The 111,429-nt window shown below is 49.5% G+C and overlaps 1 protein-coding gene across 11 annotated transcripts; it reads right to left on the reverse strand.

Moving 5' to 3' along the window:
- Nucleotides 1–800: 800 nt before the first annotated feature.
- Nucleotides 801–102,066, reverse strand: DAAM1 (dishevelled associated activator of morphogenesis 1). 11 transcript variants are annotated; one of them, XM_086895926.1, is made up of 27 exons: nucleotides 101,909–102,064; nucleotides 71,308–71,406; nucleotides 52,167–52,390; nucleotides 38,680–38,769; nucleotides 29,881–29,952; nucleotides 28,583–28,677; nucleotides 26,495–26,828; nucleotides 25,945–26,055; nucleotides 25,724–25,827; nucleotides 25,230–25,296; nucleotides 24,789–24,906; nucleotides 24,526–24,664; nucleotides 24,104–24,162; nucleotides 23,592–23,779; nucleotides 22,971–23,276; nucleotides 22,767–22,874; nucleotides 18,610–18,639; nucleotides 17,181–17,284; nucleotides 11,925–12,009; nucleotides 11,032–11,138; nucleotides 9,164–9,252; nucleotides 8,763–8,931; nucleotides 7,902–8,009; nucleotides 5,367–5,427; nucleotides 4,619–4,750; nucleotides 2,926–3,096; nucleotides 801–2,329 (listed from the first exon to the last, which is right to left on the reverse strand). In XM_086895926.1, the coding sequence occupies exons 3-27, from the start codon at nucleotides 52,347–52,349 to the stop codon at nucleotides 2,120–2,122; spliced, it is 3,240 nt and encodes a 1,079-aa protein (XP_086752052.1). In that variant the 5' UTR covers nucleotides 52,350–52,390; nucleotides 71,308–71,406; nucleotides 101,909–102,064; the 3' UTR covers nucleotides 801–2,119. The 11 variants fall into 11 exon arrangements, with proteins under 11 accessions (XP_086752052.1, XP_086752057.1, XP_086752051.1 ...); XM_086895931.1 differs by lacking the exon at nucleotides 18,610–18,639 and adding an exon at nucleotides 101,708–101,785; XM_086895925.1 differs by lacking the exon at nucleotides 101,909–102,064 and adding an exon at nucleotides 89,493–89,677.
- Between the last annotated feature and the right edge of the window lie 9,363 nt (nucleotides 102,067–111,429).

The raw sequence follows: 111,429 nt of genomic DNA on the forward strand, positions 1-111,429 counted from the left end.
TCCACCACCTGTCCAATTAATAAACACATGTGACCAACCATTCCTTAAACCATCAGAAGCCAAACTTTTTTTTTTTAAACCTTTTTTTTTTTTTCCTTCTTATTTTATATATTTTCAATTCCCCCCATAGTCCATTCCCTCAATTGTATCAGCCCCATTTTTTTTCAGCCATAAATAAAAAATATAAATAGAGGCACTTTAGTTAAGGAATAGTATTATCATTACCTTTTGTCTTTATTTCCCCCTCCTTCTTAAAGCAAAGTGCTTAACTCCACCTTTGAACATAATCTGCAGGTTTTGCAGCTGCTTGGATATGAGGTGCTGGACTTTATTTTTGAGCTTACCTGCTATATTTATTACTGCTTTATATGCTACTCAGAAAGTCTTTTTTTTTTTCTTTTTTCTTTTTCTTCTTTTTTTTTTTTTTAAAATCTACAGTGCGTTAAATGTTGCAATGAAGAAAAGAACAAAATGGTAAAACCACAGCTCTTGACAACTCTGCTTTGAGAGAGATTTCACAGCTTTCACTCAGCACACAGACCCTGTGGCCTTCAGGTGCTTAGAACCATATTTTTTTCTATACAAATTAGTTTAAACAGCACTTTTGCTATACAGTACATATAGTTAACTGACATCCCATACCCCACCAGTAATACCGATTATCTGACAAAAAAAAAATAAAAAGAACAACCAACCTTATTTCAAATAGTGTTAATATCTAGTGCAACAGGGACAAACTCATCTCTCCACAGGAAAAAGAACAAACAAATTAAAAAAAAAAAAAAAAGATCACAAAAGTATTGGTGGTATAAAAAGGTTTTGTTTTGCTTTCTTAAAAAACATACCACAAATAAATAAAAGTAAAAAGTAACAGTCCTCTATATACTCAGCATAATTTAAGAATAGAAATGTTAATATGTTAATGGTGGTTATTTTTTATTCTCCAATTCTTAATTTTCTAAACCCTTAAATTATTACTCCCTGAGAGCTCTGAATTACTTTTATTATTGTTTTTTTTTTTTTTGTCTTTTTTTTTTTTTTTTGGACTGACATTTGACAGGTAGTTCTGCTTACAAATTTGCAATGACAATGAACAGCAAACCAGTCAAAAAAAAGGACCTGGCTATGAGACGAGTGTTTCTTGGCATCGCTGCTTCTGTGTGTCCGAGAAAGAAAAAGGAAAAGAAGGTGGGTGAAAGCTGGTGGGTTTTACCCCAACCCCTTTGTATTTCAGAGACATTTGGTCCTGACCCACCTTGACAGAGGATACAGTTTGTCCCATTGAACAGAAAGCAAGAACAAAAGTTACAACGCGAAAGTTTGTGCTCTTCGTCTCCTCCGAGAACCGAACCTTTCCCACCGTCTTGGGCCAGAAAACGTTGCAAAAGTATAAATACATCAGTGTGGCGTTACAGCGAGAAGCACTTTGGGGTAAAGTTTGTCCTTTAGCAAGGTGGCAGCAGGAGGAAAAAGAGCATTTCCCAAGGATGACGGGAAGAGCATCTCTGGGAGCGCCCGCGGCGCCGGGCTCGGGAGCCAGCGCGAACGCGCAGATCTGCGAGTTTCCCAGAATAATCACAACAATGAGAGAAAACAAACAAACAAACAATCCATTAAAGTTCAGTCAACTTTGCTTTTTTTTTTTCTTCTTTAAACCGCTTGGCTTGTGTGCAAGGCGTCCCCCTGCAAATGGCCCCTGGGGGTTCTGAGCAGGAGAGCAGCAGGAGGCAGCTTCTCCCCGTTGGCTTTGGGGCCACGGGGACAACCGGCGGCGGCTTGGGTCCTCTCTTGCTCCACGGACACGGCATTGTGCTTGTGCATGGGGAGAACTACTTTTTGGAGCGGGGAGGAGTCGGTGCTGGCACTCACCAACGTGAGCTGCCCACGCACCTCCCTCCACACCCCTCCGACCCGACTATATACACAGTATATACACACACCCACGCTCGCCCGCGGGGACAGAGAGCGTGCCACTGTTCCGCTTCGAATCGCAAGGCAGTGTCATGGAAACAACAACAAAAAAATAATAATAATAATAAACAAACCAACCAAAAACCACAGCCACTTCAGAAAGACTGACCCACGTGTCTTTTGCCGGGTTTTGTTGCCAGTTTGTTTCTCAGAAGTTGAGCTTGGTGACGGGCCTCTCGCGGCCGCTCTCCGCCAGCTGGTTGGTGATGCGCTTGCGGTTGCGCTTCAGCTTGGTGAGGTCCTTGTCGAAGACTTCTCCCGAGCGCAGGGCCGACACCAGGTCATCGAACTCGCCGCTCTCCTCCCCGGTCTCCTTCGCCTTCCTCGCCTTGCGCTCCCGCTCCCGCTGCTCCTTCAGCTGCAGGCCGTGGTGGCGGGGGAAAGGAAAGCGTCTCAGTCTCGCACAGGCGGTTGTGGGGGTGTCCAACACATGTGTGGTGATCCCCAAAATCACGGAACAAGGGTGGTTTCCCACCCCACTGCTTCGCACATGGGAGCTGGTCAGGGTTATTGATAGACCACGTCCCTGGAAGCGCTCCAAGGCCAGGTTGGACAGGGCCTGGAGCAACCTTGTCAAGTGGAAGGTGTCCAAGCCCACAGTGAGGGGGATGAAACTAGAACTAGGTCACTTCCAGCCAAATCATTCTATGATTCTGAGATTCTATGATACAAGCTGCGAGTCACAGCCCCATGGCTGCTGCTCGTGGGTCACAGCAGTTGACAGACAGCACCAGCTCTGCTGCACATTTCAGCTGCAAGACCTCACCAGCCCAAAGTCATTAGTTAATCAAGTAATCAAAAGCCAAAAGCCAGTGGGTCTAAGACCACAGAAGCTCCCTTTCTGGTTTTCAGTGCTCCCCATGCCACCCTGACCACCACCACGGGGACATCGTGACACGGTTGCCACTCCCAGGTGCCCTGGGGGTGCTGCCAGACTTGCTGGTGTGTGCTCACCTGTGCCTCCATGCGTGCCCGGCGCTCCTCCTCCTCCTTCCTCTTCCTCATGTTCTCGTTCTCCTGCTTGGCCTCGGTCACAGCTTGAAGGAACTGGTCAAAGATGCCAAAGAATTCATCAGGCTGCATTTTGTCTGTGTCTTCTCCGAAGTGCTTCACAGCCTTGGAAAACTGGAACAGAGAAGACAGGGGTGCATCAGTCTTGGATAAATCCACTGGACTGGTGAAACTTCCAACCTGATGGAGCAGAGTGAAACACTTCCAGCAGCCATACCACACAGCAGGGCTTTGCCTCATCAAGCCTTGATTTCATCCTGAAATAAATCACCTGGTGCGTTACCTGTTGCCCTGCAAGACCTGGATCACTATCAGGCCCCCTCTCCCCATCTTGCCTCTGGCTCTGCTGAACCTCCCCTGCCCCAGCTCCACTTTATTAACTAAGCAGCAGTAAAAACAAGGAAGCAAAATACTGTGGGACTGAAGACATAAAACTAATAGTAAACACGGCAGGGGAAGGGAAACTTGCACTTTTAAGTTTTTCTTTGAAGTATTTTTGGGGTATTATTTATCATTGCCACATGCTCTGCTATTGAAACCAAATGTGTTGGTGAAACTTCTAAAAGAGATTTCTGCCCAGGCTCAGGCACAGCCCTGGGCAGGGAAATAGGGAGTTTTCTGGCCTCTTGTGCTGTTTGCACACCATTAATGTGAGGGAGTCGAATGAGGCCGTAGCAGAGGTCAGGACAGGACATCCACGATCTGCCAATGTGTCCTGGTCCCCAAGCAGCCCCCGAGTTGTCCTTGGGACTGACACTCTTTGTTCTCACTTCCAGTCTGAAGGAGACTCTTTGTGCAGAGAAAGTTTGTTAAAATTGTGAAGGCACATTCTGGAGATAAGCACGCTTAAAAGAAAAGAAAAACAAAATCAAAGCACCAACAGATTTATTAGTTGCTTTGATATTGCAGGGTAGACCAAGAGGAACATTTTTAAAGCCTGCCTGTATGATTTAGTTTTATTTGCAGGGGTGCCCCAGGCTCTTCAAAAGACATTTAGTGCATTTTTATTTCTTTGTTTACTTAAGAAACTTAACACTTCAAGATGCAGGGAGGAATCTGAGAAGTGCCACTATATAAGTCAATATAATTGAGGTTAATCTTGCTGATTTTAATCAAGATCTTACAATTCTCTGCCATGTTACAAGAGAATCTGGTGGGGGAGGGAAGGCTGAAAATGCTCTCCTCATGTGATATAAAGTTTATAAAACAGGGATGTTTCTGCTTTCCTAAGACAAAACAGGAACACAACTTGAATCTGGACACGTGTTTAAAAGCAAAGAGCTGGAGCACTCCACACAGCCCATCCCTTCCAACAACCATGGAAAATTGCTTCAGAGGGGACTTCCACAGATGCTGGGGACCACGAGCAGACCTCCTCCCCCAGATCCAGCCAAATCAGCAGAAGATGATACAGTTTGCTGAGCATTTGTCACCAGTCCTAACTCACTGCAGAGAACATCTCTGCCAGGTTACCATCAACAGGCCAAAAGGGTGGCCTGAGCTAGCCATGGCCTCAGGGAGGTCCATCATAATGCCCAAACATGGGTCAGAAGGACAATGACAGCTGGACAGGGGGTACAGCCAGGGAGGAGAGGCTGAAAAGCTGCTCAGATCTCAAGGACACTGGTGGCCTTACCAGCTCTTTTGTTTCCATCAGGAGATCTTCCACATCTGAGAAGCTGAAGCTGGCCAGTGTGATGAACTGGCTGACGACAGACACAAACTTGTCACCTGCTTGCTGAACCTGAGACTTCTGGAAGTCCAGCTCCTTTGGGGAAAAAAAAAAAAAAAAGGTAAATCTGGTCAGGCCCTGGCTGATGAGAGACACAAATACCACTGGCCTCTGGAAGTGTCATTGGGAGTGTGACTGAATCAGTGCCAATCAGTGCCAGGGGTTCTGCTGGCACCACCACTGCTGCTCCCCCTGCCATGCTGACACCCTGGATTACACTGCCTGAAGCTTTTAAGCCAAATCCTGCAGGAAAGCTTATGTAAGCAGGATAATTCAGCAAGACAGCGAGTCCTTTGGGATACCTCCACCATTTCATCACCACTCCAGCTGTGCTGCAGAAGTGCTCCCCAACCCTCAGTGGTTTTACAGCCAAGGGGAGACTCCTCTGCACATCACAGGTCCTCCCTGGGCATCATCACTGGGCTTACTCAGCCCCCCTGGATGTATCAGACTTAAACCATGCATGTGCCTGAACACACATGGGAACTTCAGTGCCAAAACAGCCAGGCACACATGCAGGGCAGGAAGGAAAGACATGCAGATCTCCAGGATGTGAGATAAAAGCTGGGAGCTCCCTGGCCTGCCTCCCCAAGGAGGGATGCAGTGCTGCTCAGAGCCAGGCTGAACTATACTTGATTTAAATAATACTTACAGTCTCCACTGCTCTCAGGCCGCTTCTCAGAGTGTTTATTTCTTTCTCCAGCTCAGTCATGCTGTTGGAAATAGCAGGATGTTAATTTTTAGCTTTTCCAGCAAAATCTACAGCTCTCTGACCAACTTGACTGTGGTTTTCCCACTGAGAAGACCCCAAAACCCTGCCCACATTGCCTCCTTTTTGCAGACCAGCGTGTCTCAAGCAGCAAATCAGGCTGACAGCCTCTAAGCTGGGACAATCTCAAAGTGGCTGCAGCTGCTTGTTTCAAAGCAAAGTGCTTTTCTGTATTTTTAATCAAGGGGACTGTGCAGGTTTAGCAAGCTCAGCAGCCTCCAGCCCTCTCCAAGCAAAAGGATGGCTCAGGAGAGGGCCTTGCTGGGCACAGATTTCTCTCCAGGTCCAGCAGTAGATGGGATCGCTGTCCCAGTGCACAGAGGAGAGTTTTTCAGGGTACCAAGGCTGGGTGAACACCAGGCAAAGCATCCTTCCGAGGAGCAGCGAGGCTTTCACAAAGGGAGACAGCCCAAATATAGAGAAATGAAAATAAATCACCATGTCTGGAGCTGGCTTTGTTTACACAAGGCTCGAGCCCCCGATGAGCTTCAAATTCAAGTGCTTATGGGTTTCTACCACTTTGTCTGAGGGGAAGCTTTCTCACAAAGCCTCGGTGACCACAGGCTTGATGCCTTTCCAGGGGTGTCTGTGCAAGGCCTGGGGTCCCTGGAAATGCTGATGCTGGGTCATGGGGCAAGCATTCCTGGCAGGTTTAGTCTGGGAAAATGCAGTTTTGGGAGCCCTGTGCTCCAGCAGTTCATTACTAGTGGTGGGATTGACAGAGGCAGCAATTTCTGCTTCACAGCTGCAGGACTGGGGGGAATTTAGGGTTTTCCAGAGCTTTAGAAACTTTTTGGTTTCACTCTTGATTGGACCAAACCCAAATGTTACATATGGTGTCCAGTTTAGAGCGAAATGATAAAGTTTAGGGGGTAAAGAAACCCTCTGTGCAGGCGTTTTCTTTCCCATACATGTGCCTGTACAACAGCTGCAGATCAGGAGCATGGGAAAGCCAAGTCTCCACCAGCATGGAGCATGGCCTGCTCAGCCATGCCCTCAGCTGATGCCTACAAACTGAGCACCACACACCCACAGAACCGTGGAATGCAGGGGAATGACCCCTGCATTCCCCCACAGAACCATGGAATATCCCGAGTTGGAGGGGACTGACAGGAATCTCCAAGTCCAGCTCCTGGCCCTGCACAGGACAGCCCCAAGTATCCCACCCTGTGCCTGAGAGCATTGTCCAAATGCTTCTGGAGTCCTGTCAGGCTTGGTGCTGTGACTGCTGTCCTGGGGAAGCCTGTTCCAGTGCCCAACCACCCTCTGGCAGAAGAACACTCTTCCCCACAAACCAAGATTTATCCTGTCACTGTGCTCAATCCCAATGGCTGATGATTATTTTACATTTTATACATGAGGATCCTTGTTTTGCCCAGTACACATCTGGGAAGCCACCACTGCTACAACAGACCTTTGAAGCTTGGAAGACCCTCAAGCCACTGCAAACTCCATGTACATTTCATAGCATCATAGAATGGTTTGGGTTGGAAGGGACCTCAAAGCCCATCCAGTTCCAACCCCGCTGCCATGGGACACCTTCCACTATCCCAGGCTGCTCTGAGCCACATCCAACCCAGCCTGGAACACTCCCAGGGAGGGGGCATCCACAACTTCTCTGGGTAACCAGTTCTAGCTGCATGCTGTCTATATAGAGGTGCAGTTTCAGCCCTTTTCATGTCCACAGCCAACACAAAGCGCTGCAGAAACGTGTGATCTTTGCTGCTCACATCCCTGAAGCATCAAAACCCATAAGCTCCTGCTGGAGTTAACCAAAACAGAGCCTCATTGATTTCAGAGGTACCTCAGCACATACTTGAGGGCTTTGCAGGGCAATAGCACATTCCTCCTGAACTTAAAGGTTCAGGCTGTGTCTAAGGGCTTTGCTGAACTGGGGCAGCCTGTTCCAAACAGGTCACCGGGCAGGGTTAAAAAGCTGTTTGCAAACCCCAGAAACTCCATGTTGGTAGAACAAGGGGCAGGCAGGACCTGGATGCAGGTGAGTCCCTGACAGAGCTGCCAGGTCCTGCCCATGCTGCAGGCAGAGGCTCCCTGGCACATGAAGATAAACAGCTGCCCTTTATCTGCAGCCACACCGCAACCGCTTCCTCCCAGCTTACTTAATGTACCATTAGAAATTAATTAAATGCTTTTGCGGTGAGATAACAACAGGAAGCGGCTGCTCCAAGCAGCTCTCCTCCCCCAAGCTCAGAAGTTTAGAGCCTTTGCTGCAAGGGCTGTGATTTAGAGCCGCCAAGTGATGTTTGCTTCTGAGTGTGGCCATGGCATGGGATAGAGCCCAGCAGCCAGGATCAGGCCAGGAGGGTGAGCCAGGGTGAGGAGACATGGAAAAGCAGTCTGAAATGAGGGGAGAGGTGCTACCAGTGCTGCCTAAGTGCCACCAAAACCCCTGCTTACTTGACTTTGGCTGCCTGCGGGATGTCTCGCAGCTCCTCGTGCAGGCGGAGGACTTTGGGATATTTCTTTTCCACGACAGTGATGAGATAGTGCAGCAGGGTGATGTTCCTGGGAGAGAGGAGCACAGAGGTCAGACTGGCAGCTTCTTGGGGAGCTCATTGTTCAGCCAAACCCCCTGGTTAAACCCCAACCCTAATAGTAATGAACTATTTGAGGATTTCTGCAAGGATGCTGCTTGATGCCTGTGTGGGGTCATGGCATGGGTCTGTTCCATGCACAGCTACAGGGCAGAGCAGCCTGGTCCCTGCAAGCAAGGGTTCTCCACAGGAAGAACCCAGGGGAGGTGACCTGAGTGTCACTGCTCTTGTCTTCCACTGTCTTTACTGATGGATGAGATCAGGCAGTTTTGAGACCTGAACCAACTCCTCTTGATCTGTGAACAGAGCTCAGCAGGGCAGAGCAGACCAGGCAATGGCTGCATCAGCATGGGAGAGTGGCAGAGGGAGTTCCTGCAGAGAAAAGCCCCTGGAAACCCTTTCTCTGGCTCTTGGCAACCCCCTTCAAAGGGGTTAAAAAGCATTTGGAAGAGGATCCTCCTAATCAGCCTTGGCTGAAGTTTAGCCAGCCCAGGAAGGAAAGGCCTCATCAATCCCCATGCTGATCTGCAGCTTGGCTTCCCTTGAAAGCTGTCCTGCTCAAAAAATGCACACCCACATCACTGGATGTGCCAAACTGGGCAGCAGGAGGAGGGGACTGCTCCCACCTACCCATGTCCCAGAGGTAATGCTAATGACCCCTGCATTCCCCCAACACCCCTGGGGCCCATGGATGCTACCAAGGATAAGGGCAGAGGCTGCTCACTTGTCAATGCTGGACTTGGTGTCCGCGATCTTGTTGAGGCTGGAGATCTTAAACCCGAAGGCGTTGCCCCTCTGGCCCTTGTTCATGTAGTTCCCGAAGGCCAGGACCACCTCCAGGAGCTGCTGGAGGCTGGTGCTCTGCAGCACTGCCTTGGAGCCAGCACGAATGGCTGAAAGCAGAGAGGGGTGGGACATTACCCCCTGCCACAACAGCCCATCAGCAACCCTTTCAGTACCCCCAGAGAGTGACCACCAGCTCCTTCCCTTCCCTTCCCTTCCCCTCCCCTTCCCCTTCCCAGTGCCAGTTCCATGTGGACCAGGTTGATCCTGGCACAGAGGATGCTTTTCCTGGGAGTGGTCCCTGTGCTAGCACAGGGTCCCTCAGAAGGTCTGGTCACTTGCCTTCCACCTTGGGTTTGACCTCTGCAACTCTCTCTGCAAACTTCTTCTTGAAGTAGAGGGACTGCAGCCTCTGCTGATAATGGTTTATCCTGGAAAACAAAGAGGAGGTGCAGGTTGAGCTTTGCTTGCTCCAGGCAGAGCTCTGTTGCTCCACTGCTTACAGCTGTGCTTACAAAGCATGCTTGAGCCAGGGTGATTAAAAAATAATGACCCCTTTTCTCCCTGAAACTGCTGGGATGGGAAAAAAATGACAACTGAAGCTACAGCTGTCCTGGGGTGGATCCCCGTGGGTTCTAAAGCACACACTTAAGCCTATCCCCTTAACTCAGCAGGCTCAACAAGTGGATTTTTACACCCTGTTGGTATGAACAAACAGTTCTTTCACAGCCACTCCTAAGCAAAGGTGCTGATGAGGTCTGAGATCCCCATGGCTTTGTGATGAGCTGCAGCTGGAGAAAAGCTCACCTACAACCAGAACTAATGAAACTGGACCTTCTGATGATCAGAATGATGGGCTGGGCTGGCAAGTCTCTTTCCTGGGCAAGTCAGTGATGGCTCTGCTCATGTCAGTTGTGTTTATGCTAACCAAGATCTCACTCCTGAGCACGTGGCAGTCTGATTTGAGTCACTTGGATCAAGGACCCATGGGAAACATGCTCACACACAGGGCCATGAGCTACGCTGTTGTACTAATCAGAGGTGACAGAGACATCACACTCGGTTACAAACCACAAGGCAGAATTAAAAAGCCGTGCTGGAAATCAAGGGAAAACGTTTGCATCAGCACATTGTGCTTTCCAATGAAAGAAAGCATGGGAGCAACACTTAGGTGAGAGTCTGTGAAGAAGAAAGGTGACCTGTGATAGAAAAGCTAATTCTGAGCATCACAGAGCCCTGAGGGCTCAGGTCTGAACTTCACAGCTCCATCCTGCATGCCTTTGACACTCAGCAACCACACAGCACATCACTGCAGTGCTCATCGGTTCATTTCTTGGGGAGGACAGAAGCATTTCTATTTTTGATCTCCCAGTGCAATCTCAAATTGTAAAACTCGCTGACCTTGCCAACAAGTGACTGGCTTGAAGTTCAGCTAAGAAATTCAAAGAGCTCAACGCTCAGTTCAATTTAAATAAGGAGCTTCAAGATTTTAACCCAGCACCTCTAGAGGATGTGCATGCAATAGATAAGGTTATTCATCCCTGAAGACTCCTACGTTTTACATGATTGCTGCCAGGAGCAGGAAGAAATGACATTTCCTTTCAGTCTCATATAGTCTCAGGAGCCCTAGGGATGAGTCAGTCCTGAGGTGAGAGCTGGGACTCATCTACACAGCAGGGCAAAATGTACATACATCAGGCTTGAATATTCATTAGGATGAAAGGGAAAGGAGTTAATGTTATCATTTTAACAGCACTTCCCACCTGGGCCACAATGAAACATAGAATGGGCTGGAAGGGACTGAAAGATCATTTAGTTGCAACCCCTCTGCCCTGTAGGGACACTTTCCACATAGCCAGATTAGATTAGAGAATCTCAGCATTATCAAGGTCCAAAGAGACCCTCAAGATCATCTATCTAGTCCAACCATCAACCCAGAACCACCACAAAATCCATCTTCTCATCCCTCTCCCCTGCTCTGTCCAGCTGCTGCTTGTATGGGAGCACAATCCTGAATTTAGGAGCACAGCATCACAAATTATCCTTACAATCTGGAGCAGCTTTCTTGCCCTCCTGCCTTCTTGGCCCACTCATTTCTTGATGTGAAAAACAGTAAGAAGGGCTTATTTCCCAAGCAGGCTCTGTGAAACAGCCACTTCCCAACTGGCCTGTGCAGCCACTGGCCAAAATGTGTCCCCTGAGGCACCAACCTGCTCATTTCGAAGAGGAACCGGTCAGCCTTGGCCATGCGGTCCAGCTCGTGCTTGTGCTCTTCCAGCAGGTCAATGTCACCCTTTTCAGGAACAAACTTCAGGAGCTGAACAGGAGAAAGACAGCAGTGGACATGAGATCCCAGGCACACTTTTTCAGGAGTTAAGAAGTGATTTATGTCCTTGAGTCTAACACCTTTTTAGCATGTGCAGACAGTGAGCCCAAGGCACCTGTGAAGTAAGTGTAATTGCTGTCCCTGTGACCTTCCTCACATTACTCCATCACATCAGTGTCTCCTGCCTCTGCCCTGCCATCACTCAGCTCTTACTATGAATTAAGTCTGCTCTAAGGAGGTTTCAACATCAGCTCTGCCAGAGGAGATGTCAGTCAGGGATTCCCATTTGCTGCAACCCTACTTATTAGCAAATGGAAATTTTGTGCAATGAATCCTCCCACATCTCTGCTCAAAGTGCAATTACCAGCTCAGCTTTAAGGACAGGTGAATAATATGCTTCCAAAGGGATTCAGAACGGGTGAAAATGGGATTCCCCTTTTCAGGTCTGCACAAACACTGTCTAACCTTTCAAAAATAAACCACCACTGAGCACAGTTTTCAAGCTGGAGCCACAGAAAGGGGAAATGGCCCCACCTTGGGGTCCCAGGGCACAGCTGGGTGCAGGAGTGGCACATGGGGGCCATGCTATTCCCAGCACTGATGCCACAGCCAAGCTGCTTTCCTGCTGCTCCAGCCTACCTGGGTGGGTTTTCAACATGTGACTGGTAAATAATTTGGGACCCAGCACACTCAAAGCCATGCTTTGGTCCCAAGCACTTGGCACGGCGCTGTCTCAGCATGAGGCAACCACAAAGGAGCACGAGACACGTTGCCCACCTGTTCCAGCATGTCTTTTGGGAGGTCCTCCTGCTCATCCATTGTCAAAATAGCCCGTTTGATCTCCTCATTCGAGAGTTTCAGCCTGGGAGGTGGAGGGAAAGGAGAGTTATTCCCAGCCCAGCAATCAGGGAAGGCTCAGGAGCGTTTCCTTACACATCCCTGCAACACCAACAGCTGAACCCCCAGCCAGCAGCAGCATCACAAACAGCTTATCCAGCATGTTATGAAGGAGGATGTGTCAGAAACATGGCAGAACTGTGCTCTGCCAAGGCTCAGCACAGCACTGAGCAGCCCTGGCCCTGCTGCAAACAGGGGTCAAACCCCCCCAGCCAATTCCCCCTCCCCACACCGCAGCTGCCACTCCCTATCTCCCTGCTTTACAGTACTTCATGTAAGGACTGTAAGCAGTACTTTAAATATCCAGCTTTCAGATGTAACTCTTGCCCATAGCAATGCTGCTCCTGCAGTTCCAGCACCCCCAAAGGCCACAGGGCCAGTGAGGTTACATTCCCGCTGGAAACAGAGCCCAGCCCAGCCTCAGGAGTGCAGCTCAGCACTGCCCCTGAACCCACTGCTACAACCCTGAAGGAAAATCTGGCCAATTTCCACTGCTGTTCTTGGATTTAAAAATTGTCTCTCCCACTTTTCCTGACCACCTTTGGCTGGAGTCTTCCTCTAGGAAAAAATAAGAAAGAAATCCAGAATTTGGGCAAATGGATGTTCAGCATCCATTCAGGAAACCCCTAAGTTTGGTTTTCTTTGGAAGGGTGGGGATTCAATGCCCTTGGAAGTGTAAGAAGCTGGAAACCAGCCTCTCCTCCACCTTTTTCTTCCTCTACTTCACCCAACAGGAACTGAAGATGCAGCCTCAAATTGGAGCTTTCCAAAACCACAGACCACTGTGTCACAGCGAGCACCACCAGGCTGGGCTTCCCTGGCAGGGATCTCTGTGCCAGCAGCCCACACTGAGCTGAGGCAACAGAGAGATGGAAAGACGCCCTCAGCTCCTCCTGGGCTGGAGCAGCCATTAATTACAGTTTAATTTGACTGCAAGGAACCGCTCCCTGCAAGGACTTTGATTGCAAAACCACACGTATTTTTCTTATTCTCTGCATTGTGGTCTGTAAAATAATCGTAATTAAATAAAGGGAAAGCCCAGAAACTCCTGCAACTCCATTTACCTATATCCTCTCTCTCGCCCAGTGTGCAGTTGTGGTTAAAGCCATTGCAACAAATCCAGTTTAAAAAAATGTAATTCCCTGCACTTGCACGCAGGGAAAAACCACAGAGTTGAAAAGACCTGTTTGAAGAACCCCATGGCCCCTGTATCAGTGATCAGTGCTGCCAAGGGATGCTGAAACACTGGATGTGGCTCAAAGGAATGAGCTGAAACCAGAAACACACCCTGCAGCAGGATGTGAGAGCTTGGAAGTCAACCTGATCAGCAGATCAAAAAGAAGATCAGGAGCTGACTTGATCACTCTGAGTAATTAAACAAGGAGGGTGTTTTTCACCCCCACACCTCTTCAGGGAGCAGACTGAGACTGTGGAGTTGGCTTTTGGACGCTAAAGCTGATACAGGGAGGGTGCTGGTCTCTAAGGCCAGGGTAGCAAGGGCTTGGTTTAGCCTGGAATATTTTGCTCAATACTGCTCAAGCTTCATTGAAACAGGTGCATCTTACAGACCTGGTAAGTAAATCTTCATTCCTTATGAGCCCATGTTTCTTATCCTGCACTCACAGTCCCCTCTCACCAAGGGAGCACCCTAGAGAGGGTCTGTTAATTAAGGAGTGAATTAAAATCTACCTCAGCCAGGGGAGGAAGCTCAAAGATTGCACTGAGCAGCGGCCAAGACAATTGCTGGGGTCATCATGCAAGGAACAAATCCAGAATCCTTGGAAAATATCCCCTCTGCTGCTTTCAGTAACAAGCAGCCACATCCTGGGGTCACCCTACCTGTCCCTTACAACGGCAGTGACCAGGATGGGACATGATCTGAGATATGAAACTGCAGAACTTCTTTTATACTCAAGCAGAAACAGGAATGCTCAGACCACCAACACCAGTCTGCACCCTGATGAAAAGCAGACATTGACTCAATCTGGGTATTTGGGGATCCCTGGGAGGCAAAAATACTCCTGGGAGAAGGGGGTGGGCAGGCAGCTACTCCTCATCCACAGCACCTAAAGCACAGAAAAGTACCATGATCATCTCCAGGAGGGCGGGGGAAGATGAGGGTGACGTTTCTAAGCCCTTACTCATTGAAAGCAAAGTCAACAATAAAAACACATTTAGAAAGACAGAGGCTGGAAAAAGAGAAAACCCAAACTTTTCTCAGGAATCATCCCAAGACAGTGCCAAGAACAAGAGCCTGCCCCTGCATCAGCAGAGAGCAAGCGCGGGGCGCCAGAAGAAAACAGCTTCTCAGACAATTTGATGGGAAAGGGGCCAGTGAAAGCTAGAAGCTTATCTATAACCACAATAATTATCATTGTTGGCAGCAGCTGTCGAAGGCGAGCCGTCTGAGAGGAAGGGGGTCACAGGACTCGCTGTCACAGGGATTTAGAGGCAGCAGCCCGGCGATGCGAGGTGACAGCTCGCCAGCCCGGCCAGCGCGGCGCGGCTTTTGTCGGGCCCCGCGCAGGACGTAATAAGTGTGAAGGGGAAAAACAAATTCTGCCAGGAAAGGGACGCGCCCTCCCTGAAAAGCCACATTCATTTGAGTTAAAAAAAACAGCAGCCTCATGTCGCCTGGCCGGGAGAGAGGAATCAAACGAGGCATTCACCGCCAGCACAGCCGGAAAACGATGGAGCGAGGGGTGGATTTGCATCTGGCAGAACTCAGGACTAAAAATACACACCCGTACACAGGGAGCAAAGGCAAGGACATGGTGGGTTCACAGAGGGAGACATGGTAAGGCACTGACATCAGCAAAGCCTTCTCCAAAAAACAGAAGGAAAAAGCAAGTGTTAAAAATATTCTTGTGCTGCATTACAAGCTGGAGGAAAATCCAGTGATCTCACTGCGCAGTAATTTCTCCCAAAGCAAGGGAAACAGGCAAAAAAATAAATCTACAGAGAGAGATAAAATATCTCACTGGCCGTAATCTTTCCACGCTGTGAGCCAGACAATGCCTGGTGAGCTCACAAATGTCTGAGCTAAATCAGGGGCCAAGCCTGCAGGTCCTTTCTATGTGAAAGTCTGCTCAGCCCCGTGGTGGCCGTGCAAGTGAGGTGGGACAGCAACAGCCCAGCTGCCAGACCAGTCCCTTTGGAACACTGGGACCAGGGACCCACTGCTCTGCCCAGCTTTGGGATGGGCAGCTGGGATGGGCAGGGGCGAAAGGGTTTGCCCAGTGATTCATGGAGTCCTCTGGAGATGCAGGAGCTGGACCTGGGAACACTAAAAGGATGCTTGGGGTTTACCCCTACACCACCTCTGAGAGACTTGGCATCAAATCACCCAAAGGGATTTTGGGGAGAGAAGCTCACTGTGGTCCTGGGAGTACCATGGGATGAACTCCAAAGCACTTCCAAAACAGCATCTGGGGCAAGTCACTGCAACTTCAAAGCCACTCATCCCTGCATGAGCATGGGCCTGGGAAAAGCCATATAGAGGCTTGAGGACCACCTTGCAGGGCAAGTCTGATCCTGCTTTTCCCCTAGGAATTGGCCCACAGGGAAAGGCAGGCAGGCAGCAACCTCCATCCTGCCCTTTTTGTGGGATTAGTTACTGGCAATTCGTTTCCAGCCATTGCTTTCTTGGAAGAGAAAGGTTTGCTGGTGAGGTGAAATTGAGACCTTCACTCAGTAAGACGTGCAAGATGCCTTTGAAGTTGAGTGCTTGGGTCTCTCCCCTTCCCACTGAAGGAGCTATTTGTGTGCTTAACTTCCAAATATACACTTAAACCTCTGAATCACACCTAAACCCACTCGACGCTCAGCCTACGTACGCCGGGAGCAGCTCAGCCAGTGCCCCAAATCCCATCGTTTTACTTGCTAATAGCTGCCTGCCACAGACATACTCATTTGCCTGCTGCTTTAAACCCTGCTTTCATCATCATCCTTTTTTATTTGGACTGCTAGGAAGCATGAAAATCCCCAGAAGCAGCCCAGAGCAGAGCCAGCCAAAAACAGGGCAGTTTTACCCCCAAATGCTGCGGCACTCATCGCTCTCACTGCCCACAGGCTGCCAGCCACCTCTGGGAGAAGCACCAGGGGCTCAATTACCCACCCAGAGGTTTGTTTTTTTTGCAGACATCAGCCTCTCCAAGCCTCCTAGAGAAGGAAATCAGCTGGGCTGCCCCGACAAGGCACCATCTCCACTTGGATGAACCAGACGGAACCCACAGTCTGGGAAAACACTGAATTCAGCTGCAAACCCAAGCCACCAGCAATGCTGCAAAATCCTGGCCAGTCCTGGGTGGCACAGAACCTTCTGTGCCTCCAGACAGCAGATAGAATATTTTTAAATTTTACTGATGTTGGATTTATTTTTTTTGCTGGGTGAGTCAGAAACAAGTGGCATTTTCTGCTGCTCTTTGGGTGTTTTTTCCAAGTAGTTACACTTGGAAGTAGACAAGCTACCTCCTTTAAAAGGATGATGGCTCATTCTTTTAAACCACCACAACCTGGTTTCCCTTTTCTCAGGATTCAGTCTTATTGGTGTAATTTATCTTGCCAAAATAATTTTTATCATTTTGGCAGCCTTTTGGAGATCAGATTAAATTGCTGGTAGCAGTGCTGAGCCTGCCTGGTGAGGGGTGTGAGGGAGGCTGTCAGAGCAGCAGGGCAGCTGTAAGAGGGTGACATCCCCTTCCCAAAATTCAGATGTGGGCAGCAAGGTCCTGCCTGAATTCCTGCTGCTCCCTGCACCCTGCTGATACCCAGCACTTCCCCAGCCCAGAGAGACCCTCTTCAACCACCAGCAAAGAGCAAACAAAACCCAGGCTGAGAAAGATAAGAGGTGAAATCAATCCCCTTCCACCTCCTGTGAAATCCCACTGGGTATCCCACCCCCTCAGGGGCTTGCCAGGGTCACCAAATTGCCACGTACCCAGTTAATGGCATTGCCCCCCTCCAGGTCACCCCACCATGAGGGTGTAAGGCTATAGCTGGGTTCAGGTGACACTGGCTCTCCTGCTGCACTGGCTCCTGTCATCAACCAGGGATGAGGAACACACTCAGGGCAGCCCAGGGCAAGGCATTAAGCATCCCCCCAGTCTCCAGAGGGTAACAAGGCATTCACCATACCTGGAGAGGAGGATGTTGCAATTCTGAGCTCTCCGGCCGTCTATGACAGAAAGCTCCTTGACTTTGTGCCGGGAACTCAAAGTGTCATCGATGGCATCTTCCTTCTACAAGAAAATAGCAAGAAGAAAAGCCTGGAGAAGAGTCTTGGAGCAGCAAGGACATTTAGTACTCTCAGCACACAGCAGCATGATACACAGTGATGATAAATCAGGAGTGTCACCACAGGTTACGGGTAAAACCCCTCGCCTCGACACACAGCAAGGCATTTCATAAACCAGAGCTGCCTTTGAAGCCACTGCTTAGAAATGTAAATATTTTCTCAGACAGGGAAGATTTAAAAATCTGCAAACACTCGGGCGCTGCTGAATAAATGAAGGAGGGAAACATCTCCCTTCCCTAGCATACATACTTGTGATACTTCATTAAACCCTCACATGGAGTATTTCATTATGGGCTGCTGCACACGCTCAGCATGGCTCTTGTTCCTCACCCCTGCTCCAAACATCTGTGATCACCCTTCATGCATCAGTCCTCCCCAGCCAGCTAACCAACACAGCCTATCAGACTTGTAAAAGCAACCAGCAGCTTTTCCAGTGAAATCCTCCCAAAAGAAGGGATTTGAAAGCAGGAATTGGTGTGGCATGAGCATCTGTATCTCCTAAATTGCTTGAATAGGTTACCTGCAGATGAGTAACAATATTGTGGTTGTGGGCAGATCTACACAACAGCAGCTTTGCAGGGCTGCCCGAGGAGTTCATGTTGCCCCAGGTTTTAATTTACCATATTGCATATTTTAGTAAGGTTAATCAATTAAAAGCTGGCTATTTAATCCTTCTGGAAGGAACACAATCTGGAGCTGCAAGGTCATGAACGTCCACGTAAATGTCCACAAGCACAGGAGACCTGGCCCATGGCCATTGCAAAGGCCAAGAGTGAGGACTGAAATTACCATTTTTTACTCATTTTCTTGTTTCAATGAAGAAAACATGCAGATATGAAATGGGGGGCAGAGAGGCAGATGATGAAAAATGAGCCCCAAGTCATCCAGCACCAGCTGCCCCTCTCACATGCCTTGACTGCTCTGACCAAGCAGAGAGCTTCAGCCCGTGGGTTTATTTCTATCTTCTGAAAATGAAAACTGCTCAGGGGTAGGAGCTTCTCTGTGTTCAGCTACATCTAAAAATCCAACTCCTGGACTCAGACATTGGCTCTGACCTCAGGCCAGACAGCAGAGAGGGTGGGTTCTGCCTTACCAGCCTCCCCAGCATCAACCTTCAAGCTGCTCCTTCTGGTAATCTTTGCACCTCTCTGATTCAAGCCCATTTGTCACACGTTAACCCCCCTCAGAAGCAGCCACGTGTCCCTGTGTCCCTGTCCCCAGCCCCACGCTCACCCTGCCCACATCACACTCCTGCAGGTGCTCACTTACCTGTCTGGAGCTACCATTCACAAAGAAGTCCTACAGCCATAGCAGAAGCATGGAAAAAGGCAGTAAAAACACATGCAGTTCAGTGATCTCGGCAAAACCAGAGGGAACTGAACAGAGAAGGGAAACGTGCACTGTGTGGGGGTTTGGCAGCATGGGGAGGCACTGGGGGTGCCAGTGCTGAAATGGGGGGGATGCAGGTGAAAATGTGGGTTACAGGATGTGCAGAAGAGGAGAACTGATGGGAAAGGAGGCTCCATGAATGGATCAGGCCAAGGCACATCGTGCACAGAGGTGAGGAGGGGACACGAGATGAGGTGGGAGGATGCTGGCCAAGCCCTGCTACTGGCCCAAAGGCACAGTGCTGCTCAGCCTGCCGTGCCAGGAGGAAAATTGCTGGTTCTTGCACATCTGAGGGACTGAAATGCCAACACAACTGCCAGGAAAAACAGGGCTCTTAAGTGGAAATAACGAGAGGCACATCCTGGAGCAAATCTGGCTACAGCAAAACTTCACCATTTGCCACAGCAACACGCTTCCCCTCGAGTTCTCATCCTCCTCCTCCCTCTCCCTGCTTCTCCAGGGCTTGGCAGCCTGGCCAAGTGCCACCCCAATGCCCACCAGCACCATGCCCCTCCCAAGACCTGGCTGTCCTGCTGGGCTCCCCCACCAGACTGGAGGCAGGTGCAGTAAAGCCAGCACCACACACACACACACACACACACACACACACAGAGGAGTTTTCCTTCCTCGTTCCCCTGGCTGAGCTGTGCTGATCAAGAGTCTTGTGGCTAAAGAGTCTTGTGGCTAAAAGTTTCTGGTTCAGTTAAGGTTAAGGATCAATGTTTCCCTTATCAATCTCTTCCCAGCAGTCTCTTCTGTGGGACAGGCACAAAGCACATCCACAAGCTGCAATGGGTATCTTTATCTTCATTTAACTGGTCCCTAATTAGGAGCTCTTCCATCCATTTCAACCCTCAGACCTGTGCCAAGATGCTCAGACTTGCCCCAGGCTGCTGGAGAGGGAGAAGGACGTGGTGGCTTTCTTTGCAGTCCCCTGCTATAGGAGAGGGTGGGCTCCTCATACATTAAGGTAGAGAAAAGGTTTGCTACAAAAACCTTTCCTCTCTGCTTCAATCAGCCTCATCCCTGCCCCTTTCCCTCTCAGGAACAATGATCCAGCCTCTGTTGCAGGATGGTGTAAGGAGGAGCAGCTTTAAATGTGCTGTCACCATCCCCACAAACAATTCCCAGCTCTGTGTCCCTGGCCCCTGTGCAGGTCACTCTCCCTTGCACAGAGCAGCTGAAGGCTTTACCTCCTTCATCCTTTTTTGGGAGATGAATTCTTTCCCAGCTCACTGCTAAGCCCCTGGTTCAACAAAACATATTTTTTCCACTTGGCCCTGACTTTTTTACATCACTCACCGCTGCAGGACCTGCCAGGACTGCCCTGACTGTGCCACTGCTACTTATCAACATCACTCCCAGCCTCTACCCCCATGAAGACTCTCAAGACATCCCTGACAGAGGCACAAATCCCTGTGTAATTTAAGCCCTGATGGTCCTGGACTTGCCCTTCTCCTACATGCACACCCTTAGACAGCTACTGCCAGTTCTCATGCCACAGCCAAAAACTCCTGCTGGCTTTTCAGTAAATGCTGGTATTCTGTGCAGCTGCAGGGCTGAGACCTTCTCTGGGGACAGGGACATCTGCAGAGCCCCAGCTGGGAGGATACAGGCTCTCCTAACAGTTTCATGCATTGTGAGGCAGGGATGCTCCCAGGCTGAGCCCCAGGAAGCCCAGAGGGTTCCTGTCCTCCCCACATGGAAAGGGCCTTTCCCAAAAGCTGCAAAGCTCACTTAATAGCCTGCATTTACATCCCAGCCTGTGATGTGGGAAAAACATTTAAAGAGATGCTTAAAATTAAATACATCGTTAAGACTCGGGTCTGTGCGGCACTTAGGGATTCCCAGCACTCTGGCAACAAAACCAGACAAATCCCAGCAAAGGCAGCCCCACAAGAGCCACCCTGGGGGGTCAGAGAGCTCTGTGCACTGCACACACCTCTGCCTGCTGTCCCCAGGTCCTGCTGGGGCACTGGCCACAGGGATGCACCACCCGACCATGCGTTTTCAGATTTTTGTTTGGGGGCATGGGCAGACAGGCAGCCCCTGATGCCCCATGTCCTGTGGATATTTTGAGCCAGGACAAGTGAGAGGCATGATCACTGAGCAAGTGGCTCAGGACAGGGAACAGGGAGGAGAAAACCCTGCTCCTCCACTGCTTCTTCGTGACAGAAACCAAGTTTTGCTGGAGCTTGAAAATGCTGTGAGTTATTAAACCACACTTAGTTCATTGTGCCTCAGGGACAGGCTGTTCACTCCCCCAGCCCCCCACCATGTGCACAGTGCCCCGTGGTTTGCATGTGAATCACAGAATGGCTTGGGCTGAAGGGACTTCAAAGATCCTCTAGTGCAACCCCCTTGCCATGGGCAGGGATCATTCCACTCAACCAGGCTGCTCAGAGCCCCATCCAGCCTGGAACACTTCTGATCTCATGGAGCACATCCAACCCCACACCCTGGTGCCTGCACTGCCACTGGCTGCAGAGCCACGCACCCTCTCTCCATCCTGGGAGCACCCTGGGCACTTCCAGCTAGACAACCACATCCCTCAGGCCCAGGGAGATGTGTCCCATGCTCCACTCTCAAAATGAACCACCAGGTGAACCACAAGGAACTTGTGCATCATGTTCCCAAGGGCAGCTCCAGCCCCAGCAGCATCTCACAGGGGAGATTTTGCCTTGTCTTTCCCATCTGCCTTTCAGATGCGCTCACAGCATCTTCTGCCAGTCCCACCTCAGCCACTGGCTCCTACTTTCAGATCCCTTTTGGTCCTCATCCCATCTGGGGTAGAAGCCCATGTCACAGATCTCTGCACCATCTCCCTGTTCCTCCTGGCCCCAAACCTAACCAGCCACTTCATCCAGCAGGACCTCAGCCAAGCCAAATTATTTTTAAATTCCTGCCTGGCAATAATCTGCATCACACCAGGTGATTCATGGGCTCAGGCAGGCAAGCCTGAGGGCAAACTGTCCTGCTGACACTCAGGTTTCTATTCTTGCTCCTCTTCCATTTCCATTCCTTGTCCTCAGACGTGCCCTCCAGCAGGCATGAGTCAGGCTCAAAAAATGCCGGGGGAAAGAGACATTGCTGTGGTCACCTATTCCCAAAACACTGGGGCAGGCAGCACGTACTTCTGGTGGCTTACTTCATATTTGCCCTGCTCTAATCCACCCTGATCTTTCCCTCAATTAGCCTCTGGAACAGATCAAACTCTCACACTGCCTTAATGAGCTTATGGGTCTGGTCCACTCCTTCCTGACACTGTCCCTCTGAGCCTGGCACGCAGGAGACAAGCTGTCCTCTCCTCCCAGGAACACAGCCAGGTGTACAGCAGGTGAACATCCTTTTTCAGCCTCCCTCCTTGCTTTTTCTCCTGCCTTCTTGAAACACTCATTGTTTTTTCCCATTTTCATCCTGCCTGGGGTAAAATATGTGTCTAATTTTCTTCGTGTGCTTTGATGCCTTCCAAACCGGGGCTACAGAGCTTGAGTGGATTAAAAAGTGGAGAGTTTTGCCTGCAATGACATTATTTTGGTTTGGGATATTTGCTCAAAGCTCACATTTTGCTCTTGGCTCACTACAAAAATAAAAGGAGAGACCCACCCATGGTAGATGTGGGCAAAACTTAGTCCTTCTTGGCCAGAGAAGGATAGAAATTTTCCACCCAATACAGACACATGGAGCAGTTGCTGCTAAGAGCAACCCAAAAATATTACCCAACTGTGGCCACATCTGGGGGTTATTTTCATGACATTCCCTGTCTCTTTTTTTCTGTGTGTGTGTTTTTTTTTCTAGTGATCCATCTTCGGGGTGCATGTGGTCAGGTGTGGGCAGGGGTGGAGCCATGAATGGCCACCTCAATGCAAAGGCTCTGGCACATGGAGGAGAGGATAAAGCAGATGAAGTGGATCTGGCAAACATGGCTTTGGTATGAAATAATGATGGGAGATGTGTTTTGGGACCACAAGTGAAATCACATGATCCTATAACGGTGGCATCTCAGCCAGGTGTGCCCACCCCAGGCCAGCTGTTACCTGCTGTCTTTGGTAGGCAGAGAATGTCCTTTCCAGGTCTTCAAGGTCCAGGATTTTGTACACTTTTGTGTCATCTATGTTGGTCCACACAGTGCCTGCCAGCTTGTTCTGCAAGACAGTGGGAGCATTGCAGGTTAGTCCTGCTCACTGCCCTTACATCACCACCAGCACCTCCAGTCTCACCCAAATTACTGCCCAGCTTACCTCTGGAAGCTTGGACCAGTTGAAAGATTTGAGGGCGTTCGTTGGCTGAGGGATGCTCTTCTTCTTGAAGGCCATGCCCAGGGGTGCTCCAAGGGGAGGCATCATCCCACCCAGAGGTGGGGGGCCAGGGGGAGGTGGGGGACCACCTGGAGGAGGTGGTGGGGGAGGCGGTGGGGGACATACCCCTGGGAGTGGTGGGGGTGGTGGAGGGGGGAGAAGAGACCCGGGAGTTGGAGAAGGTGAAGGGCCACCAGGTGCTCCTGGTGGCATGGGAGGTCCTCCAGGACTGGCAGCACAGATCGCCCTCTGGGAGAGAAAGAGGAATGGGGACTGGTCATATGGAGTTAGGGGACACCACCTAAGAAATACCCTCATGTTGATTTTCAATTAATTTGGTTAATATTTAAGAAACAAAGGAAGCATTCAAAGACTTCAACACTCCTGACTGAGGCTCAATGCAGGTGAGAGGCAAAATCATCCCATCACAAGGAACCTTGATGGCTCTTCCAATAAGCCTCTTTCTCAGTCCCTCCATGCAGCTCAGCCTCCTGAAATCACCCCACAGCATTTGCAGGGGGTTAGGGACTGAGCCCACAATAGGGAGAGGGTTTGAGGTCTCACCCTACTCATCTCGTGGAGCTGGGCTGTGAGATCTGCCACCTGCTGCTTGACCTGCTTGTGCTCGCTGGACTCCTTCTCCAGCTTCTCCTTCATCTTGTTCAGCGTCTGCATCATCTCCTCCTTCTCCTGGGCCTTGGCATCACACTCCCTCTCCTTCTTCTCCAGCTTCTGCTGAAGCTCTGTGTGCTCTGGAACAGCCCCACAAGACCACTTTTAGGTGACAAACACTCTTTTTAGCCAACAGCAGTCTTTTTAGCCAACAGCATGGGGGGCTAAACCCCACACTGCCCCAAAGAGAAGCTTCAGCTGACAAAAGGAAGCCTGTGGCCCATTTGGAGCCTCTCCATGAAAAAATATTATTTGCTTAGCCCATTTCCCATGTCAGCCCCATGGTGTGATACTATCTCAGCCCTTCAAAAAAGCCTGCAGATACACATAAAAATAAACACATAAATGCATGTGTATGTTTAGCCAAGGTTAAAGTTGACACTCTATATTTCTCCATCACTCACCTTTTCTCATTTTCTCTGCTTGCTCTTTCCACTGTTTCACTTCATTTTCATTGACTAACCTAAAAAGAAAAGAGATGCAGCACATGAGACAATCCTGCTACAGAACAGGAGACCATCACCAGCAAGGAACACGACTGGGGACATGGGATTTCAGGCTCCCAAACTGGCACACCTAAAAGCTCTGCTGTGTCTCCCCTCAGCAGGGTTATGTAAAATTTATCAGGGAACAAGTAAAAACTCCTAAATCTCAAACACTGCTTGCAAGTGCTGTCTAATGAAAAGGATGGGCTCCATTGATAAGGTGGGGTGGGTGATTCCTGGGAAGTCAACAGCTCCAGGGATGCTGGCTCACATCCAGCTGAGGAGCAGGAGCATCACTGTGTGACAGCAACAGGTAAGGAACAGTGACACTGAGCACTTACATTCGTACAACATTTTTAATGTTGAAGTTTTCCAGGGGAGTGGCGTCGGGGTCCTGCCCTTTGTCACTCTGGATGACGATCTGCTGCACGATCCTGTCGAGCAGCAGCCAGTACTGGACAGTGTTGCCGCTTCTTTTATCTGCAGGGAAGGAAGGGGAGAGGCTGACGTGAGCAAAGGGGAGGTCGTGACGCTGCTGGGCAGGAGAGCTGGGCTGCCAAGCCTCCAGCAAGCCATGGCTTTCCTGGCCTCTGCTGGGACTCACAAGGCATCTGGAGACAGTGGTGCAGGATGGACATAAAGTGCGGGTACGCCTCGCTGTGCGTCAGCCTCTTCCTCGTCAGCTCAAACATCTGAGTTGCACTTTTGGTGTCGATGTGGACCTGTGGGCAGGAGCCAGGCAAGGTCAGGCCACTGCACCCACAACAGCATCATTCCCTGAGCCTCAGCTCCAGACCCCACGAGTCACCCCCACCCCAAAACTGACAGACAAACCTGCCTCGCTGCCCTGCGAGGGGCAAACAGGGGACAAAAGGGCTAAAGCAGGCTCTAGAATAGATGCTGCAAAAGAGCAGGGGAACAGGAAACATTTCCAACCTCCATGTTTTATCCAGAAGAGCACTCTTTGTCCCAGGGCAAGCAGGTGTTTTTAAAACTAACTGTGGCATTGAGTGCCAGAGCCTACATCAGCAGCATTCATACTCACCAGCTCAAATCTTTTGGCAAACTCCAGTTCATCTTCATTTCTAAGCATTTCAAAGAAATCTAAGTGCCTGAGGAAAGAAAGGGAAATAAAAAAACCAGAACAACATGTTAGAAGCAGATATAAATGTGACAATTAATAAATTAGAGGTAGCAGGTCCATCAGCTGACCAGACACTGTGGGGGCTTGAAACACCAACTAGACCTTCAGCCTCGACTTCCTAGGCACTACAGGAGGTCCAAGGAGCCTTTTGGGATGAGAAGGGTTGGATGCAGGCTGACAGCATCCCTTGAACCCCTTATGGCACATCCTCCCCAGCTCAACTCTACATCTGAAAGCACCAAAATCATGTTTGAATTTTTTCTTCCCTCTCTGGAGACAGCAAGGAATTTCTCTAAGAGGTGTGACTTTAGAGCCATGTGATATCTGCAAAGGCTAGCACCTGAAGCAAGGGCACCAGACAAAAATCACAAGTGTGCTGGGGGTTCACTACTCACCGGTCAAGGGTTGAATTTTCATGTTGCCTTAGTTTATCAATGACTGGCTGGATGCCAAGCATGAGGAATTCGTATCTCAGATGGAGTCTGAAATCCAGGCTTTCCTGCAAGGGACAGTTGTGGGCTCAGCACAGCAAGGTGCACATCCTCAGGAAGTTCACTGAAATAAAAGCACCCCAAACACACCCCAAGCCCCCCTGTCCCAGAGCCCCGGCACTCACCACGCCCGCCCCCTGGCTCAGGACGGCGTTGATGAAGGACATGATGGCTGTCTTGAGGCTCACTTCGTCTCGGTACCGGCCCGTGCTCTTGTCCAAGTCATTGATCAGCGTCTGCCAAACACACAGAGTCAGCTAAATGCCCCATGACAGCCCCAGTGCTGCCCAAGCAGCCAGGGAGCACATGCAGGAACGACTCCTCGTGATGCTCCCTCCCATAGCTGGTGATGCACCCTCAGCTGCTGGCCACCCCAGCCCCCATTTGGGCCAACACCAGCCCATCCAGATATGCTGCAGCCTTGCAGAGCTGTGATCCCAGTGACCCTGCACAAGCAAGCCTTTTTTTTGGTGGGTGTTGCCTTAAATAACTGTTTCCTCCCTCTTGGCTCAGCTGCAGATCTCATCAGACATGGCTCTGGGCTAATTCTGGATTTTCCAACTTGCAAACAGCCATAACAAAACACTTGCAAGCAGCCACTTAAGACATTCAGGAGGAGAAAGGGACAGGAATGCTGAATTTCAAGGGCTGGGGGCTGAGTGGAGACCCACCTACCTGAAAACGAGTCCTTTCACTGGCGTATTTCTGGTAGTGCAGCATCGCCTCCAGTACCTTTTTGTGGCCCCCGGGAACCAGGCACACGGCGCCCATGATTTCCAGAACTGCCACTTTTGTCTTAATATTCTCTGTGCTCAGACTCTGAGCGATTACATTAATGCTCTCCAGGTGGGCCAGGACGTGGGCCCGGCCCAGGGAGTTGTTCATTAGTGCTTTTATACATCCAATGAGCGAGGTATGTATTCGAGACTCTGCTGTCTCATAGTCCATGCTTTTCAGAAAGTTGAGGATACATGTTAAGCCATCCAGGTCGATGAATCGGGTCACAAACCTGCCAGAAAAAGGGATTTTTCACTTTAAAACAAAAGGCTTAAAGTCCATCTTTTCCCTCAAACAGAGCTAACTTGTCTGTTGATGTAAACCTAGAACCTTCCTGTATACCTTTTCAGGCATTCCAGAAAGCCTGAAGGACTCCTGTGGCCCAGACACCAGGATGGGGTGGTAAAAATCAATTTAATTGGTGCCTGGTAGCATAGGCAACCAGGCACCACCTGCACAAGGTTCTTCAGAGTGAGGATAATTCAAAGAGGACCAGCTAAACCAGCCATCAACACAAGTCCCAGAATGGAGGCTGAAGTTTGCAGTCACACTGCAAAAAATACCGACCTGAGTCTTGAGACCAGTCTTGAACTTGAAGAACATCCCAAGCCCTGAAGTCACCTCCCCATCAGCTGCAGACACCTCAAGGTGAGCCTTTCTGCCTTCTCCTGCCCCACCATCTACACCCTTGTCCTCCCTCAGGCACAGCTCCCCAGTTTAAAGGGATTTCTGATTTTTACAATGACTTACAACACCACTGAACAGAAAGCAGACAGCAAACACAGGGCAGTACCCCAGGCAGATTCACTAGAGCAGGCAGACACAGCACTGCACACTGCTGAGGCATTTTAGGGCCCCCATGCCCAGTGCCATCCAGGCTGGGTGTCCTCTGGTTTGGCAAAAGGCATGGGCTGGGAAAAGAGCTTTGGAAAGCAAACGAGCCAAGAACACCCCAGCACTGGGATGATTTTAATTCGAAACAAGCCATGCTGATGCGCAGCAACAAAAGGGGTAATTGCAGGCTTGGGGAAAATTGCTTTCTCTGCTCCAAAGCCTGCTCTTCTTCCAGCCAAAGTCAATAGGAAACTTAGTGTTCACCTCCCAGGGTGCAAAAGTAGGGCCAATAGGTAAAATTTTCTACGGAGCCTGCTGCATTCCTCCAAAAACACTCAAACCCCACTTTTAAGGATTTTGTAAAGTTTCATGGCTGGCCACCAGCCCTGCAGGGACCAGCACCCACAAGGACCAGGTCATCACAGGAATCAGGTGCTCACCCTGGACCCTGAGAATTTCTTACCATCACCACAGGTGGAAGAAGGAAAGGTATTTGCAAGCAATAGTAAATTTGTTTCTTCCATAACCAAAACAGGTCAGGTATTTCCTAATGGAATGTATTCCCATCAGAAGATGTTAACCTGAGGCACCTTAAGTGTTGCTAAAGTGTGCATGCAGACTCCAGAGAAAATAACATTAGGAAAAGCTACAGACATTCAGAAAGAGTCCCAGCCATCATTTATCCTCCCCACCAAAAATTGTTTTCCATTTCATAAAAGCCTGAAGATCCATGTGACTTTATTGCCCTATAAAGTGCAAGAGCAGTTGAAGTTGAAACAAAGGGCCTAGCTGACCAATAAAAATTGTTGTTTTCTTGGGGGAGGAAAAAAAAATCAGTCTTTAAAGAATTTTTACCTTCTGTTCAGTACAAAGGAAAATCTGGAAAAATAAAAAAGTTGCCTGATTTTTTCTGAACAGACAGGGAGGTCCTGGTGGCTCTTGGTCACTAAAAGGACCAAGAAAAACGAACAAAATGTGACATAAAAAAAGCAGTTGGAGAAACAAAAAAAATACAAAGCAATTAGTGCCTCAGAGTCCTCGCCCCCCTCACCAGCTCCCATTTATATTCCTATTTAATCCCTTGCTCTGCCAGAGAACTCAAATCCAAAGCCACAACCACAGCAGTAAAGCCAGAAAAGGGAAGGGAATTGCCTCATTGGTTTTGTCCGCAGTGCAGTCTTCAAACTTTCAATTGTTTTATTTCTCTCCTCCTCATCTTCTTTTTCCAAGGCGATCAGTGACTTTCTCTGTGGAAGGAGGAAGGCAGAAATCAGAGGGGGAATCCCTTCCTGTGTGCCCGAGCAGTGCCCACCACACACTGTGCCATGGGGATCCTAAACCCATCCTGGCAGTCTGGAATCCTTGTGGCAATCACAGAACTCGGGAAAAGGAGCAGAGAGGAAAAGCACTCCATGGTCTGCAAGGAGACAGCCTGGACTGGGGACAGAGGGATGAAGGCACTGTCTTCAAGCCCCCACACAACTCCTGCTCTGCTCTGCACTGGTGCAGCCTTCACCTTGAGTTCTGGGGGCAGTTTTGGGCACCACAATACAAAATAAAGACATCCAAAAAAGACATCAGGCTATTGGAGATCATTCAGAGGTCATGAGGATGGTGAACAGCCAACCCCCAGTGCAACCCAGCAGTGTGCATCTCAGCTGGGGACAGTGGCTGTGGGCACAGGATGCATCTCCCACACTGGAATTTGCTCTCCAGTTGGGGCTGGGGATGGGATTTGACCCCTGCACCAGGGCTGCCTGCTCCCTGGGCATGCATGAGGCACAGCTACAGCTAAAGCAGCTCCCCAAGTGGTTCCTGCACCACCCAACAGTGCTGGGCCCCAGAGGTGTCAGGGTGAGCCCTGCCAGCCCCAGCTGAGGCTAATCCAAAGCAGAGAGAAAGGGTCCCAGCAGATATGAGGAGCTGTGCTGACCCCTCCATTTAACCCAGCTCCTCTTCAGCAGCACGTCAGGGAGATCAAAGCCACCCCCCAGCATCTGGCAGGCTTTGATCACAAGCTCTGCTCAGGCTCAGGGCTCTGCCTGGCTGGCAGCCCATGGCCAGCACTGCGTGTTTCTGCCTTCCAAGAGGGAAGCAGCACACTCCCTGCTGGCTCACAGCCCCTGCTCATCCCTCTGCCCCATCCCTGGAAGTGTTCAAGGCCAGGCTGGATGAGGCTTGGAGCAACCTGGTCAGGTGGAAGGGAACTGGAACTGGATGTTCTTTAAGGTCCCTTTCCCACCCAAACCCCATCCGCGGTTCTGTGACCGTGTGAAACGCCCCAGGTGCCGTAGGGGCATCTCCATTTTGCAGCTGTACCTGTTGGTCCAACAGATGTTACTGCCTCTGTGACACCTGCCACCCTTCAGGCACAGTGCTGACACACTGTCCCCACCAAACTCTGCCCCACAAGGGGCTCAGAGGCACCAGAGCTCTGGGGGAATACTCACAGCAGCCATTGAATTCAGCTGATCGATGTAGAACTCTGGCCAGCTGGTGGCTCCTTTATTTTCTTCCTGGTCCTGGTAGGGGATAAAAAAAGTGAAACAAAAGCCAGATTAGTAGAAATAGTATTAACATTCCCTGCTCTTCATGACCAACCACTTCTGGAAGCATCCCCAAGCTCTTGCATTCATTTATATTAATATAGTGTGAGTTTATTTCGAGCTTACCCCTGACTCCAGCTATGGGAACAGTACCTGGTTTATTGAACTCCCATACTTGAAATACAATTACAGCACCTGCCTATGACCAAACACTGCCCCACTGATACTGCAGCAGTCCTGTGATTATCAGCTTCTGGGAAAATACACTGGAATTTTACATCCAAATCTCTCTTGTTTCAACTCTACAGTGCCCTTGAAGCTTTGGCTGCCCAGCCTTGAATATGCTCAGGGGGAAAAATGTTAACAAGCAATGAAGAGTGTTTAAATGTGAAATGATCTAGGCTGCACTCCTGGAGCAGAACCATGACTTATCAGCATCCTAAGAGAGACTCCAGGCACAACAGTTCCTCTGGGGACTTTGTAAGTCACTGGGAGGGAACATGCATCTGGCAATGTCACCTCTTAAAGGATGTCACCCCTGGGCCCATGATCTATGACACTGAATGATGCAGAGCCTCATCTGGTCATTCTGGTCCATGATGCCCTGCATCTGTCAGGGTTCATGAGGGGGTTTTAGGTTCTACCTTGTTCTTGTAGGACATGATTGAAGGACCTCTGAGCCCAGCTCAGATAACTAATGCTGGAACAAGTAGGCAGAATTTGAGGGAATACTTCATAATTAACCTTTTCCTCCACTTTCTTTTTCTAGAGACGTCTGTATCAAAAGAAGAAGAGGATTTCATGGCTGAAATGCCACACAGGTCTAGGCTAGAGTCAACAGATACTACACAAATCCCAAACATTTCCCCTCAGTAACCATCTTCTCCTCACAGCCTGACTTGCTGCATGGCTCTGCCCCGTCCCTAACTGTAAGAGATGTTTGTAAACCTCATCCTACACCACAAACACGATGGTGGGAGCTGGACAACCTCCTCTCTGTCCCCCCTCTGTGCACGCAGACAACCGTGCCTGCTTTCAGCAAGCCCGAGGAGCAGAGTGCCAAATATTTACTGTGGCTCAAGGGGAGTACGTGGAAAATATTTGTGCATCCAAACTTCCCAAGCTGCAGCGTGCCAAGAAGAGGGCACAAGGAGTCAAGGACGGGTAGTTTGGACGAGACTCAGTTTGCCCCTGGGCAGAACAGCCTGTGCCTCCAGACCTGACCCTTCCTTTCGCTGTGCCTGGCTCCAAGGAAGGGACAAAACAAGCCTGAGAGCACCAAGAGGCCTGGAAACCTCTGCCCTTTGCTTTAACACTTTTCTTCACCCCACAGTCCCTCAGAGGTGCCAGGCAGCTGGGTTGAGGCTCAGGCCACCTGTCTGCTCGGTGTCAGTTCTGTCTGACACGGCCATCAGGGCTTCCAGCTCCTCAGCCAAGCCCTGGGCACTCGTGCCAAGCCCCTGTTCCGAGCTGCCTGTGCCCTGCCAGGGGAAGGCTCTGCACAGAGCCTGTGGGCATCCTGCTCTTCCCAGCTTCCCTGCCACACTTAAGAGTCCAGCATATAAATGTGCTTCAGGGGACAGCAGAGCTGGGACATTCACAGGTGCCTTGAACAAGGTCCTGTCACCTCCTGGAGGTGTCAGAGAAGGTCTTTCCCATTGCCCCTCTGATAAGGAGCATCTGTTCCCCCAGAGACACCAGCTGGGAAGGGTGGCAAGGTCCCCACCACGGCACAGCAGCAAGAGGGGTCCAGATGTGCCCAGCCAGGAGAGCTGGGCAGGGAGTGAGGTCCATGCTGAGGAATGGGGAGGGAAAGCAGCAGGGCTGGGTCACCCCTCATCCCAGGACCTTCCCACGTGCTGTGAACACCTGTGAGGCAGGCAGGGATGTGGACCTGCTGCTCATTTAGGGTTGAAAAGAAGCGGTGGAGCAAATAAAGGTCTCCAGGGGGTGGAGGGGAGGCTGAACAACAAAATTGGCTAAACTGCTCATTTATAATTAACGTGCTGCATTATAAATATTTCCCTTTGCTCGGCTCCCTCGGGCTCTTGCATTTCCTCCCTGAAACCCCCAATTTACAGAGCACTTTCAATTAAGTGCAGCAGAACCTCATTAATTCCGATGAGCAGCTGGGCAGGCTCGTCAGAAAGCAGCTTCCCAGGCAAAGGGGGACTGCACAATAAAGCAGGCAAAGATCAGGGCACGGGCTTCCCTCCCCTCAGCTCGCTGCAGGATGTTGCTCAGTGGTAATTACTGGGGCTAATGGTCTACAGCACACTGATAAGTGTCCTTTGGTGTATTCCTGGTGGCAAAGAAATCTCCTGACAAAGCGACAGCCCGGAGGGAAGTGAGTCACAAGGCTCTGCTCAGCACCAGGAGGAGGGAGGAACCTCTCCAGCATCAGGGTTTGAAAGGCTGAGTGTATAAAATAGTTTCCCAGCACGCAGGGTGGGTTTTGGGATGTGGGTTTTGCAGCCTGCCCTTGGGGAGGAATGCCCAGACACAGCTGAACACCTCCAACATCTCCAGGATGTTCAACTGCATCACTGAACATCTCCCCATTTCTTATTCTCTGGGCTGAGTCTCTGCTGTGTGTGCTCTCAAGCAGCAAAGAAGTGAGGGCTGATCTGAACCCTGCTGGAACCCAGGCTGAGCTGCTCTGTTAGAGGCACATTGATGGCTTTAATTGCACATCATCATCCCTCACTGTCCTCCAGGCCTCGATGTGCTCAGCTGCAAAAATTAAGACATGCCAAAATTGCACAGACAAGGTCAGACCTCGGTCCATCCCCTGCTTTGTTCCACCTGCTCCCCTCACCTACTTCTTTCCAGAAACCTGGCAAAACCACAAATCCCATCAGTTGTGGCCCTGGTGTCACCCTCTGGTGTCACTCTGCTGTTCCTCTGCATGGGGCTGATGGATGCTGCCCCTGGACTGTTCTGTGCCCTGGTGGCAGTGGCAGGGGGTGTTGTGATGTGATGTGAACCTGATAAATGAGCTCCATCCCCTCCTCAGCACTGCAGGGCAAGCAGTGCCCAGTCAAGATGCCTCATTAACAGGAGCTTTCTCAAGTGAAGGTCACCAACCTGCCAGCTCCAGCCATCCCTTTGCTCTTCCCAAGGAGATTTCACAGTTCCCTGTCATGCCTTGGTTATGAGCCTGACACTTCCACAGCCTTCATGCCTCTCTTTCAGAGCATCAGCAGCTCCCACAGCCAGACTTCCCTCTCTTCCCAATGACCACTGGACAGAGGAAGTGGGGGCTCAGACAATGGTGGCTCAAAGCAATTTCAAGGCTGGTCTCAACCCACTTGCACCTGGAAGGTGAATCCCCCCAAGCTCCTGCTGCTCTGACCTGCAGGAACGCAGCTGCTGGGAGCAGTGCAACCGCACAGCATGTCCCCATGGTGGTGAGGAGAACGACACCTGTCATGCTCCTCAGTTCTTTGCCACCTGCTCTGCTTCCTAAACAAACTTCTGGCAACATCTTTTGGATCCTCAGTCTGCAGCTGATGTCACACCTGATCCAGCAGCCTGCTTCCCTACGCTCACAGCCCATGTGGTGCTTTTGGGATAACTGATGGTGGCTGGCTGAGTTCCCCAGCCACCTGATGTCCAACACAGCAAGCTACATCCTACAAGGCTGGAAGGAAAAGGCTGGCTCACAGCAGCCAGCTCCATGCAAGGCCCAGAGAGCCCTTCAGTGACAACACCCGTGGCTTTTCTCCTAGGTAGAAAGTGATAGGACAAAGGGAAATGGCCTCAGGTTGTGCCAGGGGAGGCTTAGATTGGATGTCTGGAATAATTTCTTCACTGCAAATGTGGCCAGGCACTGGAACTGTCTGCCCAGGGAGTGGTGGAATCACCATCCTTGAGTGTTCAAAAAAGCAGGGATGTGACACTTGGGGCCATTGTTTAAGGGTGAACATGGCAGCACTGGGTTAATGGCTGGATTCAATGATCTCAGAGGTCTTTCCAACCTTAACAATTCTATGATTTTGGTGGTTCACCTCCCTCTTGGCACCACCTGGTCTGCCCCAGGAAAGTCACAGGAAGGGATTAAAAAAACCCTCTTCAACTGGCACCAGCTGCAAAAACAGCAACACTCCCTCCATTTTTCCACATGTTCCTGACATAACTTTCATTCTGCCCAGTGCTCCCCACCCCTCCTTGCTGCTCCATAAGAGCAGAGCAAGGGAAAGCTGGCAGCAGCTGGCAGCTCACTGCATTTTGGCAACCTCTCCCTCCCTGACTGCTCTGGATGACCCACCTGGATGCTGTTTGCAAGGTCAGAGAGGAAGCAGGAGATGGCACAGGTGAGTTTTAAAGTTTTTAAAAAATGAGTTTTTTTAAGTTTCTGCAGCCTGAGTGAGATGTTTAAATGCAGCCCAGCCCCACCACCATGGCCCAGCCCTTGCCAGGTGTATGCTGGTGGAGGTTTGGGCCCCCCAGGGCTCCCTCATCCCTCCAGGTATCCCTGGAACAGCACCTGAATGATTCAATCAAGCTGCTTCCCCATGGGGCCATGCTGCAAAGGGCTGGAATTTCATCAGACTCCCCCCAAGCTGGGATCTCAGGGTCTGAACCAGCCCAGCCCAGCCTGCTCTGGTTTTCCATATGCTAACACTTCCCATACCCTCTCCTCCACAAACACACACGTGCCCTCGTACGCTTTTCCCAGGGTTTAAAAATTATGCTCCCCATAAGCAAATATAGCATGACCAGATGCCTTTCGTAGTCAGCTGGTTCATTGTTTGAAAAGCTTCACTTTAAAATCCAAAAAGATTGCTAACAGATGCATTTTTTGGCCAGAGAGGGAGAAAAAAACCTTGCTTAAACAAAAGTGTGTTGTGATTGGAACTAAAAGGGGAATTACCTTGAAAGATAAAAACTATAAACATTTCCAAGTGAAAAACACCCCCAGCCATGCAAACAGCCAGTTTCTCTCGGTCAGCCTGAGCAAATGACACCTGAGATGGTATTTCAACCTGCTGCTGCAATAACAGCAGGTATATCTGAATGCTCAGAGGCCATGAAACCCTTCTCATCCATCCCAGGTGACCCTGGAGCATGGCAAAATGCCGAGCTATTTTATCCTCCCCTCCCCTGCATGCCATCTTTGTCAGCTTTTGCTCTTAGTTCTGCTACTGCAGCAAAAAATATGGGGAATTGATGTTTTTTAAATGAAGGAAATGGAACACAAGCCCCACGAAGGAGCTGCAGGACTGAGTAGGACAAGTGGAGGAACAAGCTGGAAAGTGAAGCTCTCTGGAGGGAGTGGGTGGAAGGCACAGTTGGAGGGGAAAGAGGCTGTCTGGCTGGGAAATAGAAGATTATTGGAGAGACATCACTCATTTCCCTATTTATCACATATTTCCCCTGAAAAATCACCACTTCTGCCTCTTCCTAATGTGAAAGGATCCTGGTTTTTATCTGACCCCTGAGGGAAATTTTAGATACAAGCTTTGCTTCACACTGCTCAGAACGATGCATCCAGGGTTTAGAGATGCCACCAGGTTTTCAACACAGGCCTACAGAGCTCAGCATCACTTGGCATCCCTGCAGGTCGTTTTTCCTCTAGTCCAGCTTTAGAAAAGCTCAGCTGGACCCACAGGGAGAGGGGCAGAGCCAGACCCTGCACTCACATGAGCTGTTTTTCATTACCCATCCCTCCCACCTGGTTATTTATTCTGAGCTTCTGCCCCAACACCCTGTACTCACCCCTCTTTTGAGGCTCATAAAAGCCACCCTTTGAGCTGCTTTAACAGCTTGACATGACACACATGGGCTGTCAGGAGCCAAATCTGTGGTTAAACAGGTCCTGCAGACTAAGCACGAAGGGTTAATCATTAACTCCCTCTGGAAAAAGGCCATCCCTTCCACTGAGGCAAACCCACAGCCAAAGAAACAGCAAATCTGGAAACCCTCCTGCTTCCTCCCTGCACTTCCGAGCAATATCCTCTCCTGGAGAGCGGGGCCAGCAGGGAGCGGAGTATTTTGGGATGAGGTATGAAACGAGTCATCGTCCAGAAATACCACTTCTAAAAGCAGATCTCATCCTGCTGCTGCTGCTTCTCTGCCTTTGCATTTCCCTGCTTTATCCCAGCCGTAGAGGGGCTGATGACTTCAAAGAAGGTCTCTCCAGTAATCTTGAAATCTCTCTCCTCACCCCAGCACTGCACGGCTGCTGGGTTTAGTGCAGATTTCAGTTTCCCCTTGTGTTGCTGCTGACACAACTCACCAGCCCCACCACAAGATGCTTTTCGTCTCTGTGTCCTCTGAGCGACTCAGGGTGATGCAGGAGGGCTGGGAGCACGAGGAGTTCATGCAGTGCAATCCCCAAGGATGGGATCAAACCCACTGTCTCCATGGATGGAGAAGCAGGGAGGATAAAGCCTCCACCCTGCCAAGCCAGTCCTGTGGGCTGGGATAGGCAGAGAAGCCAGGATACAGAGCTGCAGGCCAGGGGGAAATATTCAGGGAAAGAAACACACCTGGGGAATAGCTGGATCTCCCCTATTTCCTCTCAACAGGCGCTGCCAAGGCCAGGTGCTGTCAGGTCTCTTTCCAGGACAATCCAGCAAAAAATGTCTCATTTTTGGTTTCCTCTTATGCAATCTTTCCCATCACAGGAATATATAAAACAGCAGCATCTGGGCCGTGCTCTGGACAGCTGAGTGTGTGGATAACACCGACAGAAAAGCAGAAGTGCCAGCCAAAACTGGCAGCAGAGTAAAGAGCAAAAACTGCTCAGGAGACAATTTTGGATTGTTGGAAAGTCAGGCAGCTGCCTGAGACTGATGTCCACCTCTGCCAGCCCCCAGGTGAAACTGGGTGTTACAAGCATCTCAAACAACAGATTGCTGTTAAACACAGGCTTTGGGCACATCCTGCACTTCCCAAATCACTGTCTCTCTGAGAGCAGCCAAGCCAGGCAGGTAGGACCACTGTCCTGTCCCCAGCTCTGCTGGCCTGCCCAGAAAGCAGACACTGCTCTCAGCTGGAGAAGTCCAGCCCCTCTCCTCGATGCCAGGCTACCATGTAGGTGATCTGGCCTCATAAATACACAGGAGCACAAGAAAGATTTAGCATGAGCTGCCAGGATATCCAGCAGTGTTTCTGCTGCTCACCAGTCATCATCACACAGGGCAGGACAGCCTAGAGCCTGCTGTGCACAGACATGTTCTCCAGCCCATGTAATTCCTGATTCCCTCCACGGCTGGAGCCTTCACTGATATGGTCTTGCTCATTTTTAATTAAAAAGCAGAAGAAGAGCATTTGTCTCCACCAGCACATCTCCACCAGAGCAAGCACATGTGCTCTGCAGCTCACTGTGATGGTATCACAAGTAGGGAAGGAGTGGCTGGGAACAGCCAGAGGAATGAGGAGCAGAGGAGAGCAGCAGCCAGGGTCCAGCCTCAGATGGATGCCTGCTCCCAGAGCCTCTGAGAATGCCCCAGGCACTTCTGTGGCTCCTTCCCCCCACGTGCAAGGAGTTTCACAGCACAGCCTTTAAAAACCCATGAGAGCAAGGAGTTTCTGGGAAGGGAAAGAGCCACCATCAGCTCCATCTAAACCCTTCCTCAGGAGATTAGATAGCACATAATCTCCACTCACAATAATCATTACATGGCTTTGCTTGATTTAACTCTCCCATTATCCACACACACCAGGGCAAGGCTCTGCTTATCCACCAGGGAGTGACGAGTGAGCATCCCCTGCCCATTCTCTTGTTGATCCAGACCAGTGCCTGTAATTTGTTAACATCCCTCCTCCCCTCCGATTTAAATCTCGGGCATGGCAGGCCTCTGTCTAACAATAATACAGGGATTTCAGGGGTATTTATGAGAGGCTTAAAACTTAATCCTACATGAGCAAGGTAAGCCTGCTCTTGGCCTAAAATGTGGATGGAAAATCTGGTGCCATTGCTGCAGCAGGAGAAAAGAGGCGTTTACAGCAGTGAGCACTCTCTGAGTGGGGCCAGGGACTGCCAGCCCTGCCCAGCCACCCCCTGCAGCCAGGTGAGGGGCACAGTGGCAAATCAGGGAATGCAATCACAGAACCCTACAACAGTTTGAGTTGGCTGGAACCTTCAAGATCAGCTGGTTCCAATGCCCCTGCTGCCAGCAGGGACACCTGCCACCAGACCAGGTTGCTCCAAACCCCATCTAACCTGGCCTGAAACACTTCCAGGGATGGGGCATCCACAGCTTCTTTGGGCAACCTGTGCCAGTGTTTCAACAGCCTTACTGTAAAAACCTTCTTCCTTTTATCTAACTTAAATAAACTTCCAGTTTAAAATCATTACCACTTGCCCTACTGCAACAGCCCCTACTATAAAGTCTGTCCTCATCTGTTCTATAAGCCCCCTTTAGGTACTGGGAGGGGCTCTAAGGAGATGGTGAGCAGCCCCTTGCCCCTGCAAGGACAACCTCAATGCCCACAGAGTTCCACATGGCCCTGATGTGCTGGCAGGGATGAGCATGGGGTTGGGGACACTCGTGAGCATTGTGGGGACACTCCCTTCAGCCTGAATGGGCTGGGGACTAAAAATCTTGTTTTCCCAGGGTCTCTCCAGGAACAGGGACATTTCTGTGACACTCCAGACACCACCTGGCATCCCAAAGGAGCTGTGTCCTTCCCCCCAACTCCTCCCCATCCTGCATGAGAGGGAAGAGGCTCAGCACCCAACAAGTCTCTTACTTTTTTCTTGCTGCAGTAGATCTGCCACTTCTTCTCCGCTGGCAGCGCAAACATGGCCTCTCTGTGCTTGTCCGTGAGGTCAAGTTCATCCTGGAAAGGGGAAAAGAAACACAAAACATGCACCATGAGTACACAGACAGGTGATGTACAGACACAACCCCCCAGACAAGCAGTGTACATCAATGTGGGGCCACATCAGAGCACAGCAGCAGCCCCACAGCATCACCCCGTGACTCTCGATTTGTCAGGGCAATGATGCCAATTCTCATCCTGCTCTTGCTGACCTCTCCTGACTCTGGGCTGCAAACTTCCCTGCCTTGTCCCTCCCAGACATCTCCTTCACTGCTTTTAAAGGCTGTGTTTTGGAAAGGATAGCCATGAAGCCATCACGGCTGCCCACGAGACTCACACTGACAGCTTCAGGTGAGCAATCTTATCTGAGACACACAGAGAAGAAAAATTCAAACAGGACCTTTCTTTTTTATCATCACTGCTTCACTGGAGCACCCCACCCCGAGTGGTCCAACCCATTTCCATTGCTGACACCCTCATAGCATCAAAAACTGTAGTGCTTTGGTTTTTGCTTTGTTTTCCTACAGCTAAAAATAGAAAGCTCTTTTCCTAATACCTACAGTTCATAAAGAGGTACCTCCTCTCCATCAAAACTGGATCACATACTGCCTGGCAGAGATAAAGCTGTTTACTGACTGAAGCCTTTATTGGTTTATCTGATTCTTTAAAGTACACATCCATTTTTGACTTAGAAGCTCGGTTAGCAGCGTGCCCTCCGCCAGCATGCCCGAGTATTATCAAAGCCTCATCGCTTCCTGGTGCTAGATGTAGGTCAAAGCTTTTATGAGGGAACTAAATAAAACATTCAGGCAGGGCTGGGAGGCTCGTTGCTAAAGCCAACATTGATCTTAGAACCATGTGTGTCTCTTAAAATCACCACCATTGATGACAATCCTCGTGCTGGAGGGGTTTGGGGGCGGCAGTGAGATATTGGAGAGGCTGCAGAAGGTCACAGGAAAGCCCCCCAATGGCCTCAAGCCAACTCATCCCACCCAGACAGTGGATTTAAGTAAGAGGATCACCATTAAAAATCACACATTTAATTCCAGCAACTAAAAAAACCCCACATGGAAAACTCTTAAAGCTTTCCTGCCTGAACACTTACACTTATCAACTAAATCTGGCAGCTCCTGTACCCCAATAGAAGCCTCATTTGGGGAAGGCTGAGCAAGGAGCCTCTGGCAGAAGATGGCTCCCTGCATCAGCAAGCCCACAGGGCAAGAAATTCATCTGATCTAATTCATGCTCATATTGCACCCAGTAGCCAAGGAAGGGAGCTGTCAGCTATATTGTAACCCAAACCTAGAGGCCCTCCAGCACAACAGCCAGTGACAGAGGGCTGCTAACAGTCCCAAACATCTCAGAAAGGCTTATCTATCCACTGCAGGTATTGATTTCTCTTCTTGATGAAATTACTCCTCAAAAGGAAAGGTGTTTGGAGCTTTTTCTGTTACATATTTCATGGAGGAGGCTTTGCCCTACATCTTCAAACCACCATGCTGCACAGAGCTGATGCTGGTGGAGTTCTGGAAGCAGACTTGGACACCTTTACAACAGAAAAAAAAAACCATTTTGCTACAACAGAGACTGGGAAAAAAGAGAGGGCTGAGAAAACCTGAGCCCAGTGTGAGACATGTCTCATCCTCCTGCACCCAGGGAGGAGAACCTGGGCTAGGGACTACTCCAACAAGTGCCATTCCCAAACATTCCCATGTCCTTAAGAGTTTGGGAGGTCAGAGATTTGTATCAAGCAACCAACCTCCACCCCAGCCTTGGGCAGGTGTCGTCACCCTTCCATGCCTCAAAATCAAAACTGCACTTCCCCGTTGTCTCCTCAGGCCATGAGCCAGTCAAACATCCAAGCTCTGCTTCAGCCTCAGTTCATAGAAATCACAGAATGGTTTGGCTTGGGAGAGACTTTAAATGTCATCTAGTTCCAACATTCTCCACCCTCTAAACCAGGTTGCTCAATGGTCCCATACAACCCAGCCTTGAACACTTTTTTGAAAAGTCTTAAGGTGACCAACAGAATGATACCTACACAGGCTGAAATTCAACTCATTGGAAAAGTAAATCTGGGAGTGTGGGGGAGGACAAGGGTCTCTTGATGAATATTTACCTCTGTGGTGAGGGTTTGAGAGAGCACAGGAAACTGCTTCCACTGTGACCGCACTTTCCAGCCATGTGAATGAATCTGATAGTCAGGCATGAAAGCACCAGCCACCCACATCTGCACTTAGGTCCTTAGAAAAATATTCACTAAAACTTTCAAAATGCCCATACCCTAAAAAGACAACTTGTGCAGATGTGAAGATTTATTAAGCAAGAAAAAAAATCTAAACCAAGCTGAAGCCTAAGCAGGAGCAAGGAGGGACAAAACAGAAGAACATATTAGGTAGGTGCTGGCACATGACAACGTGCAAACACATCCAAAAAAGGTGCAGAAATGCTTCTAAGTCTCACACAGCACATTTCATTGTGCCCCAGCTCTAACATGTTCAGTCATCACAGCCCTGCATCACTCAACAACACCTACCTAATGATATCTTACAGGATGCTTGGGAGAGGTGTTTAAATAAATACTGTGTGGCACCAGTGAATATGAAAATCCTCATAATCAAAGAGTGACTAACAACTGTTATTCGGAGCCGTAACAGTGACTCAGCTGTGAAGAGTCAGGTCTTTGCTGGTTTTTAAGTGTATGGGGATTCCTGCAGCCAGCTCTCACCCTTTGCTTAGGCTCACTGATGTGCATCTCAGTGCAGGCTGCTCAGAAACTGTCCTTTCCAACTCCAAAAGATCAAGAAAGGACAGGAACAACACCTGTTTTCTGGGGGCTCACAGCCCACTGTAGAAATGCCTTTAACAACCGACCGGAGCCGCACGCGGCAGAGAAGCCGTGCAGAAACTCACACCCATATGGGCCTTCAATTAATAATTACAAGCTTGATAATTAGGTGATTCCAACTGGCAATTCATTTTATGGGCCATTTGCAATCCACACACTCCCACTACAGCGTGTGATGCTGGCAGCTGCTGAGGAGTGAGAAGACAACCAGTGGGTTGGTGTCTGTCACCCTCACAGCCCTCACCCCTTGCTTCAGCCTCACCTTTCACAGCTCTGCCCCTTCCACCTGGCTGCCTCTCGTGTCAGGATCTGCCAGCTTCACTATTTTTAATACTTTTTTGGAATCAGGTCAGTGGCACATAAAATAACAGCCTCGTTTTACCACTGAAAGGAAGTCTCTGCCCAGAGTGTTTTTACTGGAAAAAGATAGGCTACTCTTAAATATTTATCCTGTACAGCTAAACTATTCACCTTTACATCAGGAAACAGGTTTCCACATTAAATCTTCATTTGAATATGGTTTTAGAAAAAACCTCATAGGGAAGCTTTGATTCTCAGTGTGTATGTTGCTATTTCCAGGAGGTAGAACACTTCCATGCTGTGTGCTCTGCTGAAGGCTCTCCATTCCAGCCATGCAAACCTCACCCCCTCTCTGAGCTCCACTGAAGGTGAGATCTCACACCATTCTCCTAAAGCTATCTAAGAACGTGGGGCTCAGCTCAGCACACGGTGAGCACAATCCTCTGGGCCAAACAAGTTGTCCATAGATTTGCCCTGGAGGACACACAGCAGCACTCAGGGACAGATGCTCCTGTGGCCTGCACCTCCCTGAGCTGGCAACTCGATGGTATGAGGAGACCTCTGGTCAATCAACCCCTGGTCAAGCAGGGCCATTGCCCAGGGCCATGTACAGATGGCTTTTTGAGTATCTCCAAGGAGGGAGAAGCCACCACCTCTCTGGTTGGTAGCCACCACCATCTCCCATCACCTCCTGAAGGCAAAACCAGATCAAGCCAAAAAGCCACCGGAAGAAATGTTCGGCCCTCCCAGCAGGAAAAGCACCAAGCCCAGCCTCAGACTCGCAGCACAGTCCTTTGAGACAAACTCCTGTCCCTGACACTTCACTCATGCCATGTTCTAATGAGCATCTTCCACAGACTGAGAGCCATGGGCTTTAATGGGGACAACAGGAGGGAGACAGCAGGATGCTGCAAATCTCCTGGCTTCAGGAATGATCTCCAGAGTGGCTTCCTGGAGCTGGGTGAACCCAAGTGCTGCCCACCCATGTCCAACAAGACCACAGTGAGACCAGCATGGGTTTCTCCCCTACATTCCACAGGTTCCTCATGCCATCAAACATTCTACATGAAGCATCTGGGGAGCAGATATTGAATAAATAACAACTCCCTGTAAAGGGGTCTGCAACTCCAAAATACCCTTACTGTAAGAATAATAAAATAATAAAATAATAAAATAATAAAATAATAAATAAATTATAATAAATATAATAATATTATAATAAATATAATAAAAATTATAATTAAAATAAAATTAAAAAAAATAATAAAATAATAAAAATACCCTTACTGTAAGGCTGTAAGAAAAGCAGATGAAAAACCTTTAAATCCAATGCACTGCTCTGACTGATAAATTGTGTAAGTGTAGCACATGGAAGAGACAGGGGTCACCCACTGCCATAACTGAAATAATCATTATTTATAATTTGCTGGTTTGTGCTGGGTTTGTATACACATACATATATATATGCTTATAGAATGATAGAAAAGCTTATTTTGGGCAGAACCATAAAGATCAGATAGTTTCTATCCATTCACTGTTAGCAGGGATGCCACCCACTAGACCAAGCTGCTCCAAGTCCCATCCAACCTGGCTTTAAAACTTCCAGGGATGAGGCATCCACAACTTCTCTCTCTCTAGATTTACTTATATATACATGTGTGCATACATATATATATATGAATATATATACAGAAAGATGTCACTGGTTCAATAAATGACCAACATAATAAACAGCAAGTGAATTTACTCCTGGTGGATGGATGCACAGAGTTTAGAAACCTCTGTAAGCGAGGTTATAGCACGTAAAGATGGCATCTCTTGCATCATCAAATGAAGCATGAGAGAGATACAAGACTGTTCAAAAAAATTTGGGAAAAAATAGAAGGAAAAAACAAAGGCTGAACTTTTTGGCAACGTTCGGCATTAAGGGGTCCAGTATAGGAATTAAAAAGCCAATAAATAATGGCCTGTTGAAGCCTGCACTGCCTTCCTTTCTCAGGGGTCATATCGCTTTTTCACTCTCTTCCAGGCGTTCTTCTCCAAGTTCATCAATTTGATTTATCCCAGAACGCTGTGGTGTCAGGGGAAATGGCAATCAGCATTTTTCCCCCCGTCCCTCATCTCATGTTTTTTCCGCTGCCCGCGCGGCCAGAGCAGCAGCTGCTGCTTCCACTGCCGGCCCTGCTGCCTCCAGCAAACCCCTGCCTCAGAACACACCCTACTCTGCTCCTTGTTTTCTTTTTAAGCTGTTTTCTTGGAAAAAAAAAAAAAAAAGACATATTAGTACTTATTAATCAGAGGCTGTTACAAACAACCCCCCGCCTCCACACCCTGTGCCGCAGGAAGAGATCCTCCAGCTGCAGCTTTATTTAGGCAACTACAATTCTCAGTGTATGCAGATTTGTCTTTGGGTTTGTTTGGTTTTTTTTTTTGAAGTCTTTTGTTTTTATTATCACTAAAAAAAATGCCTCCTCCTCAGCACACTTCTTTTCAGCAGCAGTACCCTGAGAGCTTAAAAACACCTCCTCAGACAAGCCAACCCCTGCTAATGTTATCACTGCCTATTTTTAATTTCTCCATGACAACTTGCAGCTGCAATTACAGAACATGAACAAAAATCGACTATTCATATTTCTTAATGAATAAGCATAACAGATAAAAGATTATTATTCATTTTGCCTTTATCATGTAATGAATTTCCTGGATAAAGGAAATTGCTCGCAGCCAAGTGAATGAGTAGCAGCAATAAGGAGTAACAGGAGCCCTTCAAAGTGCTCATGCCTTGTTAACCTCCTCCCACAATGAATTTTTCGTCCTAGTCTCAGAAAGACTCCAACCCACCCTGCTCAGTTATTGACCTGAACACATTGGACAGACATAAATAAAATATATATTCCTTCCTTCTTCTGCAGGAAAGATTATGGCCATCAATAGCTGATTTAGCCCTTCAATAAACTCCAGCTGCACTTGATGCATGTTCCCATCAGTTCAAACACCTAACTGGGCCAGACAGTATTTAATGCTTTAATATTTTACTTCAATTAATTATTTTAATAGGCAAAAGGTTTCAAAGATGCTCATAATTCAATAGTAGTGTATTTTAAGAGAGGTATCCAATTAGTTTCTCCTTTTTTGTTATCATATATATATATATAACTTCATATACACTTTTTTTTGAATGTTATTTATTGAGCTCAGCCTTCTGTGACCTTTTCACCGATCTCATCTGGAAAACCTTTCTGCCATTTTAATTAATCCAGGGTACTTTTCCAGCCTGAGTTATTGATCTACACAGTTTCACCCTGCAGAGCACTCTCAGATCTGGAAGCCCTGCAGGTGCATCACCAGCACACTTTTTCCACACAATTGTACATACACCCTGAAAAAACAACAAAAATATGTCTCAGCCTATTATCTATTACTGTGACAGCTCAAATAGATTCAATCCAATCAACCAGAGCTGGGGATGGCTGTCGGGGATGGCTGTCCTTTAGTGGGTGCACCTCCTACCATAAGAAAGCACTGGAAAATAAGTAAGGTTTCAGATGTGAACATCTCACCTCTTTACAGAAGAGCCAAAGCAGCAGATCCCTTCTCAGTCAGATTTTACACTGCTTCTGCTGCTGGCACCCCAGGGAGCTGCTCAAGCTGGAAATCAAGCCAATGGGTCAAGAGTGGCTCCAGTTGTCCCCTGCCTGACAGGGATGTTTGGGTAGAAACACTGTGGATGGTTGGTCTGGGGCTAAACCGTGCCAAGGTTCCCCCAAATAATGCTCTGGGAAGGGTTTCAAAAGGGGGCTGGATGGAAATAGAGACTACCAAGCCCCACACCAGCTTGATCCTGAAAGTTTCCCAAGAGGTACCACTCTGTTTGTGGGACCTGAAGAGTGCAGCCGTGGGAAGCAGAGGCCAGCTATAGCCTGATGCTGATGGGGCAACAGAGGATGGAAATGGACACCTGGGTGGGACAAGTCCTCATCCCCCACAGGCCTGGCTTCAGTCACACCTGGCACCCTAATGGCAATTTTAAGAGCTTACTCAGGTGCAAAGGGTCACCCCTGAGAGGAGGTTCCTTCTGACCAAGGCTGGATGAGACTTGGAGGAACCTGGACTGGTGGGAAGTGTCCCTGTCAATGGCAGAATGAGATGTCCATGGCATGGAATGAGATGATCTTTATGGTCCCTTCCAACCCAAACTACTCTGTGATTTCTATGATTTCAGGCTCTGACATGCAGAAAGATGTCAAGCACAAGGATATAAACACAGACTGTCTAATAGGTGTTGGGTGTGGTTGGGAAAGGGAAGCTGATCCCTGTAAGTAACAGTATTGATCAGAACACTGGAGTTCATGGGAATTAGGATTGCTGGGCACTCAGGCAGGATCCTCCCTGCAGGGCTGTGAAAACCTCAGCTGCCAAAAGCTGACCTTGGTGATGTTCCCACGCTGAGGAACACCCAGACTCTGCCAACAGCAGATACTACAGCAGCACAGACAGCTTCCACTTGTATCTGCAACTGGAAACAAGGCAGGCACAGGCAATTCCCAGCAGGAATGCTTCCAGCTGAGGATGATGATAGAGCACAACTCATCTGCTGTCCAACCCTGCTCATAACTCCAGCAACACCACCCCACCACTGAGCAGTCAGAAGAAGACTGCTGCTGGAGCAGATTCCCTGTCCAAAGAGGTTGGTACCCTCCATGGTGACCTGTGCCAGAAACACTGAGATCATGTGCAAGCCAAAAACCTAAATGACTCAATTAAGGTCACCCATGCGTTACCAAATGAGCTGGCCAGGCATCTCCCAGGGATGTGGCCTCCTCTTTTACGAAGTGCAAAGTGGAAAGCATTTAGCAGGTAGACTATATTGTTTTTCCACTTCACTTGTACTTCTCCTGGAAACAAAGGGGTTCCTTATGTGCTCTCTGCCTTCAGCTGAGATTCACATTGTGCTGTAACATGGCTCCTTTGTAAAATCAGGGCTTGGGAACAGCACATTTTTTGGGCAAGCCCCCACGCTGGTTTGTAGCAGTAACAGATACTGCAATTACAGGTCTGTTTCTGCTGAAATACAGTGTTCCTTGGTGGATTGGTTCATTTGGGTCCAGGGAACACATGTAGGCAGAAAACCCTTATTTTCTGACTGAGTAGGTGTGTGACTTGTCTGTCAGATGCTTGTCTATCAAAAGGTGCATTTAGAGATTATCTGGGAGGGCGTTAACAACACGAGGTGATGAAAACAAGCACCGTGAGCACTGGGTTGGGATGGGAGCCCGGCAGATCCAGACTGTTCACATCTGAGAAACAGAAACTGGGCAGCCTGGTGGAAGTGTCCGTGTGGCACATGGATCCCTGCAGAGTGAATTTAAAAACAGGTATTACCAATCATTTGGTTCTTAAAAGTGATTCATAAGCCAAGGGAGCTTGGCTTTGGGAGACAGTAGTGGGATGGGGTCAGGAGCTCCATGCTCAGCATCTGGCTCTGGATTCACTCTGCAGAAAGGGTTGGCTTGCCCAGGACACAAGGGCTACTGCAATTGTCCTTTTTTCCAGACACCAACCACATGCTTTCCTTTGCAGATATAGGGGAAATGGCTTTGGCCACCATTCAGCAGTTCTCAAAATCCTCAAGTCCTTAATGCTGGAAGGACCAGGCTGCAAAATACAGCAGCTGACCTGCAAGCATGAAATGCAAAGCTTGGCTTTGCAGCTGATCCCTCAGCTGCTACTTAAAAGCCGTGTTGTTTTGCAAAGCCCAAAACCTCATACTTTCTCCTTATTGGATTAGAAACCGGGGGGGAAAAGCACATTACTGAAGTTCCTGAGTACAACTGGATATCACTAGCAATGAGTTCCCAAGCCAGAGCTGCTATTGACACACAGCAGTGCTCATGCTGGCCACACCACCACTTCTCCTCACGTTTATATGCTCCCTGTTCAAGCAGCATACAGAACAGGCATCACCCCAGCATGCCAAGAGGAAGGGAAGGCACAGCTCCAAGGGACAGTTGTGCATGGAGAATCCTGCCCCAGCACCGCACATCATGAGCCACTGACCCATCGACCACCACAAAGCCTTTCAAAGGCAACAGATTTAATGTCTGTGACAGGGGTTACCATCTCCTGACTACATCCTGATAGCATCCAGAGAGCAGCTCGCATGAAATGCATTAGTTGCCCCAAGTACAGCAACAACAAATGCTGTGATAAATCTTAAAAGCTGCCAGAGACCTTTTTATTGTTCCTCAGGCTCACAAGTTTCCACTACTTCATAAAGCAGCAGGGAGGAGATACAGCCGTCTTCCATGTGAGGGGAAGGCATAAAGCCCAGGCAACATCAGTGGACAGAGGCCTGCACCCACCCTGAGTCTGGGGGGCTGGGGACACAGCCACTCACCTCCCCAAATCTCAAAAACTTGTCAGCTGCTGGAATCTGGGCAGAGGGACCCAGGGAAGGTTATCTGCTCTGGTTTCACAGGCTAAAAACAGCCTGCTGCACATCACAGGCAGGATGCAGGGCTGGATGGAGGTTGCTCTAATTTCTTCTGCATCACTAACTCAGAAGTGAAAAGGCTGCAAAGCCCCGTTGGGAGCAGTAAATGGAATTTCCTTAAAGCCTGGGGAAGATAAATGTTGAGGAATGTCTGGGGCAGCATCTCCTCTGAACCCATCCCTCCAGCAGCAGGGATGCAGGCTGGGAGCAGGGTGTGGGATCAGGGAGAGGCAGCATCTTGTGCTTCAGCCACACCAGACTCAGCAGCTCCTCTGAGCATCCCAGCTATCTGAGGAGCCACCAGAGCATCACTCTGACTCTGCAGGGATGGAGATGCCACTGTGACCCACCCCACTGTGAAGAGAGCCAGAGAGGAGTCCTGGGTCATGCTGGGGCTCCTCTTTTCCTCTCCAAATCAACTATCCCAGCCCCCCTGCCCTGTGCACACCACCACACACAGAGTTTCATTACAAGCCTCGGAGTGACAAGCAGTGTTAAGCAGATATAAAGGACATCAGCCATTCACCCATCTGGTGGAAAGTCTAGTTGCTGGCAGAAAATAGAGAGGATTGTTATGGCAAGATTTACCATATGGCACCATTATGTGGAGCTTTGCAAGTGCTTTCTCTGAGCGTGCAAGCAAGATTTCAGCCTTTGAAGAAATGCTGTATTGTTAGCCTGGATACGCAGGAGCCTCTTGAAAGAAGCTGTGGCAGATGGCACAGCTTTGTTCTCTTGGTTCGCAGGCAGTTCGTGCAACCCCAGACTTCCTCCTCTCTGGGGCACAGTGATCACTGATCCTCCTGATGTGTCCTATGGGAGGAATGATGGCTCCTGAAACTCCTGAAATCCAAAGGATGCTGCCTGGTAGGTACCACACCTCTGCACGAGCCTCAGGATGCTAACACCGCCTACCCAAGCCGGCAGGACACGGCACAGAAAGCTGCACAAAATCATAAAGCATCGCCCCAGCCAGAGGAGCTGCAAATCAGTAAATCTTGCTGAAATACTCTGCTTTTGTTTGTGCCTCTCTGCCAGCACCTGCTCCTCCCTGGGTGGCTGAGCCTGGCCGGAGCCCCGGCAGGACAGGGGACAAAGAAAAGCCTTTCAGACAGGGCCGGTGCCTGCTTGAGCGACATCCCAACAATGCTGCAACAAAACCCATTCAGACCAGGCTGGGGGAGAGGCAGAGAAAGGGAAAAGGTTCCTCTGGGAGGAAGTGGTGATCAGTCATTGACCACAACAACAACATCTGCATCTGCCCTGAACCAGGGAAAAGCCCCTGGTTGCTGCATACGGCTGGCTGGGACAGGGAGCATCGTCCCTGCAGTCTGGGATGAAGATCAGGCATTTCTTATTGCTGAAATTTGTGCCCAGGCAAAAAAGAAAAATAAAAAAAAATAAATTCCATTTCCCTGTTGTTCCTAATGCAACTAAGTGAAAAACACCTGCACAGACACAGAATAAACCCCTGACTATTTATCTATTCTATTTACCTATCCTAATTAAAATCCAAACTGTCCATCTAACACAAAACAGGCCAAAAAACAGACACTGGGAGAGCAGCCCAAGCCTTTAGCTGACCTTGGAGTCACAGCTGCTCAACGTCCCTCTGCAACTCAGGCCCTCATCCTGTGCTGCTGGCATGGGACAATCACCAATTTCTCACACTGCGGATGTTTCCTGCCTCAGATCAACAAGGCACACTTAAAAACACACAAAGCTCAGGGAATATTTTACAGGATGGCTCCAAAAAGAAAGGGACTTCACCCTTTGATGTAAGGAGCAGGCTGGGATCTGCAGAGCAGAGATCCCACTCTTGTTTTTTGTGTCTGTGGGAGGATTGTCCATGCCAAGAGACCAAACCTACTGCTGCAATGTCCCCAAAGATACCCCCTATCCCAGGCTTGAAATCCTCCATCCCTCCCACTCTGATCCATGATGCCAACAAGTGGGGCAGAAAAGTCACAATTAATCTGCAAGAGAAGATTTGGCAAAGGACCAACTCCAGCTGGCAAAGCCTCCAGATCCCCTCCAACCCCCTTAACTTCCCTCAACCCAATGGGCTGAGACAGCCAAGGCCTTTGGAGGGAGCCTCAGTCCCACAGGGCAGGCACAAGCCATCCCACCCAGGAGGGCTGAGCACGATGGCATGGGGCTCCCGCAGGCGTAAAGATCAGCCCAGCACCTCTGAGTGCTTTCTCTGTCTCCCTTCCAAATGTTACACAGTGGGTTTGTACAGGAACAGTGGGATACTTTCCAAACCATTTAACTAATGCTGAAATTTAATACCCGACACCAACAGGTTACAGAGAGCAAGAAGGAGCCCTTGTAAGGATGGGGGTGGAATTTGCAACTTCGCTCCCCTGAATGGGACTCTGCCTTCTTGTGCCCACTTCTTGGGCTTGGCTTCTCCCTCCCTCCCAGTGCTGGTTTGGGTAGAGATGTGCCTGATGGGTTTTTTGGGGAGCCAGGGGGTTGTAGCTGCTTGTGTGGGAGCAGGGTGGGCACCCGTTGTCCCCCTCCCTGCCTGGCTTCAGTCCCCAGGGAGCCAGCGTGGCTCCTGCTGCCAGCATGCCCTGGAGCAGCAGCTGCCTCCAGGCCTTTTCCTCACCCTTGGCTGGGGAAAAATAACTGAAAATCTCCACAGCATGGAGAAGGACTGGGGAACAGAGGGGCCACACCACAGTGTGCCCCAGGCTGGACTGGCTCCTGCCTTGCTGCACACACAGAGGTTCCCTGTGGCACTGCCACTGCACAAAGCATCTGGATGAGTTTTTTTCCATCATCTTGGAAGAGATGTTTTGAAAATCCTAGGTTGAGGTGAGGTACACAGGCTTGGTGGGACTCCAACAAGTGCACCTCCAGAGCTGCCCCCTTCAGCCCAACAAACCTTTGGCTGGGGCATGAGAAAAGTGATCCATGGGAAGGAATTTTCCCAGGAAAACCTGATTTAGCCAAGTTACCAGTGGAAAATAAATTGGGACGGAAGCAGCCACTTGAGCTGAACAAACCCAACCTGACCAGAGGAGTCCTGCTGCAGAGACACTTCATCCCCACTGTGCTGCACTGCCACATCCTGCCCTTGGAGGATGCCTTGGCAAAACCAGCTTTTATAATACAGCCTGGAGCTTTCCTCTACCAAGAGGCCCAGCTCAACAGGTCCAAGCTGCCTGGCATCTAATGGGATGTGCTGTACCTTGAGGTGTGACTGACCAGTGACATAATTCCCAGCTCCCTCTATGCATCCAAGCACTGTAGGGAAAACCTCATTTCACTGCTGAATAGAGTAGAACAAAGTAGAACACCATCCAAAGTACCACACCAAAATGTTTTTGCTTAAAGGAAATTAAAGCTTTTTTTGGCTGTCAATTTCTTTCTTAATCCATGTTTTTTCAAGTTTTGGAACCAAGGGATAAAGAAACAATATCTTGACTTTCCAAATCTCAGCGTAGCCCACACCTGACAATTTCTGTGAAGCTGAGTGCCCAGCAAGTAAAGTCACTTTGCATCTATAGGGAACATTCTGCTTTACCAGCTTGGACCCAACCCCCTGCTGTAAGAAATTAAGAGTTTCTAATGAGAGAGACCACCCCAAAGTGGCAGGACTTCAGGGCGGAGCAGAGCTCAGGGTCCAGCAACAGCAGCCTCCCTTCACGCCAAAGTTTTCCTGAAAACTCAAAACCAAGGCTGGAGAGACTGCGAAGAGGGGGTTGAGGGGAAAAGGGGAGAAACCCCAAAACTCAAACTGAAATTAAGAAGTATCCTACTCACCACCAGCTCGGTGAACATGGCATCCAGCTCCTCCACCGGTGGCATGGGCAGTGAGGGCTCCATGGTCTGCAGGGCGAAGCTGCTGTCATTGCGCAGCCGGTACGTGATCTCGGGGTGGTCGCTGCTGCGGAAGCAGCAGAAGATGAAGGAGATCCCCCGGCCGCTCCTCTTCCTCGGGGCCATGGCCACAGTCCTCTGCGTCCCTCCCTCCTGGGCACTAGATCCTGCGGGGAAGAGAAGAGCGGAGGCTCGAGCAGCCGCCCCGCAGCGCTGCGCTCCCGTCCCGCGGTGGGAGGAGGAATCGAGCCACCCACGCGCTCGGCACCGAGGGGAAGAGCAGAGACAGTTTTCATGCCAAATATTTCTGCTCAGATTTGACGTTTACAGTCCTGGCAACCTTGACGACCACGCAAATTAAAAAGATGGATTTGCTTCGCCTCGTGCCAGAGCTGGCAGCGGCAGGGGTCACGCCACTGTCCCCGTGGGATGAGTCCTGGGCCCCACCACTGTTGCCAATCCCAGCAAATCTGCAACAACCTCCCCGTGCCATGGCAGCCAGGCCAGCCCCCCTCATACCCACACCTCATATCCCCTCATGCCAGAGGTATGGAAAATTCAGGAGACTGCTGTCAGAACAGCTGGATGTGCTTGGGGCCACCAGGTCCCCACCATGGGTGATTCAATCCTTGAAGACCTCATGTGGTTAAGCATGCCCCGAGCTAAAGACAGCAGCAGAGCTGAAAAAATATCCTGCACGCTTCTCCCAACTCTTAAACGTGTCCCTAAACATCCACCAGCAACCCCTGGTACGGCAGCTCTTTTTCATGGAAAGTTTTACTTGGCTTTAATTAGATAAACCTTACTTGCAGCTCCAGTAAATATTTACAAGACGCGATTTCAGCTGATAAAAATCACACGGTGCCGGTAGCTCAGATTTTCCTAAGCAGCGCTGACGTCGAGCATCGCTCGCCCCAGCACTGCTTGGGTTTTGCTGATTTCTGAAACTCTGGCTGAGGGCAAAGCTCAGGGCAGGAACCATGTGTCCTGCCTGCCTAATGACAGCAAGGACCAGGCAAAAGCTGCCCCAAAATTGGGACTCTTAAGTCAGCGACACAAGAGGAGGGTCACCAATGAGGAATGAGGAGTGTGCAGAAACACTCTAATGAGAAAAATCAACCAGCGAAGTAGGGAATCTTTCAAAGCCTAAACATTTGTCTTACAAAGTTACACACCCACATATTTTATCTCTGCAAAACAAGACACTGAGATGTTAAGAGACTGGACAAACAGCCAAGGTTGAAATATGGATGACTCAGATTTATTAACAAAGCTATGAAGAGACTCGGGGGAAAAAGGTCAGCATTTAGAAAGGAGTGTCTGATCTCCCTGGAGCCTGCCATTCCCTCCAACTATGGATTTATACAGCAGAATAAACAGCTGCTGTACCCTGTGGAGAGCCAGGGCTGGGGTCAGACCTGGGGTTAGACCCTGCACCACCACAGCATGGCAAACACTGTCCTCTGAAAGCAGGAACCTTGCAGAAAATCCAGGCTCTACCCACAGTTCTTTAACAGAGGATTTGACCCTTGAAATGATCTTGATGGCACGTTTTTAGCACATGGTGTAATCATCTGCTGAACCACAGCGATGGGAAACAGCTATTGGATCTTCACGCAGGATAATCCCAGGCTGTGCAATTGCTCTGTGCCTAGCCTGTAGAGTCCCCCCCTTCCTGAAGGGCCCCAAATCTCATTTCACATTTTTTACATCTTGGATGTAGAAATATGCAGCCGCTGGAGGAATTTCAGCTGCCATGAAAGCTCTCTCATCACAGCTCCCCGGCAGCCAGCACCGCAGCAAATCCATTAGCAGCCGCCTGCTGGCATCCCCTCGGTGTCAGCAGGGTTTGGGGACCTGCTGCCGAGTTTCTCTCCTAAAAAAGGGAGGGAAACAAAAAGCCAAAGGCACACGGATTTCTGTCCACTCCAACACGGGAGAAAACACTGCAGGTTTGAGTTTTAAAGAGCCACATGGAGCAGGGTGCAAAGGGAGATGCTGGTGGCTGCCCAGAGCTGTGTGCCCAGCACAGGAGCTCTGTCCCAACCTACACTGGCTCCTCAGATGTGCAGTTTGGTCACTTGGTCATTCCATGGATACAGCCACACCATTTCCAAAGCAGTGTCTGACCCTGATCCTGCTCCAGGAGCTGGTCTGAAGCAAACAGACCCAACTCCTCCACAGGGCATTCTCCATCCCCTTTTCAACACCATGTCGACCTTGTCCTTGAAACCTGCTGCTCCCTCCAAGCTCTGACTTGGGCTTACAAAAACCCGTGGAAAGCTTTTATCAGAACAACATCTGCTCTTCAGAGATATGCACTCCTGACAATGTTTTATGAGGAGTCTGAATGACAGACCAAAAGGCAAGGTTTTATTTTGGGGTTTAGAGCAGACAGCCATGTAGCAACCAAGACAAGGCACTTTTGAGCTGCTTCCAGCTCTGGAGCTATTGAGGTTCTTCATTTTCATCTATAAACAATTTAAAAAACCAAACCACCCTATAACGTAGACTGAGTGGGCTGTAGGTTATTAGCAACCAAGGCTAAAAAAAGGTTAGGGAGGGAATATGTTAGCTACCAGGCAAATAGCATTAAACCTTCAGAAGGCTGATGAATATTCATTGACATGATGGATCAAAATCAAAACACAGCTCCCTGGCAGGTCGTTGGGAGCTGCAGACAGCACAGCTTGCATCATCAGAACAAAGTCCAGCTACACAGCCTCCTCCCCTGCAAATCCTGCAGAAATTGGTTATTCAAGAAGAAAAAGCAGCAGCCCCTGGCAATCTGGAGGCTTGTGTTGAGGAGAACAGAAGGGACATGTTCTATACCGCATCATATGTTAAATGTCCTGCTCCCACCTCCTGCTTGTACCTTTGACCGCTAATTAGATCAATAAATTTAAGTCAGATTGTGATATGATGGTGCCTTCTGGCCTCTACTATTCAGCGGGCCTGAATAAATTAAGCTTAATTGCCCCTGTATGAACAGAGCCAGGGAAGATGGGTTGGGATGGGTCACTGAAGGAACTTGTAGCCAAGCCCAAATCTCAAGGCAGGACTGAGGGGCTGAATCATTCCCAAACAACTCTGTTTTCACAGAAACAAGGCTGAAAATGTGTGTGTGATGGGCTCAGAACTGGAAACCAAGACTGCAGAGAAGGAGGAGAAGGAGCTTAGCTCATGTGTGCAACCAGCAGGGATGGAGGCCACCCGGCTCAGTGATACAGAGATAGGAGTTTAGTTCTCCCCAGCCCTAAGAAGAAAAGCATCAAGCCTACATCGCCCTGAGCAGTGTTTAAATGAAATCAGTCATTAGGAGAAAATTGGACCCTGGTGTAGCTTCCGCCTTTGCTTTAAGGAAAGGAGAGCAGCAATTACCACTTGCATATTCAACAGCCTCCACAGCAAGCTAAATTAAAGTGCGTGGAGCAACGAGCTGCCAAAGCCTGTCTGTGACCGATGCCCCAACCAGCTGGTTGGAAGCCAGCACCGGTATTGCAGCATTGCGGTCTGCAGCCTAAAAATACCCAACAAGGGCACAAACATATGCAAAGGAGTGTGCACGCTCCCCTTCACACCCTCCTCCTCCAAACCCACCCAGAAGCCAGGAGCTAAATCCTCAAACATGAATATTAGCTTGTTGTTTTCCTGGCTCCCCTCCCGAAATGAGGATGCAAGATCCTGAGCGAGCTCTTTCTCTGAGTGTGGAGCTTTATTCCAGCACCTTGCACAAGGAGGGAGTGGTTTTGCTGCAAGTGTAACAGCGTTCACTGACCATCTCTGCCATGTCCTCACCAATTTCAGCATCTTGGGCCATGTCAAGCTTTGCCTGCCTTTACTCTGCAAGAGCTTCAGCACAGCCTGGGATACTCCCAAACAATGGAAATATTCCAACTCTCATCCGTCACTGCGAATTGGCCTCCTTGGCTGGTGATGGTTGGGAGGCACTTGGCCTCAGCAAGGACTTTAGGAAGACACCATCAGTGTCACCAAGTGTTAGAGCCAGCTGTCCTGGACCCCTTTTCTCTTAGAAAGCAGGGATTTGGCATTCCACACAGTTTGGCATTGCACACAGTGCACCCTGTTGTTGTCCCACCCCACCACCGAGCAATGCTCATCCTCCCTCAGGGTTTCTCCACATGAATTCAACACCCAGAACAGGGCACAGCACAAGATAACTTGCATCATTTTTTTTTTTAAATAAATAATTCTAGATCATTTTTCCTTCCCTGTAAGACCTCCACAGCAATAAAAACTGTTAAATAAAAAATGCTCCCACATTTTTCAGATCAGCTGTACATTTGCAGCATTCCCTGAGAAGCACCAAAGCACCTTTTTAATTTTTCACCTTACAGACCTAAGACATGCAACACCTTCCATGGCTCCACTCAGAAACCCAACCTCTTCTTGGGTCTGACTGTGAGCCTTCCAGAGTGTGCTCATGGTGCTCTGCCCATCCAAGAGGCACCAGCACATCCCTCTTCAGAGAAGTGCTCCTCCATTTCACATTTGCATCAAAGCTGGTGCATGGGAACACTTTTTATTAAGGGGGGCAGGGGGTGGGTCTAATCATTGTTCAATTTCAAAAATAAAAGGTTTGACATTGAGCTCCTGCATGGATGAAATGCCCAGAAATAGGATCGCCTTCCCTCCAACACAGAAGCTTAAAGGATCTGAGCCCACCACCAGCACCTCCACCATGCTGAGCATGGTGCTGCTATCCCCAGCACAGCTGCTCCTGTTTAAAGCAACCAGAATGATTTTTAGGCCATAAATTCTGATTTCCAAAATGCCCTTTCTCCAGTGTAAAGCTGTTTTCAGGCACAGGCTGTACAGGGAGCAATGTTTGTGTTTGGTGGAAATCAGTGCATAACATCAGGAAGGGGCAAAAAGCCCAACACATTCAGCTAAAAGGCTTTAAACTATTGATTGCTTTTTCTCCATCCATCTACTTCCAAAACAGCAGCCCAGAAGGGATGGGAACAGGACCTTTTCCATGATGCAGCTGCCAGGAGGAGCCTGACTCATCACTACTGCATTACAAGAGCTGTGATTCTCAGCACAAGCAAATCTCAAAGACTTGGATTTCGTGCATTTATAAATAACACCCGCCAAAATCCTGAATTACCCCTCATCCCAGAAATCCTATTATACTCCATGAACACAACAAAAAGAGTGTTTTGTGTCTCCATACCTTGCTCGGGCTACCTGGTACCTGAAGGCCACCAGCACACTGTCCCTGATGCCATGAGGAGATGGCCGCAGCCACAGGCTCTCTGCTCACTCCAGCAAAGCCCCATCTGCCAGCATCATCAAAAACCCAGTGCTTGCCTAAAATGTGTCACCTCCTCTTTCTATTCTTTCCTTTCATTGTGGCATTTGTCACATCCTGAAGCATACATCTGGGCCTGCTGTCTCGCAAGAAAACATTTTGCTCAGCTCAAGGGCAGATGAGCTTCGGAGGCTTGATGGCCACATCCAGGGTGCAGCAAGAAGAATTACACCGAGTTTATTACAGAGACAGTGAGGGAAAGACACAGTTTCACAAATTTGTAAAGCACCAGAAAAGCCCTTCTTTTTCCACTTTAAACTTACACCTATCAAAAGTGCTGGGAGAGACTTTTTTTTGTATGTGCCTGCATGGGGCTCCCACTTGGAGGTGTTGATGCTATTCAGGGAAAAGGGCAACAACCTCCAGCGTGCTGTGAGAGTTCCACGGCCTGGCTTGCCTGTCGCCTCCCCAGCACACGAGTGAGGGCCCTGCCAAGGGAAGCACACACGCTGCTGACTCTGTAATCCACTTTTCAGGGGGAAGAGCGTGGTGCACAGCAGGGTGAGACGGGATCTGTCTTAACGCTCTCCAGCTGAAATCAATCCTCGGAGCAGCGCTGCTCGCTTTGGCAAGCCTGCAAAAGTCTGGAGCAGGGGATGGTGTGCTGCAGGATGTTCCTGCCAGGGCATGGAGACAAGCTTGGATGCAAGGAGAGGGCTGAGGGCTTGCAGCATCTATCAGGAGCTGGCCCAGGGAACCCCACACAGCCCTGGATCCCCTGCGGTGCACGGCTCAGTGCACATATCAATCCAACCAGGAAAGACGCTGCTGCAGCAAAAGTTTGTTTAGTTTTTGAGGATTAAAAACCAAACCTTGCTGGAAGTTTCCCAGCCATCTAGATGGTGAGTAGCACAATAACACTGGAGGTCACGAGTTCTCCACTAAAAGGGTAAATTTCATCAGTGACAAGCTGAGCACCGGCGCCAGATGCTCCAAACCACTACAGACCACTTCTTACAGGAGCTCCAGCAGATCAGCTCAGGCAAATACCATTTATTTCAGGAACAAGGACAACAACATGAAGCCACAGACAAGACCCAGTTTGCAAACCTATATAAATATATATATTTCTTGATATTCACTAGGGTGCTGAACGACCCAATTTTACAGACACACACATCCCGTTTTCCCAGAAACCAGGCGGATTTGTGGTCCTCTTTTTGCAGAACCAAACAAAAAAAAAGTGGGGTGGGTTGGCACTGGTGGGAGGAAGAAACATTTTCAAGTCATATATCGCTCCCTTAAATGTACTTAAATGATTTGCATCCCAAAACCAGGCACAACACTTACCCAAGCCCAAGAGACTTTCCAGGAACACAGAGGGAGGCAGAGCTGGCAGGGGGGGCTCTCCAGGAAGGATGCTGGGGCATTCCCCTGAGCTCCCTGTGTCCCAGCCCAGTTTTAAAAGGCAACACGGAAGGAACAGCAGAAAGGCAGCACGAGGGGTGGAGGGGCCCGGTGCTCCCCTCACCCTGAACTCATTTTTGGGCAGCAGCTGTCAGTGCTGCATTGTGGTGGGGCTCAAAGGGACAGACACAGACCTTTCAGGGATTAGCACCCACCTGAGGCTCTCCTGAAAGCCTGAAGCCTTGCAGGGAAGAGCATCCTAGAATCTGTCCTGTGCCATTTGAACTTTGTCTCTGACGCAGCCTTCGGGAGTGTCTGGGCTGGGTGATGCCAAGCCTTGTCCAGGCAGCCCTCAAGGACAAAACCAGTCAAGAGAGAGGGATACAAGACCCCCTGGGCAGCTCAGGAGGCTCCTACAGCCTCGCTGAGCATCCCGGGGGGAGCATCCTCTTCCACCCTGGCTCCCTCCCTATCATCCAGCACAAGCACCAAGCCAGCCCCACTCCCTTCCACTGCTGGTTTTGGGAGAAAACTGCTCATTCAAAGCACACCACACCCCCAGAAGGTGCTAATACCAGCTGTAAAGCCCAGCCCAGATATCACAAGTTCTGACTATTCCCTTTGACGATGCAAATGCTGTTAATACAAACTCAGCATCATGGCAAGCCAGAGAGAAGTATTTCCCACTGGAGGAGGATATTTGTTTGCCAATTAGCCTTTTCCTGGAGAACAACAGTTCAATCAACAACCTTCCTTTATTTTAATTCCTCCCTTATTTTCATCCCTGTTCCTCCAATGAATATTTGGGCTGTGACTGTGATTTATCATATGCAAAACCTCACTGCTGAGCTTTCCATTTCACTGCTCCCCATTTCAGCAGTAATCCCTGGGGTGAAACTGGCTGAAGGCAGGCAGGTTTTCTTCCTCTTTCAAAGCCTCTGAATTTGGCATTACAAAGTGGAGTTTCCAAGTAGCTCAGGAGCAGATGCTTCCAGTCCATCAGCACAGCAACATCTGCCATGGGGCCACCATCACGACAAGGCAACAAGGAGCTACTGGCTGAGTCCCAGAGGGCTTTTTTTGGGTGGTGTTTGGAGTTTTTTAGCACTATCCATGCTTAAGATGAGGCTACTGGAACCACAGGTGTTCAGGCATTTCATGGTGTGGAGCAAGCTGGTTTCTTTCTCTCTTAAAATGGAAACTGGATGAAGGTTGCTGTAAACAGGAGTCCTTCCCAGCGGGGACCCTGATGGCTAAGTATCATTAAACTTCAAGATATCATTAAACTCGTAGTACAGAAGGTGCCCAGAGCAAACAAAACACACTTGTCAGATCCCTCAGCTGGCCTACCCATCTGCGATGCTGATTTCCTTTTAAAGGTTTTTAAATTCTGATGTTAATCCACAGTGATTTCTCCCCCTAAAGTACAAAGTTGGGGTTGAGAATTCCTTGATAAACATGTCTAATGGCAGAAAAGGCCCTCTGGCTGCTTTTCCTTCCAGTATGACATTAATACCTCCCTGTGTTCCAGCAGATGAACACAAAAAAAAAAATGTATATGAGCTCACATCAAATACCACATGATCCCAAATAGCTCTCACCCAGCCTGGGAAAAAACAGCAACTTTTATCACATTTCACTGAAATACTGTTTGCATGTAAACAAAAGAAAAAACAAAAAACTCAGGCAAGCACAGCAAGTGAGATTAACTGGAAGGCTTGGCCATACTTATTTTATGTAGCCACAACACAATGTAGCTTATGGCAAAAGCCCTGCTTTGACCAGGATGGATCTGCACAGCCCCAGCCACCAGGACTCGATTTTCCAGGACAGCTGCACAACTCCACCACCTGCAATTCACAGGACAATTCATTAATGGGGGCACGTGGTTTTAATTGCCTAATTATCCGGCCTCTGACTGAGGGGAGGGAATGGGGATGAACCAAGAAAAGGCTCCTCTTCCCCTGCTGCAGCATCCAGAGGGGAATGTCAGCCCAGTGGAGGTCCCAAGGGAATGCATTTAAAAATCAATAGAGGATATTTTAATGCTTAATCCAGGAAAGTATCAGCATCGGCAGCATCAATACAAACCGAATTTAAACACACTGAGTACATGCACAGGATTGTTAGTTTTTCCTCTGTGCATTGATTTAACCAAGTCTGGTTCTCCCCTGGGAGTTTGGAGTCCAAACACAGCATCCACAGCATCTCTAGTGCTTCAGGCATCCTGCCTGCCTTCATTTCTATATATTACTCAAAAATTGAGCTTCTCCACCCCACATTTCAGTGAGAAAACCCCCTGGAGGGGCAACATCACAGCAACAGTGGTCACATCCCTGCCACAGCTACATATGGGAGTGGGTTTCCCTTCTTCACAGGTTTTCACACTGCACCTGGCACAAACTGCAACACAAGCTCCCCACCCCTGTAGATATTCATACAATATATCCCTTTTCATTAAAAAAAAAAGAAAAAAAGAAAAAAAAAAGAAAAGAAAAAGAGGCACCTAGGAATTGCAAATAACCACTTTGAAAAAGTCACCTAAGGGGGATCCCAAGAGGCTCAGACACCCTGAGAGAACACAGCTATGTTTGATTTTTTAAATTTAATCGCCTCTGCAGCAGGAGGGCTGGGTGTTGATACATGTGGGACTCCTCACACTTCAGAGGTGCCCAGGAGCACAGATGCACGTTCCCCAAGGACACTGCAGGCACAGCTTGGGCTCAGAGAGCCACAGGGTGGGCTCAGAGAGTGTCACCCACTCCTGCTGGAGTTTGGAACACCAAACCCTGGCACACTGCTCTCTGCAGAGATGCTCCCACAGCACCGCATCACCTCATTCACCTTCCTCAAACCAGCCCTGCCCCTTCCCAAGCTGGAAATGGTTCATTTTCTTTGGGTTTGTGCTGGGAGCAGTGTTTCTGCCTGGTTTTTGAACCGAAAGCACTACAGTTGCTAATTCAGAGATGTTGTAGTTACTGCTCTGCAGTGCAGAGCCAAGGTCGCTCCTGCTCCTCAGCGAGGAGGCCGCGGCTGCAGGAGCTGGGAGGGGACACAGCCAGGACAGCTGACCCCAGCTGACCAAAGGCTGTTCCAGAGCACTTGGAGCCATGCTCAGCATGGGGGACACGTTTGGAGTGATGGCATTTTTACCTCTCCCCATCAGTTTACCCGCAATGCAAACCGATGGAGAACTTCACACGGGTGAGGCCTGCGGGTGGGCTGAGGCCTGCAGAGCTCCTCACACCCGGCCAAGGCTTCAGGTGCTCTGGTGATCAGTGACTTGTGGCATTCTTTCAAAGCTCCCCTCCCTTCATGGCTGCAGGGCAACGCATTTGACTGACACCAGGTCTGCCCAGCCCTGCAGTGAGAAAATACACCCCCAGCACCCAGAAACACTCTCCCATTCCTTCAGCAGCTTCTGAAACACCTCTACCAGCAAAAGTGGCGATGGGGTTGGCTGATAGAGGCCGCTCAGGGATGCAGCTCTGCATTCACCAGAACATCAGCTCTTCCAACACTGCCCAGACAACACCACAGATAATAAAGTGTGGCCCAACAAGCCAAATAGATATGGAAACCCATGACTCCATCTCAAGCCCTTTCCTAGAACAGACAGCCTGCAGGTTTCACTGCCCAGACACTGCCCTAAACACTGGAAAACATTTTCCTCCCTTGTCTGACCTCTGCATCCCATTGCCCCAAAATAACACTGCAGTCTGGATGGCCTAAACACAGGGTGATGACATAATGCATAGACAGACTGACCCTCAGATCATCCAAAATCTTCTGATTGTCTACAGGGGAAGGAAATTAAATGGCTTTTGGATAACAAATCTTTGCAGCATTTTCCAGCACAAGACCTGTAACACTGAAGTGAAAGCATGAAGAAGCTGAAAATTGGATTTAGGTACCTGAAAATTCGCTCCACTACTGCCAGAGTTGTCACAGGAAGAGAAAGCACCCTGAAATAATTGCCTCTCCAGGCTAAAATTTTCAAAATGCCCTTAACGCAGATTTTTAGAGCTGGCAAGAGATACCCTTCCCCACGGACTGCAACATGAGCTGTGAGAGCAGGCAGAGAGGAGAGAAAACATCTTCCAGGCAATCACAGGCATTTTTTTCCCAGCTGAGTGCCAGTGAGAAGAACAACCCATGCATCAACAGGAGCACTTGACGCATGCCATCGCTTTCTAAATTCACTTTCAGAAGATTTACCAACACGTCCTATGGAAAAGGAATGCGTGCTATGCAAATCCAGCCTCAGACTGCTCCCTGCCTAATCTAGCTTTAGATTCAAATGCTTATTACCATGGCGTCTAATCGGGTCATGTGTAATAGACAGGTTTAGTTTGGGCTCCCAGGACTTCAGCTGTGTTCTTACTAAGGCACTGAATTAAGAAATAAAAAAGGAAACAAAGAGGGGCAAAAAAAAACCCCAACAAAGCAAAGAATTCAGGTTTTAGTGGAAACCAGGCCTGGAAAGAAGCATTGACACCTACCAGTAAAAGCCAGGCTGATATGCAAACATTTGGCAGCTCACCAAGAACACACTGAATGTCAAGTCCTGTTTGCACCCCATCATATCCCTGCAGGGAAGCTGGTGGTGGCTGGTGTTTCATGGTCTCTCCCTTCCCCCTGAGACAAGGTGATGAAATGATCTCACACCCACATAGGACCCATCTACCAAGCCCAACTGGTCACACCATCACCTCCAGACTACCTTACAGGTGCTCTGAGCACCCACACCAGCACCTCCAGAGCCTGGGCAAGATGTGCCAACCAGGAGCTGTTGCTGGTTTAGGGAGGAAGGGGGTACATCACTGCATTAGGGCACAGGGACCATGGGAATCTCATTCCCAGAGGCAAACCCCTCTCTGTTTGCTGGCACCAGCCACACAGCTCTGGCCAAGGTAACCTCTGTCCTAATCAGCACCAGGAAAAACACTTCATTTAACTTCTGACTTTGTGAAATTTGTTCTGCTCAAACCAACCTGGTACCTCCAGGATACAACCCACAACCTCTTACCTCCACCATGCAGCTGCAGCTCAGCCACTGGGCACCAGAAATAACCCAGAGGCAGGGACACAGGACCCCCCACTCAGGCTTCTCCTCCCCATCTGCTGCTCACCTGCCAGTCTGTGCTTTCCTGTGATACAGCATGTGAGGTTTCCAGCAGCATTGCCCAGCTCCCACCTTCAGGATGCTGAATCCCAGAGCATGGCCTCCCCTCCCTCCACAGTGCCAAACTGCACATGGACTGGCAACTCCAGCAAAAAGTCCAGACATACAAATGTTGCTACCAGTTTCTGAAGACCCTACAAGACAGTGCTGATCCTGTTATGCTACCAAAGCTACATTTGGTGGGTATGCCAACGTGAAGGGGAAGATTTCCTTCTGTGAATCTCAGCAACATAAGCCACTTTTAGAGTGAGGCTGCAGGATGAACTCACATTTATTAGACATCAGAGAACTGACTGAGGTGAACATCCCCCTGGCAACACCTACGTGTCTGCACAGAGACCTGCAGCGTGGGCTCTCTGGTGTCTCATAACATGGCAAATCCAACTAAAGCACTCTTTATAGCTTGGATGTTCATAACATTTATGTGTGTTCCCTGGTGTCTAGTACAGGCTGAAGTTTCATTGCATCCCTTAATAAAAAAATCTCCACAATGCCCTTCTAACTTGATGGCTGTTTCGACAAAAATTGCAGCAGCTCCACAGATCTGAGATGAAAAACCTGGCTGAAAGAAAGGACAAAAGCAGGCAATGGACTTAATGAATTGTCAGTGACGGGAGGAGGAGCAGATGGACAGACCGACTTTAAAGCTTCCCTTCATCAGGAAATTAAACTAAAATCATGGGTTAACTTTCATCAGTGCACACTGTTACTGAGGAGAGTGAGGCAGCTGAAATTCTGCCACTCATGCACGTGTTTCCCTATGCTTCATCATTTACTGAATTAATAATCAAATGCTTTGAAAGGAAGAGGAAAAAAAACAACCCAGAGAAACCAGAGGCTGCAGCTTTCAGTGCTCTCATCAGCCTCTTCAAAGACCAAGCCAGATTTACCAGTGCCTGCATCGCTGCCCAGCTCTGTGGGTGTCTGGCTAGGTTCTCCCTCCAGCACCTCCCCAGCTCACAGCTGCACCTGGAACTGGTCTGGGGGACTTTTTTCCTTGCTCCTGTAACCAAAACAACCAGCAGGGATGGTTCAACCAGGTGGAAAGACCCCTGTTTCCATTCAGCCCAGCCTGCAGCACAGAAGGAAGAAACTTTGTGAGACTCCCTGCCTGAGGACATGGATGGAGAAGCTTATTGGGGAACCCTTCCCAGCACCAAAGCAGACATGAAAATAGCATTTACCAGGTCACAGGTACTAAATATGCCAAGCAAAGTCACGATCACTTGTGAACCAAAAAAGAAAAGCTCATGTCTGTATTTACAGCCACTGCCACTTGTACAGCAGTCTCCAGGACAGGGTCATTCACAGTGGTGACTGTGAGGAAGTCCTAGTGAAGAGATCCATGGCACAGAGGCTCATGGATAGCTCACACACAAGTGATAAGATATTTCCAAGCCTCAGAAGCCACATTGCTGGAGCTGTGGATAACACACGGGCAGAGAGCACGGTTCGCTCATGATAAGCCAGGATGACAACCCAAATGTAAAAATAATTTAATGAATAAGTATATTTAGATTTATAATCCCACAGCAGCTTTATTTATAGGGATGCCAATCACTTTTACACAGATATAAAATTGGCTGGCAGAATGCCTTAGACTATATCCAGAAACCCATCTGTAACAAATCTAAGCTGTGATATCCCCGCGTACGTTTGGCCAAACAATAACGCTGATGCCAGTCATCTTCACTTGAAATGTGCAGATGGGCCGAGGGGGGCTCGCCAAGCCTTCCCCACAGCCAAAGATGGATGAATTCCCCTATCACTTACTGTAAACTGGTTGGGAAAAGGAGCAGATGAAGGAAAACCAGTCACCATCTGAGCTGTGTGGATTCCAACACCAGCGCAATGCTGGCTGGAGAACAAGCCTGCATCCAGCTCACTCCAGGTGAACCTTTTTCAGAACCTTCCATCACTGAAGTGGGGAGCTGTAAGCAAGGTGAAAAAACCCCATGGAGCTCTGCAGCACCTTTAAAAGGTGGGGGCATTAAAGTAGAGCTCTTTGGTATGGTTTTTTTATTTTTATTCATTGTTCAAGACACAAAGCTGGGACAGAGGAAGATGCAGGAGAAATTAACTGAAAGTCATCACTTGGCTCAATCTCAAAGCAGATGAGGATTTCTAGTGATTCTTGCCCAGGATCTCAGAACTTTATCTAAGGCTGCAGATGTCAAGGGGAGAGGCTGCTGTGGATTTCCACAGGGCTGGTGACCACCTGGAAAACTGAAAAGTCACAATTTACAAGAAACAAGAGAAAAACCTGCTCTTCATCCCAGTGGGACTTCTGGTGACTGGTTGTCTCAGAAATGGGGCAAAACAGGGATGGCTCCATGTCAAATACAGACTGTGGGTAACTGCAATTCATCCATAAAGCTTTTAGTATGTTGGCAAATGCCAAGGTGGAAAAGGTTATTCTGGAATATTACTTTGAATAGCTCTGGGAACAAACCCAGCATTAATTTTCAACACTTATTCAGCAAATGATTTGAATAAACTGAAGAAGGCTCATGCACACATAACTGACAGTGTTATTTGGTAGATTTTTGCCTCTGCTTCTGAGATAATATATGACAAAACAACTCCCAGCAAAGACGATCCCTTTCCAGACTGGTAAGTGTATTCAATTACCCTTGAGGACAAGGTAACCTCCCAAGATCCCTTCCAGCAAAATTTCAGTACCATGTTACACCACAAACTATTTTCACACTGGCATTTGCTCTGATTTATCCCTGGAAATAAGTTTGTCTAAAAGAATAACTGATGGAAAGGAAAAAACAGAAACCAAACAGTTTTCTTGCTCAAGGACAAAGCAAAGTGAAACAACCAAGCACAGACCTACGGCATCCTCGATCCAAATGTTTTCCAAAACATTTCCAAATGTTTCTCAAAGCTTCCAGATGAAGCTTTCATAACGAGGCTGCAACCCCTCCAAAGCCTCAGGCATTGAGCATGGCATCATGGTGTGCTGCAGCAGAGACACCAAGGAGATGGCTGCTGGTGGCTTTGCCAGTGACACACCTGCCAAAACGCCCCCACCCAGGGCCCAGCACAGAAAACACAGTGTTTCAAAGGAAAACAGCCTCTGCTTCCTCCACAGGGAATATTCCAGTGTGAACGAGGAGCTAGATTGCTAGCTGGGCTTTCAGGAAGAGTTAGTCCCTCTGTACTGAGCACTGCTGAGGCCACACCTCGAGTGCTGTGTCCAGATCTGGGCCCCTCACAAGAAGAAGGTCATAAAGGTGTCCAGAGAAGGGAAGGGAGATGGAGAGGGGTCTGGAGAATAAATCTAATGAGGAGCAGCTGGGGGTGCTCAGCCTGGAGAAAAGGAAGCTCAGCAGGGACCTTCTCACTCTACAACTCCCTGACAGGAGGGTGCAGCCAGCTGGGGCTCAGGCTCTGCTCCCAGGGAACAAGGGACAGGACAAAAGGACATGGCCTCAAGCTATGTCAGGAGAGGATCAGGTCAGACATCAGGAAGAATTTCTTTCACTGAAAGGGTTGTTAAGTACTGGGACAGAGTGCCCAGGGTGGTGGTGGAGTCACCATCCCTGGAGGTGTTCAAGAAACAACCGTGTGTAGCACTCAGGGTTATGGTTTGGTTGACAAGATGGTGTTTGATCAAAGATTGGACTCAAAGATCTTGGAGGACTTTTCCAACTTTAATGATTCTATAAATACATGTGGCCAGATGCCCTCAAATTCTCAGCAGGCTTTTGAGTTTATTCCAAGCAACTCAAGAAGATCCTTCCCTGCCTCTCTTTTGGAATTACAAAAAAATAAAAAAAATAAAATAAAAAAAAAGAATTCAGCAAAAAAAAATTAAAACCCACTTACAGAATGGTAAGGAGAGAAAACCATACATTTTCTACACTTTTCTACATTTCAAGCTAAAAATGCTGAAGTCCTGTCCACACGCCATCAAACGTTTATGGTTATTACACAGAGAAAACTGAGACAGCTGTGGGAGATTCTGCTCTGAGCAGCTGACCACAAGCACAGCAGCCAGAGGATGAGCACTGAGGTCTCAGCAGTGCTCAGCTGCAGGAGCTGACCGCTCTGGGGAGGGGGGACTGGCACACAGCTGGTCCCCATCCCACTGCTGACACAACTTCCATCGTGCCGACAGCCTCATCGGAAACAAAGCAGGGTCTGAGTCCTTCAAAGCCCAAAGCTCATCTCCACCTCTTTCAACATGCTCCTGGACACAATCAAAGCCCCTCCTATCAACTGTACATGGGCTTTGGATTAGAACTTTTGTAGAGTAGGGAAAAAGAGCCTTCCTCGAGGATGATAAAGTCTAGACACTACAATATATTTTCCAGCTGATGCAGCAAAGCGAAAAAGCCCTCCCTTGATCTTGGACTGTCACGATCAAAGCCATTATCCCGTTTGGAGCCCTTCTGAAACTTTAGCTTCCAAATGTGCAAGTTATTTTTAAAATCTAAACCAGGCCAAGCCTCTTGTTTGGAGTTTTATGAGGAAAACGGGGTGTGCTCCTCCCAAAACTTCCCCCACCACGTCTGGAAGTGGCTGGTGGGCACATGGTGAAGGACCAGAGCAGGGAAGGAGCCCCATGTCTGGGGACACCTCAGTGGCACCTGGTGGCCACGATCTGCTTGCCCAGGAGGACACAACTGAACCCCCCAAGGTGGCTATGGCGTGGGGAATATTCCCCATCCTTGACTGAGACAGAGTTCTTTGGAGACCAAACATTGTTTGCCATCCCCATCCCCAGGATTTGTGCCTGCCTTTGGCACCTTCCATCACAGTGTGTTACTCTGGAGACAAAGAAAAGGAAACAGCTTGAGAGGCTTTAATTTTCTACAGAAATTAAATAAAACTAAGCACAATGAATTTCCTTTACTGGGTAGCAGGATGATCAAGTGCACAAATAACATCCAGCTCTGCACCAAGGGACAAAATCATTCTCCAGTCTCTTGGAGAAGATTTTCAGCTGGCTGGAAGAAGAAATACACAGCCCTGCAAAAGAACAGGAAAGCCAAAGGGGCATCATCCTCTGCCCTAAGGGATGGTCAAGGAGAGGTGGTGGAAGACCAGCCAGCTCATCCCACACCAGCTGGTGCTGTGATGAACACCAGAGCTCCTGGCATGTCGTGGCCTCTGCAGGAGAGGGAACCTGTGGTCAGCCACAATCACCAAAGCTCACAGTGTCCAGACTGGAAACAAACAAAGGATGGATGGTCTGGAATGATGAGGAGCTTGGAGAGAACTTTGAAGGGCTTTTTGAAAGCAGGTGACCACCAAGCCTCCCTTCCCACATCCTAAGGTAGACTTTTAACAGGATATTTTTCAAAGAGATGGGGACAGGAGGTGGCTCACACTGCAGAAAGAAGAGAGCAACACAGAGCATTCACATGCTCCAAAGCTATTTAAAAGCCAAATGAGGCTCCCTAGTGAGCACTTAATTTAACTGAGCAACTTCTAAAGCACCAGGCAAATGAGCCACATCATCTCCTTTTCTTCCCAGCATCCTTCTCCACCACTCTGTCACCTCCCTTCCCCTCCACGCTTTCCACTCTCCTCCACTCCCAGCAGCTCTGCTTCTCCTCCCCACCTCTCCCTCAGCCCAAACCAAGTGGATCTGTGAAAGGCTGAGAGAAGCAGGCAGGCACACACCAGCAGGATGGGGATTAGAGACCTGCCACCCCCTCCTGCACCCCTCACTGTGGCTGGAGGGACTGTGACAGGCAGGAGCAATGGCTGTGCTGCACATCACACATTCCCAGTGCTTCAGGAGGTGTTGTCTGAACCACCACCAGACTTTCCAGCTGGGCAAACATCAAGGAGAAAATCAGGTTGACAGGCTTTCTTAAGAGTATTTCCATCAAACAGGACTTTTCCCACCTCCACGCACACCGGAGCGGAACGAGCAAAGGCCACTGGCAACACGGTGCTGGTTGTGACAGCCACCACATCGGTCCCAGAGGGGACAGAGGATCTGCCAGTTTGTTTTGTAACTCCAAATTGTTACTCTAGAGCTGGGACAGGATGTGGGGATCATGCCCAGCTTCAGCTCTGCCACAGCAGAGTCCAACACATACCCCATGACCGTGGCTCGTCTCCACTCTCCCCCAACAAACGCAGAGAGAAGATGGACTTCAACCTCAACCTTCACACAAGCAATTTTCCCTGAAGCCACCAAAGCCCTTGAGATCCCTTTGGTCCCACCTTATTCTCTTCACTGTCCCTTCCCTTTCATGAGCTTCTCCCAGGGAAGGAGAACAAAGCCCAGCTGCACCATCTGTATCCCCACAAAGGGCTCAGAACCTCAAAAATTTATGCTCCTTCTCACACAGGAAAGCAGAAAAACTGATGGTAAAGGCTAAACCCATCATCTAAACCCATCAGGGAAGCAGCATGCTCCCCAAACCCTCACTCCCAGGGTTTGTACATTGGACATGATGAATGAGACAGCAAAGGCAGCTGACAAGCCAGCACCTCAGAACCCAACCCCTATCACACCAGCTCAGGAAGAGAGACAAACCAAAGGGAAAAAAGCAAATTGTCCAGCCCCACACTGCCACCTGAACAGGGCCAGTCATCTGCTCTCGGTGACAAGCACTGAAGGGAAAACATCCCACAATTCACTCAGGCATGAACCAGGGCCAGGTTCAGCACCTCGCTGCTCTCCCTGCGAGGCTTCCCAGCCTTCCCACCCTCCTCTGCAGCGACTTCCCATGTCCTTCTCATCTCCTGTGTTAGACATGGGAAATGTGTGCATTAACAGTCCCCCTTCCCAAACCAAACATGCAAATACAGGCTGAAAAACAGCTGATTCCCAATCCTGACAAACTTACAGTCGTAACTTATTTCCAGACAGAGCTGTGATTTTTATAAGGGATACCAATGGGCTAAGGAGTCAAAGCCATAACTGTGCAAGTGAAAGCAAAAGCCTTTCATTCCTGTAAGGCCTTTTTTCCCCCCTGCTCCTGAAATGACAGGGAGCAACACAGCTCTTGCCAGTTTAGCGGGGTGAAGGCTTGGCTGAGAGCAGCCTCATTAAACTGGCTGGGTCTTTCAGCGCCAATCCAAACACTCAGTCCTCTGATCACCGCATGACGGGCTGGGAACCACAGGCAACTCACAATTAAACCCGTGACAATCAGGAAAAATCCGTACAACCCACCCCCCCTCAAGCTGAATCCACCAACACCATCCCCACCCTCCCTGCTTTCATTTATTTATTTACTTACATAAGCCTCATGACAGATAACTTGGAGGAAATCGGATGCTTTAATGATTAAGTGACACTTAGGAAGCCCTCTGGAAGATAAATACGCCCTTTGGTAACCCTGCAACAGAAACAGAAGGTACAAACAGACAGTAACTAATTATTCTGATTAAATCTTGGAAGACCTGAAATACCCGACTGCAGCAGAACAAAGCCAGCGTGCACAGGGAATGCTCGTAAAGAAAAATAAGTCACACCCATTTTTTGAAAGAATTCACCCAAATAAACCCCAAGTGCTTCTCAGTGTTGTTTTTGTTTGTGTGTGTTGTTTCTTAAGGTCTAGGCAGCTGATAGGAAATCTCTGCCATGCCCTGGAGGGATCCCGTCGCCTTCAGCTAAAATTAGACTTCAAGGGAAGCAGCGTCTCCAGCCCACCACGCACTCGAGGAGCGGCGCGTGGGGGATTTTCCTCCCTTCCCATCGAAACCAAACACAGAGGGGTTTTTGGATTAAAAGAATTCAAGGAAAATAAACAAATAAGGCGCACTCCTAAGGAGGAAGGTGGGGACAGCGGGTCTGTCCCACTGTTAGGCTGGGAGGGATGCGAGCCAGGAATGAGATGTGGGCAGATGAGGATGCAGCAGAGTCCCAGGTACTGGGCAGGATGCTGTGGGATGCTCAAGGCAGCAGTGAGAGGGACTTGCAAAGCCCACCAGCAGCCCATCCACGATATCATGGATATGGAGTGAAGCACCTGCTTTACTGGTGCCCAAGACACCAGTGCCAGGAGCCTCTTAGAGCCAATGCTGCAGACCAAGATAAGGGGATGTGCTCAGCAGACATTCCTGTACTCTCCTTGCCTTGGAGGAAAACCATAATTCCCCTCCACCCCTTCCCTCCCCCCACCACACTAAATGACAGTGAAGCTCAGGGGAATATTTAATCTCAAACCTCAGTAATCAATCAGTTCACCCTCATGCATGAGAAAGAGTCACAGCGGTAAGCACCAAATCCCATTTCCATCCAGCAATAGGACGGTTTAATTACGTACAGAACATTTCCCTTTTAGCATAAATCCTGAAGAGATCCAGGCAGCCCCCAGGTTGTGGGTGTGGAATGACATGGTGACGGGGAAGAACATGGGGAAGGGGTGGAAGAAAGGGAGGAGAAATCATTATGGCAGTGATTTAAAATGACAACTTTATATGGCTGCTCCACTTTGCCGTTGGCACAGCCATTGTTTGACCTTGTGTTTGCTGTCCCAGAGGATGGGAAACAAGCCCAACATCCAGCCCCACCACCAGAAGCTGCATCTGGTTCCATTCCAACACACCAGCAAGCATGTGGGAAAGAGGGCATGGGAAATGCAAGATGGGCACACATGGAAGGGCCTGCTCAGGCTGTGATAAAAATACCAGCAATGGAGTCTCTCCACTGGTGCTGCCAGACTTACCCCAAAGCCTGCTCACTTCAAAAGGAGCCTTCCTAGCTGGGTCTGAGCAGGTTTGGGATCACTCCCTGCCAACACTTGTATTTCCAAGTGCAAGAAAGGCTGGACCAGCAGGACCATCACACAGCTGCCAGTGCAACAGGTAGGCAGCTGTGAAATACATCCCTCCTTTGTCCAACCAGACCAGTCCTGAGGGGCACAGCTCACCAATGGCCATGCTGAAACATATATATATATATTGTTTTTAAATATAACCACATGCACAGACTGTTCCAATATATAGGAACAAAAGAGGGGACACCCTGCTGAAACCCCTTGTGCAGCTCCAGTGCTCTCACAGCAATGAAGGAAATGAGAAGCAGAGACCAGGCACACACCCGGTTTGCCACGGCGTGTTTTGGCTCCAGGAACGTTTCTGGATTCTCCAGCTTGAGCTCTGACCTCCAAGAGATATAAAATGGTTTTGGAGCAGCTCGGGAGGAGAAGTGGAGGGGTCCCTGGGGGCTCAGCCAGGCAGGTGGACCAGGATGGAGAGGTGCTCATGGGGACAGCTGATCCAGTCCGTGCTCCACCAGCCCAGAGGCCTTCAAAACACCCACTGTGCACAGGAAGAGGCCAGAAACAACCCTAAACCCCCAGTGCAGAGCAGAAAGCAAGGTCCCCTCATCCATCCATGACCACAGCTCCAGCCTCACCAGACCACAGTGCTCAGACAAAGCAAGGGAAACAAGCTCAGGACTGGGGGTTTGGGGTTACCTTTGACTTCTCTCATGTGTAGCAGAGCTGTGTTTCTGAACCCTCTTTTTCCAGGCAGATCCAGTGGCAGGCTTTCTAAACACATGTGCATTGCTTCCAAGGGGCTCATAAAAGCAGCTTTTGGAATGGGAGGTGGCACAGAGCTACAAGAATTTTTCAATTCCTCTAGAAAGGAAGCATCATCTACCTGTAACCCAGATTTCTGCACTGTGGTCTCCTTCAAAGGCCAATGCTCTACTCCCTCCTTTTTTCTTTTTTTTTTTTGCTTCAATTTCCCCAAGATCTGTAACATCAGGAAATGCTTGGCACAACAGACTAAGCCCCCAAACTCCACACACAGGGAAACTACTGCTCTTACACCCTGCCTGAATGCTTTATCCCACCCCAGGAGGTGCTCAGTTAACAGGGACTGGGCACCATCAGATGCTGGCAGCATGTTCCCAGAGGATCCAGCTGTATCCTCATCCTCTCCCAAAGAGCAGAACTTCACAGTGCAATTCAGGACAGAGATACTCCGTGCAGTATCTAGAGCAAATTAAACCTCCCAGGCACAGCAGCAAGCATGGATTTATTGATTCATGGAAAACGTCCTTATAAATTACTTCAGTCAGATCAACGGGACAAGACAAAACGAGGACTTTCCTCGGCAGTGAGAGGTTGCACTGCAGTCATTTCAGTCCCACGTTCCAGAAGAAATCACTTTTTCAGAGCAGACATTTCTTACAAGGCTTTGGGGGGCTGGCAGAGGGCAACACAGAGGCCAGTGGAGATCTGTGTCACATCTCACCTGGTCCCCACCTTTCTGCCCCACAGCAGGCAGAGCCAACCATGATTTTTGCAGGCAAATAAGAAAAAACACTGCTCAGCATCGGTTTCACATCTGCACGAGCTCCATCCACACTTGCTTGCTGGATTACACAGGGCTGCAGCCACCAGGTGGGATGGGACACAGAGGCTGCTGCCCCCAACAGCTTCCCCAGGCACTCCTCCAGGGTCTCCTCCCTGTGGAACAGGGAGGTGGGATTGTCTCCCTGCTGAGATGTGGCACAGATGCATTAGGATCTCTTCTGCATTGTCCTCTCCCAACCCTCTGAAGCTACATTAGAAGTGTTTGCTCTGAAAGTGATTTCTCCTAGAGTATGGGGCTCCCAATCACTGCAGTTTGTTGATCTTATCTGCTTCTCTTGCTACCGGTGGCTTAATGTGCTTTCATCAGGCTCCAACTCCCTTCAGGGCTACCTGTGGTCTGCTTGCAGAATGCTGAGCCAAGGCTAAGGCCACTTTCTGTTAAGTGCTTGTTCCAGTGGCTAAATGCAGCTCAAATATAAATAAATATCCAGATGTCCTCGTGCCTTGTTCAGGATCCCATGCACCTGGCTTTGGCTTCCAGGCACGGGCTGAAGAGCTGCTGGATGCCATTTTAGAGCTTCTTGATGAAAAGGCAAGAGAAGCATTCCCATTCCCCAGCACAAAACATTTCCCCAGCTTTTATGCACGTGCAGCGCTTCCCTGCACACTCATCAGTCAAACTAGGGCCAGGCACTGCCCATCCACCATGGGTTCAGCAGCAGCCCCGCTCCCAAACTGCCTCTTTTGCTAATCACAGCTCAAAATGCTATTCCACAGCTCCAAATCACGGCCTGTGCTCCCTGTCTTCATATTAGCTTTGAAAATCAGCACCAACCCGAGGCCCACTTTAACCACCAGCAGCAGCCAAGAGGCTGAGTCACGCTGCTGGATGCCTGCAGGATGGTACCCACCGAGGGCTTCTAGGAATGCCTCAGCCTCCTGGGAACTCCCCCGCTGGAAACATTCAAACTGCAATTATCTCAGCAGATTAATAACGAGTACAGCACCTCTGGCAGCAGTCTGAGGCAGCAATGAGCTGAAGTAACCAGGGCACACACAGCTGTGTTTGTGGTCACCTCCGCCCTGCCACGCTGCCTCACCCCTTCCCCAAACACACCCGCTTCCCTCCATCGGTACTTTGATAAATAAACCTGTCACATCTCTTCTCCCACTGCTGAGGGGTTGCCATTCCCACACTGGCTTTGCAGAATAAAATGCTAATGGCTTTCCCAGTCTCCGGTGTGATGTGGTCCCTCGCCTTCTCCCAGCCCCAGGGCACAGCTCCTGGCTCCCCAGCATCCTCCTGCTTTATGGACCGTGCAAGGGCAGGGAGGTGACATCTCACCTTTCTGAGCTGGAAACCGGCCCCAGTGGAGTGCTGCTCTGCTCCAGAGACACCAGGAAAGGGAAGACAAACTGCCTTGCCCCTGGAGGGCTATTCTCTGCCTCCCTGAATTAACAAACTCAGGCACTGGCACAGAAGACAACGAGGTGTTTCACCTTTCAAGGGTGAAGCTGATTTCCCCTACTTTTATCTGAAATTTGGGGCAGGCACCAATCTCTTCCCTGCAGTGGCCTGTGATAGAACGTGAGGGAGCAGGATGAAATTGTGTAAGGGGAGGTTTAGGCTGAATATTAAGGAAAGGTTCCTCCCCCAGAGGGTGGCTGGGCACTGGAACAGGCTCCCCAGGGCAGTGGCCACAGCCCTAAGCCTGACAGAGTTCAAGGAACATTTGGACAACACTCTCAGGCACATGGTGTAATTTTTGAGGTGTTCTGTACGGGGCTGGAGTTGGACTCAGTGGTCCTTAAGGGCCCCTTCCAGCTCAGGACATTCTATGCTTCCATGATAATTTACCTCCTCTCTCCACCTGTAAGCCAAATCAGGGATAAAGCAGGCCAGTGGCTCATTACTTTAGGAACCATGATGAGACATATATATTTTTTGTTTTAATTAAAGGGAAACTCATTTACTAAAACACTTCAATTGGCTTAATTATTCCAATCCAGGAATTTGCTAGAGCATTTTTTTGTTTTGTTTCTTATTAAATAACAGAAGTAATCATCATAGGGAGGGCAAACACCCATTTCCCATGGAAGTCATCCAGGCTTTTCTTGACATCCTGGGACAGAGGAACAGGAAAGTGTGAAGGGCTGGCACAGAGGTGGATAAGAGGGTTAAATCCAGCTGCTCAGAGATAAGCTGGTTACACACCAGGGCAGCAAATGGGGGAATATAGGTTTGCCAGCCTCCAGCAAATGCCTGCACAAGGCATTTGTATGGCTGACACAGGGTATTTAACTCAGAAGCTGTCAATATTAGAGACCCTGAAGCCACATTTCCCTAAAGCTCTCCTAAAGAACTGCTTTCCTGGCTCCTCTCAAGCCAGCAACAGTGAGGGCTGAAAAAACTGAGTGACTACTGGCTTTGAGGTCAGCATGGCAGGGGAGATGCAGCAGCACATTTCACCTGTTGTTGAGACTGCCTGGTCTTTCAAGGACCCTTGTGAGGCCAAACACAGAAGAATCTGAGATACTGTCACACAGGACAAACCTCAGGAAATAAAGCAACCAAAGACCCATCCAGCAGCTCTGGCAGAGCACCAGCACAGACAGAAGAGGGTGCAAACAGGCATCCCCCAACTCACAGCTTGTGCCTAATCCCAGGCACACACATTCCCAGGTGGCACCTTTGGACTAACACACTAAATTTCACCACTGGCCTTTAATTCTCCTTTTGCCTTCCAGGAGTAAAACTTCTTCCAACTGCTGCTCAAGCTGACCAACAGCTTTTTATTTTCCTTTGCATCCAGAAATACTGAACTGCTGCTACTGGGAATTATGCAAAGATGGAGAGGGACCTTTTCTCTGTCCTGAAGCCACCAGCCATGTCCAGGTAGGTGCAGCTCAGCCACTAAACTTTAAAACCCGTCAGACAACGGAAATCTTACGTCTATGCTGGAATTCCTCATGCTTCCAAAACCTGCATCACACGAAATTCTGGAGCTGGAGCCCTCCACACAGATGCCCATCGAGCATCCCACACTTTGGCCCTGGTCCAGACACAGGTAAGCAGGAGAGAGTCTCAGCCATGGGATGCCCCAATCCCGCTCTTCTCCCGGCTCCATCCCGGCAGCCAGCTGCATCCCATGTTCGTGTGTTTTCCATAATCAAAAAGGGAGTTAGCCTCCATAACCACAACCCAAAGGGTATATTTAGCTCCACTGGAAGACAAAGGAGATCGTGTCCACCGCAGATTAAATTAGCTGAGCCTGCTTACGCCAGGAGCGCCCGTCTGCCATCCATCACAGCTCCCACGGATTTATTCCTAGCTCCACACTTTAGTGCTCCCCCATGGAGGAAAAGACCTGCTCCATAAAAGCTCTGAAAAGAGGTGGAAGAATGGGTCCAACAGGTTTCCAAAGCCTTAGGCAGGACAGTCTCTTGCAAGGGTTTGTGTCACCTGTCTAGACCCTGGAGCCACAGCATGGGATGAGGTGCAAGAACCCATATGGGGCTGCACCTCCTTCAGCCCACGGTGAGGAAGAGGATGACAGGGAACAATGGGGGACCCTCTAAAACCACCCCAGAGCCCAGCCCCAGTGTGTCCCCTGCACCCTAGCACAGTACAGGAGGGCAAGGACATTTCCCTCCCTCATGGTCTTCAGGACCTTTCCTTCAGATCTGCCTCCCAGTAAAAGACTCGATTCTCCTGTCTAATTTCCATGGATATAACTTCATCCCCCACCTTCTTTGCTGCAGTCTCACGCAACTCAAAGACGCAAAGACGTGGTTATTTTTACATTTTCCTCCCAGGAGATGGTATCTCCACAGGGCACAGCTGCCATGCCTCATCAGATCACTGCACCAAACCGCCTCAGCCCCACGACAGCAGAAGAAGTCGGGGGGACACCCTGCCACCAGGTATTTTTCTGTCTCAATGGCATCAAAACTCAGCAGCTTTTCTGATAAAGCATCCCAAAAAACCAAAGCAGCACCAGTCCTGGAGGTTGTTCCAGCTCCTCTCTCCATAACTCCCACCCAAGCACTGAAACCATCTTCCAGTCATCCCAGTTTTAGATTTTTCTGAGGCTATTGCAGTTGTCATGGAACCCTGGAAGGCATTTGCTTCATCCAGATCCAGATCTTTGTGGATTCAGGATTCCCAAATTGACACAAATTTCCCCAGCACAGAAAGTGACTGGGTTTGGCCATGCCATAATATCAAGGTCCACAACATGACCTCCTTGATGTGGCACATGGGCTACAGCACATCATTCCATGTCTTTAGACCCACATCTCTTACTGGGCACTTCTACACTGGGAGAAGAAAAAAAGCAGCACTGCCATGAATAACCCAAGAGCTTTTGGAATTTGGGGAGCGGGGAGATGGAGAGCAAAATTCTAGGCATGCAGGGAAAAGGTGGAAGGGTGGTCTGCTGCATGTGACAGCACATCTGCAGCAGCTACACCCTGCAAGTTCACCCTGTGTTTTCCTTTCCCCCTTTCCCTGACATCACTCTAACCATCATTTGTCCATAACAGCGAGGCCAGGCGTGCAGGGAAGAAGGTATCACCTGTGCATGGCATATCTGTAGCTACTTTACAAATAAAAGTGATCCTAATGAATGTTTGCACCCTAGAAGAAATCCTAATGCCCTTCCCCCTCCTACAACTCCCAAAGCAAAGCACAGATCCAGCTGCTCTGCAACCTTATCTTGATGCAGAAGCAGTCTGGGACAGAGATAGAAGGGTTCCCCGAAGGCACAGCTTATTAAAGGCATCTTTCCTTAATCGGTTCTCTTCAAAAACGCCACACTCAAGCGCTGTTCCCGGACTGGTTTTCATCACAGCAGCAGCAAACACCCTCAGCCTGGCCAGGTCGTGTGTCCCCCTGGAAAGCCACAGGGGTTTTCCAGGCTAAAAAGCAACAGCCTAAAACCAGACAGATCCGTCCAGGCCAAGGCACTTCGGGGACCCCCCAGCTGAGAGTCGCAAGGAGCTCCCAAACACCAACACACCCTTGCTCTCGCCCCAGGGATGTCCCAGGAATGGGGGCCAGCACACTAATCAAGTCCACGGGATGTTCCCTCTTTATCCAGCAGCTTTTCCCTCCAACCCCACGCCTGCTACCGCAGGGGATTGCACATTTGCAGTCAAAAGCTCCTAATCCCAGGTTTCAAGAAGCAGAGCTACAAAACAACCACACAAAGAGGCAGCAGCTCGCACGCATCCCGGGAACCTCCCCACAGCCAACGCCTCTGTGTTTATCCAACACCAGATCTTCTCTCGTTCAGCTATTTTCATCCACCCTGCTATTAATGGATGCAGAAGGCGGCTGGGTGAGGCGTTCGACAAAAATCTCATTTAGAGATCAAGACAAGCTTAATTGGTTTCTAGCCAGACCTGCACAAAGATGGGTTACTCCACAAATACAGTTGCTAATCTGCCCATTATACTCCCTAAACTCCCACCCACAAAGAAAAAGGAAATAAAGCAAAGATGCACAAAGGAATGCAGGATTTTGAGCGTGTTACTTCCAGCGAGGAACACACGTGGTGAATTCTGCAAGAACAAGGGCTTTGCTTTTCTTTGAAGGAAAAGGATAACCAAGTGGTAAACAAAATAACAACGAAAAGATTAAATCTGCATTTTCCACAGGCAGTCCCCAGCCATTCTGGATTCTTGAAGAGCATTTCCAGCAGCCATTGTTTCTGTGGGCAGGCCAAAGCAGGGGGAAAGCTTACACAGCCAAGGAGACGTCATGTCACAAGTGACAGAGTAGAAAGGATGGGGAACCTCGTGATTAAAAAGCACAGGACTGAAACCCTGGAGAGCTGAACTCACTTCCGAACTTGGCTGTAAAAAAAAAAAATAATAAATTAAATTCGCGAATTTCCTGTGTGATCACATCCTAGATGATTTATTCAAAACCTGGTGTTGAAAAGCCAAAGGAGGGGGAAGGAAGCAGGAGGAGGAAGGGGAAGACACGGTGCTGTGGGCTTTTAATATGCTGTTAGACCAGCACTGGCAAGCTGTGAACATCCCTCTGTACTGGGCTCTGCATAACCTGGAGCTGGTGTTGGGAATGCATTGAGTGTCCCACAAACCCTGCCCTGCTGCTCTGCCCAGGGGTGTGCCGTGGGCTCACAACACCACAGCCCTGCCAGCAGCATCCCACAGGCTTCTGTAACGCTGGACTCCCAACAGGAACACAGCCACGTGCAAAATGGAAAGCTTAGGGATGGTTTCCCCTCCTGGAGCTACACGAGAATTTAGAAAGAACATAAAGCTGTCCCCGAATGCAGCGTGCTGTAAATCAGACACAGCCCAGCTCCATCACAGGTAGAGGCAGGTGATGAGAAGGTCTCCTGGTTCCAGCCTTCTCCCCTCGTGCAGCAGCCTGGGGCTCCCAGCTCCAGCAGAGAAGGCCTGTTTATTTTCCTGAAGGCCAGCCAGCTCTGGGCAGGAAGTGCTGCACCCAAGGGAGAGCTGAGCTGCGGATCCTCCAGCAGGACACAGCCAAAAACCAGCGCCAGAAAGGACGGCAGTCCTGTGCTTGGGACCTTTACAGCAACATGCCTTGAGCTGCAGAGCACCTTGGCAGGACCTTTTGGAGCAGGAGAGCTCAGAATAGCGCACAGGGACAGAGAGGCGTTTTTCCAAGACCTTCAGCCACGATGTGAGCTCACAAACCCAAGGCTCGGTGCAAACAGCAGCCCAGTCTCTGGCACTGGACTAGAGCTTCCAGGCATGGGGATATGGGGTTGGTATGTCCCAAAATGCTGCTGTGGGAAACCCAGGGTTTACAGATTCAAATGTTTCCTTTCAGCAGCAAGACAAGCTGTAATTAGCAGCGCTGAGTCCAACCCAGGGGCTGGATAAGGACATTCCCGTGACATATCTGACAAGGCGACTGCTGGATATGTTTTCCTTGGCTTTTTTCCCCTCTGGAAAAATGAGCACCCATATTTCACAGGTCTTTTTGCTCTCACTCTGTGTTGCCTGGAGTCAGTTTCCCAGAGTAAGGGCATACATTTCAGAAGACACTGTAACAGCCCATTACCACAGCTGGAGCTTGGGTCTTGCCATCCCCAGGGATGGGTCCCTCCTTAATTATCCCACAGCCCATGGCATACTGGGGATGCCAGACCCCAAAGACATGGTCTCAATTTGACTTTCACCAAAATGAAAAACACAGCCCAAACCACAAGGCAAAGGTAAAATAAAAACATGAACATGAGGCAACTGAGCTACAGCTGCGAGACACATCATCACCACTGTCTCACACGTCTCTCACCTAGTTCAGCCTCATCCCCAGAGCAAAATCAACAAAGCTTCCTCTGATGCAACTACAAGCAATCCTTTGGAAATCAATTCAGAGAATTTTGAGGCTAAAGTCCCTCTTTGCTCTCTTTTTCTCAGGATGAAAGCTGTCACGCTACAGAATGGATTTAAAAGCCTGGATGTAAAGTAAGTCCTAGTGTGCCAGCTAAGGGAATGGCACAATTTCATGACTAGGTAACCCAAATCACAGCCTGTCACACATCACTGCAGTTTGAACACAACTATGATCACCACTCCATCAATTAAGAACTGACAAATTTTGCTGAACCCAGTAAGTGGAAGACCAGCATTTAAAACATAAGTAAATGGGGAAAAAAATGATGAGCATAAAGCCCCAGCCCCAAAAGCAGACTGCCTGTAGGGATTACAATATTTAGCATGCTCCAAAAATTTTCCTCAACATCTTTTTGCTCCATGTGATGGGCAAGGATTTCTTGTGGCTCCAGAACCACTTGCTATTTCACATGCAATTTTTCAGCAGTGCTCTCCATGGAAAAACAGATGGAGCTCATAAATGGGTGCAAGTGGTCCCCAAAAAGCTTCCAGTCTCTTTGCAGGGTGTCTCCAAAACACTGGGACAAGGAGATGGCATGCTGGGGTCTGAAAACCAATCTCCCCAACCCTGAGAGTTTTGGTGAGCAAATGGCTTGCGTAAAGTTTCTGTCAGAACACCCATTAGAAGTGCTGGCATTGTAAACAAGGTTGCTCCAGAGGCACCTGGGATTAGCACTGTTCAAACAGTCCTTGGCATGACTTACTGGAGCACCCAGGAGCAGATTTGCACGTTCAGCTTTTCTCCTGCCTGACGCTTGCCCGGCACCACGGAACAACACCCCAGCTCCGACAGCCTTAACCCTGCTGTCTCCTGCCTGGAGTTTGAGACACGGGGCAGGAGCTTGATGGAAGAAGCAAACCCAAGGAGGCAGCACCGTGGGGCTGCTTTTTTCCTGTGTTGCAGGATGAGATCCAACAGCAGGCTGTCCATGAGCAAGCTGGGCACACAAGTGTCCCTCTGCAGAGGCACAGCAGCTGAAAGCGACGCACGGGATATGCAAGGAGAGCGGTGCCAAGGCAGACAGGGCAGCTGAAAAACACCAGGCACCCTAAAAGCTTACCCTGGTATCAAGGCACAGAGCAGCCTCTCTTCCCTGTGCTGGGCACACAAGCCAAGACACTCCTCGTGCCTCAGGGGCAGAGGGAAGGAAACCTCAGCCAATGAAGCGTCCTTTGCATGTGATTTCTCTGGAAGCCAGGCACGACAAGGGTATGCACCTTCCCTGACACATCTCCCCCACCCTCAGCTCTGGCAAGAAGGTGCTCTGTGGTTTCCAGGAGCAGCAGCAGCATGGAACAATAGGAACATGAAGGATGACTGGGCTCACGGCAGGGAAAGCTTTACACATACAGATTTACGGTCACTTCCATCCACACAAGTGTCCTCGAAGGAAACAGCTGCACCGGACCACAGCTGACACAGACTCTCCAGGATGGGACATGAGCTCACAGCTCCTCTAAGCACCATTCACTAAGTTGATGCTGAGGCCAAGCAAAGAACAAGCACTCAGAAAAAAAAAGAAGAAAAATAACACATCTCATGGCTAGGTAAAAGTCAGATGGATGTGTTGCTCTGCCTCAGAAAGGTCTGGACAAAATAAACATTCAGGAGCAGCAACAGGGCAGACCCACCACGGACTGAACTCTCTGTCACACAACCACCCGAGCCAGAAAACATCCCCTGCACTGCCTCCATGGCCATACCACAGCAAGCAATTAATCTTGCCTGTTTGGGGTGGGGGAAATGGCCTCTGGACTGTTCCTCAATCCTTCTCCTCCTCCTCCCTGCTGCAGCCGGGAGAAAAGCCTGCCAACAGTTTGCCTGTAACAGGCAGCAAGCTGCTAGAAAATCATCTGAGCAACATAAAACATCTTTCCACACTCCCCTGTAACACACTGCACTCTCCTTCTCACACCTCAGAGCTGAGTGGCTGCAGATCCCACCCCTGAACGATGCCCTTCTGCATCCCCCATTTTCAGACTCCAGATTGGTTTTTTTTATTTTAATGACAAGTGCTGTCCTCCCCTCCCAGCCCAAGTGGTGCAAAACCGGCTGCCAGGTGCAGAGCACAGCCCCAGCTCTCCTGCCCTGCAGCCTCAGCACATGGACAGTTGTGTTCCTGCCCAAAAACAGCGGGAGGACTTTCCTGCTTGGTGCAGTCTGCCCTCAAATGCTGGACCCTAGAGCCTCCGAGGATGCCCCGCTCGCTAGGAGGGGAGGGGAGGAGAGCTGGTCCTCACTCCTGCAAACCATTGGAGGAACCAACACTCTGCAGAGCCTTCCCTAAAAGCTGCCAAGCTCAGTTTTGCATATTGGTACAGAGCCCAGCTGCTGGTGTTTCACACACCACCCCCAGAGCCTGCCTCTGAATGGCACAATTTTGAATTGCTTCCTCCTGCCATCCTGCCCCAAGGCAGGATCTGCCAGCAGCCCAGCCCATCGCCACGGGAAACAGGATGAAAGCCCCATGTGAAAGAGGAGCAGCAGGGAGCAAGGAACACCAGGAGATCCCACTGTGCTCTCCTCTGCTCTCCTAGGGATGGGCACAGGCCAGGTGGATTAATTGGGTCCTTCCCCTCTCTTTATCTCACCAGTCTCTGGCTGTCGCCAAGTTGTTTTGAGCTTTGGCATGGCTGCTTTCCACCCAGAGCCTGCACAAAAGGGGACGAGGAGCCTCAGTGCAGAATTCCTGGCAACAGTCCAAACCCAGAGGTCGGTAACTGGGTCACTGGGTTCAGCTTCCGAAAACCATTCCTTCAGGAGGTGTGGTAAAAGCAGGCACGGTCTCCTTCACCGCCACAGACAGAGCTGGACACTCCTGAGGCTCCTCCACCACACCCTCCACACCTCATTTCATCACCCTGTCATAACAGCGCTGGTGGCACAGGGACAGAGCAGCCTGGACAGGGACAGACAGCCCCGGCTTCCACGCAGGCTGCGAGCACGGGGGAGACACGACTCAGGTAAGCAGCACGTAGCTGAAAGCACATCGCTATGCAGTGCTCAGCCCCAGGAATGCAGAAGGGAAACATGAAGCCACTTGTCTGGCACGGCAAATAACCCTTCAATCATCCACCAGGCCCTGCTGGGGAGCTCTGGATTGGGAAAGAGAGGATGATGACTCCAGCCAGCATGGCATCAGCTCTCACCAGCCGCGCCACAACACGCGGCTGCGCTCCCTCCGGGTCTCTAAGCGAGCTCCAAATACGAAAAAATAAAAAATCCAAGCAGCAGCAAAGCAAGTGGCATGTACTGCAGGAAGAGAAGGGGTTTGAGGAGCAAGCAGCAGCATCTGCACCCATCAGCACTGGCGTGAAGAGCAGCTAGCTGGTGGGTAAGAGCACGCCTGCCCAGCACCGCCCTTCCAGCGGGTCACGGCAATGTTTTGAACACAGTTTCTCAAGGCAACTCAAGTCATGAGGAGCAGAACATCGAGAAACTTTCTGAGTCACGGTCACATTGACTCACCAGTGAGTGTCTCTAGGCTGGGCCACCCCATCCAGCTTGGCTGACTCAGGAAGGGACCATGAGCAACCTCCTCACCCAGCTGCTCCAGACAGGACAAACCTCCTCCATTTAATGCATTTATAATAAACTCCCCTCAAAAGGCTGGGGGTGAACACAGGAGGGAGCACCAGCAGGACAGGGCAAGCAGAGACTCATGTGAGGGCACGGAGGTTGCTCCAGACCTGGGCACAGCATGGGACAGATGCCCTTGGGAATGACCCCACCCAACCCCACCATGAGGAAAACACAGGCCAGATGTTCAGACGACTTCAGGCGATAATTTGGTTAATTTGCTATAATTCAGGTGGCTGGTGTTCAGGCCACACCAATCACGAAACAAAGCCCTGTCAGCTCAGATCCTGAAACTCTTCAGTCAACTAACCACGTCCTCATGGCGTGCCAGGGCCGCTTCTCTCATTTCCATCTCCTTTGGTTTTCCTCTCAGTGGCCACAAAGATCTGAAAGCTTTATGACTCACTGAGCTGAGATTTTCTGTGCTACCCCAGAACTCCTGGCTCCTGTGTATTCCACAATGTTATGACATGCCACAAGGACAGAAGATACCAAGTGCAAATGTTCTCCTGAGAGGGCAGAAGGGTAAATAGGCACCAGCAGTTTTCCTCCCAGTCAGGGAAGAAAGGAGAGAAGAATCAAAGGCAAACAGCAAATTACAACATGTATCTGGCAAGGGGTTGTGGAGCCTCTAATTTTTGCATTAAATAGAAAGTTGGAAATCACAGAATCACAGAATGGTTTGGGTTGGAATGGACCTTAAAGACCATCGAGTTCCAAACTCCTTCCTCTAGTTTAGGTTGCGCAAAGAATATGTCATGAAGGGTGAGGGAACTAATGCAATACTCAGAAGAGCTTCTGCTGGAATATTTCATGACTTTCCAACCCTCAACTAGCTGTTTCTCTCATCCCATAGTATGGTAAAGACACAGAGAGTGACTAAATCTATGTGACTTAGCATCTAAATTAACCAACACACAAGTCAGGAGGAGGCATTCAGTATTTCTGCCCCAATTTACAGCCCTTTGCTCAGATCAGCTCCTTTTTTTTTCAGCATGGCACTGACATCTGTTGTGTTGCATGAGTGAAAAGTACATATATGATTATCTTAAAAGAGTGAGGGGGGGGGAATCAATGTGGACATGATTTGAATTTTATGGCATTCAGCTGCCACGACTTGCAAATAAACAGCTGTCCCAGCAGGTCCATGCAAGCTTAGCAGCACAGCAGTAAAACACAAGGTTTTTCTTCCCCTTTAAAAGGGTGTTAATTATATTTTAAAAAAACATATTTTTATAAGAAAATAAATTGCAGGTTGAAGATTCACAGTTAGGTCACACTCAATTCCAGCAGAACAAGCACATCCTGCTTCACATGGCCTCACCAGTCGCTCCACAGCAGTGGCAGCTTTCTGAAGCCAAGTTAAGATATTTAATTACCAGCATCAAGTCAGAAACCAAAGCGTCCAACAAAATCCTCATTTATGAGGGAAGCCTGCAGAAATGTCGTTGAGCAGGCTTTGGCAATCTCCAAAGCTGACAGCTGGATGCCCTGGCTTATCGACTGCTAGAGCACACACGGAAAAAAAGCTCGGAATAGTTGCAGTGCCGAGCAAGCCTTCAAGGCAGCCCCAACAGCCTCTTAAAAAGGCTCACAGAAATAGGCAGGCTTCATTTATTAATACTCCAGAGATAAAAGTGGCCGTGTAGGACCAGCTCAGTGGGTGTCTGTGCAGGAGGAGGATGGGCATGAAGACCACCCGCTCTGGGTGGTGCATCTGTCAGGATCCCCATGCAACCAGCTCAGGTTATAAATGCATCAGGTACGTTTGCAACCTGGGCACGTGGTGGGCTGCTCCAAGTGTGTCAGCCAAAGACTTTTAGGGATGGACCCAGCAGGGATGGTCAGGTTTTCCTATTCAAAACTGGAATATGTAGCAAGAGGAGCCACGCTCCTGGCTGGCTGACAAACAGAATTTGTGGGAAGCCCAGCTGCCCAACAGCTCCATGTCCCCACTGCCTTGGGTTCCTCGGCTGTGACATGACAGCGCGGGAAAAAGAGGAGGAAGGAACCCAAACAAAGCACAGAAGCAAAGGGAGATAAATGTGATCCAGTTAGACCGGCTGTCCCCAGGTCTTGCCTGTCCTCACCGGAGGAGCCAGCCCGCCGTGGCTGTCCCTTTCCTGCTCCCTCCTGCACCCCTGCCACAAACAAAGGGTCAGATAAGGAGCCAGCTCAGGTCAAGACCGGTTTGACTCCGTTTCAAGCCCAGGGGAGCGGATTCAGCGCTGATTTTACACCTCACCCATCCTGTTTGGCTCCCCGGGGCAGAGGCCGGTACACAGAGCAGGGTGCACGCCTGGCTGGCTGGACCCAAAAAATCCCAGGGCCATGTCAGGGCAGCACCGGCAGAGCCACACACCGGCTGAGCGCTGGCCAGAGCCAGGAAGCGCCACTGCTTCCTCCTGTCCCGCTGTCACACAACATTGGGCTGTCGGAGACCGTGGACTTTGGCTTTTGCTTCCTGCTCCTGACAGAGCAGGGGCAGGTCCCGGCATAGGGCCATGGAAAGGGCAGGGCGAGTCACTCATTAATCGAGGAACAGCAAGGTGGATGTCTGACCCACGGGGTTCGGGGGGAAATGCACGCCAAAACAAACCCCGCTGCTCGTGGAAAAAGAACCAGATGCTGCAGGACCCATCCACTCCTAATGGGACTCAAAGACAGGCAGGCAGGGAATGCCAATAGCTTTGGAACACATTGATTTTGGAAGGGAGGATACCGAGGTTGCACCACAGTTCACCACTGATGCATTAATACACAGCAGCACCTGATTTTGTACGCAGTATCAGAATCAACCTCTAGAGAGGGAAAAGAAGGAAAACGCTGGCTTCTCCCTCTCCGTGCCGCCGGGAGAAGCTGGCTGGCTGTACAATGCCAGGCATCTGCAGTGCTCAGGCCTGGTCAAAACCACCAGGGCAGCCTATGCCATGGGCTCCCCTCTCCCTAGCACTTGGAAAATGACACTTGGCTGCACCCTGTGATCTTCCACCTGCCTCTGATTTCCACGGGGAGCCCCTCGTCCCCAGTTTGGCAGCACAGCCGTCGGTTCACGTGGCTTTTGTCAGGAGGCACATTATCATCTGTCTTTGCTTTAAATTCACCTTGATCACTAAAAGATGCAGAAAGACCCTTTCACACCAGCACCAACACGAGCCTGCATGGTGTGAAAGCCACGAGTGTTGCAGATCCCAGGGATGAAACCCCACCGTTCACACTGAAGACTTCGTGCCAAGCAAAAGACCAGGATCTGACCACAGGCATCACACACCAGTGGCAGCGGGTGCCAACCCTCAAGCTCCGTGCAGCAAAGGCATTGTCCCTTCTTCAGACAGACCCCTGGCCGGAATCCTCCCTCCCAGAATTTTTGGATGGGTGCAGCCAGTGACAGACCCGACCTCCCCACCTCGCGCCTGAGCCACACACCTGCTTGTAGCCAAGCCAAAGCCCAGCCCCAGCTCCCACATCAAAGCAGCGGCTGGAGCAGAGCACGCCTGCAGTAAAATGCGTGACACCAGCATCAGCGGCTTGGCACAAACAGATCGTGGGGCGGCCCCAAACTGCTGTGCCTGTGGGGAGGCACTCAGGAGGCTGAGACCCCCCCCGAGCCCGCGGGAGCCCCACCCGGGGGGGTCACATCGGTGGTGTGGGAGTCGCCGCAGGGGTGGGAGCCGCCGTGCCAGCCGGCGCCGGGGCTGCAGCAGCCTCCGGAGGCGTTGCCATGGAGAAGGCAGCGCAGCAGCAGCAGCATCCCGCATCCCACGCCCCCGCGTGGGCGCCCCCAGCCCGGCGCCCCCGGGGCTGGGCACCGCCCGGGACCCGCCGGGGCCGGGGGACCTGCCGGGGAAGGGGGGACCCGCCGGGGCCGGAGAACACGCCAGGCTGCGGGGCGCCGGCAGCGGGGCCCGGGCGCTCCCCCCGGGGCAACAGCTCCACGCAGCGCCCGGGGCGGGGTGCGACGAGAGCTCGCCTCCCTCCCCACGGCGGGGAAAAGGCAGAAAAGCCCCGGCCCCGCTGCCGGAGCTCCCGAACCCCTCCCCGGCACGGCCGCGGAGTACGGGAGAAGGGCAAAACACTCCGCCAAAAGCCCCCCGAACCGAAAGGGGAGGAGCGCCGAGGGGCTCGGAGGACTCACCGCAGCGCGGCCGCCGTTCCTGCCGGGGCGGAGGGCTCGCTGGCCGCCCGCCGTTCCTGCCGGGGCGGAGGGCTCGCTGGCCGCCCGCCGTTCCTGCCGGGGCGGAGGGCTCGCTGGCCGCCCGCCGTTCCTGCCGGGGCGGAGGGCTCGCTGGCCGCCCGCCGTACCTGCCGGCGCGGCGCTGCGCTGCGCGGCGCGGAGCCCGCCCGGCCCCTGCCCACAATGGGCCGCGCCCGCCCCGCCCGGCGCGCTGGCGTCAGCGCCCGCCCGCCGCCGGGACTGGCAGTGACGCGCGGGGCGGGGGCTCCGCCGGCGGGGCTGCCCTGCCGGGCCGCCGCACCGGGGCCGCCGCACCGGGGCCGCCGCACCGGGGATGCTGCAAAGGGTGTACGCCACCGGGGGCACCGCTCCCGGGACCCGCACCCGGACACCGCACCCGGACACCGCACCAGGACACCGCACCAGGACGCTCCGCTCGGAGCGCTGCGGGCCCGGCACTGCCCGTGCTGCGGAGGAGGAGGAGGAGGAGGAGGAGGGCAGGCGGGAGGGTCCCGCTCCCGCCGAGCAGCGATGATAAAGTTTCAGCCGGCTGGCGACATGGGTGACACGGACATGCGGGATCCGTGGCGCAGCTGCCTGGCAGAGACCTCTCAAGATGCGGCAGTCTCCGCTTGGATTTAAGAAATCGATTTTCCAGGGGTTCCCATTTCACGTGAATCAGAGCAGCAATTGGATACACGGTTGGATTCCTACATGCATGGGAATAACCTCGCTGCATGAGATGGCAGAAGGAGCAGTTTGTGTTCTTGGTGCAAATCAAAACTCAGATCAAATTAATAGCGTGGAACATTTTACCTTAAGTAAACTTTTTTTTTTTTTCTGGATAAGAGGTCAAGCTATTTACATCTTGTATTTTTTTTTTTTTTCTTTCTTGGCAACAACTATATAGGAAGGTCTGAAAGGCAGGAAGGGATTTACTGTGATTGTGTTTCACGTGGAGTATGCACAAAAATTGATATTGAAATAAAGGAAAAGCCACTGTTGGGAAAGTAAAGAAAGAGCATCCTTAGAGTTGATACCAAAATGTGGAATAAAATTACAGAATCACAGAAGGGCTTGGGTTGGAAAGGACCTTCAATATCATCTCATTCCAACCCTCCTGTCATGGGTAGGGACACCCTCCACTAAACCAGGTTCTCATTGGCCTTTTCCATCTGTGCCTTAGCCTTCCTGACCCCATCCCTAAACATCAAAATCATATCCCTGTACTGTTCCTAGGTCACCTGTCTCTGCTTCCATTGGATGTGCATTTCCTTCTCACTCCTCAGCCATGCTGGTCTCCAGCCTGCCTTCCTTGATTTCTTCCCGTTGGGTGTTGAAACAAATGGGAGACAACAATCACAGAGGCAGTTTGGTGGTAAAAAGATATCAAAGGGCAGGTTATCTGGAGCAGCAAACCCAATGATGGTGTTGTGAAGCTGGAGGGACAAGAGAATAAACATCTGCACCGGGCACAAGTTTTGGCAAGGGAAATTATAACTCACAAAATCGACCACAGTCCTTGATGGAGCCAAATATGTGGTGGAACAACAGACATCTAATGGATATAAGAGATATCGATTTCCTAAAGGCTCTGACAAAATCCTTCATCAAAACATACTGAGGGGAGTAAGGAGCCATGGAAAAAAACCTCAGTGGTTTATAGACAAACCACAGAGGCCAAACTGGGGTGGTCAGTCTGCACTGGAGCTGTGAAATGGGGAGTTTCACAGAGATCTGTGCTCAGCATCTTCATCAGTGATGTAGGAGTGGGTGGGGATATGGTGAGGGTTTCTGGTGACACTGAGCTGCTTGCAAAGGCAAATGGCACCTGTCCTGATTTAGGGCAAATTTGGGGGGAAACTTCCAAAGGGGTCCCTCTAGAAAGCAGATTCAAGCAGCCCCTCCCCCAATTGGTTCAGAGAAAAGCAGAAAAAACTTGTTTATTTTACAAGGAAATTATTCACAAACATAAAAAAAAATGAATAATGCTAAACAATAAAACCTCTCACTGTTCTGAGGAGATGATAAATTCAGAAAAGGCCTTGTCGTGGGGTGTAGCTCAGCTCACTCAGTCTCGTATCAGTCCCTCCTGCACTGGAAAATGCTGTGTCCCAGCTCCAGCGGGCCCCAGGTGTGAGCTCCTGGTGTTTGTCTGGGTTTTCAGTCCAGAGCAGGCCAATCAGTTCCAGGAAAAAGAAAAACCACAGTCCAGGGAATTTCTCTGCCTCAGCTGGCTAAAAACTAACTAAAAGCAAAGGAGAGCTCTCTCCCACTGTCTCTCTGTGCTGCAGACAGCACAGTCCGTGTGAGAGAGTGCAGGGGAGAAAGTGCAGTTCCTGAAAACAAACTGTGCGCTTCTTTTCTCCCCCTTTGCTCTCAGAACCAGTCTTAGAGGTGAGAATTTAATATCCAGCATAAGCAGAACACACAACTGGGGATGCAAGCCTCATAAAGTCACCCCAGGACAGCACCAAACCGCAGCAGGACCTCAGGATGCTCAGTGACAAAATGACAGAGGAAATTCACTGGAGACAAATGTAAGTGACAAGCCTCAGAGAGAGAACTCCTAACATCACACACATGGCAATGGGCTCTGAACTGACTGCAGCCCCTCAGGAAAAGGATCCCAGGTTTTAACAAGGAATTTATGAAAGCATCAACTCATTGCTGAGGAGCAGTCAAGAAAGCAAATAGACTATAGGAGTTAATGAGGTAAGAGGAAAAACTGCTGTACAAATTCCTGGTTTGGTCACCTCCTGAATACTGTGAGCAGCTCTGGCCTCTGTTCTCACCAAAGAATTAGTGATCAAAGATAGGGAGCATTTTTCACTGAGGTAAGTGGTTAGGCCAGGACTATTCAATCCAGTATTTCTATACAAACCTCAGGCTCAGGAAGTCCTGGAACTGCAGGCAGCCTGCTGTAGGCTTGGAGAGTTTATGGGAAAATATCCCTGAACACTTCTCATACCCCTGGCTTATCATACACCATTGGCTATGAGAGGATGCTGGGCAGGATGGTCCCTGCCTCTGACCCAGCACAGCTTTTCTTTCACCCTTCCATTCATCTTTTTTTCCCTCCATAAAATTACCCCACTTCCCACTCTTCTCCTCCTCAAGGACTTTCATTAACCATGTCGTGATGGTTTGATCTGGAAGCTCCCAGCCTGGGCAAGTATCTGCTTAATGGTTGGCATCTGGAATTGCATCTTCCTCATCGAAACTGCTCAGCCATTTTCTTGTAATTGCCTCCTCGGAGCTTGTTTGGACGCTGCTTATCAAGCCCCATTGTGTTGCTTTCCTGCTTGTTTTTCCAACAGCCGCCTATTAAATTAAGCTCCTGTATTCAGACGGGAAAACCCAATAACCAGCTGCCCAGAGCCTCTCTGGAGAAGTAGGACACATGCAATAGTCATCGTGTAAGACTGATGAGCATCCGGCCCCGAGAAAGGGAGAGCATGGGTACCAAGCCTGCTTGGAAAATAATCCCTGTAATGCCTTGTAACAGGAGGGAGCTGGCAGGGTTTGCTCAGTGGATGAAAAACTAAAACAGGACTTTCTCAGAGGTGAGGGAAAGAAAATGGGTTTCTTGTTCTAAATCTGGAAGAATATACTTGGTAGCGTTCATCATTAGATGCTCACTAGACCCTAAGAAATGTTCTCTGAGACCAATCCATGTCAAATCAATACTTCCTTGTCCCTGGGGGAGAGTTTTTATGTGTCTGTTCCAGTGAAACTTAAAAGGACACTCTTGATTCAGCTGACAGTAATGGAATCTGGGCCCCATCCTCTTACAAAAATTAAATAAAATTGATTTTGTAGGAAAAAAAGCCCCCTCGAGGTTATAGTCTTTCAGGCTGCACAGATGATATTCTCAGCAGAAAAGCAGGCCACAGTTTTTATTTAATTGTTGTTCCAGTCTAAGCCAAAAACTTGCACCAAAAGAACAAAACCATCATCTGAGCCTGTACCACCATCCCAGTCCACTGGAGCTTATGGGAAGATTTCCATCAGAGCAATCAGGGCTGGTTTTGGCTCAAAGGTAGGAAACAGCATTATGCTTTTTGTCCTTTGATATGAGGTTTTTAGAGTACTTAGAGGACATTAAGAAGTTCTGTATCTGGGCTGGGATGTTCTGTGTGAATACAAGCCACACCCTAAACCAATGTTATCTCCAGGAGTGCTGAGCCCAATCTCACCCCAGGATTTACATCAGCCCCTGCAGCTGGCAGGGGGGAGGCAAAGCTTTAGCAACATTTCACAGCCTCCAAAGGGAAAATAAACGCATTCCCAAGGCAGGGCTCAGCCGGCTGGGAGCGTTTGCAAAGACTCAGTGGATTTAGGCCCTGATTCTGCAAAGTCCTTAAGCTTGTAAAGAATTTGTAATTTGCTTGTAAGCAAATTCCCATCCGCTTCAGTGGCATTTAATCACATGCACATAAGTGCTTTATGGCATACCAGGGAGCTGTACCTTGGTGGAGGTGGGGATATCAGGAGCCCAAGCAACCAAATTATTTTCCAGTGTGTTCAGAGAAGGGTAAATTCATGGAATCATATTACAGAATCATAGAATGGTTTGGGTTGAAAGGGATTTTAAAGATAATCTAGTTCCAACCCGGCTGTCATGGGCAAGGACACCTTCCACTAGACCAGGTTGCTCAGGGCCCCACCCAGCTGGTCTTTCTAAGAAATAAAAAATGCAAGAAATACTTGGAGAGCAGATTGTGAGACTTCTTGCAAACAGCTATAACAAGGTCTCACTCCAGCCCTGCCCTGTCTAAACCCACTCTGCTGGGAGATTCTGGGAGAGCACAGCCTCTCCTGGCTGCTTCACCTGGGAGAACACCATGCCCTGTGGGAAACAGATGACTCAGATGAGTGGCAGAGAGATATAAAGCACTTGTAAGTGTGCTGGGGGTGTAAGAAGCCCTAAATTATTTCAGTGCTTTGGTCATGGCCGTCCACCCCACCCCTCTCAGTGCTTCTGTCATTGCCTTTCTCTCTCTCCACTGGTCCCTGCAGCTGCCAGAAGCCCCTCGTGCTTCCCTTGCCATCCATCCTCCCGGCTGTCTCCTGTGAGATGCTGCACGTGTGGCCGTGCCCTGGTTTGCATCATCTCACTGGTGCCTGCTGTGTCTTTGGCAGACTCCTGACACTCAGCTCCTGATTGCTCACGAAGCCAATCTTCCTCCCTGGACTGTCCTGCCAGTGCCAGGCTTCACCCAGAGCTTTGTGCCAGCCTCAGATGCTGGCTCTGGGGGAACATGTATTGTTCAGACTGGCTGGAGGGCTCTATCTCTTCCCCCCTAGACTCCCCAGCGTGGCTAGAAAACGAGCCATTCCAGGTCTTTGTAACTTTGCCCAGGTGTTTTTTTCTCCTCCCTATTCCTAGAGACAATTTTTTGCAATTGCACTGAATTGCTGTAAAAGGCACCAAACAAACAACAATAACAAAAAAACCCCAGAACAAATTAGTGGATGAAAGTTCAGTGCCCAGCTTTCTTTTTCATATTCATGGTTCTTTATCTCCTGAGAGCAGGGAAGGAGGTGAGATGAGAGGTAGCATCCAGGGAAGAGGTGAGGCAGGAGGAAGAGGAGTGAAGGGGTGGGAGAGGGGTGTAAATCAGCGCCTCTCTCTCAAGGCCAGAGGCTGCTGCAGATTTCCACCAGCTGTTGCTGGGGCTGTCAGAGAAGGGCTTAGCAGGGATGTGTGCACACATAGCCTACAGGGAGAGCTGCTTTTATTTGTTCACATCTAGCAGGGGTTGAATTTATTGCCTTTGCAGAGGGGCCAGCAAAAAGCCAGAGCGTCACTTAAATCCCATTTAAAACCTCAGATTAAGGCTTTGCAGGAAGGGAAAACAGGGAGGTGGAAATGGCCTGGCCAGATCTGGCTCCATTGCTTGGGGGAGTGGACTACAAATCCACATGGCTACAACAGCCAGGGGGACATGTGAGGCTGTTGTTTTACCAGTGGAGCATCCTTTGCTCCTGTAGCAGCAACAGAGTGAGGAAGTGCCAAGTTACCTCTCACTCGTGATGAGCCTCCAGCCTCTTATTGGAGCATAAAACCCCCAGGTCACCAGGTGGGTCCCAACCCAATTCTGCCATCCATAAAGGAGAGAAGCTTATCCAAAGGAATTGAAAGCCCTCATCAAAGGCCTACCTGCATTTGGAATATCTTAATCCTCATGATTTTTGACATGATCTGATACTCCATACCTATCTTACTCCTGCAAGATGCCTAAGCCATTCTTAGCAGAATTTGTCCAAAGTGACTCAGCCAAGGTCACTCTTAAGAGTCTGTGGTTGACCTGGGAATGGCTCACAGATACCCCAAGTCCTGTCTGAGCACAATAAATCACAAAACCCTCTCCATCTTGCTCACTATTTTGGTCCCCCTGATTTGTCCTGCATCATTAAATTTTTACAGCGCCTGACTCCAGATGACTTTAAGTTTGTGCCTCCTGTCTCCAGTAACTGCAGAGCTAAGAGGTTTTGTTCCTCCTAGCACAAGGGCTGGAACGTGAAGACTCAGCGACCAGGACAGGCAGGAAAATTTCTCCCATCCCTGACAGCTGTGTAACTGTATGTACATGCTCCTGGTATCTTTCAGAGCATCAGTGTGGCCTTTACAGGTCCTGGTGCTGCATTTCTTTCTGACCAGCAGAATTCAGGACAGATCTGCTGCAGGACTTGAACAAAGATGTTGCAGACAGCAGAGCAGCAGAGTCCTGTTGCATCCCTGCCAAGAGATCACATCCTGCATGGATGGAGCCAGCACAGTACTGCTCCAGCCTCCCTGCTCCATCCCTGGGCACTCCTGGGGTGACATCAGCACCATGAGATCATCTCTCATGAGTGGCTATATTTTCTTACAGGTTTTCCCTGGAGGGCTTCTGGTTACTCTCCAGTTGCAGTTTCTGTGCTGCGAGGACTTCTGCAGGCTCATGTTCCCTTTCCCATGGTGCCCAGATGTTGCTCCAGCCCAGGGTCTCCAAGCAGCTGTGGCTCCATCAGCTGTCAGAGCCACTGTGCTGGGGAATGTTTGTGATGGGGAGGTGTTGCAGCCACCTCTGGCTGATCCAGGCTGCACCCACAGCAATAGCCCTACTGGAAAGTTTTCCTGGCTTGGCATGGGGTCAGACTCTGCAGGAAAGGTTTTCTCTTTCCTCTGCTCAGCCTTTTCTCTGCCCAAGCACACAAACCTCTCCTCCTCCACCTGCCTTGCAGTGATGTTAGGTCCACACACAGGACTCTGGCTGATATCCTGGCAGGATGTCCTCAGTAGCTAAAAGCTGCCCATGGCTGGTGATGCTCAGAGGTCTCAGACTCAGGCTGCAGCCTTGGGAGAGCAGCACCTTCATGGCACAGGAGGAGCCCCTGGGGGTGCAGGGATGAGCAGCTGGGGGCATTAGGAGATGTGGCAGTAACAGCAGCCTTCCTGTATCACTGTCCTCGCGGTGGATGGAACCCTGAAAATGCCTTCACTGCCTTGGATTACTGTGACAAAAGGGTGTTGCTAAACTGACAGAGGGAAATCATGGTCACAACAACAGCAGGAGGCACCTCCCCAGTTGCAACCTTTTAGTCACAGTTGGATTACCAACCCCATTCTTATATTTTCCATGGGGGTGGCATGAGTAAGAGCTGACTCCTGGGGATGCCTGTTCCCTGCAGAAACCCTTAAGGAGAGAAATGCTGATGGGACTATCAGGCTTGGCTTTTCATCCCTTTATGTGGGATGTTGAGTGGTTGTGCAAGGAGTGGGATGGTGACTCAGGTACAGGACAGAGCCAGCCCGGCGGGCAGGATGTTGAGGACTGCTCCAAGCATCCCCTAAGGCAGTGTCACTGGGAGGGGATGGGAAAATGCACAGTTCAGCCTTTTCCACAGTATCTGCAACACCTCAGTCCCTCCAGAGATTATATCTGGGACACGGACTTGCCTTGGAGAAGAGCTCCCAGCCCCTGCAGCAAATCTGCTCTGTTCATGGCTCTCCCTGTTTTGACCAATGGTGAGTTGGGAGTGAGATCAGCTCTTGGGAATGTCCCAACATCTCGCAGATACTGGTTTATGTGTAAGGGACAGTGCAAATGATGGGCAGAGGGCTCAAACACACGCCAAGTCTCACAGGTCTCCTGCAGCTCCCAGCCGTGGGAGACTCAAGCCCCCGCCTCAGGCTCCCCACAGCCGCTGGGATGCTGGATGGAGATGGCAGCCCCCGGCTCCCTCCAGGGTCAGACTGTGCACCCAGGCCCCGGGGTGATTCCCCTCACTGTGGGGACCTGGGAAAGGCAGGAATGGGGGAGAAGGACTTTCCCACTTGGGCAAAGCTGATGGGAAGGAAACCTCGCTCCCTCAGCCCTGACTGCCGAGGCGGTGGGAATCTGAGCTCAGCCCCTAGGCGACTTAATGGGCTTTTAAAAAACCCCTTTGTATTGGATCCATTCTTCTTCCCAAAGCTTGCTGGCCCCGCTCCAAGGGGAAACCTTTGATTCTACAAATACACCACAATTATCATCCCGAGGAGTCTCAGCTATCAGGCTCCCCGCCTCCAAAAGATCAGCAGGATGCCGGAGAGGTGCTTAAATCATTTCATCCTAAGAAAGCCTTGGGCTGTAAGAGCTTCCCTGTTGCTCGGAAAAAGCCACCCCTCTCCCAAAAGGCTGGCTCCATTTTTCTGCCCATGATACCGTGGCTAGAGGAGGAGGCAGGGCCGCTGGGCTTCCCGGGGATTGCATCAGTCCTGGGACCCAGCTCGCCGAGATTTATGAGCTCACAAGAATCTCGCCTTGGAGTTATCACACTCCCCCTCCCCGCTTTTTATGGCTGTGCAGAAAGGGATTCGGCCATAGTGCCCTGCTGGGTACCGCAACAAGCTCGCTCTGTTTGACAATTGCAAATGTTTTTCTCCAACATTGCACAGGCCCATGTGCATGGGCTGCTCTCGACTTGGTGTGAGGGAGACACAACCCAAAAGCTTGTCAAGCACTGCATCCATTCCCTGACTCCTATCCCTTGCTCACAACTCCCCTAAGCTCTCCTGCAGGTAGTTTTTTTATTCTTTTTAAATTGCTGCGAGGTTTTGTTGTGTTTTTTTGGGTTTGGGTTGTGGGTTTTTGCATTTGTTTTGGTTTTGTTGGTTTTTTGCTTGTTTTTTCTTTGTTTTTTTGTTATTGTTTTTGTTTTTTCCCCAGAAGTATTTTTATTTTCTTCAGGTAATACAAATCCTGCCCTTCTACAATGCTCTCCAGTCTAATACTGGGGTTTTTGAAGGTGCTCCACTTCCAGCAGGAGTCCAGCTCTTCCCTCCTTGCAGAAATCCCCCTTTAAAGCACGTCATCAGTACTCTTCTGCAGCTGTTTTTCTTAGTAGTCTAAATAAAGCTTTCAAGTTAGGACTCCTTGATGTGAAGCCAGATTCAGAGGCTGTCAGTTCCTTTGTGTATCCTCTACTTGTCCGGGGGTGTTTTGTTTTATTTTGGGATGGCTGCTTGCTACAAAGCTGTGCACTTAGCAGCCCATTCCTGCCCCATTCTGCTCCTTGCCAGTGACAATGTAAGCTCCAAAGCACCTCTGAGTTCTGCCCCTGCAAACCCTTTGCACTGTGCCTGCCTTTCTGCGAGGATAAAAGATTTTACAAGCAGGAATTTGCTCTGGCCACGGGCTCACTGTCACAGGAGCCCCTGGGAAAGGTGTTTCATTGCGGCTGAGCATCCAAGGCCAGTGTCCCTCCCAGGCTGCAGCCGTGGGATACAGATGGAGTCCCTTCCTCATGGCAATCAGCTCTATGGGGAAGGCTGATCTCCTTTGGTGACACAGCCACCCCGTGGGTCTAGCAGAGGCTGCTGTGACATGGCATTGTCTTTGGGGATGGCATCCCCATCCTGCTCCAGGGCTGTGGCCAAGCCAGCCAGTTCCCTGGACCAGCCCAGGCTGAACCAGCTCTGCCACCAGGAGGGATGTGGACTCATAGCCAGCTTAGGGACTCACACAGATCACTCCAGAAATCTACAGGCAAGCAACAGGCTGAGATCAAAAATCCACTCCTATCCTTTATCAAAACCACTGCCACTTACTTAGGATGCTCCAGGCATGATTCAGCACTCATTATCTTCATTGAGCTGGAGATTAGGCTGCAATATTCCCAGATAATAGCTTTATTAGCTCTGTATTATTCTTTCTACATTATTTATTTACACTGAGTCAAGAACACTCAAAGCTTTCACTGAAACAGTAACACCAGCTCATCAGACAACACTTTACACTGAGCAAAGATCCTGTTTGGAAGGAGCTACTCCAGAACAAAAGTACCTTGCCAGTGAGGTCTTTTGGGCTCAAGGAAGCTGTAGGTGTTATGGGTGCCCCACCAGATGCTAATAGTGTGGAAAGGTCATTTTCTAGAATTTCAGCACAGACAATAGATTGTTGTGTCCCGTTCCCTGCTGTGCTGGTTCTGCCAGGGCTGCTCCTGGCCCAGGAACAGCTGACATTCATGGCACAGCTCACCAGGGAGTCTTTCTTGAGCTCCCATGACCTGTCTGCCATCCATTCTGTCCCAGCACAGGCTGGCACCAACCCTCTTTTGGCTGGAACAAGATTGCATTCTCCCTCCCTCTCTCCTGAAAAAAGATATTAGACTGATTTAGTGATAAATGTATGGGCTCTTGCCTTGCCTTGCCAAGACACACTTGGGCCACTGCAAAGCTGTGGTAACCCAGAGAACCAGTCCTGAGTAAAAGGAGTTGGCCTCAGGAAGGGCTGCCTGGGAGGTCCTGCACTATGTGCTGGTGATGTTCCCAAGCCCAGATTTTCCTCTGACTTGGTGTCATTGCAGACGATGACTGTGGGGGATGACAGCAGCTGAATATCTATACACCTTTGCCCTATCCTTAATGACCTTGTCATGAAAAACAGGAGCTGACAACCTGACTCTCCAGACAACCAGCTCTTTCCTGGGATGCAAAGGACCTTTTCTGGTACAGGGTACTCGATTTTCTCCATTTCTTTCCGAGTAAGTCTCTTTGCAATTGGAGCTGCTGACCATCTTATTAGCACACTGCCCAGTCTGGACTAAAGGGACACACATGATGCTGGGGTTTTTTAGTCCACATTCTCCCTATGAGCTCTCAGTACCCATTGCTTCCAGAGCTGAGCACAGCCCCCCATGACACCTGACACACTCCCCAGGGAAGATGCTCCAGGAATGTCATATCACCCATCTAAGTTCAGCAGGTGCAAAAGCAGAGCTGAACATGCACAGGGTTGATAGCCACAAATGGCCCTGCTCTCCCCAGTTCACTCCTGGAAGAAGGATTCCCACTTGGGGAGTGACTGCTTGTGATGTACCCACCACACAGATGCTGTGGCTCCTCAGCAAACCTGGCAGATGCTGGGGGCCAGCTTTGATGTGCATTTTTTTTCTGTTTGAAATAGTCTCTCCTGGAAGGATTTCAACTGGAGGCTGTATATAAAAGCTGCCGTTGTTTTTATTGGGCTACCATCCATCTGTTTATAACACAGATGCCCTGAGTGATTCTGCTGGTGGGAAGTGAAGGTGAAGGGACTCCTTTCAGAGATATTTAACATCATCCATCTTTCAAGCTCTCACAGCACTGCCACATGTCTGGGGTTTGGTATAAACACTGGAGTTCAGAGTCAGTGAGACAGAGCGGGGCAGGCGGTGCAGTTACGAGATGGCCTGCGTCAGAAGTGGTGCAATTTGTAGCTGCTTGGAAACGCCCTGGCAGAGAAACAGGGGATCTGGGAGACTCACCTCTCCATTCCCAGCCCAGCCCAGGGGCAGCCTGCCAGCCCCAGAGCACAGGAACGAAGCCCTAATGGAGCCACAACACAAACTGCTCGTTTGCTTGCTGTTTGTACTCCACATCAACCAGAGCAGGCTGGAAGAAGCTCTGGATAATATTTGCTTGTTGTGTTCCACTTCAAAATCCCAGCTTCAGCTTTCTGGAGCTGCTAGCAATGTACTGCCCTGGCAGTGCCTCTAAACTGAAGCTCTAGTCAGCCAAGAAGGGAGGAATTTGTCCCTTCTTTTGAACCACAGAAGGGGAGTCTCCATCCCTCTCTCCACCTGTGGTACTCACCTGCATCCCACCTCGGGCTGTTCTACAGAACAGCCACTGGCACCACCAGCCCAGCTCCATCTGCTCCACCTCTCTCCCATCCCCATCCCTTCCCTTTGGGACATACCTTCCCTGGGTGCAGATGTCCTGGTTCCCTCCATGCCTCCTGCAGCTGCAGCTCCTGGGACTTGGACACAACTAGATGCTTTGCCCAAGTCCAGAGAGTGGATGAGTGTCAGAGGAGAGATGTGGACATCCCTCCCTGTGCTGTGCCTCCAAGCCAGCCCCGCTGTGCGTGAAAAGCGCACAAACCGGACATTCAACTTACCACGTCTTTGCACAAGGCTGGCCATGGCTGGGGCTGCCAGGGAATTATCAGATGCTCTTGTGGCTCTGCAGAGAAGCCAGGATTCTAAGGGAAGGGTTACTGATTGCATTTTGGCCCTGGGGAGCTGTGTTGGACAAACTGCTGTATAATCACTGCACAGTCCAGCCTGCAGAACAGCACTGTAATATTTTTCCCTTATCATCATGCAGCTTTGGAAGCTCTTATTTGATCTCCTTTATCCATGTGAATGTGTTCAAGAATGCAGCAGCCTCTGCCTGCAGAATAGTTCCTATTGTTCCCTTTGTTCATGTGTCTGGGCTGTTCCTCAGCCTCCTCTCTCCCTTCCTGCAAAGAGACACACTTTGCATGGTCAAAAAGTATCTTTACAACTTGATCTTAGGTATGAACTCAGCCATGAGAAAGGCAGAGGGCATATTTTCCTGAATATTACAGCTTTTTGTGATGCAGGGGAACGTGGTGCAAGGTACCCTGAGTTCATATGGTGAATTAGCTGCTTTTAACTTCAACCAGGATCTACTCAGCCATGCCCAATGTGCAAGCTGCTCTGAATTAATGCTGAAAATGGATGGCATTGGATTGGGCACTTTTGGGTTATCTATCTATTCTTCCTGAAGTGCTGACCCTCTTAGTTTGAATAAATCCACAGTAACACAGCAAATCAGCCTGGAGGAGAAACAAAGAATCTGAAGGCCATGAGAAATACAGATCCGCATTTCAATTTTTTATCCTGCTTTTCTTCGGATACAAAAGCTTATACATGCCTTCATGCTGAAAACAGGCTGGGATTGACTTAGATATTAAAAGTATTTCACTTGGAGACTTCTTTTTGTGAGTGTGGAACTGAATTCAGTGCTTTTCAAAAGCAGGCCTCCAGCTTTGCAAAAATGTCTCTCCCCTTTCTACTTCTCCTTCTAGACAGGTTTGCAGCAGGTTATCCTAACATGATCTGCACAATCTTTACACCCCATTGAGAGCACAGTTTCAAAACAAACCTCAAACAAATCTCAGTCCCATCTGAAAACCCATCTCCTCTCCATCCTCCTTGTGGAGAACCCATAGGAAAATGTCAAATTATAGAAATGAGAACTTTGGCACAGCTGAGTTAGATCAGGCCAAGTTAGTCATCAAAGTTACAGCTGAAAGTTGTTAATCTGTTGGTGATTTGCAAGCAAATCATTTTTTATATTCTGTTTACAAAATAAGAGAATTGATATTATTGGTTGAGCCTGGAGGCTGATGCATCACCAGCCATGGTAAAGCAAAGATGACAAGGAGCTTGCTCGCACACTGAGGAAGGTGAGCTCCTTAATTAAGCCTGAGTCATCACTTCCATTGGGAGCAGGATGGAAGGATGGCACCAGAGCCACTGGCTGCCACAGGGCAGGGGCCAGAACCTGCTGAGAGCCTGATCCTGCACTGCCTGTGGCACACACAACTGGTGAGACAGGTTGGAAATCACTGGCTCAAGGCTGGATGTGTGCTTTGGCTTTCCTACCTGCCTCACTGGGAATTCCTTTAGAAATCCTCACTGGGAATTCCACCTTAGACTGAGTTTACATGAGTAGGAGGCCAAATAGTTATTTAATTTTTTTTAGGTCTTGTTCCTTTTTTTGGGTGCTGAATGAAGCCAGGGAAATCACTTACTGCTGCTCAAGTCTCATGGATGTGCAGTGCTGTTAATCTCAGACTTCATAAATTGTAAATGAAGGTTCCCAAAATCATGAGACTTGTATTTGTTTATTTTTAAGTAAGAGAAGTTGTCTCTTTTTATTGAGGTTTTGTGCTTTCAGGATATGACGTGGCTTTCCCTACCCCACACATGTAGCAGCAGAAACAGCCCCAAAAATTAAAATTTCTATTGCAATTGCCTGACCCCAGAAACAGGAATTTGGAAAAACATCCCCTCCCTAAAGACCCAGCTGAGACCTTTGGACATGGGCAGTGTAGGTAGGGGCAGACTTTTCAGTTTACAGGGACCAGGGTTCTTTTTACCCTGATCTCTGAGCAGTGGCCTCTGAAATTGCCATTGCCATTATTTGGTCTGCAGATTTAGGAGGAAAAAAACCCCAAAGGGCAGCTGACTTTCAACACAGCCTCTCCTCTGCCTTGTAGCAAAACCCCTTGCCAGAGTGCAGAAAGCAGTAAAACCCCCCTGCCCAGCACATCTATTTTCAAGCAATGTCAAGGTGAAAATCCCCCCAAGTGAACCCTGAGTGTCTCTTTCCTCTGCTCAGCTCACAAAGCAGGAGCAAAGAACAAACCTCCTTTCCTGTCCCTCCTACCTCTCTGAATCCCTTCTCATTAAGGAAAGAAAAGGTCAATATTAGTGGTGTTGAAATGGAGCACAAGGACCGAACCGCCTCCTGTGCCTGGTGCAAGGCGCTGAAAGAGCCAAGCGTGAAACAACATTTTCCAGAGCCTCCATCAGCTCAGGGGGCTGTCTTGGCCTGCCAGTGTGCAAGGAAGGAGCCTGATTTCAGGAAGCAATTTGCAACTAGCCCCTTAGGAGACTAAGGGGGGAAAAAAGCACCCGTGAGTGGGTCATAGCTTGGCGTCTCCTGACAGAAGTTTGAAAAGTGCCTGGCAATTTGGGAAATTCAAGAGGTGGTGGACAAGTCCCACCAGGAGGATGCTGAGGAAACCTGAAGCTTACCACATCAGAGGGTTCTTGGTGAGGCTTCCCATCTTGGCTCAAGCCACTGTCTTCCATCCTCTTAGCATCTATTTGCCAACCCATCCATGCAGCAAAGCCAACACCTGAGCCTGTGTCATCCTCATCATGAACACAGATTCTCAAAAGTGGCGTGGAGAGATGATGTTTCCCACCCCACCAATTCATCCACACATCTTAGCTCTCTGCAGCTGTCTTCTGCCTCTTTACAGCTTCCTCTCGCTGGCCTGGTAGATGCTGTCCTGGCAAAGCATGGATTTGGTCAATCATAACCATCTTGCTCCACTTTCAATGCCACCACCTTCATATTTCCTTCTGTGCTGCCTTTTACTCTTCCCAGTTATACCTTGTCATCCTCTTTGAGTCCTGCCTGGTAATGGTTGCAGAGATTGAAGCTGGGACTGGCACCCAAGGCTTTGAGGCTGTACCCTCATGGGGAGTGGAGTCTCCTGTATTGTGGTTTTCTCTCTGTTCATCTCCATCCACTATTGCCTCTGTTCTTAAATCTTCTGGCACTCTGGGTGCAGAGAGATGCTCTTCTGGTCTGTATTTATCTGCCATCCCTTATGGTGCTGTCCTGGGTTCATTATGAGAGATATTGCCTAAGCCTGGGTGAAAAACAGGGGCCAAAGCCCCTTGGGACCAGCACTGCAGTGATCTGTATGCTGCAAACTGAGCAGGGATGGAAGGCTTAAATGTCCCAGAACTGTGCAACAAATACTGTCCTGTGAAAAATAGGAGTATTTTCCCTTTTTATTGCCCTGATTTGGTATCAAACCAAGTGTTTAAAAAGCCTGACTTTTCTCCAGAGATGGAAAGTTTGATTTTCGACCAACTTACCTATTGCAATTTTTAATCTGTTTTAGACTGAACCTTTTTTTAACCTCTATTTTTTCTTTTTTCAGTGCAAACAGACACAATGTCTACACCACCTAAATACTCTTTTCTTGTGCACCAACAACACAGGGCATTTACCTTGGCAGACCAGGTAAAACAGTGCCCTGAGGGAAGCTGAATAGGCCCTGGTGATGAGTTATGGTGTCTAACACTTCCCAAGTACAATCACAATGATTTATGACCGCTGACATGACAAAGATTTTGTCTGGTAGTGAGGAGTGATGGCTGATGTCCCTCGAAATGCTTATCATTTCTGGCAGCTTAATTGAATCCTGTTAACAGATGCAACAAAACTGAGAAACATTTCTCTTCCTAGGAGTCCTCATTGGAGCAAAACAAAGATGATCTTGGCATTATTTCCCTGTTTTCAGGAACTCTTCTTTGAAGTCAGAGGGTATCTTCTGAAGAAAAGGAAGAAGGAAGGAAAAGGAAGAAGGAAGTTTCCTTCAGAAGGAAACTTTTTCCTAAAAAGAAAATGCCACCAAAGTAGTATATTACCTTCATATTTGATTTTAGGACACCTTGGCAGGAGAACAACCTCCCATGATGATTGATAAGAAGGGACCCTTGGAGAGTTGCTGCAGTTTTCCCCTGTGGAGTGAGGCATCCCACATTCAGCATGCAGAGGGCTTGGGCTTACATCCAACTTGGAGCCTTGCCCTTCTCTTGGGGGTTTTGAAGCTTTTCAGAGCAGTTGAGCAAAACCTCAGATAACTGTGACAGCCAGGGCATCCAGCCCTGGCTTGGGAGGTGTTCTGGGAACAGCTCTGCAACACAAGAGCTCGGCAGATGCAGGGGAGGAATCCAGGCATCTCTGCCAGGCCTGCAGGCAGCTGGGAGTGGTACAGGAGATCCCTGGGTGGCTGCAGTGCTGCAAAGGGGCAGCCTTTGCTCAGCACCCAAGAGAACAGCAAACCCAAGGCCACTGGAGGTGGCTGGAGGGAGAAAGTTCCGTAGTTCAAAGCTGCTGTGTGTGCAGGAGGAGGCTAAAATGTGGGAGATGGTTTTCAAAAAGGTTCATCCATAGCAACAATGGACATCCGTGGCCTGGAAGGACTTTCAGGAAAGATAAAGTTGTGCATACAGCATGTCCTCTTGCAGCAGCTGAGTTGTGCTAGTCTCTCATCGGATTTCATGCACCAGCATGTTATCTTTTTCTTGGGAAAGCCATGGAACTGGGTAGAATTTAAATTATACCCCAGAGAAGCTGGCTTGCTTGCTTCTCTGACAGAGGTCATAATGAGGGAGTTGGGATTCCAGTTATAGCTCAGCACAGCAGATGTAGCTGGTTTTGCAGATGATAAAAATACAGCCTTGTCTCAGGAATGCTGGAGAAGTGAGGCATGCGTGTGGCTGGCTTTTTTTTTTTTTTTTTTCCAGAGCTGTTGTTTAACTCTGGCTGTACTGTACAACAGTTGTTCCCGTTGGGAAATCAATATTTACACAGTAAACAGCAATGAGACGTGGGCTGGGTGCCATCCAAGCATGCAGCAGGACCTGCTCTGGTGAATGCCCACACCTCAAACTGTGAAAAATGTTAGTCCTCTCTCTTTTGGTGTAGGAGTACTTTTCATTAGCAGTGATGAATACTACTTTATTTTCACTCTGCTCTGTATGCTTTCCAAGGCCTTTCCTTGCAAGGAAGGAGGCAGCCACTGAAATATGGAAAGCTACATTATATACTCTCCTGTATAACACACAGCTCACCTCTTCTGATCAGAGCTGAGTGCTTGGTGCACTGAATTAGCCACCCACTCTAAAGGAAAGGAATTTATCTGAGAAAGCCATCACAATACTTCAAATACTGAACTTCCAACTCCAGCTCCTGCTTGCTCTCATCTGTATGTCACAGTATCATAGAATTGTTTGGTTTGGAAGGGACCTTCAAGACCATTTTGTTGTAATCCCCCTGCCATAAGCAGGGACACCTTCCATTAGACCAGGAGGCTCAGAGCCCCATCCAGCCTGGCCTGGGACAGTGCCAGGGATAGAAGTGTTACAGGAACCTCCTCAGGGATCCTGCAACGCCACTGCCTACAGAGACCTTTCCCTGGAGGACAAACACCAGTGACCTCCCTTCAAGGAGCTTGTCTCTGAGGCTCAGCTGGGACTGACACAAACCTAGCAATGTGAACTCAGTGCTTTGCTGTTCCCCAGGGCACTGCCAATGGAGGAGTGCCCTACAGGCAGAGTGGCACTGCCACTCTCACTTTATCTGGATGCTATGATGAGTCCATGTCCTTTTGGATTCACAACAACACACTTGAAGCTGGCTCTGTAATACTGCCTGGCCCTGTATTCCCTCCTGTTTGCAGAAGCACAGCTGTAAGGAAAATGTTCTGTCTCTAATCTCTATTTACACAGGATGGTGATAAAGAAATTCCTTCACAATCATTTAATCTCATTTGGGGCTGACACCACCATCTTTGCTCAGCCCAGCTCCAGAGCAGCAACACAAGCAAACACCACACAAGTGATTTGTGGGCTCGGGAAGGGCAGTCACACAAAAACAATCTCTGTACCAAAGTACCCCTCAAGTCTTGTGCTTAGTTTTGAATCTCTCACTGCAAGAAAGACATCAAGGGAGTGGAGTGTGTCCAGAGAAGGGCAATGGAGCTCAGGAAGGGTCTGGAGAACAAGCCTGATGAGGAGCAGCTAAGGGAGCTGGGGGGATTCAGCCTGAAGAAAAGGAGCTCAAGGGGGACCTTCTCACTCTCCACAATTCCCTGATAGGAGGGTGGAGCCAAGTGGGGTGAGTGTCTTCTCCCAGGTAACAAGTAACAGAGGAAATAGCCTCAAGCTGTATAACAGGAGGTTTAGATTGGGTATTAGGTGAAATTTCTTCACTGAAAGCACAGTCAGGCATTGAAACACGCTGTCCAGGGCAGTGATCGAGTCACTATCCCTGGAAGTGTTCAAAAGGTGTGTGGGTGTGGCATTTTGGGACATGGTTTAGTGATGGGCTTAACGGTGCTGGGGTAACAGTTGGACTCAATGATCTCAGACGTATTTTCCAACCTAAACAATAAATGTGATTCTAAGTTTTTTGCTGAGCACAGTGAGTGAGACGAGTATCTCACCAGGCAGGACGATACTGAGAGGAAGGACAGCCCCATCTTCTGGAAGCTGAGGTGGTTGAAGCTCTTGCCCAATTTTGCCAAGAGATTCGAAGCAAGAAGCCTGTTCTGGGGTGAGTTTCTGCAGTAAACTCAGCCGGCTGTCTGCAGCAGCGAGGTGCTGCTGGCATACGTGCTGTCCCCACCGTGAGCTGGCCTGCTCGGGTCAGTAAGCTCTGCATGAACACACTGCCTGGCCCTAAAGGATTGGCAAAACAGGAAACTCTTTCAAAGGTGTCTAAGGACTTGATGTTGATGTTTGAATTTCCCTTTCATATTGCTGCAGCATTTTTGTCCAGGCACTTTATCCCTGCAGCTCAAAGCTGTCATTTATTTGTAGTCAGAGATTTTGTGCTTTTGAAATTAAAGCCAAGGTGGACAGAAAATAAAAGTATTCCAAGACATTTTAGTGCATTAGACAAGTGTTAATTAGGGGAAGCTGAGTCTTTCCAGCCCTTGAGGCAAAGCATATTTGGTGTACAAATAATTCAGAAAAAGGCAAAGCTGTTCTGCCTAGTGAGATTTTTGGTCCTATACAGTTTGAGGAAAACACAGAATGTACTCATCAGTGGAAACAGAGTTATAACAGTGAGAGTAACTTAGAAGGAGCTGATGGGATCAGAGGCAAATGCAGAATGTGTGGCCACAGCTGGGAAAGCAGCATCCTTGCTCAGCCAGACACACAAGCAAGAAAATGGGCTGAGAAAACATGGCAGGGTTATTAAGGGAGCTCCTCTGGTCACAGCCCAACCTGTGAAATGGGTTCTGTCTGCTCACAGCCTGTGATCACAGAAGCAAGCAGTGTGTACCTCACCCTTTTCCCAGGAGTTTTTCAGCAATTGGCAGTGATGGTTATTAAAAAATACACTCTTGAAGCTGCACCTGGAGCTGGCCACATTTTGATGACAAATTTTGGCAAATTGTGTACTTGGAAGAACTATGCAAAAAAATCTACCAAGAATCTGTGAAAATAACCCCTTAGGTAAAACTTTGTCCCACTTGTTATCCAGCTCAGCAAATAGTAATGCCCTGCCCCTGAATTCAAATTCCCATCAGAGCCATTTTCCCCAGACAATGGTTTTCTTTGCCCTGGTAAACACACAAAGTGGGCATTTTCTCTGGGGAAGTATTATGAAACAAAACCTTTTCTCCCAAAGGGAAACACTTTTCGCAAGCCATTGAGATGCTAAGGGACAACATGTTACTTTAATATCATCTTAAATGAAAAAAAATGAAATGTTCTTGCATTTAATTTTACTGGTACACATATCTGCCATTGAAGTTCTGACTTTATTTTGAAAGAGTGATTTATGGATTTAGCTTTTGGTTCATTTTAAACTTATTTTAAGGGTCATAAAAAATCTCACTTTGGAAGTGCAGAATGATTAATTTCTCAACTACATTTTTGCTTTGAAGTGTCTGTTGGCTGTTAATAAAATAAGTCCTTTTACATTTTCTTCAAAGTCACAAAACACAAATACACATGGATGCTTTGGGCCAAAGAAGGGGGCTGAAAACCTGTCTGGCAGTGGGAATTTAGCTGAAAGAAGGAGAGGAGCTGCTGTCTCACCAATCTGGGGAAAAGTGCTGCATTTGTTCAGCCAAAGCCTCTGCATGTGGAGGCAATGGGAAAGTTGGGACTGGGTCTGCAGAGAACCCAATTTAGAGGGTGGAGTCTTAGGCAATGAACATAACATTTTGTTAGAAAAACACTAGTGTTTTCATAGCCCAGATTTCATAAAGCTGATGTCTGTCTGACTGAAAGCTAAGTGCCTTGCAGCCCTGCACTCAGTGTTTGCTTAGTGGTGAATACTGTAGTAGGCTCTGTGTCCAGCTCACAGCTGCTTTTGGAGTGTGTCTAGAAACACTCGTGCCTCTGAGACATGGAGAAACATGTAGGCTCAGAGAAGCAAATTTCCAGCTGGCAGAGCTAGGCAGCCACCCTCAGAAGCCACTGGCTCAGGCTGGCTGAGAATTAACCTCAAGTACTGGGGAGTGAGATTTTTCAAAAGGGCCACAGTCAGAGCAGAATGCTAAACTCAGGTGCTGATGCTCTGGACCACTGCTGTAGTGCAAAGGTCCTTCCGCCCTTGGGGAAGCATTTCACCAGGAACACTGCAAAACAATTTCCAACTGGAGCCAGCAGCTGTGCTGCCATCATGGCGCAGAACAGTGGAGAAGGGAGAAAAAAATCAAAGCAAGTTGGACCTGAGCAAGGGATATGCCATGAAAGGAGTTATCTCTGGAACACATAATTCTCAAAACCAAAAATCTTTCTTTTGCTAAAATATTTCACATTTCTCTTAGAGAGAGTCCCAGTTGGCTGTTGCACTTTGGTCACTTAGCTCTAAACCAGAAAATGCCACTGAACATGACACAATTCCTTTTTAAAGATGCTTAAGATCATTTGACATTATTTCTCGAACTGACCTTCCACAGCCACCTCACAGAGTCCAACCCCTTCCTACGGGTAGGACACTTTAGAGGACATGTACTGAAGCATGCCACTGAAAAACTTGCGTGGCAGGGCAATTCCACCACATGGGAACTGCATAATTTTTGCACCGTTGAGGGAAAGGGGGTCTGGGCTGCAAAGCCAGCACCTGGCAGAGGTGGCGCCAGGCCCCGCTCGCTGCTCTCATGGTGCCACTCGTGGCCCCAGGGCTCTCCAAGGGCTTCTGCAGGGCCACCTTGCTGCGGCCTTTCAGCCCCTGCCCGAGGCCCAGCAGAGCCCTGCACGGGGGCTGTGTCCAAGGGCCTGCAGGGACAGCAGCAGGGCCAGTGGCTTCCCCGTGACACGGGGCAGCCTTAGGCTG

Source organism: Cyanistes caeruleus, chromosome 6 (assembly GCF_971803275.1).
Source record: "Cyanistes caeruleus chromosome 6, bCyaCae1.hap1.1, whole genome shotgun sequence".
Classification (NCBI taxonomy): domain Eukaryota; kingdom Metazoa; phylum Chordata; class Aves; order Passeriformes; family Paridae; genus Cyanistes; species Cyanistes caeruleus.

Coding starts and splice junctions, on each gene's coding strand:
- DAAM1 (XM_086895926.1), bottom strand. CDS start 52,349: ATGGCCCCGAGGAAGAGGAGCGGCCGGGGGATCTCCTTCATCTTCTGC. Junction 26,056..26,494: donor GTGAAAGGACTCGTTTTCAG/GTAGGTGGGTCT, acceptor TGTGTTTGGCAG/ACGCTGATCAATGACTTGGA. Junction 3,097..4,618: donor TGATGGAAACAAAAGAGCTG/GTAAGGCCACCA, acceptor TCTCTGTTCCAG/TTTTCCAAGGCTGTGAAGCA.